This window comes from Papio anubis, chromosome 16 (assembly GCF_008728515.1).
Source record: "Papio anubis isolate 15944 chromosome 16, Panubis1.0, whole genome shotgun sequence".
In the NCBI taxonomy this organism is placed as follows: domain Eukaryota; kingdom Metazoa; phylum Chordata; class Mammalia; order Primates; family Cercopithecidae; genus Papio; species Papio anubis.
The window spans coordinates 40,672,183-40,815,175 of record NC_044991.1 but is presented as its reverse complement, the minus strand read 5'-3'; the positions used below and the strand labels follow the sequence as shown (position 1 = coordinate 40,815,175).

The 142,993-nt window shown below is 47.7% G+C and overlaps 2 protein-coding genes and 1 long non-coding RNA gene across 9 annotated transcripts in view; 1 reads left to right on the top strand and 2 right to left on the bottom strand.

The window, feature by feature from the left end:
• Window positions 1–16,289, bottom strand: part of LOC103888138 — a 29,743-nt gene extending 13,454 nt beyond the window's left edge. Inside the window, exons 1-4 of one of the 7 annotated variants that reach the window (XR_002515239.2) lie at window positions 16,204–16,287; window positions 11,181–11,302; window positions 8,795–8,916; window positions 4,088–6,400 (exon numbers count right to left, since the gene is read on the bottom strand). This is a non-coding gene — a long non-coding RNA (uncharacterized LOC103888138). Of the gene's footprint in view, window positions 1–4,087; window positions 6,401–8,794; window positions 9,217–11,180; window positions 11,303–15,422; window positions 15,733–16,203 lie in introns of those variants that run through there. The other 6 variants (XR_002515238.2, XR_002515240.1, XR_002515241.2 and 3 more) reach the window with 6 other exon arrangements.
• DSTN (destrin, actin depolymerizing factor) lies at window positions 15,933–52,019 on the top strand. The gene is made up of 4 exons (XM_009216578.3): window positions 15,933–16,513; window positions 44,494–44,801; window positions 48,317–48,393; window positions 50,812–52,019. The coding sequence occupies exons 1-4, from the start codon at window positions 16,511–16,513 to the stop codon at window positions 50,919–50,921; spliced, it is 498 nt and encodes a 165-aa protein (XP_009214842.1). The 5' UTR covers window positions 15,933–16,510; the 3' UTR covers window positions 50,922–52,019.
• Window positions 52,020–57,361: 5,342 nt separating this feature from the next.
• Window positions 57,362–125,605, bottom strand: RRBP1 (ribosome binding protein 1). Its single transcript, XM_031656022.1, has 30 exons — window positions 125,344–125,605; window positions 103,405–104,207; window positions 102,047–102,164; window positions 99,605–99,649; window positions 97,900–98,004; window positions 96,746–96,927; window positions 92,235–92,415; window positions 87,751–87,856; window positions 86,804–86,952; window positions 85,519–85,641; window positions 80,287–80,439; window positions 79,210–79,328; window positions 77,123–77,276; window positions 73,492–73,630; window positions 71,261–71,439; window positions 71,106–71,140; window positions 69,242–69,332; window positions 68,294–68,386; window positions 65,467–65,559; window positions 65,302–65,385; window positions 65,072–65,161; window positions 64,321–64,413; window positions 63,909–63,980; window positions 63,256–63,351; window positions 62,218–62,301; window positions 60,352–60,459; window positions 59,549–59,632; window positions 59,059–59,157; window positions 58,362–58,505; window positions 57,362–57,903 (listed from the first exon to the last, which is right to left on the bottom strand). The coding sequence occupies exons 2-30, from the start codon at window positions 104,184–104,186 to the stop codon at window positions 57,865–57,867; spliced, it is 3,840 nt and encodes a 1,279-aa protein (XP_031511882.1). The 5' UTR covers window positions 104,187–104,207; window positions 125,344–125,605; the 3' UTR covers window positions 57,362–57,864.
• Between the last annotated feature and the right edge of the window lie 17,388 nt (window positions 125,606–142,993).

The window sequence follows — 142,993 nt, the reverse complement described above, 5'->3', positions numbered from 1 at the left end:
AAAAGACAAAGTGCCAAAATTGACTGGAGAAATAGAAAACTTGAGAAGAACAAAAGAAAATACAAAAATTGGTTTAAGGCTGACTTTGTTAGATTTATGTTTAAGATCAGGTCTAAAGACCAGCTGTTTTCTCAGGACAATACTATCAAAGCTTTAAGGTACAGGTAAGTCTTGCCTTATATAACTTGTTCAGAGAAAAGGCAAAGAAGGAAATAGTCCCAATTTATTCTTTATTTTAGGGTGAAAACTGGCCCAGGATATCACAAACACAAAACCAAAATAAAACATAGGCCTATCTTCTTTGTGAAAATAAATGTAAAGATCCTAAGTAAATGACCAATAAACCATATGTAGCAGTAGTTCCAGAGAACACACCTCAAGCCCAAGCAGAATGTATCATAGAAGGCCACAATGGTTTGGCATTAGCAAATCCATTAATATAATTTACTACATTAACAAGTTAAAGGAGGGGAACGCCTAGTTAATGAAACTAAATACCCACCACTGATGAAAGCTCTTACAAAAATAAGACAAGAAATTTATTTGACATATTAAAGGATATCTGCCAGAAGCCTAACAGAAAAAGCAGAAGAGATGATGGCATATTAGAAGCTTTTCCACTAAAGTCAGGAACAAGATAAGGATCACCACCAGTCAGCATTAGGCTTCCAAACCTAACCCATGCAATGACAAGAATTAGAAATTAGTTATAAAAATTAGAAACAAAGAAACAGAACTCTATATATCTCATTCTCAAAACGTCTAAGAAAATTAAGTGGGTAAGTATTAGAATGAATGAGGGCTCAGTAAGATGACTGGTTATAAGACTAATAAAAATCAAATGTTTATCTTTAATAAACAACAATGAATTACAAAATACAAGTAATTAAAATCACAAAATACCTTGAAATAATCCAATTAAGCCATGCATAGACTCTACATGAAGAAAAGTAGACTAGGTGCAGTGGCTCATGCCTGTAATCCCAGCACTTTGGGAGGCTGAGGTGGGAGAATCACATTAGCCCAGGAGTTCGGAACCAGCCTGGGCAACAACAAAGTGAGACCCTGTCTCTACAAAAAATAAAACAAATTAGCCAGGCATGGTGGTGCACGCCTGTGGTCCCAGCTACATGAGAGGCTGTGGCAGGAGGATCACTTGAGGCTGCAGTGAACTGTGTTCATGCCGTTGTGCTCCAGCCTGGGTGACAGAGTGAGATACTGTCTAAAAAAAAAAAAAAACAAACAAAACAAACACAGTATAAAGTTTTACTGAGAGTCACAAAGGAATGCCTAAACAATTACAAAAACATGGCCGGTCATGGTTCATGCCTGTAATCGCAGCACTGTAGGCGGCCGAGGCGGGCAGATCACCTGAGGTCAGGAGTTGGAGACCAGCCTGACCAACATTGTGAAGCCCTGTCTCTACTAAAAATAGAAAAATTAGCCAGGCATGGTGGCCCACCCCAGTAATCCCAGCTACTTGGGAGGCTGAGGCATGAGAATCGCTTGAACCTGGGAGGCAGAGGTTGCAGTGAGCTGAGATGGTGCCACTGCACTCCAGCCTGGGCAACAGACGAGACAGAACCCTGTCTCAAAAATAAAATAAAATAAACAAGCAAAACAACAATAATTACAGAAACATGTCATGTTCACCAGTGAAAAGAATCAATATTGTAAAGATAATGGATTCCCACAAATTGATGATTAAAAACAGTGCAATACCAATCAAATACCACCAAGATTTTTAAATAGAACTTCACAAGAAGATTGCAAAATTCATATGAAAGAGAACATGTATAAGGATAACTAAGGACAATTTTTACAAGAAGAACAAGGGCCCATCAAATATTTAAAATATACAATAAAGCCAGAGTAATGAAAAAGGTGACATTTGTATAAGAACGAAGAAATCAGTGAAAAGAATAGAGCAAGCAATAGACCCATGTTGGTCCTTTCTTCATGGGAATGGAACAGATGGCAAAAATGACATTTTATACCCATGGGAAAGGATAGGCTAGTTAGACAAAAAGTTTTGGGGAAAATGGATACGTTTTTGAGAAAAAATAAAGTTAAGTATCTCACAATATATAAAACTAATCCCAGATGAAATCTTGGTGGTAGAAAGGCTTTCTTAAGCAAAATTTAAAATGCAATAATCAGCTGGGTGCAGTGGTTCATGCCTGTAATCCCAGCACTTTGGGAGGCCGAGGCGGGAGGATTGCTTGAACCCAGGAGTTTGAGACCAGCCTGGGCAACACAGCAAGACTCTACAAAAAAATGCGAAAGTTAGCTGGGCATGGCGGTGTGTGCCTATAGTCCCAGTTACTTGGGAGGCTGAGGTGGGAGAATCTCTTGAACCTAGGAGTTTGAGGATGCAGTGAGTTATGATCACACCACTGCACTCCAGCTTGGGTGACAGAGTGAGAGCCTGTCTCCAGAAAGAAAAAATTAAAAAAAAAAAAAAAATCACAGGAACACAAAACTATCTATTAATATCTATTGATCTATCTATCTAGCATGTGTGTGTAAACAAGCAAAACCTGGAAGGACAGACTTTGTTCTGTACATTTGAAACCAATAGTAGAGCTTAAATTTGGCGAGGAGGGAAAGAATTGCAGGGGAGTGAAGGTGACATTTTTCTACACAGAGTTTTTGTTTTAATAAGAAGACATTCCAAGATAATTTATATAATTAAATTTTTAAATGACTTCTTTATTATTATATAAATATGTGGCAGGAAAATTAATAGGGAACATTTATTTTCTTTCTTAGACATTTTCAGCATTTTTTCTCCTGATAAATCTGTATTTTTTAGTAGCAGAAAAAATGTACCAAAGTGGTTTCCATTCTGAAATTATTTTTAATGGTGTTTGGCTCAACCAGCAGAATGATCCAGGCCCATCCGTGTCCTGGCCCAGGGCCCAGGCTCTCTCCCTGGCAGCCAGCGAGGTGTTCTTGCCAGAGCTATCCCAACTGCTGCCTCCCTGGCTGCCAGCATCACCTTGGCTACCTGCAGAGACACTCCTGCCACTGCCTCGTTGGTGGGGAGAGCTCCCTCCTGTTGCAATGCTGATTAATATAAGATGAGTGGAAAAGCAAATGGAGGGCAAATACAGAGGGCCAGGCTGTGCAAAGGAGAAGTCTGTTTCTGCAGCATTGATACCAGGTCCCATGTCAATCCCTCTGAATAATCTGGCCCTCGCAGTTTCTCTTTGGAGAAATTTGAGATACGTTTCCCAGCAGCTGGGTCAAAGGGCCTTTGGATGCAGCACCTCATTGCATATTCTTTCCCACCTGCACTGGTGTTGCAGACCATGCGGGGCACCTCATCTCTCCCCTACCTCAAGGGGTCTTCTCTGCAGAAGCTTACAGAATGGCTTTAGCTTTCTCTGCCCTCTATGTCCCCTACAACGTATTCTAGTAACTCAGTCCTGGGCCCTCCTGGCTCAAGGGAAGTCCGTATGTCCATGAGTGGTTGCAGGAGGGTCGACCCAGCAGACTCACTGAATCACCTTTTCAGATTTGGTGCCTTCTTCCAGGTCTCTTGCCTGGGACCTTCATGTGCCTAAAAGTCTCTCTTGCTGTTTTATTTGAAGCATAGAATTGTAGCTTGAGTCTTTCCTCAGTTTATTTTGTGATAGATCCTCCTTACTAAGTGTTTATCGTGGTTCCAGTGTATGTGTTGGGGGAGGGGGGTGATTCTAAAGAACACTGCTTGTGAGTCACGCTGCTCTGTTAATAAACCTGTTATGCAGGAAAACCCAGCTGAAAGGCAGATCTGAGTTGCTCACTCCCAGCTGTCAGTAAGTGGATACAATGGCCTTTTCATTGTGTATGAATTTTAGTCTATTATATTTTCTTTAGAAACTAAAATCAGCTGATGAGAAGTTAAAGTAATGCTGAGTTTGTTTCATAAGAAATAAAAACTCGACTCAGGAGGACCGCAGCCATTATTCGTGGCTCACATTCTCTAAATTTCATCTGAAAAGTTGATATTCCAGATTCCTTACATCTCTCCAAGATGCCTAGCATCTTATACACACAAAGATGGGGGATTTTTACTCAGCAAGAAAAATATTTATTTTCCTTTTTTTTTTTTTTTTGAGGAGAAAAATACTTATCTTTTCAACCTCATTAATTTTTATGATGGGTAAAATTTTTTCATTATATTAGTCAAAAAGACTCTGGACTGAATAAAGTATAGCACCCAAACCATTTAAAATGGCTTCCTGGCTGGGAAGACACTGCAGTCATCTCAGGGAAGTTTCTGGTCTTGGGAAAAACAAATGACCATTCAAGAAGGGAAACTCAAGAATCCAGGCCTTGCACGCTGCTCTTTTTTCTCTGAAAGCTTTTGGAAGTGGAGCCACACTTTATTTACCGAATATGCACTTCTTGTTTCTTGTAACCATGGTGCTCTAGTTGAGTGCGTCTTATGTCAGACTACTGTTGAGCCAATATTTATCATTTTAGAAATTTCCATGAGTCATAAAACAAACCTGCAACCCTCTTGCTGTACCGTCTATGGGTGTTTCTTTCCTAGAGTTGTTTAAAGTAAAAAGAAAAAAATGCTGAACCTAGAATCCAAAACTTGACATTTATCAGAACACTTATATACTTTCTCCTGCGTGGAGGCTGCTTCTCTGAAATTTCAAAAACCATTCAGCTCACATCCAAGGTGTGCTGCCTGCTGCCTGAGGTGCCCTGCCTGCCCAGGACTCCAAAACCCTCTCCAGAGGGCCAGGTCTGGGCTGAGAAAGGAAGCTTTAGAGGTTTGCAGAAAGGAAGTGACTCACTGGCTCAAGGGGTGGGAGGGAAGGCTTTCCACAGGATACAGAATAAAAATGAGCAAGCAATTCCTTCCACCTCCAGCGTGGAAATTTTTACTAGGGGACCACCTCTTAATGACTGGGCCTGAATTTAGTGACCACTCACCTCCACTCCCACTTCCAAAAAGAAAAGTAAAGAAAAAGAAAAAAAAAAAAAAAAAGCAGGACCAATTGCAAGATGTGACGTATTTGCCTCATTTACAAGTAAGGATGTTGAAGCTAATGCTGTTTGCTCCCTTTGTGTCAATCAGCTCCCTTTCCACAGACATGGATAGTTGGGAGAACCACATTAAGTCTACGATCTAGAAAACTACAGCAACTTATTGCTTTTGCCATTAAAACAAAACAAAACGAAACAAAAAAACAACCCTCTAGAGCCCTGTTTTGTCTAGAGCCCAAGGCCTAGAGTTTATAAATCAAAATTTAAGAGCCTGCCTTAGTATTACTAGAACAGGATACTTCACAAATTGCTAAGACTGTGCCAGGCACTCAGTATCTCTTCTGTGGAGTTCAAGCATCACCTTTTAGAGCTCTAAACTAAAGGCGTCAAATTAGTCAACATCTTGAGTTTACAGGTGAACCAGTAAACCAGTATTGGTCCATGGCCTGTTAGGAATTCGGCGAGTGAGCATGACCACCTGAGCTCCACCTCCTGTCAGATCAGTGGTGGCATTAGATTCTCACAGGACTGGGAACCCTATTGTGAACTGCTCATGCAATGGATCTAGGTTGCACGCTCCTTGTAAGAATCTAATGCCAGATGATCTGACATGGAACAGTTTCATCCTGAAACCACCGCGCCCCCACCATCCCCCTGCCGCCCGTCTGTGGAAATATTGTCTTCCACAAAACCAGTCCCTGATGCCAAAAATGTTGGGGAACTCTGATCTAGAGTTGAAGACCTCACCGAAGGACTGGTAATGGAAATACTGGAGCAAAACAGTTACAGTAAAAGGCACTCAAATTTCAAATCATGACCATTGGCCTTTGGCTATCTGTTTTTGGTGTTTGTTTTCCTTGAATACAACTCAGAGTTCCCTCATCAGGAAGAGCTGGCTTTCTTTGGCTGAACCATCATTTGACATCCCTCCTCCTACCCCCAAGAAGACAGGAAAATTAGGAAGTAAGCCAGAGCAGATCCCAAAAAAATAAAAAAACAAAAGGAAACCCATTACATATCTACATCTATCTTATGTATCTTGGTCCATAGGGTCTAATTTTTTTTTGGTAGGAACATCAGGCATGCTCTTCCTCCAAATATCCAACTTTGAATAAACTCTCTAGCCATCTCTTCTATATTCATATTCGCCAACATAAGTGAGGAATGACGTCATTAACAAACACTCACTTCCTTCCTCTGTGGATGCTCCACTCATCAAAGATCCAGTAACATCTCCCAGGTGTGATCTGTTGCACCAGGTAGGATCCTGAGAATTCCCAAGGGAACCTGGGCCAAGTTTATCTTGGCATTTCTGTTTTCACTTGTGATCTCCTTATTCATCTTCATATTCCTGGTAGCTAACACGGCCACAGCTGGCACATAGTAGGACTTCAGGAAACATCCGTCAAATCTAAATGAAAAAATGTTCAATTAGATTTGACAGTGGCTTCCCATTGTGAATATAAATAAGATGTCCACCTGCATGTGTTGGTATCACCTCCATATCCCAGCAGGGCTTCAGCACTGCCCTGACATTACCTGGCAGCCTCTGGGGTGGGCCCTTTACTGGTTCTGAGTTTTTCCTGCCTTGCAGTAGCAGTGGGTGAGGCAGAAGTCTGCAGAGAATAATGGGATGAGCTGGGGAAAAATGAGTCCCAACCAGAGAGCTTGCCACGACCAGCCCATTGCTGTCTGTGACATGCTTTTTCCTCCTCTGACTGTCACTTTCCTCCCTTTCTTAACCACCATGTGAACCAGTCCTTTCATTGTTTCTAAAGTGACTTATTCTGAGCTTTTAGAAAAGCTCTCTTATTTTTACATGTTAAGGTTTAGAGCGAAATTTCTAGTCTTTTCATTCCTATCCTTCATGATTTTATGACTTGTGATTACACTCAATCCTACATGCTGAAGAGTCTGAACTCATTTCATCTTTAAAAAAATACTCCATTTCCTTGTTTGCCTCTTTCTGAATATTTTGTGGTTCATTTTTCTTTCTCCGGAAGTACAACAACCAGATCAGAAGTGTAAAAAGAATGTATCATGGAGGCTGGAGCGGTGGCTCATGCCTGTAATCCCAGCACTTTGGGAGGCCAGGGCAGGCGGACCATGAGGTGAGGAGATAGAAGCCATCCTGGCTAACACAGTGAAATGCCCCCGTCTGTACTAAAAATACAAAAAAATTAGCCGGGCACGGTGGCAGGTGCCTGTAATCCCAGCTGCTTGAGAGGCTGAGGCAGGAGAATTGCTTCTACCCGGGAGGTAGAGGTTGCAGTGAGCCAAGATCGCACCACTGCACTCTAGCCTGGGCAACAGAGCGAGACTCTGCCTCCAAAAAAAAAAAAAAAAGAATGTATCATGCTTATGAAAAATTGAAGACAACTTGGAGAGATCCCCAGGATACAGTGCTGAATGAATGAATAAAAACAAGCTGCAGTCCTGCATGTATTGCTCAGACCATTCGTATTTTATAAAATGCTCTATATTATAAAGTTCTGGAAGGTTCCGTGTTGATGAGAGGTGTGATGCCCACTGTGACCTTGATGTGTGTATGTGTATGTAAGGAACTATGGAACTATGGGACTGTTCATTTATCCTTGCACTGGATTTGCTTTTTAGAACATTTCCCAAAAACTTTCCTGAAATATTTAACATATTAGATGGGCTTCAGGGCAATTCATGAGCTCCCTAAGATTATAGGCCAAACTTTGTGAGTAGAAACAAATGTCCGTCTTTCTAGAGAGAGGGTTTATACTTTTGTGTTTTTTTGTTTTGTTTTGTGTGTGTGTGTGTTTTGTTTTTGAGACGGAGTCTCCCACTGTCACCCAGGCTGGAGTGTAATGGTGCGATCTCGGCTCACTGCAACCTCCGCCTCCTGGGTTCACGCGATTTTCCTGCCTCAGCTTCCCAAGTAGCTGGGATTACAAGTGCACACTACCACATCAGGCTAATTTTTTGTATTTTTAGTAGAGACAGGGTTTCACTATATTGGCCAGGCTGGTCTCGAACTCCTGACCTCGTGATCTATCCACCTTGGTCTCTCAAAGTGCTGGGATTACAGGTATGAGCCACCACGCCCAGAGGATTTATAAGAATCCCAGGCCGGGAGCGGTGGCTCATGCCTGTAATCCCAGCACTTTGGGAGGCCAAGGCAGGCGGGTCACGAGGTCAGGAGTTTGAGATCAGCCTGGCCAGCACAGCGAAACCGCATCTCTACTAAAAAATACAAAAACTTAGCCAGGTGTGGTAGTGCGTGCCTGTAATCCCAGCTGCTTGGGAGGCTGAGGCAGGAGAATTGCTTTAGCCCAGGAGGCGGAGGTTGCAGTGAGCCGAGATTGCGCCACTGCACTCCAGCCTGGGTAACAGAGTGAGAGTCTGTCTCAAACAAACAAAGAATCCCAAAGGGAATATATATGGCCCAAGAGGGACTAAGAACCACTGGTTGAGATAATTGTACCACTTTATACTCTGTTTCTCATGGTTTAACTCAAGAAGCATGCTATTATCTGAAAAACATACATAATTGGTCAATCTTTAATGTTATAAAATAGTGGCATATGACTTTCACTCTACCATAAAGACTAATAATCAATAATGTTACCATGTGGTACTGTATCCTTCCCACGAATATACTTAAATATATTTAGCCTTTTCCTAAAATAGATGCCAGGGCCCTTGGGGCTGTCTGATCCATCAGCACCAGGCTATGGGCAGTAAGGAATGTTCAGAATGTATTTTCTACAGCTTCTATTTCTTTTGCTTTGCCAATTAACCTCATCTGTGGTGGTAAGCAAGTAACAAGACATACCTCATTTCTCTTGTTCAGCCTCACTCACAGGTGCTGTGTCATGTGACCTGATGGTAAAGGGCTTGGGATCAGATCCTGTACTCCTCTGGGCTCCCAAGGAAAGTCTCTTCACCTTACCCCATCTGTGGGATGAGGCCAGTGATAATATCTACCTGTGGCAGTCACTACTGGTTATCTCCCAATATCCATTTTCCCCTTCTTCCTTAGTAAAGGAACAACAATGTCTTAGCCGAGCACACTGCGAGTTAGAGAACAGACCGTGTTTCCCAGCTTCCCTTGCAGCCATATGACTAAGTTCCGGTCAATGAGACAAAAGGAGAAATCCTATATAGTACAGGGTATGTGGTCTAGAAATATGGTATAAAAGTTTCTATGGTATAAGTTTCTGGAACCCTCCCTTCCTCCCTCCCTCCCTTCCTTCCTCTGGAACCGTTCCTTCCTTCCTTCCCTCCCTCCCTCCCTTCCTTCCTCTGGAACCCTTCCCTCCCTCCCTCCCTCCCTTCCTTCCTCTGGAACCCTTCCCTCCCTTCCTCCCTTCTTTCCTTCCTTCCTTCCCTCCCTTCCTCTGGAACCCTTCTCTCTCTCTTTCTCTCTCTCTCTGACAGAGTCTCGTTCTGTTGCCTCCCAGGTCAAGCAATTCTCCTGCCTCAGCCTCCTGAGTAGCTAGGACTACAGGCACATGCCTGGCTTATTTTTGTATTTTTACTAGAGACAGAGTTTCACCATGTTGGACAGGCTGGTCTTGAACTTCTGACCTCAGGTGATCTACCCTCCTCAGCCTCCCAAAGTGCTGGAATGATAGGTGTGAGTCATCCCCCGCCCCCCGCCAGTTTCTGGGATCTTTCTATAAAAAAGGGGATGCTTATGCTGGGCAACATAGGGAGATCTTGTTTCCACACACAAAACATTTAAAAATTAGCTGGGTGCAGTGGTGTGCGCCTGTGGTCCTAGCTACTTGAGAGGCTGAGGTGGGAAGATTGCTTGAGCCTGGGAGGTTGAGGCTGAAGTGAGCTGTGATCGTGCCACTGTACTCCAGCCTGGGTGATAGAGTGAGACTCTGCCTCAAAAAAAAAAAAAAAAAAAAGGATGCCCTTCTTTATCTTTTTTTCCTCCTTCTTACTGCCTAAAATGTGGAAGTAATAGCTGGTATTCTAGCAGTCATCCTGGACTATGAGGTAACCTTAGGAAGACAATCTATGCACAACAAAGCAACAGTATAGAAACTGGGGCCAGGTGTGGTGGCTCATGCCTGTAATTCCAATGTTTTGGGAGGCGGAGGCAAGAGGATCATTTGAGTCCAAGAGTTCCAGACTAGGCTGGGCAACGTGGCAAGACTCTGTCTTTACATACACAGACACACACACACACACAAATTAGCTGGGCGTGGTGGTGGTGTGAGCTTGTGGTCCCAGCTACTCAAGACTGGAGGACTGCTTGAGCCCAGGAGGTCAAGGCTGCAATGAGCCGTGTTTGTACAACTGCACTCCAGCCTGGGTGAGAGTGAGACCCTGGCTAAAAAAAAAAAAAAAGAAAGAAAGAAATTGGGTTTTTACCACCACCAAGTCAATATAACAAATCTGAATTGTTTGCCTCTGTACTTCTTTTATGTGTGAAGTAAACCATGTACACATACACACAAATGTAATAAAGCCTTAAGCCACTATTTTGTCTTTGTTACTTATAACCAAACACAACCCTTACTAAACTACTACTTCTTTGATTCATTTAAACTACTGCTGCTACTGCTTCTTTTTTTTTTTTTTTTTTTTTTGAGATGGAGTCTCGCTCTGTCGCCCAGGCTAGAGTGCAGTGGCACGATCTCCACTCACTGCAAGCTCCGCTTCCCAGGTTCACGCCATTCTCCTGCCTCAGCCTTCTGAGTAGCTGGCACTACAGGCACCCGCCACCACGCCCGGCTAATTTTTGGTATTTTTAGTAGAGACGGGGTTTCACCATGTTAGCCAGGATGGTCTCGATCTCTTGACCTCGTGATCCGCCTGCCTCGGCCTCCCAAAGTGCTGGGATTACAGGCGTGAGCCACCGTGCCTGGTCTTTTTTTTTTTTTTTAATTGAGAAAGAGTCTTGCTCTGTCACCCTAGAGTGCAGTAGCGTGATCTAGGCTCACGGTAACCTCCGCCTCCGTGGATCAAGCGATTCTCCTGCCTCAGCCTCTTAAGTAGCTGGGATTACAGGCGCCCACCACCGCGCCCAGCTAATTTTTGTATTTTTAATAGAGACGGGGTTTCACCACGTTAGTCAGGCTGATCCCGAACTCCTGACCTTAGGTGATCCGCCCATCTCGGCCTCCCAAAGTGCTGGGATTACAGGTGTGAGCCACCGTGCCCGGCAAAATGCACAAATCTTAAGTTTTGACAAATGTACATACCCATGTAACTTGTTGTTGTTGTTGTTGAGATAGTCTCACTCTGCTGCCCAGGCTGCAGTGCAGTGGTGTGATCTTGGCTCACTGCACCCTCTGCCTCCTATATACCCATGTAACTTGAACCCCTAACAAATTAAAAAAAAAAAGACGATCACCCCTGAAAATTCTGTCAGGCCCCTCTGTAGTCAATCTCCACTCCCACCCTATTTAACAACTATTCTGATTTTTTTCACTATAGTTTTGCCTGTTCTAAAATTCCTCAAACTTTTAATAAACTGTCAGTGGAGACTAAGCAGATATTCTCAACTACTGTAGGAGGGATATAAATTGGTATATCCTTTTTAGAAGGCTATCTGGCAGTATGTAATTAGTAAAATAAAATTTATGCATTCCTTTTGACTTAGTAATTTTATGGGAGGAATTTTCTGAGAGGTCTACCAGTTCATGTATGCAAAGAAGGCAGTCCGAAAGCTGTTCACTGAAGCATTGTTTGTGAAAGCAAAGGATTGGAAATAACCTAAATGCCCATCAGTAGGGGAAAAGTTAAATGAATGAACAGTCACACCTTGCCGCAATTATAAGAAATGATTTACTGATATGGCAAGATTGCCAGGACAATCATTAAATGCAGAAAAGCAAGTTACAAGATGCTACATACCCAACATAAAACCATTACACAGAACACCAATAAAAATAAAACAAAACACAAAACATATGCCCAAGGTGTATTTCTGTTAGTCCATAACCCAAACTGACATCAGTGGTTTCCTCTAAGGAGAGGACTAGGATTATGGGAAAGGAGAGAAGGTGCTCAACGGGTTTTTCCTTTGTTGTATTGTTTGAATCTTTTACAATAAAACTACACACACGTCTTAGAGGATGAAGTTATTTTTTAAAAAGACTACTGATGGCCGGGCATGGTGGCGGGTGCCTGTAATCCCAGCACTACGGGAGGCCGAGGCGGGCGGATCACCTGAGGTTAGGAGCTCGAGACCAGACTGGCCAACATGGTGAAACCCCGTCTCTACTAAAAGTACAAAATTAGTTGGGCATGCTGACAGGTGCCTGTAATCCCAGCTACTCGGGAGGCTGACGCAAGAGAATCACTTGAACTCAGGAGGTGGAGGTGGCAGTGAGCTGATATCCTGCCACTGCACTCCAGCCTGGGTGACACAGCAAGACTCCATTTAAAAAAAAAAAAAAAAGACTACTGACAAAATAGGGATAGGAGATAGGAAATAGGTGAATTTGTGGAGAGGGAGGAGAGAAATTAAAGTTTTTTTCTATGCTATATATTGACAGTGTTATGTCTCCCAGCAAAGGAGCTTTCCCCAGCCTATCTATTAATACACATCTCTCTTCAGGCTCCTCGTTAATGTATCATTTCTTCTTCTCTGCCACTTACATCAATATATTAATGGTTTTAAATGAAAGTGCCTATATGTTCACAGATTAAGTATGCAAAATGTTTTCTAAATGAAAAATGAAATATACCAATCTCATATTTAAGGAGAGACCTTATGTGTCTTAGTCTGTTCGGACTGCTATAGCAGAATACCATAAACTGGGTGGCTTACAGACAACAGCAATTTATTTCTCATAGTTCTGGAGGCTGTGAAGTCCAAGATCAAGTCGCCAGCAGTGTATGGTGAGAGCCCACTTCCTGGTTCATAGATAAACCTTTTTGCTGTGTTCTCACAATGGTGGAAGCAGCAAGCAGCAGCCTAGGACCTCTTTTTTTTTTGAGATGGTCTCGCTATGTCGCTCAGGATGTAGTGCAGTGGCGCAATCTCAGCTCACTGCAACCTCTGCCTCCCAGGTTCAAGCAATTCCCTGCCTCAGCCTCCTGAGTAGCTGGGATTACAGGTGCCCGCCACCACTCCTGGCTAATTTTTGTACTTTTAGTACAGACGGGGTTTCACCATCTGGGCCAGGCTGGTTTTGAACTCCTGACCTCGTGATCCACCTGCCTTGGCCCTCCAAAGTGCTGGGATTACAGGTGTGAGCCACCGCACCTGGCCTAGGACCTCTTTTATAAGGGCACTAATCCTATTAAAGGGGGCTCTGCCCTCATGGCCTAATCATGGTCCAAAGGCCCCAACTTCAAATACCTTCACATTGAGGATTACCTTTCAACTTCTGGAGGGCATAAATATTTATTAGTCTATAGCATTGTATGAAAACTGTTTCCCTCTTTGTGGAGAGGAGGAATGTCACTATCTAGAAAACCTGGGTGTTAAATGCAGAGGCTGAAGTTCAGTGGGAACTAAAAAAAATGGGGGCTCATCTTAAGCTGTGATAAACTGATACAGAAGCTTGATAAATTGTAAAACATCTTCAGATACTTGTTCACTTACTGAACATTTATTAAACAACTACTATGTATCAGGGGCTATGCCAAGTTCACACATATGCATCTTAAATATCCCATGACCTCAAGGAACTCCCAGCGTAATCTGGTAGTAATGGCAAATGCACATAAGTAATTACAGAGCTACAGTAATTGTAGGGAAAAACCATAAAACCTCCAAACTCAAAGTATAGCATCTGCATTTCCTGGGGTCATCTAAGACTCCACCCCTCAACTCTGGAATCTGCATTTTAACAAGGATCCCAGGTGACTTGGATCTTTATTAAGATTTGAGAAGTGGCCATGCTCAGTGTCTCACGCCTGTAATCTCAGCACTTCAGGAGGCCAAGGTGGCCGGATCACCCGAGGTCGGGAGTTCCAGACCAGCCTGACCAACACGGAGAAACCCCATCTCTACTAAAAATACAAAATTAGCTGGGTGTGGTGGCACATGCCTGTAATCCCAGCTACTCAGGAGGCTGAGGCAGGGGAATCGCTTGAATCCCAGAGGCGGAGGTTGCAGTGAGCCGAGATCGCACCATTGCACTCCAGCCTGGGCAACAAGAGTGAAACTCAGTCTCAAAACAAAAAAAAGGTTTGAGAAGTGATGACCTCTGGGATTATAGAAGGAACTACGGGGGTGAAGGAGTTGGAAGGGGTGGGGGGCAGGAAGTTAAAAAAAAAAAAAGAAGCAACTACTATTGATCCTTGGGAAGTGGTAAGAGAAGTCTTCAGATGTGAGGGGTGGTAGGAACATTCCAGGCTGAAAAATAAGCAGGCCCATGATCAAGGTAGTTAGAACTAGTAAGAGGTGTTCTAAGAAGTTTCGTCTGGGAGGGGCAGTGGGCACTTAGGAAGATATGGGAGATAGGGCAGAAAAAGTAGGCTGAGGCCAGAGGCAGAAGGGCCACACTGACCCGCTGAGGGTTATGGAGGAAGCCACAGAAAATTTTAAGCAAGAATGTGACAAGACCAGTCTTATGTTTGGACATAACTCTGGTGGCAGAGTGGAGGACGAAATGCAGGAGAGGCTGGAGCAGGCAGGCAGGCATGTATCCTTAAATGAGCACCATTCACTTTTGGACTAGAAAGGAAGTCTGAATATTAAGAAGTGTAGAGGCCACAGGGTCCTATGCAAACAGAAAAGCAGAGGGTTCCAGCTGCAGTAGGATACAGGGGGGTTCCTTCTCAGCTCAGGAGTGTGGCCTTGGACGGGCATCTTCAGCATCACCTAGGAGTTGTCAGAAACGCACATTCTCAGGCATCTCCTTAGAAGTAGTGAGGGAACCTTGGGGATGGGGCACACAAATCTAGCTTTGAACAATTTTTCCAGGTGATTCTGATGCATGCTAAAGTTAAGAACCACTGCTCTAGCCCGCCAAAAATCATGTCTCAGGTGGTAAAGGCTTAAAACTGCACAACTTGCTTACTGTCCTTTTTAAAAAGAACGAGGGTAATGAGAAATGGGTTTCTATGTTGAGCGGGGCAGAACAAAAGCCACATACAACCTAGATTTTATATAGTGCCAGAAAAAAATACTGACCATCTTGTCCAAAAGCCTCATATTTGGAGAATTAAAATAGTTTTGGTCGAGGCCATGATGTTCTCGGTAACCTAAATTAATTTATAAAATTCTCTCTGTTCCCTTTATTTCCCACAAAAACACCCGCAGCAAAAACGCTGGGATTCATCTCGGCCCTCTGAAAACCGTGTTTCCGACGCAACCGCCCATTAGAAAAACACAATTCCAAATTAAAAACCCGGAGAACTGAGCGGCGGGGCTGGCGCCACCATCCCGGGACAGCGCGGCCTTTCCCAGCCACACCCCTGCGCGCCGCCGGCCTCCTTCCCCGGCAGTTCCCAAAGATAAATAAATCTTCCTTGTTTTTCCAGACCTGAAATTAACGGTGACTCACAGAGCACTCTGCATGGCCACGGTCGCCTCGGGAAGGAGGAAAAATGTGCAGATTTTTTTTCCCCTCACGCGAGGGCAGGACAAGCCAGGCTGGGCCAATCAGGGGAGGGCGGCGGGAATCGCACCAAAGTAGGTAAAAAATGCGGGAGGCGTCCCCGCCGCCGCGGCCCGCGACTCCGCTCCCGCGGGTCCTCCCCCAGCGCGTCCCCCGTCCTCGGGCCCTACCCCCCACACCCCCAACATCCCTCTCCTTCCACCACTCTGTGTCCCTGTCTCTCACCTCTCCCTTATCCCGCTCCTCCCCCAACTCTGTCCACTCCCTCACCTCTCCCCTTCCCTCCCCCATCACCCCTCCACTAAGTGCCCCTCGCCCCCTCCCCCCACATCCCCCGCCTCTCCCCACTCTGTCCCCTCTCCCTCACCTCTTCCCTCCCCTCTCCATCCCCCTCCTCCCCCAAGTATGTGCCCTTCGCCCCTCCCCGCCAAATCCCCCTGCTTCCCACGCTCTGTCCCCCTCTCCCCCAGCTCTCCCCTCCTTTTCCCCTCCCCGGCCCCGCCCCGCCCCCAGCGGCAAGAACACCTGGCCAGGTGGCTGCCTCCCCCCGCGCGAGCCGTGCCTGCACAGTGGGTGGAGCGTCAGGGAGCCCCGCCCAAGGAGGCGAAGAAAGGCCACCCCTCCCCCATCATCTTTTGCCCGCCCCTCGCCAGCAGGAGCCAGCCTAGTCCGCCTTCTAGTCCCCTGCAGACGAGAAAGCACGTACCCTCATCCCTAAACACTTTCTAGTGAGGGAGACCCCGCCCCGCAGCCGGAACCAGGTGAGGGAAGTTCCCCTCCGGTAGTCTGGATAGCCGCCGGGCGGGGCGTTGCCGGACCGGCTGGTTGCGTAGCAACGGCGGGAGGTGCGTGACGTGCGCAGCCGCGTTCCGTCCCGAGGTGCGCCCGCCCCGGGGTAGGCTCGCGCCGCCGCGTCAGCTCAGCGCTCGGTCCGGCGGCTGTGAAGAAGACGCTCTGCAGACTCGCTGCCCGCCAGCTCCCAACCCCGCGTCCCTGCGACCGCCGCGGCGAAGATGGTGAGTGGGAGGGAGGCCGAGGCGTGGGCTGAGGCGGCCGGGAGCAGCGGGTCTCGGGGGCGCCGCGGAGTCGGGGATAAGGGGGTGAGCCGTGCCCCAGGCCCGGGAGGGACCCGGCCCGGCTGTGGGGGGCGGTCTCCGGGCCTCCGTCGCCAGCCATCCTGGCTGGGCCCTGGCGCCCCTGGGCGGATCCGCGGTCGCTGCGCAGCTCCCAGCTGGGGCGAGGCCGCCGCCCTGAGCGTGGCCTCTGCGGTGCCTCCAGACCGGGCCTTGCAACAACTGGCCGGGGTCGAGCGCCTCCACCCGCTCTGTGAAATCCATCCGGGGGGCTGCACACCGCGGCTGAGAAGTGGGAGGCGGGGGGCGTCGGAATCCGGCGACCGTCCTTGTTGGCGTGAGTTTAGTTCCCCAGAGCTAGCGCTGAGGCGCTCGGCGACTTGTGCGCGTTCCAGCCCTTGAGGTCTGTCCATCTCAATAAGGAAGCTAAAGCTTTTATGGAACAGCCCTAGAGCACGGAATGATCGCTAACGAGCAGGATACTGGCATGATTTAGAACGGGGTGGCCTTGCAGCCTCTTTGTTTTTTTTTTTCTTTTTATCTGGCAGTCGGCTTCCAGCAGCACTCTGGTCGTGCTTGTCAAGCTTGGCAGGGTCTCTTTTAACCCTTCCCTGCCCGATCTGTCCGTGTATGGTTAGAATTTTTTTTCTGACCTGTAGACAGTTGGACTCTGCCAGAACTTGGTGCGCAGGGTGTGGGCATGATGCTGGGATGCTGATACAAGCAAATTTAAGAGCTTTAAAAACCATTAAAATACTAGAGTCACCAAAAAGTAAACACGTGCTCATTAGTATATTCTATATGATGGACATTTTGCTTAATTTACGTATTTTCCCCCTTTACATTGTGTCCCTCTAATTAGCTATTTAAAAACAAACGTATTCTCAACTGAACTATCAGATGGAACATTTTGTCATTTTCTTTAGTCTGCACACACTGTTACCATTTTTGGTCAATGATTTGCAGGCATAGCCTTACCAGACTTTGCTAGAAATATTACATTCTAATTGCATCTGTCTGTCTAGAAGCAGTTGGTACCAGCTTATCTGCATACAAACTGTTTTCACTGTGTAACAGTTTTGGTTTTCTTAAGTTATTGCAACTTTCATGAAATGCAGGCGGCCCCTTAGTAAAAAGAAAAGATTAACCGGTACTTTCTTGATGACTGTAGGTATGTATGTAATAGGGATTTGATACGGTTCAGTTTTTGGTTTTTCTTTGGTTTAATGCTGTAAGCTACAAAGTATCAGCATCTTAAGTCTAATATTTAATTATTAAAAATTTAATAATATTTTAAATGTCTATGCTACTTTATACTAAAAGACTTTTAATCTAGGGGCTTATGAGTTACGGTACGTTTAAGACCAGTCACTCTAAAAGTGATTTGAAACTGACTGGCGTCTGCTCTAGAGACTTCTGATTTGACATTATACTTTTTTATTGAGTGTCTAATACAGACTTTATTTTTCTGTTTGAAAATAAGAGACCAAACATTTTACCTTTAGTTAAGTGCTTAAGTTAAATGCTTAAAGTGTAACTAAATGCAAGGAAGGAGGAGTCTGTTATATTTGCTTGTTCTTGTGAGAAGTGGGAGAAACAAAAATTAGAGATGAGCGGTTTCCAAATACGTTTCAAAATTGTTGGCTTTAGGGAGATCAAGAAGACCTTACAAGTTACCTTTGGAGTTCAGAATATAGACCCCCCATTTTTAAAGGTTATTTTTGTTTTTAGCCTTAGGAGCGCAGGAGCATCTTTGTTTAGTCCGGTGATTAGAGAATATTGTGGGTATTATCCCGGAGTCTAGCACTTTTCTTTTGGCTCTTTTGGTTGGATGCTTGGTTCCAAGTTTCTTTTAAGATTAAATTTTAACTACCGATGGGTTTGTTCTAAATTAGCAGAATCACTTCCTTGTACTCACCAAGTCTTCGAGAAGCACCTGAAATAAAGCGGTTTGAAAACAACTGGGCACTTGAGGATGAGATTAGATGTTTTCAGATGTCTCACTTTATAGTGTTAACCCCCTCCCCCAACAAAAAACAAACAATGTCTGCGTCCACATGAACCACAATTACAGACCCCAAACAAAACTGTGTGTGTGTGCGTATTGGGTGTGCCAGCCTCCTTGTATAGAAATTGTTTAGTAGCCCACCATCAAGTTACTAGAGTTATTTGCTCAGTAGTTCTACTGGATATGGATTGAGACATCACACCTAGACTTGCCTAGCTCCTCTTGTAACCAAAGAGTTTCTTTACAGCATAGATATATATAGCTTCTTGGAAAGTAAGAGTGTGTAGTCTTGCCCCCAAAGTAGAGTTAAAAGGTTTGCACAGTAATCTAACCCTTAACATTATCCTAATATGAACTGTATATGAACTGTGGTCTCACAGACTGAACTAACTGGCACAGTATTCAAGTATTCTAATACTTGGTGATTAGCAAAAACACTACAACCCAGTGAAATAGGTTGGGCATGTATTCACATGCCTATTTACCATATGAGAAAGCAGATTGTAAATGATTAATTGACTTGAGACAAATCACCTTTTCCAACTCCAAGCTTTAAAATAATAATTTTGAAACATTTTAAGCAGAAAAGTACACAGAATCACAGATCCTTTTGTGCAGGAAAAAAAAGGGCTGTCTTATTGCCGTATTTCAGGTTTTTATGTTGCCATTACAGCTAAACATGCATCGTCTTCCTCATCCTATTCTCTTCCCTCCCCAGAGTTATAACTATTCCTGCGTCAAAGACATAATAATATCCTGGTTGGTTAAGGAGATGATTTTATTCAGGCTGTTGCAATTAGGAGAGCATTGCTGATTGCCTTATCTGAAAATATGCAACAGGCCAGTTCTTTGCAGTTACCTGTTTCCCAGAACACAAAACACATGGGGTGGATTAACCATCACTGCTTTCCGAGAACACAGGGCTCAGGTAAAGTTCACAGTAGTCACCTGAAATTGATATTCATTGGTAGTTCCATACTTTTAGCTACTTAATCATATGTATTGCCTTGATGTGCTTTTAAAACTTATGTAAATACTACACTTCATGTATGCTTTTGCAGCTCTGTGAGAAAAAATTAAACTATGGGGTGGGTTTTTATTTTTTATTTTTATTTTTTGCAAGGGGGGGCAGCTTTTGGGTATATTTGTAGCTTTGATTCTTCAACTGCTGAATTGTGTTCTTTTGTATGACTATGCAAGTTTATCCATTCCCCTGTTGGTAGACATTTGGCCGTTTCCTAATTTTTTGCCTTTTTTTTTTTTGGTCTGTTTAAACTTTTTATAATAGGCAATTTCCATGTCATATATTACTATATATTACTTCTGTAGCCCCAGTGTGTATCTCTCCATGGTATATATCTAGAAGCGGAAGCTCTGGGTTGGAGCGTACATATTTTCTACTCTACTACTGGTTCGTTCTGGTTGTATTTCATCATCAACAGCTTGTTTCTACATTGCCTTTCACCACTTAATAAGAGACTTGAAACCTTTGCCAGTCTGATGGTTGTGAAATGGTTTCTCATTATTTTATTTTGCATTTCTCTTGATTACTAGTGAGCTGACTCTTTTTGTATGTTTATTGCATCTTAGGTTTTTACATACATGTTGCATCCTGCAAACCTGACCATTCTGTAAATACTTATCATCTTCACCTAAGCTTATTTACAGAGCCATAAAGTAAATATAACAGTTAAAAAAAAAAAAAAAATCAGCTGGATACAGTGTCACATACCTGTCATCCCAGCACTTTGGGAGGCTGAGGCAGGAGGATTGCTTGAAGCCAGGAGTTGGAGACCAGCCTGGGCAATATAGTGAGACCTCATCTGAACAAAAAAATTAAATAAAAATTAGCTGAGCATGCTGGCATGTGCCTATACTTCTAGCTGTTTGGGAGGCTGAGGTGGGAGGATTGCTTGAGCCTGAGTGTGAGAGGCTTCCGTGAGCTATGATTGCACTACTGCACTCCAGCCTGGCCACAGAGGGAGACCCTGTCTCAAAAAACAACAAGAGCATGATTATCAATACCAGAACCTCATACTGAGTACTAATATTTCTCTTTTCTGGGACATAAATTTCTTTCCAGGCCCCTTAACCAGCTAATTACCAGAAGTTCAATACTCTCTCTTAATTCTAGCCACCCGCCATTTTTAGGCCCCTGGTAGTGGTAGAATGTAGAGTGACTTAGGGCAGAGTTCTTTCCTTCTTTGCTGAGGGCTGTGGAGATTAACATCCCTCACTTTACACTTACACCCTCTTTCCTGGCAGTTCCTCTAGCCAAAACGTAAAAACACACACAGTAAATATATGGAAACAATGCACTTTCTGCTAAAATTTGCTGTACCTAAAACTTCTCTAAAAAATTAAAAGTCTGTAGGCAGGTGTGGTGGCGTGCGCCTGTAATCCCAGCTACTCAGGAGACTGAGGCAGGAGAATCGCTTAAACCCGGGAGGCGGAGGTTGCAGTGAGGTAAGATTGTACCATTGCACTCCAGCCTGGGTGACATCTCAAAAAAAAAAAAAAAAAAAAAAAATTAAAAGTCTAAAAAACAAACATGCAAAACAAGTAACCATGACTGACTTTCCTTCTTTTCTTTTTCCTTTCCTTTCTTTTCTTTTTCTTTCTTTTTTTTTTTTGAGACAGACTCTCTTGCAGCCAGGCCAGAGCTCACTGCAGCCTCCATCTCCTGGGCAGAAATGATCCTCCCACCTTAGCTTGCGGAGTAGCTGGTACTACAGATGTGCACCACCACACCCAGCTAACTTTTTAAAATTTTTTGTAGAAAGGAGATTTCGCTATATTGCCCAGACTGGTCTCAAACAATCTTCCCACTTTGGCCTCCCAAAGTGTTGGGATTACAGGCTTGAGCCATCGTGCCTAGCAACTATTTTTCATAAATAGAATTTGTTTAAATCAAAATTGTGTTTAACTTAGTATACAGGAAGACTTCAAACTTTTGAATTTCTATGTTAGTATAACTTTATGTTTTCTTTCAGTAATACTTTGAGATGAAGCAGGCTATATTTGAAGTTTGAAAAAAAACTTGCAAGTCTTGAAAAACTGAATTTAACATGTAAATGCGTTGTTTTTGTCCACAGAACAACACTCTAGTCTCTGAGTAACTAGAGCTAGTCTCTTCGTTGTACTGTCATTTGCATATGTAAACCACAGAGCATAATAAATAAGTAGAATATTGTGAAAGCATTTTTTTTTGTTTTGGAGGCAGGGCCTCATTCTGTTACCCAGGCTGGAGTGCAGGGGCATGAACACAGCTCACTGCATTGTCCACCCTCAGGCTGGGTCAGTTCTCTTCCTCAGCCTCCTGAGTAGCTGGGACTATAGGCACGCACAACCACTTCTAACTAAGCTTTGTATTTTAAAAGCTTTATATATATAAAGATGGGATTTATAAATATAAATTTATATATAAAGATGGGGTTTATAAAGGCGAGGTTTCACCATGTTGCCCAGGCTGGTCTTGAACTCCTGAGCTCAATCGATCCACCCACTTTGGCCTCCCAAAGTTCTAGGATTACAAGCATGAGCCAGTGAGCCCAGCCGTGAAAGTATCTTGAGCTTACTTCCCTTGTGGCATAACATTCCTCTCTAGATTGTCCATGAAAGTCATACACAAAGATTTACACCTAATACTTCAGCAATATTGTAACCACAACTTTTCTTCTGTTCCTGCCTCCTTTCATTGATGTTAGAAGTGAGAAGTTTTCACTTGGAATTGTGCTTCTGAATTATCTCCTCATTTTTCTTGAAATTTTACAATTGGGAGAGGCATAGACTTAGACAAATAAACATCAGGTTTATTCGTCTCAGTAATACTTTGGGCCAAAATGTTATATTAATCATTGAATCTGCTGTATTAAGACCCCCACTGAGTTGAATATTTAATCTAGAGTGATTCTTATCTCCAAGATTAGTCTTCTAGTAGCTGATACTGTAATGCTTACATGCTGCCAACACTATTCCATGTTTTGCTTTGTTATGTTAAAATTGAAGGTCAGTTTTATGTAGATTTTTTATTTGGAGGTTCTAGCAGGGGAGCGCAGCTGCTCATATAACCTTGACCAAAGACCGGTTCTCCTCTATTGGGAATGGTCATCCTCTTCTACCGAGTGCATAGCTTCTAGAGGGACGCACATGGAGTGGTGAGGGAGGAAGGGGACACCAGCCTAGCCAGCCAGATCAGCCAAATCAACCCTGGTGATCAATGGGGTGACAGATGTCGCAGCCAGATCACCCTCACATCCTATGTAGATTTTTTAAAAGCAATTGCTTTCGGTAAAAAATGCAATTAAAGTTTTTAAATTAACAATGTAATCTCTAGTTGAAGGTGTGAAAAGACAGAACTCTGTTGAAACAGGGCATAGATGAGTGCCTGAAAGATAGAAACTTAAGTTCATACTACAGCTGGAAGATCATTTGTCATTGTGTTTGTGCTTTTGGATCACATCAGAGAAAGATTGTTTACTCCTTTGAACATTTTTACATTACTTCATAGGTTGTTATTTCTGTTTGCCTTGTCACAGAAAAGCAAATGAATTTCCTACCCTTGTTTCTGTCTTGACTTGCTTTCAGAAAATAGCTTGTAAATGTAATTAGTGTTTATTTTAAAATGGTTTCACAGCTTTTCTGTTGCCATTTTCATGTACAGGAGCAACCCTAATCTAAAAATCCAAAATTCTCTAAAATCCCAAACTTTTTGAACACCAACATATTGCCACAAGTGGAAAATTTTACATCTGACTTCATGTGACAAGTCACAGTCAAAATGCAGACAAAACTTTGTTTCACACACAGAATTATTAAAATATATAAAATAATTTTCAGGCTATCAGTATAAAGTATATATGAAACACAAATGAAGTTTGTGTTTGAACTTGGGTCCTATCCCCAAGCTATATCATTATGTATATGCAAATATTCCAAAATTTGAAAATATCTGAAATGTTTGGTAACGGAAGGTACTTAACCTATAGTAATAGAACTAACGCTACAGCACAGCACAGGCAAATACAGATAAGGCTTCCCCAGCTTGCTCTGGGGCAATCTTTGAAGTCAGTTGTTGAAGCTTAGGAGTTTTCAGGAATTCTCAAATCATTGTAAGAATCTGCAGCCTGACCAACGTGGAGAAACCCCATCTCTACTAAAAATACAAAATTAGCCGGTCGTGGTGTCAGGCACATGTAGTCCCAGCTGCTTGAGAGGCTGAGGCAGGAGAATTGCTTGAACCTGGAAGGTGGAGGTTGTGGTGAACCGAGATTGTGCCACTGCACTCCAGCCTGGGCAGTAGAGCAAGACCCCTATCTCAAAAAAAAAAAAAAAAAAGGAAGTATTAGAAGAGTTGGGCTACTTTAGCTAGAGTTTAGAGAAGGCCTCTTTTGAGGTAGGACTTACACGGCGATAAAGAGCTAGCTGTGTGAAAAGCATTTGGGGCAGAAGGAACTCTAGGTAGAAGGGCCTGTAGAAGAGAATGGTCTTGACATTTGCCAGGGACAGAAAAAAGGTTTGTGTGGTTAGCATTCAGTCAACAAGGGGGAAATAAGTAGGAAATAGATTATAGGCAAGAACTAGACCAGAATGGGCCCTTAGGTTAAAGGTGAGGAATTTGAATTTTATTCTGATGGCACCAGGAAGCCATTGGGTGTGTGATGGTGGGGAGGTGTTAAGTAGTGTAGTGGAATGAGAGATGATTTATCCCTGTGGTTGATGTGTAGAGATGTACAAATGGGGACAAAGACCAATTAAGAAACTATTGTTGGCTGGGTGTGGTGACCCACGCTTGTAATCCCAGTGCTTTGGGAGGCCGAGGTGGGAGGATCACTTGAGGCCAGGAGTTTAAGACTACCCTGGGCAACATAGAGAGACCCCATCTCTACCAAAAAATAAAACATAAATAACCAGGCATGGTGACATATACCTGTAGTCCTAGCTACTTAGGAAGCTGAAGCAAGATTACTTGACCCCAGGAGGTTGAGGATATAGTGAGCCAAGATCACGCCATTGCCCTTCAGCCTGGGTGACAAAGCGAGACCATGTCCGTAAACAAACAAATAGCGACACAACCAACTATTGCTTTATTCAGATGGTAGATGGTGGTAGCTTGAATTAAAATTTGTTAATAGTGGAGTTAATGAGAGGTGGTAAGATTGGATATATATTTTGGGGGTAGAACTGGAAGGACTTAATGATAATTTGGATGTGTGGCATAAGGGAAAGAAGACTCTCAAAGATGGCTTCTAAGGCTTAGACCTGATCTACCAGATATTTGATGGTGTCGTTATGCTTGGGAGCCTATAAAAGAAGCTAAAACAAAATAGTTTAGCAAAAATTTAGGTTCTTAGAATTTTGAGGAATAAAAAAATTGATTCAGAAGTTTTGTAAATCTTTAAAATACCATAATTTCGTAGTTGATTATAAGAGTAGTATATGTTCATTGTAGAACGTTAAGAAAAATTTAGCTGTAATGACAGTTCCAACCAAAGTATTAACATTTGGGGCATTTTCTTTCAAGCCATTTAATATGTATTCTCATTTTTTCGAGAAGTAATTATTAGCTACCTTCTAGGAACCTGGCACTGTTGTTGTAGGCTCTAGAGATTCAATAATATACAAGAAAAAAATCCCTGTGCCTGTGAAGTATACATTCTTTTTTTTTTGAGACTGAGTCTCACCCTGTTGCCCAGGCTGGAGTGCAGTAGCGCAATCTTGACTCACTGCAACTTCCACCTCCCAGGTTCAAGCGATTCTCCTGCCTAAGTCTCCTGAGTAGCTGGGATTACAGGTGCACGCCACCACGCCTGGCTAATTTTTTATATCTTTAGTAGAGATGGGGTTTCAACTATGTTGGAGAGGCTGGTCTTGAACTCCTGACCTCGTGATCTGCCTGCCTCGGCCTCACAGACTGCTGGCATTACAGGCGTGAACCACTGCGCCCGGCCCTGAAGTATACATTCTAATGGGAGAGACGGTTAAGAAATAAGTAAACAAATAAGATTACAGATTTTATACATATTATGATGGAAATAAGGGAATGAAACAGTGACTATCTGGAGACTGCCAATATAGATTTTTCTCACACACTTGAGTTCATCTATAGAGGATAAAACTGTATTTCCCATTTCCCAGTGTGACATGAGTGCCAGGATAATTCAGTGGGGGGAAAATAGTGTTTTCAATAAGTGGTGCTGGGACAATTGGATAGCCGCACGCAAAAGAACGAATTTGGATCCCTACTTTATACTGTGTGTTGTAGTTAACTTAAAATGGATCATAAATCTAAATGTGAGCACTAAAACTATGAACTCCTAGAAGAACACATAGATATAAATCTCTGTGAACTTGTGTTAGGCAATTTTTGTTGGTAGTTTTCCTGGTGTTTCTAGGCAATGACACCAAAAGCACAAGTGACAAAAATAGATAAATTGGACTTCATTGTATACAAAAATGTTCATCAAAGACCACCATCAAGGAAATGAAAACACAACCCACAGAATAGGAAAAAATGTTTGCAAATCATATACCTGACAAGGAGCTTGTGTGTAGAATATGTTAAAGGAGTTACAACACAACAATAAAAAACCCACTCGTTTGGGCAAAGGATTTGAATCGATATTTCTCTAAAGATGTGCAAATGACTAATAAGCCAGTGGAAAAAAATGCAGGACATTATTAGCCATTAGGGAAATGCAGATCAAAACCGCAATGATATACTCCTTCGTACCTGCTAAGCCAGCTATAATGAAAAGATTATTGTAGCAAATGTTGGCCAGGCTATGAAGTTGGAGCACCCATACATTGCTGGTGGGAATGTAAAATGGTGCAGTAATTTTGAAAAATAGTTTGGCAGTGCCTGGAAAAGTTCAACTTGGGAGCTACTGTATGACTCAGCAGTTTCACTCCTACCTACATATTCAAGCAAAATGAAAATGTATGTCCACACAAAAGCTTGTACACAAATGTGCATAGCAGTATTATTCATAGTTGCCAAAAGTGAAAATAACCCAGTGTTCATCAGTTGATAGATAGATGGATAAATGTAGTGTATCCATACGAGGGAAGGGAATATTATTTGGCAATAAAAAGAAATGAAATACTGGTACATGCTACAACGTGGATGAACATTGAAAATATGCTAAGTGAAAGAAGTCAGTCCCAAAAGATGACATATTGTGTGATTCCATCTAATAAAATGTCCAGAATATGCAGATCCATGGAGACAGAAAGTACATTAGTGGTTAGCAAGGGCTAGGGTGGGTGGGAGTGGGAATGAGGAATGACTGCTAATGGGTTTGGAGTTTGTTTTTTTGTTTTTGTTTTTGTTTTTTGGAGACAGGGTCTCACTCTGTCACCCAGGTTGGAGTGCAGTGGCATGAGCATACCTCACTGCAGCCTCTACCACCCTGGCGTAAAAGATCCTCCCACCTCAGCCTCCTGAATATCTGGAGCTACAGGCCCATACCACCATCCCTGGCAATTTTAAAAAGGTTTTTTGTCAAGATGAGGTCTCACTATTTTGCCGAGGCTGGTCTCGAACTCCTGGACTCAAGAGATCCTCCTGCCTCAACCTCCCAAAGTGCTGAGATTACAGGCATGAGCTATTATACCCAGTCCAGGGTTTCTTTTTGTGGTATTCAAAATGGTCTGAGATTAGAAAGTGGTGATGAATGCACAACTTTGTGACTATACTGAAAACCCACTGAATTTACTACACTTTAAATGGGTGAATTTCATGGTATATAAGATATATCTGGAAAAACTACTTAAATTGTTTAATATCATGCATGTACGTCACCCTCATGTTAAATTTCTTTTTTTTTTTTTTTTTGAGACGGAGTCTTGCTCTGTCGCCCAGGCTGGAGTGCAGTGGCCAGATCTCAGCTCACTGCAAGCTCCGCCTCCCGGGTTCCCGCCATTCTCCTGCCTCAGCCTCCCGAGTAGCTGGGACCACAGGCGCCGCCACCTCGCCCGGCTAATTTTTTGTGTTTTTAGTAGAGACGGGGTTTCGCCGTGTTAGCCAGGATGGTCTCGATCTCCTGACCTTGTGATCCGCCCGTCTCGGCCTCCCAAAGTGCTGGGATTACAGGCTTGAGCCACCGCGCCCGGCCTTAAATTTCTTTTTATAAGAAATACTCTCATCTTGTGCATAAATCTTGCATTTCTTCAAAAGAGAGTCCTAGGTATAAAATCACCGAATCAAAAAGGTGTGTGTATTTCTAATATAAAAAATATGCTTACCTGCGGGGCGCAGTGGCTCATGCCTGTAATCCCAGCACTTTGGGAGGCCGAGGCGGGTGGCTCACCTGAGGTCGGGAGTTCGAGACCAGGCTGACCAACATGGAGAAACCCTGTCTCTACTAAAAATACGAAAAATTAACTGGGCGTGTTGGCTCATGCCTGTAATCTCAGCTACTCGGGAGGCTGAGGCAGGAGAATCGCTTGAACCCAGGAGGTGGAAGTTGTGATGAGCCGAGATCGCACCGTTGCACTCCAGCCTGGGCAACAAGAACGAAACTCCGTCTCAAAAAAAAAAAAGCTTACCAGAGAAATAAAAGAAAATGAAACTAGAAAGAAGATAAAAATCAGTTATAGTCCTACTTTTAGAGATAAAATTGTAGAACTTCTTTTTCTTCGGTACTGTTTTCCATAATTGAGATTATACTGTACATATAACTTTATATCCAGCTTCTTCATTCACTGAAAGTAAGTCATAAGTATTTCCCACATGCTATTAAAAACTTTTCATAAAATGATTTTAACAGCTGCATCAGGAACTATCCTGTGGATATACTATCATTTACTTTGTAGTTCTCCTGTTTTTATTTATTTGGGCTGTCTGGTTTTTTAGTATTAAGTAGATTATTTTCCTAGAATAAATTCCTAGAAGTGAGGTTACTGGGTTAAAGGGTCAATGGGTATGGATTATTGTAAGGCTCTATGATATAAATGGCCAAATTGCTTTCTAAAAGGTATTAGTGAATAATAAATAGCGTTGCCTGTGGTGGAAAACAAATCTGGAAAAGTAGGTTGGTTTAGACAATAAAAGGCTTTTTATGCTCTGTTAATAAATACGGACTTTATCTTGTAATTGCTTGGGAATTGTTGAAGACTTAATCTTGGGAGTTATAGGAGATTTTGAGAGTAAATGAGAAGGAATAGATTTGAAATACACGTTTAAGGAGGAATTGGCAGGGCTTAGAAAACTAGGTGTGACGGGGAAACAGTTGACCAGCATATCTTTCATATTCATTGATGTGCTAGTTAACCATCCAGAGAGAACTAAGACAACTTGTTAAACCAAGGAGAAATTTTTCACGTTTAGCTTATTGTTTGGTTAATATGCTGTTTCTCGAAGAGTAGAATACTAAAAATATTCTTCACCTTGAAATAAAAATTAGATGTATAATTTAGTATAATTTACATAAAGTGAAATTCACCCTTTTTAGTGTAAGTTCTGGAAGTTTTGACATATATATACACATATAGAAACATACACATACATATATATAGTTGTGTAACTACAGCCACAGTCAAAATATAGAATAATTTCTTCACACAAAAAAATTCCTCATTAATCCCTCCTCCTGTCCCCAGCAACCACTGATCTGTTTTTTGTCTCTATAGTTTTACCTTTGCCATGTAAGTGGAACTGTACATTGATACACTTTGAGTCTAGCTTCTTTTCACTTAGCATAAGGCATTTGTGCCTCAGCAATTCTGTTTTATTGCTGAATTTTATTCCATTCCCCAATGGAGAGATATATTTTATTTTATTATTTATTTATGTATTTATTTTTCTGCGTTAAGGAGCAGAAAGTTTAATAGACAAAAAAGAGAAAGCTTCCTCATGCTGAGAAAACAGGTCGCCCAAGAGAGGGTCTCCCTGGAGAGGTATATTTTAATTTTTTCTTGTCTCAGTGGAGGATGAGGCAGAATATTAGAAGGATTTTTTTTCCTCTTTCTAATGCTCATAAATCCTTGAAACAGTCATTTTCTCTGCCTTAGATAAAGCTAATAGATACAACTTACTATTGCAAAATTGATAGATTACAGTATAGTATAAACAACTTTTATATGCACTGGGAAACCAAAAAATTTTGTGACTTGCTTTATTGCTATGGTCTGGAATTGAACTTGCAATGTCTCCAAGGTATGCCTGTATATACTAGGAAAAGGGACATATTTTAGGACAAAACCTATGGCTTGCCTCATAGGCCCCAGTTTCTTCATTGCAGATTTTGATTTATGGCTGCAGGTGATGGTTGTGCCTAGGAGAATGGTAGGAGGTAGTGTAATTGAATCTTACAGTGTTCAGAGAGCTGTTACCCTTCTCTTTGCTGTTGGTATGTCTTTGCTATTTAATCACTTAACAGTCATGTGGAGAAAGAAGAGAGACACGTTAAATTGTTAGGTTCGTTTTTAATTCGTAGTTTTGATTATCAGAGAACAAATGGAAATTACTGTTTCAAATCACTTTTAAGCTGTCTGGTTTCTTTATCCATAACGTTCTGTTACCCAAAGATTTCAATAAAAATTGGCCACATTGGTAACTAGAAAGAGTAGAAGAAGCTGTAATCAGATTTTCTGGTTAATAATGTAAGAGTCTTTGATTAGTGCATAGAAGGCCTTATGTGTGTTGTTTTAATCAATCCTCTTGAGTTAGCAGTACGATAATTCACATTTCACAGATGATGAAGCTGAGGATTAAAGAAGTTAGCTAACTTGCCCAAGTTACAAGATTTTAGTAAGTCTGATTCAACCCTGTGTTACACTTTCTTCTCTAGTTAAAAAGGTCTTCTAAGGTTAAATGTTACAAATTCTGTTTTTGAGAAGAACACAGCCAGTTTAAAAATATATATATTCAGTATTTGACTTGCTCAGTTTTCCCTGTTAATTGTAAAATCAGAAATAGCCTTGTGTGTAGTATTGTTACATAAAATGAAGTTACCTTTATTGATGTTACGTAAACCTTGTATTTTAAATCCATTATTTCACTTCTTCCCCAATAACTAGGCTTTTGTTTCTCAAGGAATTAAAAAAAAAAAAAACAAAACTCTTGTTATGCCATCTGTAAGAATTAAGGTCTTTGCTTAAAGTCAAGCCCTTTTTTTTTTTTTTTTTTTTTTTTGGAGACAAGGTCTTTCTCTGTTGCTCAGGCTGGAGTGCAGTGGTGTGATCTTGGCTCACTGCATTCTCCACTTCCTGGGCCCAAGTGATCCTCCCTCATCATCCTGAGTAGCTGGGACTACAGGCATGTGCTGCCACACCTGGCTAAGTCAAGCCCTCTTGTATGAAACTTTATGATGATCCTTCATTTTGGTTGTTTTGACTCTTTCCAAATTAACACTCAGAATAAGTAGTTTAAAAAAAAAGAGTTTATCTGAATTTCTCCCAGGATTTCTTCCTTGCCCTCAGAAATAGTTAACCATAGTTAATTGTAGTAAACTAGAATTGAAGTCTTTACCCTTGGAGGCATTATTCTTTTTTTTTTTTCTTTTTTTTCCTCTTTGAGTGACTTTGATATTAGAGGCATTAGTCTGTCATTGTGTACGTGATAACTGAGTTTCCTGATGACAGCAGTCATCAATAAAGCTAAATAATACATTGTTTTCTGAGGCAGAAAACTATGAAATATGGTCAATAAATTTGTTTACTCCAGACATACTACTTTGGTATTAAGAGAGTTAATTTTATGTGTTACTTTATATCAAACTATTTAAAATAAAATTTGTAGCCACACTTGCTAGTGATTACCATACTACACAGTGCAGAAAAGGAACGTTTTCACCTTATGTAAAGTGCTGATTTACTGAGCACAAGACCAGTATATAATGTACCGTTCCCTACTTGCTTTTTTTCTCTTGCACAGTGTATGACCATACCCTCCTTTCCCCTCCAGCCATGTTTCACCTTTAAATATTGAAGACCTCGAAATCATCTTTGGAGAAAGGCATAGGCCACAGACTGTTTCTGTGCTTCTGGATTCTTTTCTTCTAGGCATGTCCTAAACCTTGGCAAAATAAATTTCTAACTTGAATGAGACCTGTCTCTGATACTTTTAGTTTACAGAATTCCCCTGTGTCCTGGAATGTTCCCTTGAGTTATCCCACCTTTCCAAACTTAACCAATGTACACTTTACATTTATTGATTGATGTCTGCTTGTAACTTCTGCCCCCCCAAAATGTGTAAAGTCAGTCTGTCACACAACCACCTTGGGCACATGTTCTCAGGACCGCCTAAGGCTATGTCATCAGCATGTCCTTAAGGCTGGCAAAATAAACTCTAAATTGAGGGGAATAAAAAGGAACATTTGGCCGGGCGCGTGTGACTCACACCTGTAATCTCAGCACTTTGGGAGGCCAAGCTGGGCAGATCACAAGGTCAGGAGATCTAGACCATCCTGGCTAACATGGTGAAACTCCATCTCTACTAAAAATACAAAAAAAAATTAGCCGGGCATGGTGGCGGGCACCTGTAGTCCCAGCTACTCGGGAGGCTGAGGCAGGAGAATGGCGTGAACCCAGTAGGCGGAGCTTGGAGTGAGCCGAGATCATGCCACTGCACTCCAACCTGGGCGACAGAGCGGGACTCTGTCTCAAAAAAAAAAAAAAGGAACATTTGTATCATCACAGAAAGTTCTGTTTGACAGCAGGGCTCTCTAGAACAGTGGGACGAAGGATTTTAGTAAGTCATGACTTCAAGGTGGTGGTGGTGGTGGTGGGGAGAGTGTCTTAGCACTCATTTACATATGGTCACCTGTATCCTCTTTTTCAGTATGTTGACTAGTCCAGAACTACTATTTACCCTCTCCAGAAAATAAACTCCAGAATTGCAGAGGTAAGGGGCTGGCAGCAGGATGATGTTCAGGAGGGAGTCTAGGGATCTCAGTGCTTCTCAGACCAATTTCACTCTTCCTTATTTGAACTTCCGTATTTTTTCTCCTTGTCCTGGTGGATTTATGTTCTTTTTCTTTTTAATCCCATTTTTATACTTTAAGTGGCGTTTTGGTAGGGAGATGTATATATTCAACCCCCGACCCTCCCTCCCCGCCTTTTTTTTTTTTTTTTTTTGAGGCAGTCTTGCTTTGTTGCCCAGGCTGGAGTGCAGTGGCGTGATCTCTGCTCACTGCAACCTTCGCCTCCTGGGTTCAAGTGATTCTCCTGCCTCAGCCTCCTGAGTAGCTGGGATTCCAGGCACATGCCACCATGCTCAGGTAATTTTTTAATTTTTAGTAGACACAGGGTTTTACCATGTTAGCCAGGCTGCTTTCCTGACCTCAAGTGATCTGCCCACCTCAGGCTCCCAAAGTTTTGGGATTACAGGCGTGAGCCGCAACGCCCAGCCCAGTTCCGCATCTTAATATAGGACCTGTGAGACCCTGAACACTTCTGTGAAGCAGAAATGTGCTGAAGAACTTGTCACTCTCATTTTATTTGTTGTCTCAGCATTATTGTTCCGAGGCATCAGTTATAGCAGCCAAAAGCCCAAATATTTTGTCATTAGCCATTTTGTTTCTGTTGGCCCTTGTGCAAGGCATGGTGTAAATAAAGTAGAATCGCGAACCCAGTTTTTAACTCCCCAACTCCTTTGAGAAGTTGGTAGAAGTAGGTAGATTGAGAAAGACGCTGATGACATTTTTGCCAGTTTGAAAATTTGTATTTGTCTGCAGTATCCTACATTCAAATATTTCATACTTTACCTTAGAAAAATAATTTTCTTAATTAATAATTTTCTGAGGTAGTTAAAATAGCTTTCATCCTGTTTTCTCTATTAATAATAAGGATCATGTGAAGTTTAGTTGACGTTAATTTTGTAGCCAAGGTCAGGTGTCTTACTTGAGTTTAGTAGTACGGAAAAAGACCACCATTTCTGATATTTTTTGGTTTAGGAGGGACTGCTGTAAGCCGTCATTGCATTTAGCTTTTGGACTGGTTCAGTTGTTTACAAAACTCAAATTAGAAAAATTTAATGCTCACGTTTCAAAGGTTACTATCCGTGTGCTAGAATTGAGAGAATTGTTTTTTTAAGTTGTGTTCTGTCGTTTGCAACTGTAAAATACCCAGTTTTCTATATTTTTTGTAACGTTTACTTCCCTCTGTGAGTAGTAACATTTTTAAAGAAGCTTACACTGAGTGATTCTTAAGTATACTGGCAGGGCCTCAGATGTATTGATTTAATCTCTGAATCATTATTTTACAAAAGCTGTGCCAGAGGAGACTCAGACAGATTTGAGAACAAGTTAAAAACTGGTAGTCTAGCGAGATAAAATGCTGTGAACCATACTTTTAACAGCTATTTTTTGACATGGGGGTGGAGCTCTAAGAGCAACTGTTCTCCAGTGGTCACTGGAGAAACTGAAGTTGTGGATAACATATCTTTTTAAGGTAATCACAAAGCTCTTGTTATGATAGCAGTCTATTTTTACTCTCAAGATTTTCCTTCCCATTTGTGCAGCAAACTTGGTGCTATGTTCAGAGTATCCTTTAATGGTCTTTATTGTTAAAACTGTGTACTTGAATATCAGTACCTCTTAGAAAATTTTTTAAGTAAAAACAATTTGATTTTGCTTTTTTAAAAATAAAGTTTAGGTGTCTTGACAAATGAGCAATTAAATGTAATAACCTAACATTTTAGAGAAATACTAGGGTTTGGCATGGTGGCTCACACCTGTAATCCCAGCACTTTGGGAAGCTGAGGCAGGAGGATCACTTGAGGCCAGGAGTTTGAGACCAGCCTGAGCAACATAACGAGACCCTGTTTCTACAAAAAAATTTAAAAATTAGCCAGGTGTGGTGGTGTTTGCTGGTAGTCCCAACTACTCTGGATGCTGAGGTAAGAGGATCGCTTGAGCCCAGGAGATTGAGGCTGCAGTGAGCCATGATTGTGTCTCTACACTCCAGCTAGGGCAACAGAGCAAGACCCTGTCCCTCAAAAAACAAACAACACAGAAATACTAAAAGAATGGGACTGATAGGAAAGAATCTTTTAGGTAAAAAGATAGTGAATAGTGTTAAGCAGATAATTCTGTATATTAGTGTTACAGCCACTTTTGTTTTAAGATTCACCATGATGTTGCTTTGTGATAACAAATCATCCAAAATGAATACAGGAACTCTTAACTATTATCATAGATAAACTGTTATTTAGTATAATTGACTTTTTTTTTGGCAATCCTGTATACTTTATTTTATTTGAAACACTGTTTCCAGAAAGGGCCCATAGGCTTTGCCAGGAGTCCATGGCACACCCAAAAAATGCTTTGACTTTGGGCCTACTAGTATCGGTAAAATACAATACTCTTATCACTACTGCTTCATTATAAAAATTATTCCTGTAGGCAAGGAAGCCTATATAGCAATGAGCTACAATTTTATTCTGTTTCATGAAATTTCAGAGCAATCTTAGTGATCATCACCTGAAGCTTAGTGTAAATACAGACTCTCAGACTCTACCCCCAGATATTCTGAGTCAGTCTTTAAAATCTGCAGGTGATTCCTATGCACATGAAAGTTAGATAATAACTGATCTAGTCCACTCCCCTAAGTACAGTTAAAGGAACAAATTTAATTCAGAGATAGTGACTTGCCTAAGGTGACCACATAGCTAGTTAGTAGAGGAATGTGGATGGATTGTTACTCTCATGATTTTTGTGCTTTAAGATATCTTCTTCTGGTCTCTGCGATGTTAATGAATTGCAGTTACTTTAATCATTATCTTCTTTCCATCCTACTAATCTTTACCCCAGATTTTCAGTACACCCACTAGAGGCAAAGACGTAACAGAGCTACCAAGTTATTGAGAGGAAATACACAGGCACTAGGAGAATGGAGTTTAGAAGAAGGTCAGAGCCCTGGGCAGTGTTGAGCTGGGCTTTAGGGTTCATATTCCGTGCTCTGTCAGTCTGCCTCATGGTTTTCGTTTTACTGTATAAAAATCATTTTCAAGAACCTAGGGACTACAGCCAGGCATGGTGGCTCACGCCTGTAATCCCAGCACTTTGGGAGGCCAAGGCAGGCAGATGACTTGAGCCCAGGAGTCCGAGACCAGTCTGGGCAACATGGCAAACCCCGTCTTTATAAAAAATACAAAAATTAGCTGGGTGTGGTGGCATGTACCTCTAGTCCCAGCTACTTAGGAGGCTGAGGTGGGAGGATTGCTTGAGCCCAGGAGGTCAGGGCTGCAGTGAGCCATGATCACACCACTGCACTCCAGCCTGGGTGACACAGAGAGACCTTATCTCAAAAAAAAAAAAAAAAAGAATCTAGGAACCAGTTATTTAATCTTTATTTCTTTTATCTCAGTGCTATTTCAAGGATGTGGTAAGTAAACTATAGTATAGTAAATTTAAGTATATTCACTAAATCTAACATATACTATACCTTGTGGGGTTTTTTATTATTTTTGCAGGCAAAATTTAGTATATAGTGTTACTAGTCATGAAGAGCCATACTACTCTAATATCAAAGCCACCACAGTGGAGAAATAAGGAAAGTGAACATTTGGCATTATTAATTAGCCTCCTGATCACCATACCAACTCCTTCCTTTCCACCTCCCCTCTCCCAGTCCAGTGATTATCAGCTACAATTGATTGCACCTATGCAGTGTCAGCACCCATCACTTCCTCCTTAGTACTGCTGCCACTACCCTAGCAAAGGCCTTTTGCATCTCTTGCCTTGCTTGCTGAATTAGCCTTTTAGCTGGAGTGCCTACTATAATTCTCTTCCTCTTCTTGTTCTCTTATGCACGACTTCATGTATTTTCCCAAAGCACAACTCTGTTCCTCTTACTCTTTTTAAAAATATCCAGTCTCCAAAACCCTGAACCTTCTGTTGGAGGCCTCTTCCATCTCAACCCGATGTGAGTCTCCAGTTTCCTTCTCCCTCATCTTCCTCTCATGTTGTATTTGCTGGGTTCTCTTTGTCAGGAGCAGTCTTTTCATCCTTTCAGTCCCATTGTTTTAGAATGCTTTTAAGTCAGCATGAAACTCTACCTGATGACCTGCCTTTCTGTTTAAGCTACTTTCTTTAAATTCCCTTCCACTGGAGTTTATCAAGGAATAATGTATATTCTGCCAGGTATTGAAGCTTTATATGTGCTGTCCTTATCTTCTCCATAAGTCAAACTAATGATTCATCTGACTCATCTTTGATTTTTTTTTCAGGGTAACACAATAATGAATAAGACAGACACGGTTTATCTTAAGGAACTTACAGTCTTTAAGAACTTGTAGCCTTCTTAAGGAGATGATACTAAGTAATTTTAAAGATAGAGCATTGAAGTGGTGGGAGGTGTTGTGTGGTAGAGATCCATGATCTTATGGGAGCATGTGATACTGGTTTTGATGCAGAAGACTTTTCTACATAGTGGGAATTGATCTGACTTCTGAAGAGTATTAGCCAAAGAACTGTAGGGAAGTGTTATCTAGGTAGGGTGTATTGTATGAGCAAAGGCCCTGAAGTGGGTGGGAGCATAGCAAATACAAATGACTGAAAGAAAGCCAGGGTAGTGAAATTGCAGAGTGTGTGGTCTATAAGATAAAGCTAACGAGGTAGGTACAGCCAGGTGGAGCATATTAAACATTAAATTGCAGAGTGTATGGTCTATAAGAGAAGGCTAAAGAGGTAGGTACAGCCAGATGGAGCCTATTATTGGGCTGGGGATGGTGGCTCATACCTGTAATCTCAGCACTTTGGGAGGCCAAGGCAGGACGATAGTTTGAGGCCAGAAGTTTGAGACCAGCCTAGACAACATAGTGAGAACTTGTCTCTACAAAGAAATTTAAAAAATTAGCTGGGCATGGTTGCTTATGCTTATAGTCCCAGTCCTCAGGAAGCTGAGGTGGGAGGAGCACTTGAGCCCAGGCATACGAGGCTGCAGTTTGCTATGATCATGCCGCTGCAGTCCAGCCTGGGTGACGAAGTGACACCCTATCTCAAAAAAAAAAAAAAAATTGCTATTTTTTACCTTCAGATCCATGGAAAACCACTGGACTGTTTTAAGTATGGTGATCAGATTCATGTTTATGTAGAGGATGAATTGGAGGGTAAAGGTGATGGGCAGTTGGTATGGGCAATCTTGTTGTATTAGAACTGCAATAACAAATTAAATTCAAAATCTCAGTGACTTAACACAGTAAAGATTTGTCTCTGTCACACACAGTCCAGAAGGGTTGGGGAGCCTTCTTCCATTGTGAAGTATGCCTACCAAGGTCATCTTGGTGGGAGAAAGAAGAGCTTTAAGATCACTTTTTTTAAGTTTTATTTAATTTTTGATGTTTTAAAAATCATTTTATTGTGGTAGGATTCACATCTAAAAAGCTGTATTTAGTATATTTAAAGATCACTTTTAAAGGACCAGGACTGGAAGTAGTTTACATAACTGGGCCCAGCTTGGCTGTGCAGAACTCGGTAATATAGCCTACTCAGCTTGCCTGGAAGGCTGGGGAATGCAGTCTTTCCTGTTCAGCCAAGAAGAGAAAACAGTATGATGTATACATATCCTAATCTATCTCCTCTACAACCACTTGAGAAGTTACAGCAGGCTGGGTAAGAGGCAATGGGAGCTTGGACTGAGGGTGAAATGAGATGAATGTCTCAGAGAAAGATGAAAATCCAAAGAGTAGGGGAATGGAGGAGTTGTTAAGAACATCTCTTAGGCTTGGAGCCTTATGTGACTAGAAGGGTGGTGATAGCTACTGAGAAAGGAAGACTGGTTAGAAATGGACCAGCTTGCTTTTTATTTTAGACATGTTGTGCATCACATGCCTTTGAGACATAACAACTGGAGATGTGAGATAGGAAATTGAATGTAAAGACTAGAAGCTCAGAAGAGCAGAAGTCTGAACAACATGTCAGTTTTGGCTTAGATGATTGAAAGCTTGAGCTTGGGTAAAGTCTCTGAGGAAGAATGCAGAGTTCGTCCTTTCCTTCCACGTTGCCGTCAGCCTCTGCTTTCTGCCGCATTGTCCTACCACCCCCACCCCTTCACCTCAGCTGATCTTTTGGAGGTCCCCAGAGCCCTTTTTCTTGTCCTTAGGTGGTTCCCTTTGGAACTCCCCGTTATAGCTATTCTGAATTGTTAGTAGTAGTAGATTGAAGGAGTGCCCTCAAACCCATCCTACTCTTCCTGCGTTATACTTCACAGAGAAAATAGAATCTTTCAGACACAATTTTTGGCAGTATATCGTCCTTCCACCTCAAAACTGTCATTTTCTCTTCCTCCTTATTTCAGAGAAAAAAATGTGTATCTTTTTCTTAGACTGACTCTCCCATCTGTGCTGTGGATCTTAACCATGTCTTTAGATCTCTGACATTGTTAATTGTATGAATGATTAAGATTATCTCCTCTGGAATTGCTTGAACCCAGGAGGTGGAGGTTGCAGTGAGCCGAGATTGTACCACTGCCCTCCAGCCTGGGTGACAGGAGCGAACCTCCATCTCAAAAAAAAAAAAAAAAAAAAAAGTATCTCCTCTGGAACCAAATTGCCAGAGTTCAAATCCCAATTCTGCTATTGTTTCCTCTGTAACCCTGGGCAAGTTATTTAATTTTGCTATGCCTCAGTAGAAAAAATTGCATCTTTAAGATGCAGGCCAGGCGTGGTGGCTCACGCCTGTAATCCCAGCACTTTGGGAGGCTGAGGTGGGCGGATCACGAGGTCAGGAGATTGAGACACCATCCTGGCTAACATGGTGAAACCCCGTCTCTACTAAAGATACAAAAATTAGCCGGGTGTGGTGGCGGGCGCCTGTAGTCCCAGCTGCTCGGGAGGCTGAGGCAGGAGAATGGCATGAACCTGGGAGGCGGAGCTTGCAGTGAGCTGAGATCGCGCCACTGCACTCCAGCCTGGGCGACAGAGCGAGACTCCATTTCATAAAAAAAAAAAAAAAAAAAAAGATGCAAATAGTGATAGTGGCTATCTCATAGAATTGTTTTGATTTAGAAGTATCTGGCAGTAGTAAGTACTCAGTGTTTTGTTTTGTTTTGGCGTCAAGTTCTTAAACATCTAGAACAGTTACATCGCCCCAATCATAAGACAACTTTCATCAAGTAGCATTCAGTCTTCCCTTTTTCCTTCATTGTTAACCATCTTACGTTTTCTGTCTTTACCTCTTCAATTCCCAATGGGTCCCCAGTCCATTATGGTTGACTTCTGTCCCATTTCTCCCATCTGTTGAAATGTTCAGAGACCCAATTGCCAAGCCTGGAGGTGTGTTTTCATTCTCTCAAATACTGCAGAATTGGATGTTGATGACTTTCCTCCTTAAAATATTCTCCCTTGCTTCTAAGATGCTGCTTTCTTCCTCCTTACTTTTTCTTCTTAGTTTTCTGATTACCTCTTTCTAGTGTCCTTGATGGATTTTTTTGTTTTTGTTTTTTTTAATTTTTACGTACTCAATGGTGAGAAACTAGATTTGCTGCTTAATATTTGTGACCCCCTGGTGTGGGCTAGTCCAAAATATGTATTAGGTGAAGCCTTCCAACGAAATCCATGCTCGTATTTCCACTGCTGTCTGGTCATCTCCACGTAGATGTCTTGCACAATCTTCAGAGTTGATGTGTCATACTGTGCCATATTTCCTTTTCTGTTCATATATCGCAGTCTAGTCACTAATTAAGAGAATCCCGGGGCTCGTCTGATACCACTCTTCTGTGTCTCATTCAGCTATATTGATTTGACTTTGACATGTCCTTGAATTTTTCTGTTTTTAACCTCACTGCTGTAGTTCAGCGCTTTCTTCTCTGAATATTTGTAATTATCTCAAAATTGGTTTTCTGCTTCCAGTTTTTGTGCCAGTTTCTCCTTCACAGTATTCAGTGTTAATTTCCTCAAGCACAAGTGTCTAATGGTATAAGAAACCTCCACAGACGTCATTTCTGATAGAAAAAAAGACAAAATTCTTCCTTACTGAGGCTTTTAAGGAGCTTGTAAGTTACAGCCAGGTTTGGCTGAGATTTATCTGTTTTATAATTGCAGAATACACATTCACTTTGTTTTCGATTACTAGTAATCATTGATTTAATTTATAAATCAGAATTTAGAATGTTTGAGATGCTTGGATATTGACAGATGTATTCAAATATTGGTCGATTGAATATAAGGCTTTAAAGGTTGCCTTCATGCTTTTAGAAATTGCTTGTTGGGTCAAATGTGATTTCAACATTATGGACTAGGGAGTTGGAGGGATTGGGGTCTGTTTCTAGTTCTTCAATTTTTGTTTCTTTGAACATTTTATTCATTTGTTGCAAAATGAAGATTCTTAACTTGCTTAACATAAGATACATTGTAAAGATCAGAAATATACTCAAAGCGGTAAAAGGTTTAAGAAAAGTGCTTTTTTAAAGTAGGAATGTGCTTAACATTGTGTAGTTATGAATTTTCTAGTCTTAATTTTCTGTTTCTGCCACTTTATTAGAGTGAATATTCATTTATGAACAGAAAATGTGGAGTAGATGGCATTGGAGTGTATTATTTAGAGATCTTTAATGAATGAGATGATGAAATGGCCCAGTTACCTTAATATTAAGTAAATGCTAGGATCTTAGTGTGTCTTTCTCCCAGAATTCTTGCACAGGCTTTAAAGTAACAACTTTATTTTTTAGTTGTTTGTATAAATTTGTGAAGGTACAAGTGTAATTTTGCTACGTGCATGGTGTAGTAGTGAAGCCGGATCTTTTAGGGTATCCATCACCCCAATAACATACATTCTACCCATTAATTAATTTCTCATCCCCCGGCTCTCCATTGTCTATTATTTCACACTCTGTCCATGTGTACACATTATTTATTTCCTATTTATAAGTGAGAATACGTGGTATTTGTTGTAACAACTTCATTGAGGTATAATTCACATACCACAAAGTATAGTTCAATTCAGTGGATTTTCAGTAGATTCACAAAGTACAGTTCAATTCAGTGGTTTTTCAGTATATTCACGGTTGTGTATGCATCACTCCTGTCAACTTCCAGAACATTTTCATTACTTCAAAAAGAAATCCCATATTCATTAGCAGTCACTCCCATTCCCTTTTTTTCTCAACCCCTGGAAACCACTAGTCTACCTTCTGTCTATTGATTTTACCCAGTTTGAACATTGCATATAAATAGAATCATGCAATAGGTGCCTTTTCTGTCTGGGTTCTTTCACATAGCACAGTGTTTGTCAAGGTTCATCCTTGTTGTAGCATGTATCAGTACCTCATTGTTTTAATGGCCAAGAAATACTCCATTGTGTGGATATACTACATCTTAAAAATCTGTTAATCACTAAGTGGACTTCAGGGTTGTTTTCACTTTTGGTCTATTTTGAGTAATGCTACTATGAACATTTGTGTACAGGTGTTGGTGTGGACACATTTTCATCTCTCTTGTGTATATATACCTAAGAGTGGAATTCCTAGGTCAGGTGTTAACTTGATGTTTAACTTTTTGAGGAACTGCCAAACTGCGTGCCAAAGCAGCTGTACCATTTTACAGTTCTACAGTAGCATATCAGGGTTTCAAGTTCTCCATGACCCCACAAACATTTGTTATTGTCCATCTTTTTAGCCCTCCTAGTGGGTGACTCATTATGGTTTTGAAGTGAAGAGGTATCTCATTATGGTTTTGATTTGCTTTTCCCTAATCACTATTGATGTTAAGCATTTTTTCCATATCCTTGTTAACCATTTATACATCTTCTTTGGAGAACTGTCTATTTAAATCCTTTAACTGTTTTTCAATTGAAGTATTTGCCTTTTTTTATTATTGAGTTGTAAGGGTTCTTTATTCTGACAAGTTCCTTGTAGGATTTTCTGATGTTTTCTCTCATTCTGTTGGTTATTTTTATCTTTTGTGCATTTTTATTTCTTAAATGATTTGACATTAATTTGGGTATCATTACTGTTTTTCCATTGTTTAGTATTTAAATTCTATTGCTTATGATTCATTTTTCCCTTTTTATTAAAAAAAATTTAGAGACGTGGTCTCCCTATGTTGCCCACACTGGTCTCAAACCCCTGAACTCAAGTGATCTTCTTGCCCTCTCCCTCTAAAGTGCTGAGACTACAGTCATAGCCACTACACCCAGTCTAAAGATACTATTCTTGACTCAAAGCATGATTTTACCTAAGTTGACCATATGACCCGACAATTCCACTCCTAGTTTTCTACCCAAGAGAATTAAAAACATGTCCACACAAAACCTTGTACATGAATGTTTGTAGCAGTGTTACTAGCCAAAAAGTGGAAACAACCCAAATGTCTGGCAACTGATGAATAGACAAGGAAAATGTGGGATATCCAAACAATGGAATATTATTCAACAGTAAAAAGAAAGAAAGTAACCAGGCGCTTTGTCATGTACCTGCAGTCCCAGCTATCTGAGAGGCCAAGGCAGGAGGACTGCCCAATTTTAGGAGTTCAAGGCTGTAGTGCGCTATGATCATGCCTGTCAGTAGCCACTAGGCTCCAGCCTGGGCAACATAACGAGATCCCATCTCTCATGCACCCTTTCCTGCATCAAGGCTGAACATTCCAGATACTTCACAGCTCCCACCTGCTTAGCCAGGGAGGGGCCTTGCTGAGGAGTCATTGGCACTCGGCTCTACTCCTTCAGCTTCTTCACTGTCTCACAGTCACTCCACAGGTCCCTTTTGGTGCCTACCAGCATAGCAGATACATTGAGGCAGTGATGGGAGACCTCTGGGTACCACTTATGCCTCACATTGGCATAAGAGGATGGGTTGCCAGTGGAAAAAAAAAATGACAAAGGTATTGGTCTGGGGACAGGAGAACATTTGCAGTTGGTCATATTCCTCCTCTTGGCCCGTGGTGTCCCACAGGTTCAGGCTAATGATTTGGGCATCCACAGATGTCTGGGTGCAATAGTTGTCAAAGACATTGGGGATATACTCCTTAGGAAAGGCGTTTGTTGTATAACTGATGGGGAGGCAGGCTTTGCCTACAGCCACATCTCCTACAATCACACATTTGATCGTCTGCATTCTTCCTTTAGTCTGATCATCCTCAGTGCTGTTCAACCATGACTGGCAGAGCCTCCTGGGCATCTCTTGTTGGGCTTTATAATTCTTGCTTTAGAAAAGCTAACATGCAAAACAAAGTAGTTAATGAAGCATTAAAAATTATGGATATAGTAAAGTTAATGTAAATAGCAAATTCCTCAAGATGAAAAAATTAAAAACTGGTTTAAGGTCTTGTGCTATCAAAATCTTGTTTAACTATGCTTTGTCCCAGAATAGCAAGTATAACATAGTGAAAGGTTATTTTTCTGGTCAATATAATCCCGAATTAAGCTACCCTCTTTATTATAGCAGTAGACATTTTCTTATTTATTCTAATCTTAGTTTAAAATTTGGAATTTTTAAGTGAAATTTTAATGGCAGGTGACTAATACTGAATATTGATCACATAATTTTGAAATGTGAGTAGAGCAAAGACCTCTTAATCTTTTTTTTAGTTAGGGAAAGAGATGCTGTAGGGATGAAAATTTCCCAATCTAGCAGCTATGACCGGCTACTGTGTATTACGAAAGGAATTTTAGGTGTCATCAGCATACAGACTGGGAAGATGATCTGCCTGTGGTCAAGGCTCTAAGCAACCTGTATAAGAAGAAAATAACCCAGCACCTTAGGAAACACTTCTTTTAAAATTCTAGGGTAGGAGAGGCTGCTATAGTTGAATGTTTCTTTACCCCTGTGCGGTAGTGATGAATGGCATATATTTGTGATCTTTTAAAAAGTTTGATGTCTGAAATTAGTAGTGATTACAGCTCAAATTTCTAGTTTTTTAATTAGATGATATACCTGTAAAATGTTAAATATATGCCAATCTATAAGCAGAATTTAGTGTTTTACGTTTGGCACATAAAAATTGTAAGTCTTTTTCTCATGTATTTTCTCATCATAGGCCTCAGGAGTGCAAGTAGCTGATGAAGTATGTCGCATTTTTTATGACATGAAAGTTCGTAAATGTTCCACACCAGAAGAAATCAAGAAAAGAAAGAAGGCTGTCATTTTTTGTCTCAGTGCAGACAAAAAGTGCATCATTGTAGAAGAAGGCAAAGAGATCTTGGTTGGAGATGTTGGTGTAACCATAACTGATCCTTTCAAGCATTTCGTGGGAATGCTTCCTGAAAAAGATTGTCGCTATGCTTTGTATGATGCAAGCTTTGAAACAAAAGAATCCAGAAAAGAAGAGTTGATGTTTTTTTTGTGGTAAGCATGTTAGAAATATTGAGCCTCTGTAAAACTTATTTTGTTAGCACTTGGAAAACCAGTTCCAGCACCAAAGTAATTTTTATTCAAACTATTTGCAGTTGGTATTTAATTTTTATTTCTAGGTTTCATAATGTTACCAGGGCTGATGTTTATGGGACCAAAACTAAATTTTGACTGTTTTCTGTCTACTTGCTATATGACTCTCAGTAATTGATTGTGGGGTGTGTGTGTGTGTGTGTGTCTGTGTGTGTGTGTGTGTGTTATGGGGAAAGGACAGGAGGCATCCTCTAAATGTACTGCTTTTATAAGCTAAAATTTCCACTTCTTTTAACTTTCTTACTATAAGCCAAACCCCTACTTTTCCAATGAGCTATGCCAGGAACCAGCCTTCTGCTCTTTTAAATATATACCCTTTCCTTATGCCTCTGTGGCCTGCTACTTTTGAAGAAGTTGGTACCATTCCCTCCCTGCTGTAATTCACTCTACATTTGTCCTGTTTCGTAGTGCAGTCACTAGCCACATGTGGCTATTTAAATTATTTAAAATTAAAAATTCAGTTTGTTAGCTGAATGAATTACCACATTTCAGATGCTCAGTAGCCACATCTGACTGGTGGCCACCTTATTGAGTAGCACAGATACAGAACATTTCCATCACTGCAGAAAACTGTTGGTCAGTGTTACTCTAGATAGTGAAACAGTGCTATAAAGTTATTTTTATGGCCTTTTTCTTGAAATGTTGTTTAATTATTCTGGTCTTTTCAGGTAAGTCAGTATTTGAGATGCAGCTTTAGAAAAAGTTACATCTGGATCTCTCATTTATTGAATATTATACTACATTCCTTGATATGGCCAGGAATACAATTCTTTAGTTTCCAAGGGGAGGGAGAAATGGTAACACCACCTGATTTTTTTTTTTTTTTTTTTAGAGGGGCAAGGATTCTCTTGATACTTTGGCCTGAGTCGGGGCAAGGCAGGGAGGGACTTAGCTTTTAGCTGTGTGCCATCAATAGTTTGGAGTGTAAGGGATATGGGAGTAGGAGATGCAGAGGATTGAGGTTTAAAAAGGAAGATACTCGAGGTCACACCTCACTTCTATTTCAGTAAGCTTTTACTGCACTTGATTAAACTAAGTTGCTGTGAGGAATGCAAATATGAGGTCAGGGTGTACGTATTCAGGCAGCTTAGAGTCCATTGAAGCGGGTACGTAAGACTGAAAATTAACAAAGATTTGAATGAAGGTGCGTTTATTGAACTTTTATTTCTACTACATGCCAGCTACTGTGTTAGGGCCTGGGAAAACAGCTGTGAAGTTGTTAAGTCCCTGCTTTTCTGGCATTCACAGCTGAGTGGCAGATAGGCCAGCTAATGGTTTAGGCTTTTAAATTGGTCAGTATTTCCTTAATTTACAGGTATTTTTTCTGCTTTTTATGTATTTTGTAATTATGAAATTTATACATTCTTATTTTTTAAAATTTGGAAAATAATAGAAGAAAAGGAAATTTAGTGATAGTGCAATGGTTTATTTTGCACTATTAAGAAAAGGTAGAAACTTATTAAAGCCATTTTCTATAACAAACTCCATCCAAGGAGCAGCTCTTCAAGTAGTTTAACAATTTGGTTAGAATAAAATCAGAACAGCTGATGCTTTTTTATGTTTCTGACCTATTTTCATAAGAAAAGTACCCACTTTGCCGGGCGCAGTGGCTCATTCCTGTAATCCCAGCACTTTGGGAGGCAGAGGCGGGAGGATAATGAGGTCAAGAGATCGAGACCATCCTGGCCAACCAACGTGGTGAAACCCCATCTCTACTAAAAATACAAAATTAACTGGGTGTAGTGGCACACGCCTGTAGTCCCAGCTACTCGGGAGGCTGAGGCAGGAGAATCGCTTGAACCTGGGAGGCGGAGCTTGCAGTGAGCAGAGATCGTGCCACTCACTCCAGCCCGGGCGAAAGAGCGAGACTCCGTCTCAAAAAAAAAAAAAAAAAAGTACCCACTCTGTAGCTCAAACATCTGCCAGTCCTGAGGTTATGATGACTTTGCCTCCTTCAGTGGACCTTAGGATTGGGAGGAATAAGCCTCTGAGAGACAGACTGCCCATTTCCTTTTTCCCAAGAATAGAATCTCTGCTCACTAGGGTAAGGGGTACACTAGGTGAGGTCCACATGCCAGTGCTCATGACTGTTGAATGTCCTCGAAGTGTGGCAGCTAAATGGAATTATTAAATGCTCAGAAGTATTTAGCTATACAGTAATATCTCAATGACCTCCAGGAGGCTCTTCAAAACCGCAACTTTAAGCAAAGCAACATACACCAGGTCCTCAAATAGCATCATTTCCTTCAATGTAGTTTTGTTATAACATTGAGAAAAAAATTACTGGTTTTGGTATATGTCATTTTGTTTTAAGTCACAGGCTCCAGGAACCGATTGGCAATGTTAAGTGTGGACTTACTGTACTGCATCTTCTCTATGATATTTTAGCATTATGGCATGGAGGTGGGCTTGTGGGTTGGCGTACAGAGGAAAAAAGGACTCACGTGCAAGCAGTCTGAGTGGGACAAGGGTTTCTGTCCGTTACTAGTCATTCTTCAGTGTTGCTGCTGAAGGTATTGTGATACATATGCTGTTCTTCCAACACGCTTCCATTCAAGAGGGAGAACGTGCTCAAATTTTATAAATACAAGATAGTAATAATATTGACAAGACATAATTATTGGTGAGTTGCCATTTAGAAATCTTTGTGAAAGCTGTATTTAGAATCATGAGATTATACTAGTGGATTTAATATTTTTTTCAAGAGAATTATTGAAACGTGGACTCCCAGATAATTAAACATGTATTGTTATGTTAGACTAAGAAAACAAGTACCTGTGGGATCAAAACCTGCTATTGGAATAGATGAAGGGACTGGGGAAGTCTAAGAAAAGGACTTTTATTTGTAATTTATTCTTTTTTTTTTTTTTTCCTTTTTTTTGATTTATTCTTTTTTAGAAAACGATCTGAAGCAAAGGTGCCAAAATATTAGCATTTAATTCTGGGTCACACGTACTTACAGATTATTATCTGTACTTTTCTGTATTTTAAAACTTTTTTCCAACAAGAAAAACTGTCAAAAACCTTGTGTAAATATTAGCCTGAATCCAATCGTTTATTAATAATAAATGAACAGAAATATTCTGAAGAAAAAGAATTGAGTTATACAGTGCAATACTCAGTGTTGGTTCTTTCATTATGGCCACTGTGATCTGATTTTTAATTGGTGGTTGTCTTTTGCCACCAGTGGTTCTCTTCTTTTTTCCCACCCTGGTCAACCTGAGTAATTCTACTTACGCCTATCTGTAGCATTTCCTCTCTGAGCTGCCGGGGAGGTAGAACAAATGTGCAGTTAAGAAAAAATATCTCAGGAGAGTCTGAGGATTCTCCCCTTGATGCTGAAGCAAATGTTTGACAAGATGCAAGTTGTACTTTCTCTAAACCACTTTTTTCATTTTTGGCATCTTTCTATCTAGGGCACCAGAACTAGCACCTCTGAAAAGTAAAATGATCTATGCAAGCTCCAAGGATGCAATTAAAAAGAAATTTCAAGGTATGTTCTAGATTACCTCTGAATATGTAGAGGTATGGTGAACACCCAGAATGGGGCAGCACCTTTTCTGAGAAGCACCTTATTTTTTTGCAGAGCTTCAGGCACAAGGGAGAAGTGTTACTTGTTTTGAGAAAAGCAGAAGATTGAACTTGGCTTTCCATGTATCTTCTGCTTTGTGCTGGTTGCTCTGAGTCTTCCCAGCCTGTGTTTAATAACTCTACCCTTGACGTTGTCTGTATATATCGTTTATTCAGGCTGGTTTTAAACTAGTTTGAGGTGCTGCCGGTTTTCTCATGTAGGAGGTGGAGACTGATTGTTTAACATTGGACATAATAGTAAATTTGCTCTTGCCTTTGAATGTAGTTGTTATAATAAAGTTGCAAAAGGGAGATGTACCTAAATGAGAAAGGATACTCTTTTCTCCAGCTTTACTGTTGAATGGCATGATTTTAGGTAATTGATTCATCTGTGTCCCAAGGAAAGTGCACCCACTCCTGAGCTGGTCAGTTCTATTTGACTTGCCACTGGGTGACTGGGATCCTGATGAGATGGCCTGGCCAGACTTCAGCCAGGAGAAAATGTTGGTATGATGGAAAGAACATGCATGGGGCAAGTGCCCAAAGGCCTGCACTGAGGGCGAAGCCTGTCTAACTGCTGTGTGGCCTTGGCCAGAACTGCTTAACCTCCATGGGCCTTGATTCTCTCAGCTGTAGAAGGGGAAACTTGGTCTCATGTGTGAGTTTTAGTTTAAGAGTTTGCCCTGCCACCTTCCTGCCATGGCTATTTCCAAACAGCTGAGTGAGCCAAGGTCACAAGGGCTTGGCCTGATGTTGATTTTGTTTTGTTTGTTTTACTGTCACTGGTTTTTATATTCTCATGGTAGAACAGGTTTGCCCTAGCCTGTGTTTAGTTATGAAAAAAAATTCTTGCTTCCTTTCCCGAGCCTTGCTGCTGCATAGTTTATTGCCAGGTCAGGTTCTTCGTGCATTTGGTTTGATGTTTGGCACCCCCCAGAAGTGTGTCACTGGATTGCTAACTGACGCTTTTAAATCCTTGAGCTTCAACACTTTCCTAGCCCAACCAAAAGGTTCAGAGTGGATTCCTTATTATCTTTATTCTGCATTGCCTTTCAGTAAAGGGAATTGCTTTGCACACTTGATTTGGTGATAATAAAAGATAGTGACTGGCTGGGTATAGTGACTCACACCTGTAATCCCAGCACTTTGGGAGGCCGAGGCAGGTGGATCACCTGAGGTCAGGAGTTCAAGACCAGCCTGACCAACATGGTGAAACCCTGTCTCTACTAAAAATACAAAAAAAAAAAAAAAAAAAATTAGCCGGGCGTGGTGGCACGGGCCTGTAATCCCAGCTACTTGGGAGGCTAAGGCAGGAAGAATGCTTGAACCCAAGAGGCAGAGGTTGCAGTGAGCTGAGATCGCGCCATTGCACTCCAGCCAGGGCAACAATAGCAAAACTCCGTCTCAAAAAAAAAAAAAAAAAAAAGATAGTGACCATGCTACCTTTTTTTCTAATGAAAGCATCCACTGGCTTTCTCAGATCAGTCCTGAGTAGCTCAAAAGCTGACCTCCTGTGCTTTCAGCAGCTTGAGAAATAAATGGTCTTTAAATGATGGGAATAACCATGCAGCTATTTAAAAGACAGTGGCCATTTACAGAGAGGCTACTGTATGTAATCCATAATTGAGCTCGTTTTTGCAGTTGGTAGTGTAATCGTTCTAAGAAAGCAGTCAGTAACATATTTCACATAGTTTTCATTGTGATCGATTTATAAATGTGTAGTGTAATACCATTGAAGAGCCAGCTGTTTGCTTTTCAATACAGTTGACAAAATCAACTGTGCAATCAAAAATAATTTGTATTTTTATATTTTAAAAACCAAGAAAATTTTTTTACTAGACCTGTCTTTTAGCTTTGTAGCGAAGTACAACATATCTATAGAAAAGTGTATGTCACAAATTATTGTAGAATGTGATGAATTTTTCAGAGCGAACATAATGGTTATTTCTTAATCTAATGACCAGCACCACAGAAGCCTCCCTGGTGCTGTTCCCTTAATTCATAGCACTTCTTTCTGCCTGCCCTTCCTCCTCAAGGTAGCCAGCACCCTGGCTTCTAACAGCGTAGGTTAGTGTGGGCTGATTGTGTGCGCTATACCTATATATATAATAGAATATATGCATTTTAAATCTGGATTCTTTCAGTGAATGCCGTTTGTGAGGCCCATCTATCTTGATGCATGTAGTTACAATTATTTATTCTCATTACTGTGTAGTATTCTGTGTTTGTATATACCCCAGTTTATCCAGATTAGAACTGGTCTTTTAAAAGTTTGATATCTTAGAGAAAGAGATAAACTGCTGCCATAATTCTAAATAGAATTGTTGTTTTTCCTCTCTAGGCATAAAACATGAATGTCAAGCAAATGGACCAGAAGATCTCAATCGGGCTTGTATTGCTGAAAAATTAGGTGGATCCTTAATTGTAGCCTTTGAAGGATGCCCTGTGTAGGTCTTTCAGTGCCACAAATTGAAAGCTTCCATGTTTAATGTTATCCTCTTGCTATATAAATAAAGCAAATATATTTAGGCCAGGGTCTCACTGAGGGGGAGCTGTCTCGTCATCTTTTAGAGTAAACGAAATATTCTGTAAACATATGCAAACAGCCCCTAAATAAAGTCTAAAGTTTTATTGGTGTGAAATTAAATTCTTATTGGCCATATGCCTGTTTTGATGAGTTGATTTATAAAGATTTTTGTTAAGCTCGGGATTTTAAATTATGCAGTTCACAAAACAGTAAAGGCCATGTGAAGAGAATTATTACATCTTTATTAATCTCAGCATTTACTTCGTTTCTTTTGCTTAGAAAATTGCTCATAATCTGGTTATAATTTTGGCCCAAATTCTTTATTCTTCCTTGAGCTAAGCAGAATAATGGAATATAATATGTCTTTATAATATAACAACACTAATACACTAATAGTAAGATTAAGTCAGGCAGTCTTTTACTTCTACCAAATGTGTAATGGAGATTGCCTCAAAATTGTGTCCACATAATCCACGCTGATCTTGCAAAAGCACTATTTCAAGCACATCATTGGAATACAGGAAGTAGCCCTGCACCTGCCAGTGAGCTCACCATTCACTGATTGGGAGAGTGACCTGGCATCTTGGAAATCATGGTGTGTCTTCAGGAGAATGTGCAGTGTCTTGTAACAAATTATAATGCACATTAGGGCTACATTGTAATCTGCTTTGTTAATGAAAATGGTAAAACAATATTGACAAACTAGGACACCTGTGGTATCTTTAGTTGTATCTCCTTCAGAAGTTCGCTTCTTATGGTATAATAAAGTATGGAAGAATATCGAGTATATGTTTACTCTGGGCCTGGGAGAACTTAATTTTCTAGAGCAGTTTGTTGACTCGTGTGCAATGGGGAGAGGTACCATGATGACACTCACAGGGAGCCACTGTTCACTGACATTTGGAAGTGGTCATTGTTCATATCACGGGCGTAACACTTGGAACGATATAGAGATGCACCAACAGTTGAACTTAGAAGTAGCAGTATTGGCTTTGTGTAATAAAGGAAGCATTTTTGACTTATCTCTCGTGTAATTATTTATGTGTGAATTGAGAATATAAGATTTTGCCTTGCATATGGGGTAAGTCATTGAGGTTTCGGTATTTCCAATAATTAAGAGTTAAGATTGGCTGAGTGTGATGGCTCACTCCTGTAATCCCAGCATTTTGGGAGGCTGAGGCAAGAGGATAGTTTGAGGCCATGAGTTTGACAATCAGCATGGGCAACATAGTGGGATCTCATCTACTAAAAGTAAACAAAATTAGCTGGGTGTGGTGGTCGTAGTCCCAGCTACTTTGGATGCTGAGGTGGGAGGATCACTTGAGCCCAGGAGTTCAAGGCTGCAGTGAGCCAAGATCGTGCCACTGTACTCCAACTTGTTTGACAGAGCAAGACCTTGTCTCAAAAAAAAGTCACAACTCCCTCTGGTGAATAAGAAAGTTGGTGTAAAAGTTGGGAAATTTTTCAATGTTTATTTTCCAATGTTTATTACACAAAATTGTAAAGGTAAAAATTCACATTTAAAATTTAGAAAATAGAGAAAAGGGAAATTGTACATTGTACATTGTCCTACCACACCATCACATGGTTAGCCTTTTGATACACAGCTCTGCATTATTACATGTCAAAGACTGCACATAAACTATAGTGGTCCCATATAATTACAAGGTATTTTCTACTGTAATTAGATACACAAATACCATTGTGTTACAGTTGCCTACAGTATTCAGTATAGTAACATGCTGTCCAGGTTTGTACTCTAGGAGTAATAAGCTCTCATACAGCCTAGGTGTGTAGTAGGCTATGCCATCTAGGTTTGTGTAAGTGCAGTCTAGGATGGGGAACGTTTTAATGTTGATCCACGTGCCAGGCTTTTGTGAGACAAGGTTATGCTTTAATCAAAATACTTATTTCAGAATTGTCTAGAAAATAGTGCTGGCTGCTTGTCATTCATCCCGAATTTCTTGTTTCTTTACTGTGTAGCAATGCTTTTAGTGTGGGTTTTGTTTTTTGAGACAGGGTCTTTTTCCCCTAGGCTAGAGTGCAGTGGTGCAATCAGAAGTCACTGCATCCTTGAACTCTTGGGCTCCAGCAAGCCTCCTGCCTTGGCCTCCTAAAGGGCTGTGATGACAGGTGTGAGCCACTGTGTCCTGCTAGTGATTAACAGGCTTCCAGGGAGGTGCCGTAAGTCCAAGACTGCCATACTCAAAAGTCAGCCATGTAGGTAAAGCCAGATATTTCGTCAGGGAGTTCTAGAAGGAGGAAATTTTTCCTGTGGTGTCGGCTTAAGTGTGGCACTGTTGTGCGTGTGTGAGGTGCATTCTGTGGGAAGCATTTCAAACAGTATAAAGGGATGTGATGTAAACATCTAGAACTCATTCCAGAAATTGAATAAAATGCTAGTAGTTACTCTTTCTCTAGGGGAACTTTTGAGAAAGTCTTAGTGGATTCCTGAGGCCCAAGAATTGTGCTCACAAGCACTCAGGGTGATTCTGGTACAAAATTAGGGTTCAGACCTCAGCTGATTGGTCTGCTGTTGGTCAGGAACAAAACTGAAGTATACTCTGCTTCTAGAAAATACGTTTACCTTTTCACAAATGCTAACGCACTGCAAAAATATATTTGTGGAAAGCTGACTTAGTCTCATCTAGCGGTTACTCTCTTGGCCTGACAAAGCAGCAAATAAAGCCATTGCTAACAATTCAATCAGAGCTTGACTGTGAAGTTATCTCAGACAATATTACTCTGCAAAACCGGTGGACACAAGTGACTTGGATCATAGGTTTCGTTTGGTGGTTTCCTTTCTGCAGAGTACTGGCTGCTGTAGGCCCAGCAAGTACAACTTATTTCTTGACTATAATTGCCCTTGGGGCCACCAGAGACTGAATACGCCGAACACACATCACTTCTTCGTGATTTGGGGCATTTCTGAAATTGAGAACGGGCTCTAGACTGGGTTCCAGCTGGGCTGCAGCTGGAAGGGACAGTAATGGCATTATGGCCGGCAAGGGGAGTATTCCAGGAGCCAGGGTTTCAGTGGAAGGAAGGCTTGAGTACCATGTTTTGTTACTGAGGGCTCTCTGGGTTCTGCACAGTCCCAAAAGGGCACTGGGGAAGGGACTTACAGAGCCTCTGGCCAGTACCCTCAGTAACCAGCACAGAGGTGAAGTAACTTGCCTAAGGTTAGTCGACTCACAGGTGGCAGAACTGGGACAAAAACTCAGACCTCTTCATTTCTGTTCCTGAGCTATTCTCAACACCTCAGGATAATTCACTTCATTTCTCTTATTATAATTGGATCATCTTTCCACAACACTTCTAACATCGGAAATTCAAAGGTTAGGCCTTGTTCAGTGCTGGGGTGAGATTTGAAAGGGCCAAGACGGAAAGCATTTCTTTTGGGCTCTGAGCTCCCGTCAGACCCAGCCCTGAAGGAAGCGCAGTGATGGCATCTGTGGAGGACCTGGAGTGGCTTCTATAACAAAACCTCGCTTTCCCGGCACTTGTCCCTCAGGCCTCACTGGCTCCCTGCCTTCGCTGCACAGCTTCCTTCTCCGCACCCCTTCCTTCTCGGGGTGCCATAGGTGCGGCCAGCAGGTGCGGCATTGTGGTGCCTGTGTTCCAGAGTATCACGTGGAGACGACCTGAGGAAGTTCGTCTGAGCGCAGCTGTCTGTGAGGGGCTTCAGGTCCCGTTGTGCTGTCTATGGGCCACGTTAACCTGAACTTCACATCTACTCTGTGGGCTCTGGTCATCTTCACCCAACGGCCCAAACCCAGGGTCTAGCTTTGGGAAGCCAGGCCAGGGAGGAGCAGTGGTTCGTCTGTTGGGTGGCAGCTGGGTGAGTCCTGCCTCCACAGTGAACTTCATTCCAGGAACAGCACGAACCAGTCCTCTGGTGCTGCCTGAGCTCGGCTATAGCTATAAGACGGGGCTGCAAATGGCCAGGCCACTGACCTGTGCCATGCTAGGGAATGCCGTGGGGCTGGGGAGGCTGCTAGCCCCTTCTGCAGGAAGTCTGTGAGGGCTGCGCCTCAGCTGGCTTCCCCAGAGCCTGACATGGAACCTGGCCTGGGACAGTTGAGGCCCGGCCCACCTGAGGCAGGGCCCAGCCGGCAGCCTGGCAGACTCGGCTCCCTCTGCCCACTGCTGGGCCTAAGGACTGCTCTGGCCCTGCTGGGGCAGGTGGGGACAACAGGTGATGAGCCCTTAGAACTGGAGCTGCAGGAGAAAAGCTCCCAAGTGGCATTCTCCTGAACTCCCGGGCCAGCCGCACAGGAGTCCTACACCCCGTGCTACCTGCCTTCAGCTTCCTCCCTTCTGCATGCACAGACCCGGGGCTCCTAGCAGGTGGCCACAGAAGCGGCAGCATGGCACCCCAGCATCTCTTCTCCTTCGCCAAGGTCTACCCTTTCCTCTGCTCAAAATGGGTACCCCTGCCCCACTCCTGTGCCTTCAGAGGGCATCAGTCCAGCACGGGGCGCTCAGTCTCGCGGTGTGGCAGGTCGATGGGGCGATTCAGTGGCAGCCCTGCTGCAGCACACAGGTCTGCCTGTTCCCCACACTCACCGGGGCCCACACCACTGACCTGACCTATGGCCACCCACGTGTGGGGTTCTGCCTCCTGCAGGCGGCCTCCCTCACCCAGAACCTGTGCTCCCACTCAGCCCCCTGTACTAGACGCATGGGGGTGCGGACGCAGAGGGCCCAGTGGCTGTTGCAGAGCACTCAGCCCCGGGTGCTCTCCCCGAGGCTCCCCACATTGCAGAGCCCAGCGCTGCCCCGCAAGTACTAACCTCCCAGGCTGTGGGGCCTAGCCACGTGTCAGAGAGGTGGCTTTGAACCTGCCCAGCCTTTAGCCCGGGGAGGGGGCGGGGTGCACCTCACCGGGAGGACCGGGGCTGGGAACGGGCAGCCATCAGGTGTCCTTGCAGGCACTTCCTGCTACTCAGTCCCCCAGCCAGAAGCCAGGATGTCAATGTTCCAAGACCGTGGGATCCCTTTCTGCTTCAGCCTCCTCTAGAGTTCTACAACAGGCAGGCTTGGCTCTCCCTACTGAGAAACCTCAATGGCTGTACTGCCTCCCCGGTCCAGCCCCACTGGCCTTGGTAACCTGGCCCCCCTCCATGCCTCTATGCTGCTGCTGCCTGAGTGCCAGCCTCCCTCACCTCACACACATCTGCTTTTCCTGGGAGCTCAACTTAAGCCCACTTCTCCAGGGACCTTCCCAGGATTCCCAGCACCAAGAACAGCCATGACACACAGTGCCACACACCACGGCTGGGTGGTCCACAGGCACTTCCTGAGAGCTGGCGCCAGGGCTGGGCCGAGCAGTTTGAGGCTAAGCAGTCCCAGGCTGCAGGCAGAAGCCGTGTGGGGGGCTGAGCAAGGGAGGCAGACAGATGCACACCACAGGGCCTCCCTAGGTCTTGAGGTTGTGAAAACCACCCCCGAGTCACTGCCATCAACTGAAAGGGCCATGCGTGACAGAGATCCCAGAGCAGGCCACCTGCCATGCTCATAGGCTGTGGAGACCCCGGTTCTTGCTGCCACGGTCCCCGACAGCACCCTTCTCATAATGCCATCCTGCAGGACCTGCCATCCAAGAGCCCAGTTGTCCCCCAGCCAAGTTCAGCCAAAAAGACCCTCTCCCAAGATTCTGAGGCTTGGCAGGGAGATGAAAGTGAACAGTCCTTGGTCAAGGTAGACCCGCCTTCCATTCCGGACTTGGTTGGGGCCCTACTGTGACTGAGCCTCTGATGTCTCTTTGTGGACTAAGCTCCAGGTTCCTATTGCTTACACTCAAAGACACACACTTCTTGGGGCCAAGGACCACGCTGTCAGGGGCCGCTGAGGACACTGGGTCTGAGGGTCGTGGCAAACCTAAGCTGGCTTCTGCAGGTGAAACGCTGCCTCCCAGGGGCAGGCGGTGGGCTGCTCTAGCCCTGGCCCACCCTCTTGGAGTGTGGGTGTTTGTTCAAGCCCCAGCCAGGACAGAGACCCCTTGTTCATTCCCAGACCTCCGTCACACAGCAGCCCAGACCACCAGCCGCACTCACAAACCTCAGCCCCTCCGGGATGCGGGACAGCAGTCAATGTGTCTGGCTCTCAGGCGTAGCAGGCCCTGCTCCCTTATCCTGCCCGGAGGGCACTAAGGTCTGGGAGGTGACAGGGAAAACTGCTGGGGGCCCCGGAAGCAGCAAGTCTCAGCCCCACACTACGCAGAGCTGCAGACACCCTGCCTTCAAAGCAACTGAGGCCCACACTTGCTCTCTCCCCGAGGACGCCCCCACCCCTTGGTTCTTCATCTTGGGCCCAACAGCGGGTGGGGAAGCCCCAGCAGACGACCAGATGAGACCACAGCACCGGGCACCAACGTTGGTTTTAATGGCATCAACACCCAGGAGGTCGCACGTCAGTTCTCGCTGGCAATGTCTAGGGGTGAGGGGCTGTGGCCTCCAGTCGGCCCCACAGCCTTCGAGAACTGGCTGCCCGGTCCCACCCGCTTCCCGTCCCGCCCCGCTGAAAAAACACGAAACGATTGCACTGACAGACAGACCCCAGAGTGCCCGGCCTCCCACACACCCACGGGGCTGTCAGAGCCAACCAGGACTTTGGCGTCACTCGGTGGTGGCCCAGGGCTGCGCCCAGGATAGTGTTTATCAAACGTGACACAGGTTCGTTAACAAACGGGGGCTCTGGAAGGTCTACTTCTGTGGCTGTAAGAGACTCTCATCTCTCATGGCTTCTCTCGGAGCTACCGGAAGTTGGGCCTGGATAACGCTGTGTAGGTTGGTCGGTGTATTTGTAAGGAATGTGTAAGGCATTTTGGTAAGTTGAACAGTAACTTTTTTCCACAGAGGAGACTCAGACAGAGGTGCCCTCCTTTGAGCTGCTGCCGTCCTCCTGTGAACAAAGGCAGGTGGCGTGAAGGGGGGCTGGGCCACGAGCCACAGCAGAACCCCCTGCCCTCCCCCTGGGCCATCGGTCCCTCCCCGGACTGACCCCCTCAAGCCACTCCAGTCCCTCGGAGAACAGGAGCCACAGACCCCCGGGGCTGGGGGACAGGGAGGAGTTGGTGGGAGCCGAGGGGAAACCATCATCCTGCAGGGCAGGGGCTGGGGCGCTGGCTAAGGGGCCCACACAGGTACAAAGTGAAGACCTGGGCCAGCAGGGAGACCGGCAAGGGAACCCCAGAAGGGTGGGTGCTGGGCTGGGTGGGCTGAAGCACTCGTGAGGAAGTCTCTGGCCCCACTACCTCTGCCCAGCTCTGCCTCTCCCAGTCCTGCCTCCCCTGGGGCTCCCGGCCCAGTGCTCCCAGCAGCTCGGACTCCTCCCGCCCTGCTTTGGGGCCAGGCACGCACTGTCTTTTCCAGCTGTTCCTGCAGCTTCTTCACTGTGTCCTTCTCCCTTGCCAGCTGCTCCTGGGTCGTCTTCAGAAGCTCCTGCAGTTTGGTGGCAGCACGTCCCAGGTCACTTGTTAACTTCTTCTCTTTTTCTAGTCTCTCCTGATGGTCAGAAGGTTGACGGGGGTCAGCCCTTGCACCAGTGGGAGGGCCACCCCAGCGATGCCCACAGGACCCTGATGCCAGGGGCTGGAGCCCTCTGGGGACACAAGGAAGGCAACTGCTGGTCACCCAGAGACAGGTGGTGACCACAGGGAGGAAATCGCCCATGCTGCCCGTCAAGGCTGTGTCCTGCGCCCTCAGCACCACCAGGAGACCTTCCTGGGGCAGGAGCCATCTACTCTGCACTGTCCGAGGCAGCACAGGAGACACACCTGACTACTGAGCGCCAGACATGTGGCTGAGGAACGCACTTCCCGTTCTCCATGATTCACATTTCAACAGCCACCCGGACTAATGGCTGCCATGTGACCATGTGACACTGCAGGGCTAGGAGCCCCCACCCCAGCCCCGGGGAGTGACAAGGGGAACCAGTGCCGAGGGCAGGTGCCGGCGGGGTCGGCTCTCCCCTTCCTGGCCCCTTTCCGAGGCCAAGAGTGGCCCCAGCCCCAGAGCAGACCCCACAGGTGTGACCCCCGCCCCAGCCCCTGCCTGCCTTCAGCTGGGAGGCCTCCTCTGTTTCTGAAGACTCTAGGGGGCCGGCTGTGCGGAGCTTCTCCAACTCTTCTTGTAACCGACACGCCGAGGTCTGAGCCTTGCCAGAGAGGGAAGTGAGACGTCTTACAAATGGCTGTGCTGTCAAGACCCTACTGAGCACGCTTGGGGACCAGAGGACACCCCCAGCCTGATGGAGCAACAGCTCCATCCTGTAGCTGGAATGAGTGGGACGGACTCACCAGTCCTGACCCCAGCCCCAGGCCCTCAAGACTCCTTAGGGATGCAGACCACCCACAGGGCTCCCAAGGTGCCTCCAGCCTGTGTTCCACCTGCCCGGGCCCCATCCACTGCTGCCTAGAAGGCCAAGGCCCAGGCCCAGCCAGGTGCTGCTGGGCACAGCCGAGGGGGGCAGGGCTGACCCACTTGTTCCCTGGAGATTCAGGGCCCAGGGACTGATGGGGGCTGAGAGTCACGAGGCAGGGCCTGACCTCCTCAAACTCAGCCGTGAGCTTCTGCCGCTGCGTCTGCTCATCCTCCAGGATGGCTTCTGTCCGCTCCAGTTGCGTCTTCAGCTGTGCAAACACCACAAACATAACCCGGCAACCCGGTGAGGAACCTTCCGGGGCCCAGGGCTCCAGCACAGGCCCCGCTCTCTAGCTGCTTCTAGCTTCCCCTTTCCTGGCCCAGTGCTCCCCTCGCTGGGGAGATGGCACCTTAGCCCCTGGTACAGACTTGGGTGTGGCTCAGGAGCAGCCGATGGGGCCTCTGCAACCTCAGGGGCCTTTAATGAGACTCACAGGACAAGAAAGATGCCTCCGAGCCCCGGCCCCACGGCCACAACCCCAGCAGCCACACCGCGGCCACCCCAGGGACAGCCCTGCCTCTCGGTGAGGGCTCGTGGTGGCTATCGCCAGGCTCAAAACTCTGGAGGGTGAATATCCTGCTAGCGATGTCCCAGCCAGGGCTGCAGTGGGAGACAGTCCCCTTCGGTGGCTGCAGACCCTGCTCAGGGCTGCTCCCCCAGCCCAGTAGGTGCAGACCCCAAATCGCGGACTCCCTCTTCGAGTCCTACCTCCCCCCACTCCTCCAGCCTCTCCACCTGGCCACCTTCCTGTCCCGTGCTCTGCGGCATTCTCCGAACCTGGGTGACCCACTCGGGGCAAAGCAGGTGGGATGGAGAAGCAGCGGAGGCCGGAGCAGCCGGTGTGGGGTTTAGTCAGAACAGGGGCAGCAGAACCTGCATTCTTCCTGGGGTTAGTGATGTGTCTGGGGACCGGCTCACCACCCTAACCTGAGCAGGGTCCTGCTGGGCTGGGGGGGCCTCTGGGGAGGAAGCTGGGGCCCCAGCTATGTCACCATCCTCTACGTGGCTCTTCATTTCACTCAACTGCTGCCTGACCTGGAACAGGAAGGGGTGGGTTTGCAAATGCACGGCCAGTCGCACACCTACCATGCTCACTCCTGCAGGGACCCCCTCGGAGGACCGTGGCTGCTCTCGACAGCCAAAGTTCCTTCAGGGGACCTGGCTTAGTAACTGTGACTTAAGTCTGGGTCCCCCCCAGACCCCCCGCCAACCTGAGCCAAACCAAGGCCACCAAACCTCTGGGCTAATGAGACCCATGTGCTCTGCTCCAAGCCCAGCCGGAACGGAGGCCTCCCTGGGAGTGAGGGGAGCCCTGATGAGCACGGCCCACAGAGCAAATGAATCCCAATGGAATGGGGGGGTGGCCGCCACGCTGTCTGCACTCCCCGTTTCTCCTTCAAGGACGCAGTCCACTGCTCAGAGCCCTTTCTAGGGTCTAGAAAACATTGTGAGATGACATTCTTGCCTAACAAGGTCCCCCTATCCCTGAGCTCCATCACTGGGAGTGGGTGACATATCTGGTTGCCCCCAAACCACTGGGCCTGCAATTTGAAGGGCAGGTGTCACTTGAGAGGCTGGGGTAGAGGTTCCAACTGGAGACCTGGGTGGCGCCCTTGGCATAAGCTCACCAGGGAACATAGGTGGTCTTAGGCCCTGCGCTGAGGGGCCACCCCAGGTACGTGGGAACCCCACACATTCTTCCCTCCCTCTGAACAGCCCCTCCCAACACAAATGCCAAGCTGCACAGCTGGAAGACAACAGAAACTCCAGGGGGTTTTCTCTGCACACCCCCGGCCTGGGCCACACCCCCAGGGCCTGTCACCCAGACTTTGCTCAGCCAAGGCTTCAGTGAGTGGCCCCTAGACACAGGAGACCTGGCCTGGGCAGCACTGCCCTCTGGTGTTCTGGCCCGGGTAAGACCCGAATGACCAAGGGGGACCCAGGGTGTTGGGAGCGTGTGCCAGACTCACCGGCTGCTGCAGGGGGAATGCCAGCCCATTTTTATTTAAAATCTCCCAATTTCTCCCTGTTGACAACTAATTCAAGATTTAAAAAAACACTGCAGATCAAACAGAACATGTCTGCAGCCTCACAGGGTGCTGCGCACAGCACCAGTCTTGGGGCGGTACCAGATCCGGTGAGGCTGCGTGGAATCTGCCAAGGAGCTGGGACTTGGCATCAGACACCTGAGCTGAATCCCAGGAGGGACTCAAGAGGCCGCCTGCACAGGCAGAGCTCCTGTGGTCTGCCAACGGGGCTGCTCTCTGCACCTGGCACCGGGCGGGGCGTGGAGCAGGTCTTCCCTGCATGCCTGTGGCTTTCACTGAATTGATCTGAGCTGTCACTGAGGTGAGAAAAACCCACAGAAGGCACGGGACTTGCTGAGAGCCCCAGGGCGATGGGTGGCCAGGTCAGGAGGAACCCCCAGGCTTCCTGGTCTTGTGACGCCAGGGACTGCAATGTCCCTGATGCCCTCAGCTGACTACAATGGGCTCACAGGGAGTGCGGACACCCAGAGCTCTCACTACCTTGAACAGGGGACCAGGTAGCCAGGGGACAGGAGATGGAGTGGGAGCACGCTGGTCCCAACAGCCACAGGCCCAGCTCAGAGTTCTGGGTGAATGTGCAGGAAGGCCCCCAGAAGCTGGCCCCATGCTGCTCAATGGGTGACACTGTCCCTTCCCCAGACTTTGTTTATCTTTGAGTGGACACAGACGCATGACTGGCAAATGCATCTCACACACGCAACACCCCAGGTCACACTCCTGGCATGGGGACATGGAGGCCACCTACCAGGGCAAGCTCATCACTCTGTTTCTGGGCTTCGCTCTTGGCTGCATCGAGCTGAGATTGAGATTCTAGGAGAAGTTGCCTCAGCTTGGGAAGAAAACAGAGGCAGGTGATGGGAAGAAAGGAGAGAAAAGGAGAAAACCAGTCCCCGTGAGTTAGCGCCGAAACATAAAACCTAATACATCCACTTAACCAGAGCCCTGAGGAGGGTCACAGAATCGGGAGGGCACAGGGCTCGCCAGGCTTCCTACAGCTACGATTTCTTTTCTGAGGACTTAGGAAGAATGGTGTTCACTGCACACCTCTTTCAGACCTTCACAAATGTTTATTGATTATCTCTTGCAAAAAAGGACCAAAAGTTTGAGATTTTTGGTTTTTTTCAGAGATGGTCTCAATCTGTTGTCCATGCTGTTCTTGAACTCTTGGGTTCAGGCAATCCTCCTGCGTCAGCCTCCTAAGCAGCTGGGACTGGAGGTGCCCACCACTGTGCCTGGCTAATTTTTTTTTTTGGGTAGAGATGCGGTCTTGCTATGTTGCTCAGGCCGGTCTCAAATTTCTGGCCTCAAGCAATCCACCTGAGCCTTTCAAAGTGCTGGGATTACAGGCATGAGCCGCTGTACCTGGCCCAAAAGTTTGAGATTAAACCAGAATGGGATGCTGGATTTGTGCTTTCTGCTTCTGAAGAGCAGAAAACAGTAGCAGATCTAAATCTACTTCCCACCAGATATGACATCAGCAAGCCAGGCAGAGAATCCCCTTGTGGAGGGATAACCTAAAACGCCAAATGCCTCCGTCGGGGCAGGGCTGCCTGGCTCTGCCCCTGCCCTGGCTGGGAGGCTGCCTTTTTGAAACCTGCCCTGAGACACACCTCAGGTCTGACAGCCCAACAAGGGGCCTGCAAGGCTTCGGGCAAACCCGTGAGGACTCGGACTTCAAGGCTTATGTCAATGAAAGCTGCTCCCACAGGGCTGAGGAGAAGCAGCTCAGGGAGGACCATAGCTCTGCTGGGCAGGGGCTGCGCTCCTCAGAGGGCAGACTCACCCCTGCCACCTCCTTGGCGTAGTTCTGGCACTCGGCGCTGGCGGCTGCCATGTGCTTTTCCAGCTCTGCCTCCAAATGTGACGTGTGCTCCCTCACCTGGACAGACACACAGACAGGCACACACGTGCGCCAGCAGCCTCTGCTCAAAGGGCACTAACCCCAGGGAGCAGACTGGCCGGGGGATAGGTGAGGGCTGTCGGGAGATCCCTGAGGCCCATCAGCTACCAAGCGAATGAGAAACTAGTCAGTGGCAAGAGAACCCCTTACTGCAAGTGGCAGGCTGCACCTGAGCACTCCTGGAGGCTGACATACTCTTAGATTTACTTGCAAAGGTAGGTACCAAGGGTACCTTCTCCAGGGCTCCCTGTGGCATCTGAATGGGGCAGTGGGGTCACCTCGACTGTGAAGGCCGTGGCAGGAGCCCTGTTCACCAGGGCTGGGCAGGGCCCGTGGCTGTCTCAGGGTCCTCTGAGGTAGTAAATGTCTCTCGTTAAAGAAAAACAGGACACACAAGATCCCTGGGCTTGAGAGAGAATGCCTCCCTTAAGGCACACGGTCCATGAGGAAGAAATAAGTGAAGTGCCCTCTGCAATAATGTCACTTTCAAAGAGGCTCCGGGGACAAGAGAAAGAGTTCTCTGAGCCCCCACATACCTGGTCCGAACTTTCAAGTTCTCCTTTTAGCTTCTCTACAATCTCTTCGAGATGTTTCACTGTGACCCGTGACTACAAAGCAAGGGAAAGGCTCCATCAGACATGAGCGCCCGGGGCTGTCTCCTTCCGAGGCCATCTTGGGACCCGAGCAGGACTGACCCAACTTAGGAAGCCCCAGGGGTGCCCACCCCACCCAGCTGGGATGGTCACCCTGGCACCATCTGGCAGCGCCTTCCTAGGCAGTGGCCTCCTGGAGGACGGGCTGAGCTGTCATCCCACAACTGTGCTTCATAGAGTCGTGGAAAAGCCCCACCGAGACACACGAGTCTCGCAGGTGAGAGACAACCCTGTCAACTCTCCCCCGGGCTTCATGTGCTCCACGGTGCCGGGAGGCAGGCAGGGCGGCACATACCTTCTGGAGCTCCTCCTCCGCGGCGCCCACCTTGGCCCTCCACACCTGCTCCTCCTCCTCCACGCTCTTCTGCAGGTCTCTGAGCATGCCCTCCTGGGGGAAACCGAGGTGAGGCAGGGCCCTCTCCCTCCCGGCACGCGCACCACACAGCCACATCTTCCTGTCCCTGCAGCCCTGGTCACCTGCCGTGCTTCCCCTGCTGTGACTTCCTGAGCGCCAGCATTAGGTGGGGAGGGAAGGCAGCCACTGTCCTGGGAGGGAGGTCCTCTGGCCAGTGGGCCAGGGTGGCTGCAGTGCCACTCAAGGAAACGAGGTCTGTGACCTGCATGGGACCCCTAGGACGCTTGTCACTGCCGGGCTTTGCCACCGGCACCAAGTGTGTCAGTGGCCCGGGATGAGGAGCACGGGACGGGCCAGCCAGAGAGTGGCAGGGCTGGACTTGGCATTGCTCTTGGAGTCACAAAGAAAGGGAGTTCAACCTGGCTGTCACAGCTGCTTACCCCATCCTTCCCTTTCCCCTGCTCAGAGACCGGCCCCAAACCTTCACCTCGGCCCTCTCCTCAGCTTAGAAACAATGACCTCAGAGGGCACCACCCATTCCCTTTGCCATGCAGCCAAAGAACGGGGCCCAGAGTCACAAGGCCAGTGGGCTTTTCCAACACACCAGGCCACCTCCTGCCCCGTAGGCCCCGAGGCTCTCCTTCCCGGCAGCCTCCCAGGGATGCCCAGCTGACAGGTTCCCAGCGCTCACCGTCTCCGCCAGGATGCTGCGGTACTGGTCACACTCGGCCTGCAGCGTGCTCTGCGCCTCCTCGGCCTCCCTCAACTTGGAGGCCAGGTCCTAAGAGAGGGAAGAACAGGTGTCGTTAGCCACACACTGAGGTTTTTCTCTTGGCTTCCCGTTGAAACAACTCGGGGCAGCCCCTCTTCCTGGGCACAGGGGAGCCCGACAGAGGGCCCTTGCCAGGCAGCCACACGTACCGAGGAGGGCTCCGCGGGCGCTGGCGGGTGCTTCAGCAGCGTGGGGCCTTTCTCTTTGAGATCCTGCAGCCACTCGGTGTAATTCTGCAACAAAACACATTCGGTGAGACCCAGGGACGTTCCCTGGGAACCGTGAGGTCCCCGGGAACCACCCTCCCCTCCTACCTGTTGTGCCAAGACAGAGAGTTCTGGGAGCAGAGTCAGCAGGGCCTCCATGGTCTGTGCCTCAATCAGGTGGAGCTGCTTCTCCGATTCCTCCTGGGGTGGGGGCGGGGAAGAGCAGAAGGTTCAGCTGCGGAGATGTGGGGCACCTCCCCAGGTCTTACTGATATGCCCGGGTCTCTGCCCCAGAAATGGCACATCCTCAGCTCTTCAGGGAAGCGACAAGAATCGAAGGAGCAGATGAGGCTCCACGAGGCTGACTGTAAGCAGAGGGTTACCCAGCCTATGTCCGGCCCATTTCAAACACACTGAGCTCTGATGAAAGCAGCATACTGCGTCAGGCCAAGATGGCAAGTGCCAGCTCCCGGGACATCTCCCAGTAGGGACGGGGTCTCCACCAGCTCTCATTTCCTGAGCTCTCTGGGCGTGTGTGCATGTGTGTGGGAATTTGTGGGGGGGGCCCTGGTTGATGTGTGGGAGCCAGGGCAGGAAAAGGGGATAGGAGGACACTCATGGCCTCCAATGTTCTGGAATCTAGAGCTGTGATGGGGATGGGGGGTGAAGGCAGGGAAGCCGTGCGTCTGCTGGCGGCACCATGGTTAAGCGTTAGTGGCAGCCAGGAAGGGGCAACCCAGAGAAGCTCATCTCCAGCCACCCTGGAGAGGGAGGATCAACATTCCCCCTCTGCAGAGGGAGAAGCCGACTCAGAGGAGGCAGGGACTTTGCACCCTGTGCCATGCTGGGTCGGACACCCCTTCAATCCTCCTGGACGAAGAGCCAGCGGCCCCCATTCTAAGCACAGCAAAGAAAGGAAACAAAGGGGGCCTGAGGGAACCACGAAGCAAAGCCTAGGACCACAGCATCCCCGGGGAGAGAGGTGGGCCCTCCCACACCCCGAGGGGACAGCTGCTGGGGTCCAGCCTGTGTCTGGCCCTGCCACCACCTGGGCAGGCCTGGCCTGAGACCCAGGGCGGCCTCAGGAACTCCACCTGGATGAGAGTCGATGGAGTGTAACTCCCCCGAGCAGAGTCCTGGAATGTGCACGGAGGATGCTGACCATCGGACACCCAGCCTGAGCGCAGCGCCCTCTGGCCTGACGCACACCTGAGAAGCGGGCCCTTCCTGGCTGGCCAAGTTATGCACAGGTAGGGCCCGTGCCCCATGTGGACCCTTGACCTCACCACCACTGAGGCCTCCAGTTGTGAGTCAAGGCAAGCTGGAGACCCAGAGGCCACCTTCTATCTGGCTATGTGACCACAATCAAGTCAGGTGACATCTCTGGTCACAGCTTCATTTACCACATGGTAGCCAGACAGTTTCTGAGGTCACTGGAGGCTACAAGGCCAAGATTCTAGGAGTCTAACTATAGCTCTCACAGTGTGGCCTGAGGCCATCCTTCACCTCCTGCCCCAGCTAGTGGTCCTCATCTGACACAACCCTCGGGCTTCCTGGGAGTCGCTGCAAAGCTCCTGCCGTTGGGGCAGACATTCCCGTGAGGGAGGCTGGGAGGCCAGGCCCTTTCATGAGGTAGGAAAACGTGTGTGACCTCAAAGTGTGGGCGAGGCCTTTAGTTGTGGCTGCTGCTGGCCATGTCCCCTGGCCAGAGCCTCCTCACTGGCTCCTGAACAGCCCTGTGCCCCAGAGGCAACCCGTGGGCTCAGACACTGGGAGACGCCTGTACACATCCCACCTGGACGGTGTGGAGCGCGGGGCCAACGTGGCCCCCGATCCCCGAGTGCTCGCTACGAACAATGTCCTCCCCTCTGGGACTTAAAGACTCTTCATGGGACTGGGCACAGTGGCTCACGCCTGTAATCCCAACACTTTGGAAGGCCAAGGCAGGCAGATCACTTGAGGTCAGGAGTTGGAGACCAACCTGGCCAACATGGCAAAACCCCGTCTCTGCAAAAAATGCAAAAATTAGCCGGGCGTGGTGGCGCCTGTAACCCCAGCTACTTGAAAGGCTGAGGCGGGAGAATCGCTTGAACCCAGGAGACAGAGGCTGGAGTGAGCTGAGATCACGCCACTGCACTCCAGTCTGGGCGACAGAGCAAGACTCCGTCTCAAAAAAAAAAAAATACTCCTCCCGGAGCCCCTGGGCCACGACTCCAGAGGCCCAAGCAGCAGAATCACCCCGACAAAAGGACACACAACAGAAATAACACTACAACAGGTCACCAAGACAGTGCAGCCTCGGGCTCATGTCTCCAGTCCCACCCCAGCAGCTCTGCACCCTCAGCCAGAGGGATCAGCATGGAGAAGCCCATCAGCGGGGCACCCCCATCCCTCTCCCAGGGAAAGGAGCAAGTGAAGAAGGGAAGGAGGGCAGGGAAGGAGGTGGGAGGGGGGAGGCGGATGTAGAGCGGGGGTCTGGTGTGGACTCAGGAGCTCTGAGGCCAAGGCCACTTTGTGTGCACTTAGTGCGTCCTAGTGCACCTGTGCGTCTGTGTGTCCTAGTGCGTCTGTACGTCCTAGTGCCTCTGTGTCTGTCCTAGTGCATCTGTGCATCCTACTGCCTGTGTGTCTGTCCTAGTGCGTCTGTGAGTCCTAGCGTGTCTGTGCATCCTAGTGCATCTGTGTGTCCTAGTCTGTACATCCTAGTCCCTCTGTGTGTCTGTCCTAGTGCGTCTGTGAGTCCTAGCATGTCTGCACGTCCTAGTGCGTCTGTGCGTCCTAGTGCGTCTGTGCGTCCTAGTGCTTCTGTGCGTTCCTAGTGCCTCTGTGTGACTGTCCTAGTGCATCTGTGTCCTAGGGTAGCTGTATGTCTTAGTGCATTTGTGTGCCTAGTGCACTTTGCATGGTGGGAGTCTGAGTGTGGCCGGGCTCTGACCTTGGCCTGGGTCAGGGAGTGCAGCTTCTCCTTGCAGGCCTGCTCGGCCGTGGCCAGCGCCTCCATGGCCTTCCAGTTCTTCTCCCGGAGGTCCTGGAGGGGACACAGGCGAAAGGTCAGCAGCCTGCGCTGGTCAGTCACTGACACACCCCCACGAGCTGCCTAAGCTGGTGTCAGACAGGACAGGGCCCAGAGATCCTCCCTGATGCCACTCTGGCCCATAGAGGACCCGCCACGGGACAAAATGCCCTTTCCTTGGCCCATGACCATGGCGCCTGAACACAAGGCCTGGGTACCACAGACAGAGGTGGGTAGCATGGCACAGGGTGAAGAGGTGGCGCCTTTTCGATGAAGACATCCCTAGTCAGAGGGAGGAGGGCCAGCCTGTGACCTCAGAGGGAAGAGGTTCCTGCCACCAAATGGTTAGTGCTGATCCCTCGGGCCAGCTCTGGCGGAGCCTGGCACAGGGAGGCCAAGGCCAGGGCCTGCCTTGGGAAGCTGCAGCCTCTGCAGGGAGCAACCGGGCCAGCCAGCAAACCTGGCTCTGTGAGAAGGGGGCAGGAGGGTGTGGCCAAGGCCACACCGGGACAGCAGGCATGTCACCCGCCCAGCTTCTACACCCCCTTCTCCTGGGACCAGGATCCCTACTTATGGCGACCACGTGACTCAGGCCAGGCCACCGGCACACTGTCCCCACCCCAGGGATGACTCCACGCTTGAGCGAGTGGCGCAGGCTGATCCACAGGCGGTCAGCTCTGGGTCTTTGGTGGAACTCAGGGGTAAGCAGAAGCACCCCCCACACCCTGGATCCCCACAGCACAATGGGGTGTAGAAACACAACCTTGGCCCTCCTCTGAGTCCAGGGCGGGTGCCACACCGCAGAACCTTTCTCGGCCCTACTTGTGCTGCCCTGGCCCATCCATCCCCGCCTGTGCCTGCCGCACTCACATTGTTCTTCACTTTCTGCTGCTCGACAGCCTCCCTGAGCTCGGTGGCCTCCTTCTCCAGACCCGACACCTGGGACTCCAGCTCCTTGAGGCTGAAGGGACACAGCGAGGTCACCGCCCAGGCTCCAAGGGGCTACATCCCCCACAGATCCCACCTGAGGCCCCATCCAGGGAGGAACACCTTCAAGGCTGAACCATCTGGCCAGAGACAGTCCCCTACGGCTGCCCCCACCTCACCCAGCATGAGCTCCCAGGGAAGCCTGAGCAGCTCCTTAAGCGCCCCCCCCCCCCCCCCCATCCAGACCACTGACCCCAGAGCTGTCACCAGAGTCCTAGTTGGTGACACCGGAGAGTTGGGTTATCAGGCGAGGCGGAATCACGACCCTGCCCTCAGAGCTCTCCTGGGGCCCTCACAGCTTTTCCCTCCAATCCCTGCATCATGTGACAGCCTCCTCCAGCAAACCACCCCAAGAGTGTCCCCAGAAGAATGAGACCCCGAGTAAGAGGCGTCAGCAGGCCAGTGGCAAGGACACGTCGACAATCACCCCCTGGGCAGCCACTGCCCGAGTTCCAGAATATCTGGGGCTGAATCACTCCTCTCTACTCCAGAGCAGGATGACCCAGCCCACACACAGCTTTCACATCAGCTTTTTGAAGGAAATAAAACCACCAATTTCTGCCAGACACATCTGCATGACGCAAAAAAAATTCAAATTGATCCTAATTGCAACATGAGTTAATTATCCTAGTAATATGCTGTGTGGCCCAAGAATCTGATCTTTAAACACAAGAGCAAAACAACCACCTCTCTACCCCAACAAACACCGTCAGGAGAAACAAAGTTTGCCCATGCTTTTTGGGAAAGGAAGGTAGACAAGGTTTGGCTGTGGGTCTTTCTGGGCCCTCGGGGTGGCTGGCTCCCTTTCCCAGTCCCCAACCTGCAGAGCCCAATATCAGGGAACACGGGCTGTGGCCCGGGGATCTGCCTCTGCTCAGAGGCACAGGGGGAAGTGCTTCTTCCGTGATGAGGGCCAGGACAAGGGAACTTTGTGAGCTGATGGCCTAGGACACATCTGACCGCGTGTGAGGGAATGTAGGACATCCTCCATGCCTCCCCCACATGCTGCTTCACGGACCCCTAGCCACGGTGGCCAGGAGCTGCCTCCCGAGACTGTGGGCATGTGTTACAGGATGCGAGCCCCAGAAGTGATGGTCATAAGGACTCCGGCCCCTGGCTCGAGCCACCCCACCCAGGTGTTGGCTCCGGCCTTAGCAACAGCGAACAAACACTCCCCGAGCATGGCCTGGCACTGGTGCTGCTGACATGGAGGGAAAACAAGGTCTGGCCAGCGGTGAAGTCACCTCATAGATGGAGGAAAACAACCCTGAGACGCTGCCAGCTCTGCCCCGACGCCTCAAACCTGTGCTCCAGCAGCAAGCCTGAGTTCGCCATTCTGGGTTGTGCAACCATTTTTCCTGTTCCATTTCCTGACCTCAGCCCCTAAAATCCCTTGCTTATAGACACAGAACCTCTGACGAGTCAGTCCCTTCCCACAAGCGATGGATGGGTAGATGGACGGACGGCAGGTGGCAGGGGGTGCTCCCACCCTGGCTGAGGCCAGTCCAGAACAATGAGTTCTGGCTCCTTGAGTGTGATCATGGAGCTCTCCGCAAGGCTGCCTGCCTCACCCCCCAGGCCGGTCCCGTCTTCTAAATCACCGGGAAGATGGGGGAGGGAAGGGAGCCTCTGCAAGGGGCTCTTCTGCAGAGGACCTGAGCACCCTTCTGAAAACCCTGGTCCCCAAGGGTCTTTGGTCCCCCACGCTGAGGCTCAAGTGAGCAGGCAGGGCGCTTCTCCAGCTTACCGAGTCTGCTGCTGGTCAGCCTCCGCCCGGCTGGCCTGGAATGAGAGACAAAAGCTCCTTGGTCTCCAGGAGACTCATCTCATGCAGTGGGGTAGTCCACCCACCTGCTGGATGGAGTTCCCTTTCCTCCCCGCAGCCCCAGGCAGGAGGCTGACCTGGGCGTCCTGGGCGTCCCGCGCCTGGCCTGCCTCCAGCAGGGCCTCAATGGAACGGATTCTCTCTGTGAGCTGGGAGTTCTCCGCCCTGGCCTCCTGGAGCTGCCCGTGGAGACCACTCAGCTCCTCGCATTTGCTGCGCACCTCCGCCTCAGAGGACTGTAACTTGCTGTGCAGCTCTGGTACAGAGGAAGGGAAACAAGAGATGTTAAAAGGCTGGAAACCCCAGGGGTGGGGTGGGGTGGGCTGGGGGGATGCCCTCTTAGCACACGCGGCACACCGAGGACTTCCTCCTGCCTCCTCTGTGTGTCTGGGGCTCTTAAGACATACAACTGACCACTGGGGCCTCTTGTGAGCTGTTGAAGAAAGTGCCACTCTGGCATCAATCCTGAGAACTGTCAGTGTACAATGCAACGCTCTCAGGCCACTCATGAGAAAATGATGGAGACTAGAAATGGACTGCTGCTGAGGCTTTTAAAGATTCATCTTCTAGAAGACTCTAGCTCATACTAAGACCAGAAGTTCTTTAGAAAGTGGCTAAGTGGATCCCACTGCCACACCACCCCCATCTTCCTGGCTGGGTCCCCCCCAACCCCCAAGATCTCTTCACAGTCGAGAAAGGCCAGGGGGTGACTTTTCTGTCCTGGGCCCCTTTCTCCCCTTGAGGTATCCTCCTCCCCAGGTGACCTCAGACAGTCCCGTGGGTCTAAGTGTCATCTTCGTGCCTCTGAGGCTGCACGCTCTCCAACCCCAGGCTGTGCCATCTGCCACTTCTAAATGAAGCTCTAGTTAGACAACGCAAACTCAGCATCCCGACCTCCCAGGACTCCTCATCTTCCTCCCTCGCCCACTGCTGAAGCCTACGAGGCCACACCACCATCTGCCAAGTTGCCCTCCTCAGTAGCACCTCTGTGGCCACCTGGGCCCTGCCCTGTTGCCTTGGGCCTCGACAACTGCAAGGCTTCGTCCCTGGTCTCCTCGGGCCACTCCTGCCCCTCTGGTCTGTTCTCCTCCCGGTGCCAGTGTTCAGAAGCGCATATGAGACCGTTTCATCTCCTGCCCCAAGCACTTCTGTCACACTTTCCACAGTGCCCAAGCTCCTCAGAGGGAGGGTGACCTGGCCCTGCCCCGCCACCAGCCTTCTCCTTCCAGCCACACTTGTTGGCCCATTTCTCACACAGGCCGAGTCAGTTCATTCCCACCTCCGGACCCTGTGTCGGCCTCTTGCCATGCATCCCCTCCTGCCTCAGAGTCTCCAGGACCACACAATCTAAAGCCACGCCCAGGCCTCTGGAGCAGGGGCCGGCAAGCTGGGGCCGTGCCTCCCAACCTCCGTTTTTCCAGGTGGTATCAATGAAGCTTTCTTTGAACACAGCCAGGCCCCTGTTCACCCAGTGTTAATGGGCACTTTTGCCCAGTCTAAACCACTGTGGCAGAGCTGAGCAGTTGTGACAGAGACTGGCCAGAAGCATTCACCATCCATCCCTCACAGAAACAGTTGCCAACCCTGCCCTGAACACAGTCCCTGTGTAGACGGCCCTGCTGTGTAACCCTGTACTTGCAGGTGACTCTGCCGTGTACCCCCTAGTCCAGCCCAGCCCGGCAGCGACGGTGGTGCTTCGCCCGGGGAGTGGCTCGGGAAGCATTGGTGAGCCAAGGGCTGTGGGGCCCCTCACTGGCACCTTCAGCTCCCTTTCTCCAGAGGCTCTTGGCCCTCCATTCCTGTTACCCTTTCCATGACCAACTGGAGCAAGGGAACCACAGGCTGGTAAATCCCACCTGGCCTCCAGAGCTGACTGAGTTGGGAGAGTAGAAAGGCCCAGAACACACATTTAGCTGAGATGCCTCAGGACCTCCTTGGCTCACCCACAGCCAATGGGGACCCAGGCGTGGGAGGGAAGCAGTGACTTCGGCCCCCATAGGCTCCACCCCCACGCACACCCGGCCCTCACAGGCCTTGCCCCCTCTACTTCTAGCCCCTGGAGGTCCCATCCTCGCAGCTCCACCTCTGCATCTCTGGACAGCACCTACAAGCCAACTGTGCCCCCCGCCAGCCCCTGACTGGGCATAATCCCCTACTCTTTGACTTTCTGAGGGGCAGTCAAGATATCCGTGCTGCCCTCACCCAACAGGCCTAACCCACTGAGTTTCGGCACTGGAAGTGGGGCTGGGCCGGCATGCAGACCCCGCACCCTGCACTGACCCCCTGGCCCCACCGCCGCCGCCCTCACCGGCCATCTGCTGCTGTTGCTCCTGGGCCTTCTCTGCGTCCGCCCGGAGGCTGGCGTGGCTGCTCTGCGCGCGGCACAGCTCCTGGCCGACCTCATCCAGACGCTTCTGTAGGGCCTCCTCACTCTCCCTGTGGGATGCCTGGGGACGGGCAGGGGAGTGGGGCGGTGAGGATGTGGAAGGACCAGGCCCTCATCGGCTCTGTGATGGAGGCAGACAGAGCTCTTTACCCCACCAAAGCCCCGTGCAGTCTCTGGTCCATGCGGGAAGGAAATGCATCTCTCAAGGTCTAGAACCCGCACAGGCTTCACCTCGGCCAGCACCCTTTCAAGGAGAGAAGGTAGATGCCAGGGACCCACACTCATTTCCCAGTTCTTCTCTGAGTCCCTATTTTTACATTCTCAAGTGATTCATGAAGACGTGGTTACTGCAAGAGCCCAAAGATACTGATTCAGAGTAAATTAGCGACATTTCCCAATCCAGTCCTCGATTCCTCTCCCAGAGGCGGACAGCTTGGTGGGTCTCCTACCTGCAGCTCCATGTGTTACACACACGCACGGTGCACCACTGCGATCACGCTATAGGGCAGTGCTCTTAGTTCTCAGTGGAACCACATGGAACTGTCAGTGTTTGACCATTTTTACCTACAAAAATGGCAATTTCACATGGTTCAAAAGTATCTCAGAGACATTTCCTCACTCAGGACAGACAGGCCCACTGCACCCTTATTTACGAGCCACACAGAGCTTCAATGTTTGCCAAGTTCCCGACTCAGCATCAGGCAGGCTCTGGCAGTCCCAATCGGTGCTCCACAGGACACCCTCATCCACTTGCAAAGGATTCCCACACACTGGGGCAGAAGTGCTGGCCAAGGCCTCCATTTAACCAACCCTTTGGAGAACTCAGTTCTCCAAAAAGTCCAACCACTGATTATTCCTTACCAAGCTTGTCTAGGGGCAGAACCAGGTAAGAGGGGCATCAACAGACAACTGCTGTTTGACGAAGAGGCTGGGAGTTATCCCTCGTCAATGGCTTTACCAAGCTGATCCCATCCACATGCGTTTTCATTTTCTTTTAGGGCAGTGGCTGCACAACCTGGAGCTAGGGGAACTGCTCAGATGAGCAGCATCCAGGCAGAGGCGCAGCTGGAGCCAGTGAGCCATCGCCAAGGATGTGGCACTAGGCCGTGGTTCACGTGTACTGTGCAGTGAAAACTGGGGGCAGCTTTAGGATGGGCAGTGCTTTCTGCATTAGAACGTAGCAGGGATGACTCAGTTCCAACTCCTAGAGAGGAAAGGAAAGAAAGGAGTGACTGCAAGCTGCTCCCAGAATGCACACCTGCTTCTCCTCTGCCAAGCGTCCCAGGCAGGAGCCTGCCTTGCACCCACTGGTTCCAACACCCTCACACCTCTGCCTCGACCAAGATACTCTGGGCAGGGTCACTGCACAACCGGAAGAAAACACACCAGCTGCTGCTGCTTCTTTTCTTTAAGAAAAGGGACTCCAGCTCAGTCTGCAGGGAGACGGACCGCACATGCTCTTCCGTTTGTTACCAACATTGATTAGAACTCTGATTCCAGCAACAAGCAAACAAAAACCCACGCACCTTCAGGAGCCCCAAGCTTAACATCTTTCATGGAAACCACATGCCTCCATCTTAAGACCTGAGATGACAACTGTCTTTGCCTTGAAGAGAATATCGTTAGCACAGCCAATCACGCTGCACAATTTCAGAAGGGGGTCCCATGGCTGGGCGGGCCGGCTGGGGACTTTCATAAGACTCTCCCGGATTTCTAAAATTCAGTTCTTCTAGAAGGATGTCATCGGCACCTTCAATGGGTACTTTCTTCCAAGCAGACCCCAAGAGGTCGTCCGGGGAGAGACAGGCAATGGGGGGCAGGGCACCTCCCTGATGCCAGTGCTCCAGGACCCAAGATCAGCACAGGCCCCCCCGCCCTCATTCCTGCATAGCTGGCTGGCAGCAAAGGGGCCTCGGGTGAAGGAAGGACGGTCACAATATGGAAAGAGCCCCATTTTCACCTCAGCAAAAAGGAGACACTTTCTACAACCTCAACCGCCGGTCTGACTTGGAGATACCTTGAATGAAATTTTGTAGAGTCACACTGAGCTCTTTTTCTGAAAAGCACTGACCTAGTCCTAGGCGCTCTGGGTGTAAAAGCATGGCTAATTCCCACAGTCACCCTGCAGGACAGCTCCTACTGTCCTGCCCATAGTACAGATGAGGAAACTGAGGCTCTGAAATACCTTGCTAGCAGGTAGAAGAGCCAGGACCTGAACCTGACAGCTGGAGCCAAAGGCCTCACTGTCAATCACAGACTGGACAGGCACAGAATCTTTGGTGTCAGACTGGAGAGCAGGGAATCCTCTGCCCAGCCCCAGGCTGTGGACAAGGACTCTGAGGCTGGAGAGGACAGGAGATACCGGGAGCCTGTGGGCCCTGGCTAGATCCTTCGCAGGAATGACACGAGATGGTGACAAACCAAGCCCAGTTCCAGGCCCAGATGGACCACAACCATCTGGGAGCCTTTAAAACATAACCATAGGCAGACCCACCCCACAGTTTCTCATCTCACTGTTCTGAGTGGGTCTGCTTTACAAGAACATCAGAAAACACCAAATTATCCATCTCAATTCCACCTCAATTCAAACTGTTTCCTTGTCCACGTTCTCTTTTAGTCCTTGTACACGCTCAAACATCACCCTTAAAATTTCATGTCTGTTCTAGTTCCAAGAGGCAGCACTAATGCCCCCACGCACCACAGCCTGGTTTCAGTGATGGGACAGAAAAAGGGTCCTAAGCCCCTGGGGTCACTGGGGTCTCCTCGTTATCCAGAAAAGTTAAACCCAAAGTGGGCATGACATGAAGGTGCCTCGTGCCTTGGGTAGCAGCCCTATGTGGGATCCACCTGCCCAACACAGGCCAGCAGAGGGACGGGAGTTCATCAGACAAGGCCTGTGGGCTGTGAAAACACACTGCATGCTGCCCATGTTCCCCTGGGGACAGGGGGACAATCGTCCTCCCTCTGAAGGAGAACAGGCACCCTCCTGGGAAAACAGGCCTCCAGGCCACACCCAGAGGCTGAGAAAGAAACCCTAACTGGCCTTGAAGCCAGAGGCTGTGTCCACAGCCTGTGCGCTCAGCTGGCTGCTCCAGAGCTGCAGTACCACAGTGGGGACAAGCATGGGAGGAAAAACACGGCTCCAGAGTGAGACTCGGGGTTCAAATTCTGCTTCTGACATGTCCTGGCTGGATGAACTTGAGGTAGTTGCTGAACTTCTCTGTGCCTCAAACTCCCTTATGGATAAAAATGCAGACACTACCAGTGCCTACCTCATAGGGTTACCAGGAAAAGTGGCTGAGTTAATGCTTGTAAAATGCTCAGAACAGTGCTTAGCACACAGCAAGCTCCCACTTGCTGCCAGCTATCACTACTACCAAGGAGACTAAGGTGAAGAGTTCGAGCCCCAGCCCTGCAGACACTGTCATCTGTCCCAGTCAAGGCTAGAAACGGGTGCCCAGTGTGGCAGGGCCAGTCTGGACCCATCCCTGCTATGCGGACAGGCTTGCTGGGCAGTGAATAGGGCACTGAGGCGGCCGCCGCCCTGGCTCACCTGCAGCTGCAGGACCTGCTTCTCGAAGGCAGCTGCCTTGGCTTCCAGAGCTTTTCGCTGCTGCTCATCTTGCCGCGCAGCCTCCGACTTCTCCACCAGCTCTTTGCTGACCTTGCTGAGTTCCTGCCGGAGCTTGGCCAGCTCTGCGTTCTGCCTGCAAGACAGTCACCAGCCTGACTGATGGAAAGAAAAGAGTGATGGGATCGGTGGTCCAAGCCCTCCCTCCAGGACTCCAGCTCTCTTGTAAGTAAGCAATTGCCCACATCGTAAAGCCATTACCAAAGCCACTTTTCCATTATCAGCTGCGTGGGGTTCAGCATGTGTTTTGTTGAAGACACTGTTTTACCCATATAGTGCATGAACCAGAGACAGCATAGAGCAAATGTGCACTAAAGCATCCCACGGGAGCCCCTGCCAGAAACAGCCAGAAATTCACAGAAAACGGCAACACGCTGTTCTGGCTGCAAACCAGCCCCGAGACGAAGACCCACCCGCCTTGACCCCCTGGAGGCAGCGGCCCACAGAGTCCACGCGCCCTCTCACTGGCCAACTGGACCAGGCCCAGGCTGGGGAGGCTGCCTGAAACCAGGGCCTGAGGTGCTTACAAAACAGACCCTTCAGGACTTCACTTCAAAAGCTGGGTCTCAGGAGCTGGGAGGAATGTTCCGGACTTCCAGAAGGAGACTTAAAGGAAAAGGGGGCAGCTGGAGGCCTGCCTTTCCAGCGTGAAGCGTGTGATCAGGATGCCACTCCCTCGCTAGCAGACGCTGCCTCAACGCCAAGGACTGACTGTCCAGCCAAGAGACACCACCAGATAAGACTGTCCCAAACCCTGGGACGCAGCACCAGGCCAGGCGGAGCTGGGAAACCTGGCTGAGGCTAGCTAGGCTCTGCTGCCTCGGGGGTGGCAGGTTCCACCTCTCTGACTTGGGGCTGCCTCGTCTGTATGGGGGAGGCCACACCAAAGCCCACTGTGGGGTCATCAGTTCCATGCTTCACAAGGCCAAGGTTCAAGTGACCTGGGAGGGAGGCGGGAGGCCAGGTGGTGCCCTCAAGAGGGACTGGGAGCTCTGAAGTGGGCCTGGGAAAACACATCCCGCTGCTGACAGCCACCCAACAGCCAGAGCTTCTGGACTGGCAGGGCCACTGCCTCAGCGTGACAAGTCTCCTGGCTTTAGAGCCTTCCCCACTAATGAGGCCACAGCAGATCCTATGTGGGGAGACACCAGAGCGTTTCTCAGTCCCCACCATTTACCTTCTGCTGTGGCTTTTGAGGAAACAGCAGCCACAAACCTCCAACCAGCCGATGGCTCAGGAAGGGGACCCAGAGGGGACAGGCAGAGGGGAAGGTGGCTGCTGGATCTCACTCCACACCAGAGGGAGCCACAGTCAAAACAGACACTTGGCCCGGCCCCCCTCCCTGTCCAGCTCCCGCACTGGACTTCCCCTGACCCGACTCCCAGCATAAGGACTAAGGGTGCCGGCGCACTCTGCTGTGGTCAGCCCCTGTCTTGGTGAGAGCAGAGGCTCTGGGGATAACACAGAGCTTTGCCAAGTCCCTGCAGGACACTTTGGGCCCAGAGAAGGCAAAGAAATGTGCAACAAAAGACGCTGCAGTGGGTTTCCTGAGGGCCGCCACTGAGGTGGTAACGCTCTAATCAGGGAAGCAGAAGTGTAGCTGTACTTAACTCTGGAGGGGAAGTGCACCCTCCGGCCCACTTGCTATGGGCTCCAGTGCTTCAGTGGCTCAGAGACAACACGGAAATGAGAACCCCGCTAGGCGGCTGGGGCCTGTGTGCTGGAAACCCTCCCTAGTACCAGCGCATCTGAAGCAAGGGTGCTGCAGAGCAGGAGGCTGTGCTCCAGGGCACAGTCAAGGCCCACCACCAGCCACCGCAGGGACGCTGGGCCACCTGTTGGAAGACTCAGGGGCCCATAACCCAGACAGGAGATGGAGGGTCAGGACGGCTCTGCATACATGTAGGGCCTGTGCCTGGCTCTCATGCCAGCTGCCCTGGCCGCAGCCTCATGAAGCCTTCCTCGTTCAGAGCCCTTGGGAAGGTGCTGAGGCAGGAAGCTCAGCTTACTTGCTCTCCACCTGGCTCGTGGCCTGGTTCAAGGCATCCCGCAGGATGGAGTTCTCCTGCTGCAGGCGGGCCAGCTGCGTGTTGGGGCCATTCTCCAGCTGCTCCTGAAGAGTCCGGATCTGGAAAGTCACGGGCAAGGGCATCAGAGGCAGCTCGGCCTCATACACAGAACTGACTTCTGAGCCGTGGTTAGTGAAGACACAGCCCACAAAAGAAAACCCCCAGAAGGCTCCACCTTTTCCACCTGGAGGTTGAGAGGATCCCATAAAACAAGAGGCCTGAAAATGGCAAGGCTCCACCATCAGGGGCTCGAGGCCAAGCATGACGCCCCACACCCAGCGACACGCCTCTCTCCCTCCCCACTGCTCATGGCCTGCCCGAGGCTGAATACTCAGGCCAGGGTCTCTGACACGCGCCATGAATATCTGCCTCCAAGGTCACATGGTTGACTGTTCTAAGACAAAGTACATCGCCACAGCCTCTAACCCCCGGTGAGGAAGCCTCCTTTCCTGCCCTCTGACCTCCGGCACGTCCTGAGACATGCGGCAGAGAGGAGGCTGCAGCCCCCTATGAGCAGGGGGTAGGTTTCAGAAGGCAGGGGTCAGGCTTTGACTACAGGGCCAGTCTGGGCAGCCCCCCAGTGCTGGCCTGGAGCCCCACGCTGGAGCTGTGTGATTTTTCAGGCCTCTGGTATTAATGGGATCCTCCCAAGCATGTGGAAAGAAGACAGAGCCAGCATTTCTCCAGGTTCACGTGAAAGGTGACAACTTCACAGACACCCAGGAGGTAGGGAAACAGGGCTGACCATTTGAGACGAGGCTCTTTTGAAAAGTGTTCTTTCAAATGCATTTCATACCTCCCTGGCTATTAACATTACAGACACACAGTGGGCTGCCAGACGCTGTCCAGCCAAATGCAACAGCCCCTGGACCCCTAAACCTGACCAGACCTCACAGACCCCTGTGGGCAACCTCAACCCCCTCCTCATGCCTTGCCCTTTGGGCCTCTCTGGTTCCCTCCGTCCTGGACCAGGACTGGGTCCTGTCCCATCCCATGCCCCCGCCAGCCACTGCCTACCTTGCCCTGCAGCTGCTGCACCTCCTTCACGTGCTCCCGGTAGCTGGCCTGCATGCGCGCCTGCACGGCCGTGATCTCCTGCTCCCGGGCCACCAGCTGCTTTTTCACTTTGGCCTCCCCGGCTGCCGCTTTGGCCTTTTCCGCTGCCATCTCCTGGGGGGAAAGTAGCAGAGAGAGGGGCCGGTGAGCCTTGCAGGGGCAGGAGCCTATCAGAAAGGAGCAAGAGCATCACCCGGGCTGGGAGGCTGGACAGCAGAGCACAGACCCCTCCTGCTGGCCGGGTTCTCAGACAGACTCAAGCCAGCGGCAGCGGGAGCACTGACAGACAAGGGATCCCTGGAAACTCTGCTGGCCCTGGCCGGTTGTGGGCTCCACGTCAGGCCTTGGCCACAGTGGAGGTGGCACACGCAGCAGGAACAGCAGAGACACGCGGTACTATCCCTGGCTCTCCAGGGCACTGGCTCGGCCCTGCTGTGATGACAACACCCCGGCTTGACTCAGTCACCAACATCCAGTCTCCTGGGACACCTACTTCTCCTCAACTGCCTTCGTCAGGACAGAAAGGCGGCAAGCCCTGATGGCTAGGGTGGGGGTGGGGCCAGCTGCCATTCCGCCGTGGCTGGGGTAGGGCATGGGTCTCTGCAGGCCGTCGCTCTGTCCTCCGCCCAGGGGGACATCGGCTCCGATCAGTGCCAGATACCCACAGATGAACATGGATGCCGAGTCTGGGGGGTCTGGTGTCTCAGGCAGGGACACAGCAGGATGGGACAGCTGGCCATGGTCCATGTCATCCCTGAGGGATGGCTCAACCAGAAGTCACAGGGAGGCAAGATGATAACTGAAGGAAGGGGTTGACACAATGAGCCCCTGGTGAGGGGGTGTTCCCTGTCTAGGAGGCCTGGACAGTCCAGCACCGATGTGGTGTGAATACACATCACAAACACAGCAGGCCTGGGCCACCAGGGCACAAGCGTCCCACAAGCGTCAAGGCTGCTCCGACCTGGGCAGTGGGTCAGGAGTGAGGAAATCCGCCCCCTCCCCAGACCAGGGCTGTAGGGAGGCCAGTCCCAAAGGCCAGAGTGTCCCTCTTGCCTGAGATGGGAAAGAACCCTGAGGCGGAGCCACTGGGTGCTGGTGCTATTCCATGCTCCTGGCACACTCTGGGACCTCCTGGGACCCTTGGCCTCACTTTTCAAAGACAATCATCTTTTTGGCTCTGCCTGAGGTGAGAGGCCCACACGAGCCTGCAGGTCCGCTTCACTGATTACCTACAGAAGTAGGGGGCGGGAGAAGCTGACATTGAGCCCCAGCACTGTCCCATTTAATTCTCTCTGGAAGATGAGGATTACAATCCCCATTCAAGCTGAGGTCACAGAGCCTTGGAGAGGACACACTTGTCCAAGGCTAGGGAGCAGCTCTAAGAGGCAGGGGTGGGGCCTGAACCTAGGACTGTACAAGAACAAGGGGTTCCCAGAAAGGGGAAGAATGAGGACGCCTGCCCCTCTGTGTGGGTCGGGAAGCCCCTGGGGAAAGGGAGGACAGCTCAGCAGTGATTCCAGGACCCCTCTGCACTTCCTCCTCTAACATGCGCAGCCCCACCGGCCCACTGCTGGCAGATGGATGTGGTGGGGATGGCTGGAAGCCTCCAAACACCAGCGGAGAGGAGGCCGCTGTCTTTGCTAGGTTTTCCACACAACAGCCCTTCCAAGTAGATGGTCCAGTCTCGCGAAGAAACCAAAGCTCAGAGAGACCAGGCATTCCCACAGCCACATGCATGGCAGGTTGGGAAGCCACACTCGGGTCATCCTCAGCCCTCCTCTGCCACCTGGAGACACCCTTCCCAGCCCTAGGCAGGCCTCGTGCAGTTCCAAGGTCCACCCCGCTCAGGGTCTGCAGACCTCTATCTCCTAGGGGTCAGGGTCCCAAGGCCGCCGGGATTCAATGGCATTTTCCCCCTCCTTTGCCTCTGGGCTTTTTAAAGAGCACAGAAAAGTCACTTGTCCTCAGTGCAGCTGTTTAGCTCTCTATGGTTTCTTTTTTCTTTTTCTTTTTTCTTTATGATTTCTTTTTCTTCAAAGAGCTCAGAATGCCAGGGTTCCTTCGGCTTATCAAATTCTTAATTCAGTTGCAAGAGTCTGATTTATGTTCTTGAAAAGCATTCCTGATGGTGGTGGAAGGGTCCGGTGCACAAGAAGACAAGGCATGGCACCATCACTAGCATCGGCTAGTGACTCTGTCCCAGCTTCTTCCAGGCTCTGTTCCCTAGGAGTAGTGGGGCTCCTCATGGGGTAAGCTTTGAGGACTGCAGAGAGCCCTCCAACCTGCTTCCCCAGCCAAGCAAGGAAGCAACCTCCATCAAGAAGGCCTGGTAACAGGAACTCCTCCCATGACCCCACCCCCAGGTACACTCTGTGTGGGTCCCAGAGGGCCTTGGGGGCTCCTTCTGATTCACAGCCCCATCTCCTTCTGGGCCCTAAAGCCAGAACATGAGACCAAGCCCAGGATGGGGCCAGTCTGAGGCGTGGCTTTAGCACAGAGGTTCTGCTGCCCGGGAAGATGACAGCTGGAACGTTTTTCCAGAAGGTTGTGCCTTCTTGGTTACATCACTGGAGCTCTGCCTGGACTCCCCAAACCCCCCAAAGAGTCTCAGATAGCCAGGACAGAGTTCTCAGGGGCGTCTGAGCCCATCAACTCCTGCAGACAGTGTCTGGACTGGTCCTTGAACCCAATTCTGCTGGGATTTTGCACATTTGGAAGACCCGGATACGGCAGATGATCCAAACGTTCTTTCTCAGTATGTCCAGGTCATGCCTTCAGCATCAGAACCCAAGAAACAGAATTAATGAAAACTCTTTTCAACTATAAAAACTTCTCTACAAGGACAAAGAAAACATGTCGAAGGGACTGGAACAAGAAATACAGGTTCCATCCGTCTCCCCAGCTCCCGAGGGGGATTAAGGTAAGAGGAACTGCCGTACTCTCAGGAATTTACTGTCTCGGATCATTTCCCTCAGCAGTGCTGGGCAGTTGCAGTGTTACCATAAGAATGACGTAATCAGGCCAGCGACGGTGGTTCACAGTCCCAAAATCCCAGCACTTTGGGAGGCCAAGGCAGGCGGATCACCTGAGGTCGGGAGTTCGAGACCAGCCCAACCAACATGGAGAAACCCTGTCTCTACTAAAAATACAAAATTAGCTGGGTGTGGTGGTGCATGCCTATAATCCCAGCTACTCGGGAGGCTGAGGCAGGAGAATTGCTTGAACCCAGAAGGTGAAGGTTGCAGTGAGCCAAGATTGTGCTACTGCACTCCAGCCTGGGCAACAACAGTTAAACTCCGTCTCAAAAAAAAAAAAAAAAAAAAGAATGAGGTAAACACATCGGCTCTGCTCAGGACTCTCAACGGAGAGCACCAGCACAGGGAAGAGAAACAGCCAAAGGCATCAACTACAAACATTTTACTATTTACAAGAAGACAACGTAAAATACTCAGAAATGCTTCCAGGCTTCCCCTCAGCTGCGGCCCTCGGTGGCCACTTGTTCACTGGCGGCCTGCTAGGCTGAGCCAGGCAAGACCGCCAGAGCGCGTCTGCCCCGCCAGGCTCGAGGGCTGACAGGAGCCAGATGCAGCCAGGTGATGCCTAACTGTACCAATGACCTCCGTGCAGAACAGAACACAGGAGCTCCAGAAGGCTCCTGAGGGAGGGAGACCAGATTGAGTCTGCCAGAGTAAGAAGTCAATGTCCAGACATCTAAGCAGGGAAAGGGCATTAGAGGCCAAGGGAAGAGCAAGAGGAGAGCCCCAGAGGAGGCAAGAAAGGGCGCAGCACGTCTGGGCACAGGTAGGGAAAGGGAAGAGGTGAGGCTAGAGGCAGGGTGAGTGGCTGAGCCGGGGCTTGAGAGGCAGAGTTAGGTCTGAAGATGAGGGGCCACTGGCAGAGCCTGATGGCGGTCCTCACAGATCAGCATTTGGGAGCCCAAGAGGACTTCTTCTGGCTTAGGGAGGAGGGCGTGGGTGGGAGGGAGGCCATGCACCGTTGACCTTCTCCTCACCTAAAAGCCAAGGCCAGTGGTCTCCGAGGAGGCTGGGTACTGAATAAGGACCCCAGGCTGCCCTGAGCGTGCAGCCAGGGAGATATTCTACCACCCCAGCGGGGTTGGGAACAGCATCAAAGAGTGGCCATCTAAGGTGTGTCTTCTGGTCCTGCCCATCCTCCACCCAGTGAACTTCCCATCTGGCTCAGAGCTGTGACCCTGAATTTGCGACAAAAAGTAAGGCTGCCTTACTTCCAATTCTCTGTGCTCGAGCAGACAAAGGCACCCAGAGGAAGGGCTGTAGCCCAGATACTGTCGGACAACCTACCATCCAGGCCCTCTCTCTGCGCCCACTGCCCGGGACAGAGAAGGCAGGGAGGCAGGGAGAGAGCAAGAGCAAGCCTGCGGTGCTGCATGGGGCAAAGATGGCTTTCAACAAGGCCTGACCAGTCCCAGAGGGCTAGGGGGCCCCTCACCCTGCCCTTCCTCCAGGAAGGCTGGGGCACCAGGGCCCACCCTCAGAAGCAGAGAGGTGGGGAAAGACCCTGGTGAATTCTGCGGTGGGAAGAGCAGCCCCTATGCCATGGATCACAACACAATCTCAACGTGCCATCAGCCCCGTCCTACGGCAGCACCAACCCATCACCGATTGCCATTCAGAGTGCAAATGCTACCTGCCACGCCATCCGCTGATGTGGGGAGCCAGGGTTTCCCTGCACATTCCTCCTCTGACATCAGCAAAAGGGAGAAGAGCAGCCCCTCCAGCTCCCTCCCCAAAAGGTTTTGCACAATTCTCAAGAAAACAACCTTGAATCTACTGTGGGCACCCTCCTTTCCAGGCACAGCCCCTAGAAAGCTGGCCTGTGACTGCAGGACCTGTCTAGTGAAAGCTAGGTCTGGTCCATCCCCATCACAAACTGACGCTGCTTAACTTCCAAGCCCTTGCTTCACTTCCCTGCGTTCTTACAGCCACGAAGGAAGCCACCACCTCGTAGAGCCACGAGCACTGCCAAGGGTGAGCCACCGGCCCTTGGCTCTTTAGGCAGCAGATAAGCAGCAGTCCCTACTCAGTGGCCTGACAGCCAGCTATGTTCCACGCAGGCCTGAGCATCTCAGAGCCCGGGATACACCGTGAATGGGGCGGGGGTCCTCAGAGGACGGGGGAGGACAAGCCATCTCTGAGCCCACTTGGGCTGTACCTTGTTGAGCTCCCTCAGTTTGCTCTTGGCGACAGCCGCGTCTTCCTGCTCTGCGGCCAGCAGTTTTTCCTTCTCTTCCAGCTGGCGTTTCAGAATCGCCACAGGGTCACCCTTCTGAGTGGCCTAGAAGTACCCAGAGATGCGTTAACAGAGGGAACAAATGGGACTTGGCTCGTCCCCCGACCCTGGACAAGAGCAGAGGCCCGAGGTCTTGATGAAGTGGAGCAGGGGCTTTGAGTCAAGGGTTCCACTGGGACTCCAGATACTTGTGGGGAAAGGCGCCCTGCCTCAGCCATCAGCCTGCCGGGGCCCCAGGTCCAGTGTGTGTTGGGACTGTCAAGGCCAAAGGCTTTGGATCCCTGGAGTGGCGTTTAGGAGTGTGGTGTTGCCAGCTCCTCTGAGGGGTGGCTGGCCACCATTTCTGGCCTGGAGCCTCCCCAAGCCGGGCGTGCAGCCTGTAGGCCTCTGGCTGTAGCATGGGGGCCGGGTACTCTGGGGACAGTGGCCTGAGCAGAGCCAGGCCTCTCCCTGGTCATCTTGATCTCCTATGGCCACTCATACCCAGTAGAGCCCCCAGTGACGAGTGACAAGCTCTCAGTGCCACTGAGACTGTGCAGGATGTGTATGGCCAGGAAGGGAGTGACCCCGCTGGCCTCAGGACACACCTGAGCATCTCTAACCACTAAATTCTCTAGCAAAGTTACCCTGAACTCTGACTCCAGTGAAGGAATGTGCCATGCAGCACTTCTTGGGGACAGCCTTGGCCAGAGGCACAAGACAGCTCAGAGCGCTTAGCCTCTGAACCTGCCCCTGGCAGCACGAGGGAAACCAGGGGCGCTTCTGGGCGGGAGAACCTCACAGGGCCCCACACAGTGTGTCCCTATACCTTCCTTTCTACACCCTGAGCTGTGGCCACAAACTGGCTAGGCCCCAGCTCCCTAGATCCCCTGCAATACAGAGCCCTGCCCCGGCCCTAATCATCTCAGGAGCCGGGCCATGGGTAGCTTGACAGAAGACCAAGCACCTGCAAGCGATCCCTCAGGGTGGCAGAATTCTGCCAAGAAAAAGAAGCGGAGGCTGTTTTATGAATGTTCTCTCTGTGGCATGGCAGGGTGCATGTGGCCATCCTGACGGGCATCTCGGGGTGGTGGGTGGCATGGGGCCCCAGAACCCAGGTAACCACTGCAGCTCACTGGCCCCTGAGGGGAGAGGCACGGGGAAGGGCAAAACCACCCTAGCCAGCTGCAGTGGCCTCTGAGTGTGGCCAGCAGGAGGGTGGGCCCACCTTGTGCCAGGTGTCCTGAATGATGCCAGCCTTCTCAGACAGGATCTCGATGAGCCGCTGGGCCTCGCCCTCGTTGAACACCATGCTCCCAACCGTGGAGACCAGCGTCTTGTAGGGGAGGTAGAGAGGGCCATCGGCATCTGGGGGCCCTGTGCAGCGAGAGGGAAGGAGCTGAGACTTAGGCGTATGCCACAACACACGCGGCCACAAAGCCCATCACACCAAGAAGGTTCCGGTCACAGCCAAGAAGAGCTCTCCGACTGCCTGGGGTCGGCAGGCTAAGCATGGCGAGTCGGCTCCCGTGTGTCCCGCTCTTTCAGGACACTGAGAAACTGACTCAACGATGGGTCCCTGCCCCGTCCTAACTCGCCCATAGAAGTCCCAGGCTGGGGTGGAAGTAGAGCTCCTCTTTTTTTTATTTCTACCATCAAGATTGGCCTGGAACAAAATTAAGCAAGGCGTACTTTTCCCATGGGCTTTTCTCCCTTCCTTTTTTCTCACAAATGCACTGGTCCTGTTCTCGGCCTGCATGGCTCACCAAGCTTCTCCCCACTGGCCATGACTGAGCTCTGTGGCCTTGTGGGACCTGACTGGGCAGCGAACCCACTGTCCATCACACACAGACACCCAGAGCTACACTCCTGCAGCCACGGGAGGGGCACGGAAGGCAAGAAGAGGCTGCTCCCACACATCGGGGCAAACCCTCTATTTCTAGCTCCCTGGATGAAAGCTTAGGCAGCGACAGGTTTGCGAGAGAGAAGGCTGGCTGGGTTCCTATAGAATGGGCCTGTCCACTCGCCAGTCCATGAGTGACTGCCTGGAGGACAGGAAGCCATCTGCCAACAACCAACCGTCACTTCTGAAAACTAAAACTGCTGAGCCCCTCCCACCCCTGCCACACACACACACACACACACACACACGTACACACACAGCTTTGCTCTCACTGGGGCTTGAATGCAGCCTTGGAAGCAAGAAAGGGTGAACCAAGATGCCACGCCTGAGTGCCTGGACTCTTCCACAGCTCAATGACAGCACCAAAAACGAGCCAAATCAGAGAGCGGACCGGCCTACAGCAGCCCCCTCAGCTGAGCCCACCTCGGGAGGACAAAGGAGAGGGCTGGTTTCCATAGCAACCCTCAATTCTCTGGCTTGTCACAATGTTTTCACTTACTAGTCACAATATTTTCATTACAAGTCAAAGCATTTGGCACAATACCTTAATGAGGGGAACGTGGGACGTGGGCGAGCTGGTTGCTATGAGCACCTTTATTTCATAACTTCTTACTCTGATGAGGCTCAGGAGATTAAAAAATAACCACGCTGACACCAAAGGCCTAAGAGCTCATGGGTGCCATGAAAACAGGTCCCGGCAGAAGTATGCCCCTTCAACCTTCTTTTTACCGAAATATGTGTACGTATATAAAGTAATTTTAATGCACACACAAGAGAAAATTCTAACCCAAAAGCCAAAAGAAAATAAAAGCATGCATGGCGCACTCTCAGGAGAAACCCCCGTGTTAGTTCACATTTCGGTTCCCAGCCTTCCCGTCTTCCCCCTCAGCCTGCAGGTGCGTGTCTACTGCCAGCACTTTCCAGGAGACAGAGGCCACTTATTTCAAAGACACCTCTGTAGTTACAGACTGGGCAGGGCAGCTGCTTCAGGCAGCGTCTAGCTGCTGGCTGCAAAGACATTTTCCCCTCCTGACTCAGAAGAGTCTCCTCCTGTGCCGTCCGATGTGCTGGGCACCGGCCGCGTGTGGCTGCTGGGCACCTATAACGTGGCTGGCCTGACTCGAGATGTGCCACAAGTGGAACGTACACATGGAATTTAGAATATTTGGTATGAAAAAAAAGAATGTGAAGTATCTGTAATAATTTTATATATTGATTGTATGTTGAAATAACATTTTGGATAAACTGGGTCAAATAAAATATATCGTTAACATTCAGTCCATTTGTTTCTTGCTTGCCTTTTTAAATGTGGCTAAAAACATTCACATCGCATCCATGGCTCACACGTGTGTCGCTAACACTCTATTTCTCCTGGACTGGCTGGCCTATTCCTTTCCAGAACTGGGGACTCCCAAAGTGCCCCCTGCTGAACTCCTGGCAGCCCCCTGGTCCTACAGAGGTTCCAGAGTGACCCAAGAGCTCTGGCCTCTTTTGAACGCTCTCCTGAAAGACCACCCTTCCAGACCCCACGGCCCCTACTGCACTGCCGGGTGGGGAAACATCTGGAGAAGGCAGCTGGAGAGCCCGCGCTCTAGGACGCCGCTTCCTGCACGGGGGTCAGCGTGGCCACATGCTCACCCCTCGCAGGCTCCATCCACAGAGTGCTCCCGAGAGTGGCATTCTCATTAAAACTTTCTAATGTAATTCCATTCTATTAGATATTTTAACAGAAAAAAAACTTGTAACAAGTGAAACGAACGCAAAGCTGCGTACAGCAAAATTTTAACGCTCTCCTCTGCCATCCCTCATGGGCCCCCAGAAACTTCACAGCCTTTGCCACACTCATACAAACACTACCTTTCATATTATTTTTAGAGAGCTATAACTTTACAAAACATTTTTCATTTAGTATTTTAGGTAAAAACTGTGCTGTCTCAATTGTTCCCAAATCAAGGGCAGCACAACTGAAAGAAAAAGGGAAAGCCCTCAGAAGCAGAGGCAGGATTTCTGGGTCTCTAGATGAGTTGCATTTAAATAACAGACTAACGGGAGCCCAAGGCGAGCCCGGCACATCACTTAGGGCTCCAGCAAATACTTGAAGACGCCAGTAATCTTCTGAATTGTGAAATCTTAACACACTAAACTAAGTCTGTCAGACTCAACACCTAGTCTGTGAAATCACGGACTTCAAAAGGCCCAGGGTGCAGTGAATGCTCGAACAGCTCGGCTCACTGAGGACTTGCTCCTGTGGCTAATGCTTTGCCCATCTTGGTGGGTCTGAAATACCAGAGAGGGACAGGCCAGGAGGCCTGGGGAGAGACCAGGGAGCAGGAGACCCCAGAGGAGAGACACAGGCCAGTGTCTCACTTTGATGGATAATCCAGACCTCTGTCTGGCAGGGGACACAGCAACAACCCAGGGGCCAGGCCCTGCAGGAATGGGACAGGTAGTGTGACAAATAACCACATAGGCCTGGGCTCAGGGGGGTGGCCTCTCCTGAGCTGGGTGGCCCTGGGCATGACACTTCACCTCCAGGTGATGGCTCCCGTTGGGGAAGCTGAGCCAGAATCCTCAGAGCCACAGGCCTGCCCAAGAGCCTGGAAATGAGATTTTTAAGTGCTATCTTCTCACCTTTACTGCTGACAGCTAACTCAATAAAAAAGAAATGAATGAATGAATTCATTCATTTATGAATGCACAGATGAAGAAACACATCCGTAGGCCACGTCCAGTCTGCAGGTCACCTCTGTCCTTGGGCAGTGGGGCACCAAGGTCAGAGCAAGGCCTCTGGGACCAGGTGGCCTGGAGTCGAATCCCAGCTCAGCTCCTTCCCACCTGTGTCCTTGGACAAGCGGCTTAATCTTCCTTTGCCTCTGTTTCCTTGCCTACGAAATGGGGATGATCACTGTTCCTCTCACAGCTTGGCTGGAAAGATTAAGTTGCAACATGCTTGGAACCATGCCTGGCACAGGGTAACGCACAGCAAAATAAATCAGCATGGCCGGCCTTCAAGCAGCTCACAGCAGCTCAGCTAATGCACCTCACACTCCAAATTTCAAAACAACTCTCCCTGCTGCGCCCACGCTGGGAGGCTCAGGCACCTAAAATTAAACCCATCTGGCAAACAGACATGTAGTGTTCTCCCTGTCAACTGTGGCGTCTTTGGACGAGGCTTTTCTCTCTGTATAATTTCCAGGATCCCCCATAGCCAGGGCTCAGGCACAGGAGGAGGATCTCAGCCCTAAGGGGCCTCATGCGACTCGGCGGCCAGTCCCCCACATCAGCTGCTGGAGCACCCCTGCACTGTGCACACCCGGTTCTCTCAGTCCACGGGGAGGCTATCAGAACCACTCCAGGAACGGCCGCCTGAGCCCTGGCAACAGCTGGTGGTTAATAGGAGGGGATTATCGCCTCGGCCCTGGGATGGGCCCCACAAAAGGCTCCAGCTCAGCTCCAGCTCGGCTCCAGCTGCTGCTACAGGTGCCCAGAAGCCCTGGCCAGGGCAGGCAGGGCCAGGTGGTCTCCAGACACAAAGTATGTACCACCTGTGTACCCAGCAGTCCGTAAATTGCTGGGCCTGGAAGGTTAAGTTACAGGTTGGGCTGTGGCCAAGAGAGGCAGCGGACACAGGGCCATAAGGCAGAAGAGTGACACAAAGCGGACCTGGAGAGTGACTGTGGCAGCAATGCTGAGAAAGGCTTTAAGGCTTTGGGCCAAGCATAGCTGGGTAAGGACACGGTGAGGGGCTTTGGGCCCTAGCATGTCAGGCTTGCACTCGAGGTTGGACTAGGTCCAAGTCTTCATAGGCCCTCAGAATCTGGATTTTATTCTGTAGGAAACAAGCAATGCCTAGAAAGGAATGTTTGAATTTGAGAAAAAGATTTCAGGATGCCCAGGGGGATGCAGCTGGAAGCAGACAGACCAACTGGCCTGGACCCTGGTCCTAAGAGCCTGAATCCCCGCTGGGTCCTAAGAGCCCAGGACCAGAGTCCAGGCCCAAGTATTCAGGAAGCTGAGCTGGCGGGAGAGAGGCCCAGGTGTCAACCCAGGGACTCCTGACAGTGGAACCTGAAACGGCGTGCACTTGAGGGCTTGGGGAAGAACTCCATTGGCAAAAACTCTCATTTCCTAAGAGACTGTCCAGATCAGGTTCTGAGGGCACCTCCCTCAGACACACAGATGCAGTCTGAATAGCTGCTGCCTCTGGGCCTGCACAGGGGCAACTCCAGACAGTGCAGACCAAGGGACCCAGCATGGCTGCCCCTGTGGGAAGAAAGCCAGATCGAAATCTTAGTGTGCCTTCCACACCCTGCAATCCCCAATCACCCCACCCAAACTCAGGTGTGCTTTAAGAAGGTGAAGACCCTGGGGCCCCAGGAAGGGGCTCCCCTGTGCCTCCTGGAAGCCCAGCACTGCACATCAGCCTCTGCAGACCAAGATTAGGAGGCCGAGGACAAGCTCCCCATTCCTGCTGACCCAAAGTCCAGAGGGCGTCTCTCTCTCTCAACCTGAGGAGCTGGCTCCTTTCAGGGTCCTGCCCCAAGGTGGGATGCAAGACGCTCTCTAGGGAGGAGCTCCGGCCAGCATCACTGCTGGCCTCTCCCTAACAGCTCGTTCCTGGACTGCGGCCATGAAGGCTCCTCCTGAGCCTGTGGGGGAAGTGAGCTTTATGAGACCCTGGAGGAAATGAAGATCTACCAAATGCTCCCGGAGGCAAACTGCGACTCCTGCTCTCACTCACTGCTCATCTGCCCACAGCTGAAGCCGGCCCTGGACAGCACACGAACAGTGGACTCCAGGCCCAGCTCAGGCCACAGAGCCCGGCCTTGCCCAGGCACTGGTCAGCGCTCCTGACAGGAAACAGGCCAAGGAGGCGCAGCTGCACTTGACTCCGAATGCCACGAACGGTCACACCTGCAGCTTTAAGGGCAATGGAGCTAAGTACAAATAATGTCAAGAACAACCCGATTCGGGCCCTTTTAATCAGTCCTTTTCCTTTGGTTGGAGAAGAAAGTAATCAGCTGCCAACTTGGGGAGTTGTATATTTAATGGTATCTAATGGAATTTAAAATATCCTAAAGACTGAAGAACTATTTTCCTCTTTAAAGTTTTGGTTTTTCCTCCAAGTTTCAACAAAACTAATTTTATACCTGGAGTTAAAAAAAAAAACCTACATCACAGTATTTTTAAAAGAAAGACAATTCCTGGAGGACCTCTGGGCAAGGCCCTTCCCAGGGCACACAGGCTGGCCCAAGGAGGATACGGTTTAGACAGCAATTAAGACTCTACCTAATGCCTGCAGAAAACGGCAGGGGATTTTTAATCCCCGGCTGTCTGACCACAGCCGTCTGGGGCCAGTGACCGGAGTCCCAGCCTCACCATGTTTTCAAGTGACTGAAAAGAGATTTCTGGAAGAGTGTCATCTAGCAGCTTCTCACACTGATACTTGGCTCGCTTCCCTAGGGGATGTTTTTGTTCTTTTTGAAAAAAAGAAGAAAAAAAGAAAAAGTTGGGTTTGAAGAACTTACACAGAAAGTGAATAAAGGCTCCTAAGCCCCAAAGAGTTTTCTTCAGAGCTTCAGACTCTGGGAAACTGAGTTAAGTTCAAAAGAAAAAGTATCTGACTTGATCTCCGTGTACACCTCTCTGTGCATCCGCCGGCGAGAAGGGCACAGGGGCACCTACCGGGCAGGGCGGGGGCCTCGGGAGGGGCTGCCCACACCAGCCACTCTGCCATCTGCTGGTCATCTGCATGACTTCTGGAAGTCTGAGCTTTGGTTTCTGCTTTTATCAAACAGGTAAAAATTCAAATCCACCTTAGAGAATTGCACAAGGGAAACCAGCCTCCTAAACTGCACCTCTGAACAAACACCTGGCTGGGGATTGTAGCGGTGTCACACTGGCTGTGCTAAGCAGCGCTGGGCCTGGAGCACAGCAGGCACACGTGGGGAAGACAGGTGTGGGTGGGTGGGTGAGGAGCCGGGAGCAAAGGGTGTTCCCATCACCAAGTCAAATCGTTTAAGATGAGGGCCCTGCTACACTAAACACCTTGAATACTGTTTCCTGGGGGCTTGACAACTCTTCCCCATACCCTGTGACCTGTGACCCCAGCCCCATTAGATTACAGAACAAGACTTCGGATTTTAGGTTGCATTTCCTATTGTGGGGGTAGAATGGGGGCTAGGTGAGACTGCACACTAAACATGGAGCTCACAGGCCCCCTTCCACCAGGGCACTGCCAGGCTCCAGGATGTGGGAACCACCTTTAACTTCCCACCTTGCCTCAGTTCATGAATGCGTCCCAGGCGCCTGTGTGCCAGGGCGGGGACAGGCACTGGCCTCCTCCTGGAGGCCTCAGAAGAGCTGGCACTGCCTTTCCTCATTCCAGACCCAGACGGAGCAAGGCCCTCCTTGCTGCCCCTCAGAGGATGCAGGGCTGCCTCGAAACACCCAGAAGGATGAGCGTTCCATCAGTTTTGATATAATGAGGGCCTATTTGACTTAGAGACAAATAACGGAGTTTTTGTTTCTTCTCCATAAAAAAAAAGAAAAAAAAAATTATAGAAAAACTGGAAAACGCAGAAGGCTGAAAGGGAGATACTAACATTTACCCAAAATCCTGCCTCCCAAAGGTGGCCTCTTTCTCCCACATGGACTCATCTGACGTGGCAAGAATGGGTCTCTGAAATGCCTGTTTCTGAGTGTTTGCCACCTCATGGAGGTTGGCTGGGTTCTCCTGGGCCAAGACACAATGGTCCCTCTGGCCACAGAGTAAAACTGGCTTGCATCAGCAGGCTGGGGAAAGAGGGCCCCGCAGAAAGCAGGCCCACAGGCAAGAGAGAAGTGCCATGCCCCTAGGGTTACCCACCCCCTTCCATTAGGCAGAAAGGTCACAGGTCCTTGGGTGAGCTCCAGACTCCCCAAGAGTGTAACAAGTACCCTGCATCCCCACATCCCCTGAGTGACGTGCTAGCAGAGGTAAGGAGGAAACACCTGTTTCCACCCAGCAGCAACAATGAGTGAAGCAAGCCCCAGTTAAAAGCATACTGTTCTGGAGCTCACGCTAACTGTGGGGTCTTCAGAATGTACATATGTACTTCCTCAGTCTATGCCCACACTGTAGGATCCAGACTCGATTCCAGGTGCTGGGTGGGACAGCTCTCCTGCCAGTGTAACACCCAGATGGTGATTAGTATGAGATCAGTGCAGCCCAGGGTGGGAGGCAAACCAGCATAATCCTGCAAACAAAGACTCAATCTGAGGATAAAAATAGCTTTTTTAAAAACCAACACCACTGCATACACATACGTCTTGTGCTAGAAACTTGACTTTCCTAATAGACACTGTATATAAGTGCTCAGTTAACAAACCAGCTAAAGCCTGGATGCGTGCGTCAGCTGACAGTACCCCAAACATGGGGAAGCCTCCATTCTGGGGACTTTCCACTTCTCGAGGATGCCATCAATTTCCTCCTCTCCAAACATTTAATAAAGAATTTGTGCCTTTCATTTCCGAAGGAAGAGGTTTTCTCCTTATCCCACGTCTGGGTTTATAATGCTCCCTCCACCCCAAACTTCCTGAAGTTAGAATCATTTCCAGAGTAGCACAGCAGCATCGTGTGAGGAGTGCTGAGTCAGAAAACAATTGTGTGGGCCTCTCATCGTAAATTGTGGAAGTTTCTGGAGAGCAATGCAGCACTGTCTTCCTAAATTAAAAATGTACCCACCTTTTGACTTGGCAATTACTTATCTAGGAATTTACTTTGTAGAGACACACAACAGTGTATGTACGTCATCGCAGCATTAATTTTAGCTGCAAAATAGCTGCATACTACTTAAATGTCATTTAAATAAATTGCGATACATTCATGCCAGGGAATATTATGCAGCTGAATGTGGCAGCTTCGCAGGTGCAATATGGAAAGATGTCACCAACACACTGTTAAGTAGACAGCAGTGTGCACTGCAGCTCCCGTTTGTGGGTGCCCAGGTGAAGAGCACAGTGAATTTGAGGCCCCCCGCCCGCCGCAGGAAGTGGATGGTGACTGGGATGGAGCAAAAAGACTTTCTATTTTCACCTTCCATGCTTCCAGACTGTGAATTCTGTTTACTGGAAACACATATTTATATAATAATAAATTGTAAAAGGCAAGGATTAGGAAGGCAGGCGTTCTCTGTCAAATACAGCCATGGACAAGCGGTAAAACCTGCTGCAGGGCCCCCATCTGCTGTTGGAGGACAGTCAGAGCAGAAGTTCTGGAAGCGACCCAGCCTGGGTCTGCAAAAGCGTGTCCTGGGCCTACCACTCCTGCGGGGTCTCCCTCTGGGACACTTGTCAGGAGGGGGCCCTGTTGGACCAAACAGGTAACAGATAAGGCCAGGAAGACTGAAGAAGCCATTCAAGTCTCTGGTGGAGCCCAGCTCCAGACCTGGTTTTGCTGCTGATCTGTCATGTGCTATGGGCCAGTCACAGCCTCTGTGACCCCTCGCAGCATCCTACTGTGATGTGGAGGTCAGACAGCTCACCCCACCCTGTACTCAGGACACAGCAGCCAGAACAAAGCAGGCAGGAGCAGTGTGCAACAGCACACAGGGCTGCACAGATCTGCCAGTGATCTAAGAGGCCACCTCCTTTCAAACGGTCCTGTTTAGAGCACTGCTGTGGGAAACTTTCTGTTCTGGCCGAGATGATCTGCCTCTGCACTGTGTAAGGGGAGCCACTAGCCACGTGTGCCTAGTAGGCCTTGGAATGTGGCTAGTGTGACTGAGGAATGGAATCTTTTATTTACTTCTGACTAATTTAGGTGATAATTTAAATGCTCCCATGTGACCAGTGTCACCCATATGGGACAGCACAGCCCTAGACTCTAGCCCTTCCCTGCCCAAGTCAAGGCCTCCTGGACTCATGGGAGGAACTCCCATCCCGGCCTGCTCCACACCGGTGATCCAGAACCCACTCCCAAGCACCTCCCGGATCCCTGCAGCATAGCCCTCATGCCACCTCACCCCTCCCACCCAACACACTCACACCGACAGGTCCCTGTGTTTCTAGACATCCAGGGCCAGTCAGCCCACCCGGAGTTCTGCCTACGGTTGCCTCAGGTTAGGCACACATGACCTCTAGAGAAGATGGCAGGCCCCAGACTGACAGGAAGCTCGGCCCCAGCAGAGGGGCAAGGAGGTACAGGGCAGCCAGTGGGGGCCGCCGCAGCCTTTCCAACAAAGCAAGGAACACGCAGTCTAACGTGTCTCATCCGGGCCTGCTCACCCGGCAACATGGTCACAGCCGCCAATGGTAAGCAGAAATCCGACTAATTCTGGAACACGAAACTCCACATGTAAGACGTAGCTGCAAGGGTGAAGCCAATTCCATGAGCCGCTGGTGAAAACCCATGTTGTGGACTCACAGATTTCTGCCTCATACCCTCGGGCACCACAGTTCACGGCAAACTGAAAACCAAGAAAATCGTCCGAGGGCACAGAGACAAGGTGGGAAATGACTGCGAGTGATGGAGCGAGCCCGGAGCAGAGAAGCTCCTTTGCGAGGCAAAAAGGCCAAGCACCCAGAGAGCACCACCAATAACTGACTCTGCCATGGTGGGAATTCTGCCAGATGCAGCAACGTGCCCACCATGCCCAGCACGCCCTCGGGCTCTCCCCTGTGCTCGTGTTATTTGTGTGTGGGAAAAGCAGACTAACTGTGAGGAGAGGTGCACACTTCACTGAGCCCACCCAGGGCCTCTGTCCTTTACAGTCAGAGCTGCAAAGCAGCTGGAAGCTGGATGCTATGCAGACAGTCCTTCTTGCCCACGCCACCTGGCAGTGCTTCAGGGGTTGGGCCCCCCACCCATGCTCTTAGCAGGAAGATGGCAGCCACAAATGCATCAAGAAATGTCCCTGGAGCCCGTCAGCTGGAAACAGCAGAAAATACACGTGTGCTAAAGAATAAACAGAATGTGACAGAGTCCAGATGAGGCCAATACATACAGATACAGGCCAAGAACAGCCTGGCCCTGGCTAGGCGTGGTGGCTCACGCCTATAATCCCAGCACTTTGGGAGGCCTTGGCGGGTGGATCACCTGAGGTCAGGAGTTCGAGACCAGCTGCCAACACGGTGAAACCCCATCTCTACTAAAAATACAAAAATCAGCTGGGCGTGGTGGTGGGTGCCTACAATCCCAGCTACTTGGGAAGCTGAGGCAGGAGAATCGCTTGAACCCGGGAGGCGGAGGTTGCAGTGAGTCAAGATCACGCCATTACACTCCAACCTGGGTGACAGAGCGAAACTCCATCTCAAAAAAACAAACAAACAAAAAGAACAACCTGGTCCCAAGGTGGACAGAAAGAGCCACACATGCACGCCTCACAACCCCCAGCCACCAAAGACCAATGCTGATTGGGACATTAATACTAGATACCCACCAGCACAGTCCACAGAAAAGCACACTGTATAGTTAAACAGTAATGCATGAACCCGTTTTTGTCTGTTTTGGTTTGATAATGGCCATGCAGGGTCTGACCACTGAACTAAAGGACACAACAAAAGGACAGGGCCCTCCACCCCAACTGCTACGCGTGCAGACTGGTGTGGGCTGTCCACGTAACACACACCCGACCTCCTCACATCCCAGGGCCAGCGCCCTCCCTTCACAGTCTCCATGCAGGAGGCACCAAGCCATTGTCGTTCCAGGACTCAAATGTCCTCCACATCCTGAGTGTAACCCCATCACGGAACTGGTGACAGCAGGTGCTGAGTGTGAAGCATCTTAAGCCAGAGTTCTGAATGCTTTTTATTGTACAGATGCTGCTCCCCCAGTGAGAAGATCTCCACCTGGGACCACGGAACTCCAGACACATTAAAGACTTACGGGTTTTCTATGGATAAACTCGGAGCCTTACCAATATGCACTACAGATTCTGTGGAAAAGAAGACTGAATACATGTGCCTGTTAACTGGGATTTCAAATACCTTGAATTTCCGGCCTTACTACCCAATCACGTGTGTTTGCTAGTGACTCCCTTCCATGTTCATAAATGCCTCCTTTCATCTGTCCTGAGCTCTTGATGCTTGAGCATCACGGAATCATGGAGGGTCTCTCCACTGTGGCTGGAGCTCTGGACCTGGTCACCAAGTCCACGCTCCCCTATCAACAATCCTGGGTGACTCTATAGCCTGTGCTGCTTTACAAACCACCCTCAGCCCCTAAGGTCTGTCCACTGTGGCTCTCGGGTCCTTCTCTGCACTTCACCCCAGAACTACTGAGATGAACGCACAGGCAGAGGCCTGCGGTGCTGAGCTACGTCCAGAGACAGCACGCCGGAGCAGGAGTTCCAGCGGCCCCTGCCTTCCAGGGATCTTTCTCAGTTGTTTTAACATCTGGAATTAAGGAAGTATCATTATTCCTTTATTTTTTGCAATGGCAAAGAGAGTATTTTAGAAAATATATCAAGATCCAATTTTATCTCCCTAAAATAATTTCTAAAGGGCATTCTATCAGGAAGGTTTTAATAGGAAATTCTTTGCTTCATCAGTTCGTTGGAATTCCTGTCCCAGCAGCATTACTGAAGGCTTTCCGAAGGGTGTTCCCAGCTCCAGGGGGCGCTGTCACAAACACGAGATCTAGGGTCTTCAGCGTTGCTTTCTGACTTTCGTTTTTTTCTTTATTTTTAAAATTTCTTGTAGAAACCAGGTCTCACTATGTTGCCCAGGCTGGAACTCCTGAGCTCAAGTGATCTTCCTGCCTCGGTCTCCCAGGGTGTGAGGATTAACAGGAGTGAGCCACCACGCCCAGCTGCTTTTTGACTTTTGAAAACGACTACTACATTGAAGAAAAAAATTAGAAAGGAACTAGCGCTCTAATGGGGGTTCTTATATAGTGTATTTCCTACAGTTCCGGTTTATCTTGTTATCACTTATCTAATGTCTCTGCCTTCCATTGTTCTTGAGGCATGTAAAGAATTTGGCACCGGACTTTTCCAATGAAAAGTCACACTGTGACCATGTGACCAGTCTTTGCAGGCTATTATGGGATCTTCCCAGGCATCACTGTTAGTGGCTGCACTGTGTCTGGGTGAGCCGAATGCACTGAGCTCTCAGGGCAGCCCGAGGGATACCCCGTCCACTCACCCACAGACCTGGCTGCCACAGTTTACACTGTTTCCTGAAGGGAGTCTGGGAGAAGAAGAAAAACTACTGGCCCCTTTAAGCCTCTTGATACATTTTACAAAATTGCTTTTCAAAACGGTCACACAATTTACAATGCCAGCATTTAAAAATATATATTATATATTGATATGAACAGGTTTTAAATAAAGCTTATTTGCTTTAATGTGAGTTTTCATAATTGCTAAATGACAAAGTCTCCCGGATCATGACTGGCCCCACGTGTGGGACCTGGGACCCACAGCATCAGCAGCTCCCAGGAGCTGCTTAGAAATACAGAATCTCAGGCCCCACTTGGGAGCTGCTGAGTCACCGTCTTTATCATAGCAAGATCCTGGGTGATTCATCTGCATACCAAAGTTTAAGAAGCACTTCAGAAGGGGATGTCTCCGGGATCCTCACGGTGTCTGGTGAGTGGCCCGAGTCCACCGCAGATGGCCCTGACGATGCCTTTGTACATCGATCATGGGAAAACAGGCCTGAGATTCCTCAGTGCGAATTCAAGAAATGAAAACGTAAAGTCCAAGAAAGAACTTTCCCCATGTTTTCCAGACTCCCAACACTGTGAAGAAGAAAGAAACCACCCTGCGGGTGGCGTGTCAGTGGCACACGTGGCCCTGCCTCTGCCTCTTCCTTGTGGTTGCGCAGCCCCGCGTGGCTGCGTGTCAAGCTTCCCCATGTCAGCCTTGGTGACTTCTTCTCATGACAATGTCAGAGTGGCCATCTTCCACCATCTGGGCTAATCCATATTCATTTCTTTTCAAATTAAATCTATTTCATCCAAACTTTAGATTTTTATAGAGGCAAGTGCTTGGTGGGTCTAAGGAGACTTTTCCAAATGATGAATATATGAACACACTGCCCCAGATCATTTGCCGAACGTTTCCTCCCCTACTGCAATATGTTGCTTCTCTCATTCAAGTTCTCAGTCAGTTTCTGGGCCTTCTATTCTCCTACTTGTAATTACAACAGTTGGGAGATGTTCACACAATGACAGGACTGGCCTTCTAAAATCCACTTTAAAAAAATCTGTTCAATTATTCTTACCTATTTTTCCCTCAGATGGGACTTTTCGAATAATCCGTCAAGTTAGGGGGAAGATCTTATCAAGAAGGTTGGGCTGGAATAATGGTAGACCACTAAATTAACTTGGAAATTACTATCCTTTCATCGATAATATTTAATCTTCTTCTCCTAGAACATGGGGTTTATTTTCTTGGTTGCAACTTTATCACCTCATCAAGCTATTGTGTTAGGTTCACAGAGGTTACACGTAGATCTCATCCCTAACAAGGTTCTTTATTACCTGCAAATTAGAACAATTTTGTCCTCCTTTCCAATATTATCATCACACTTCTATTTCATATCTTGTTTCAAATGTCTAAAGCCACACGAAGTAACAATGACCATGGGATGCAGGAAGTTGTGGACATCCCTGATGTAGAAGAACCAAGTAAAAGCCGATTCTCAGCAACATCGCCAGCTTTGAATCAAGTGGAACATCATGTTAAAGAAAGGGCAGTATGTCGCCTGCCAGCCTCTGGAAGTAGGGCTGAGGCCAGAGTGTCTGGGTTTTCAAAGGGCTTTCGAGGCCACCTGATCTGGGCTGGGCAGCTGGTCCCTGGCTTCCCACAGGAGCCTACAGCCACTCACAGGGGACAGGGCCTCTCACACGGAGCAGGGGGCTGCTGTCCTAGCAAATGGCCCAACAAAAACAGCAGGAGAAGGAGGAAACCCCAGGAAGGTAATAGCCTGACAGAGGCAAGATAGGGAAGCCCAGCTAAAGACACAGGGCCTGTGCAATCCGACACTGGTCCAAACATTTCACACCTTCTAAGATACCTTTTGTCAACACAATGTAATTATCTAAATCAGTGGCTATTTAAAATGAAAGAAAGGAGAGAGGAGAGGGAGGGAGGGGAGGTGGAGGGGAGGGGAGGGGAGGGGGGGGAGGGAGGGAGGGGGGAGGGAGAGGAATGGAATGGAATGAAATATGGAAATAGGAACTCCTCGTAATTCCACTTCGCGAATATATACACGAAAGATAAAGGAACAGTTCACATGATCACATATCTGAAGGTAAAATCTCAGTGCCTCATGGCCACGTTCAATGCTTACTAAATGACTAGGTGGGGTAGGGGAAGGGGAAGGTAGAAGGCAGCATGCACCGTCTTTAAAAATACCTTCCCTACCGGGTTATTCACTCAACAAGCACACAGATACACGAGTTGTAGGCTTCGTACAAAAGCATCAGGTGCAGGCGCAACACGAACAGGCTGACAGCACACAGCCGACAGTTAAGAAGACTGTCACGCCGTGAACTCTTTCCCACTGCGAATGGAATGCCCTTACCTCACCCTCCCGTGCCTACAAGCAATAATACGCATATACTAATCACTTGCTCACCACCTCCTTCATCACCTCGTCCCATCCTAACTGCATGTCATTCACTGTTCTGATGCCGAAACGTCGAATGCCCAGCTCTACAAACCATGAAGGCCTGCCCATGTTCCTGTAGCACTTCCTGTTCCATCCGCGACAAACGAACCAGTTAAACGACTAGAATGAGCCACCGATCCTATGAAAGCTCACATTCGTCTGTTTAAACCCAGCATGGAGCGTACCAATAACATCCACTATTGAAAGTGTCCAATCACTTTTGAATGTTGTTATGCAGCCCTTGACATGCATTAAATGGTTTTATCTATACAACCACGTCATTAAAACAGTTCAGTGCTAAACGTCATCAGTCAACTTTGAACCGATTCTTCTGGCAGGAGCCTGTTTGGCAGGTTTCAGTTTCAAATATCTAGGATATTTCTGTTCTGGATTGTGGCTGACTTATCTTTTACTCCTTGATTGGGTGGCCAAGGTTGCCTTTTTGGTTCTGGTTAGGGACCCTTCGCCTTGCCTGATCAGGGATCTTTTTCTGTTTTTCCCCTGGTTTGCAACACCCTTCACCCTTTGTGTTCTGATTGCTAACCCGACCTGCTCTTTGTTCTGGTTGAGCTCCCTGCCTCCTTTTGCCTGCTTGGGACCCTCCTGCCTTGTGTTCTGAGTCCCCTTGTCTTTGCATCTGGTCCGGTTCTTCTCCTTATCCTGAGCCCGAGCACCCTCGGTCTTCTTGTCTCTGAGATTCCCGGTCTCCTGCTTTTGTCTTGAGTTCTGAGCCAGCCTTTCTGTTCTGTCTCTGAGCCCCTCGGCCTCTTTTGTTCTGAGTTCTGGTCTCCTCGTCTTTCTTGTCTCGAAATCGGCCCTGCCTCTTGCCCTGTTCTGGTCTCGGTTCCTGTTCTGATCTTAGTCTCTCGGTTTTCTTTGCCTGACTCATTCCCTGGCGTGATCTGAGTTCTCTGAGCCCCTCTATTTTGTCTCTGTTCTCATTCCTCTGTTCTTTTGTCCTGAGTTCCTGATTCCCCTTAGCCTCTTGTTCTGGTTCTATCCTCGTCTTCTTGTTCTGTTCTGGTCCCCTCTGTTTTCTGCCTGAAAACGGCTCCCTTTAGCCTTTGTTCTGACCTCGGTTCATTTTCGCTCCTGACTGGTTCTCTGTTTTGCCTGATCTGCCCTCCTTGCCTGACCTCAGCCCTCCTTGTTTGATTCGCCCTCGGTTTTGTTCTGGTTCAGCTCCCGCTCTTTGTTCTGTTCTATCTCTCACCTTTGTTCTGTTCAGTCTCTTTACCTTTTCTTGCCTGTTCTGAGGACCCTTCAGTTTTGTTCTGGCTGGTCCTCCTTTTTCCTCTGTTTGCTGACGCATCTTTTATCCTGACTCTATTCTCCATCTTTTGTTTTGTTTGAGTTCCTTCTGTCTTTCGGATGGTTCCTTTCTGCCTTCTTTCCTTATTTCAGTTCCCTCTGTCTTTTTGCCCTGGTTTGGGGTTCCCTCTGCCTTTCTGCCCTGATTTGGGGCTCCTTCTGTCTTTTTGCTTTGGTTCTGAGCCCCCTCCGCCTTTTTGCCCTGAGTAGTGCCAGTGGCTGGTGCGTTGCCCTTGGCACCCACTGGGGGCACCACCACCATTGGCACCTCCTTGGGAGCAGTTTCTAAGATGGCAGCCTTCGAAGTGAGAACCTGGATGGAATTCACTACAGAGCTGACAGCTGGTTCCACTTTTGCCACTTTTTTCTCCTTCTTCTTTTTGTCCTTGGGAGAGGAGGCCAACTTCTCCTGGGGCGTGGCTGGAACTGTGGCGACAGGAGCAATGATAATTGGGGGCTGGACTGGGGTTGGAGCCACAGCCACAGCAGGAGCCCGCACTGGTTCTCGGAGGAGGACAGTCACATTGGGCGCCGGATCGTGATCAGGTATCTTCCCATTAGGCTTCTCTTCCTTTTTCTTGGTCTTTCCTTTCTTCTCCACTGTTTTCTCCTTCTTTTTCTTCTCTACTTTCTGGTGGTGAGTTTTCGCCATCTCCTTGCGCTGGTTGGCTAGGGCTTCTTCATACGACGTTTCCTTCATGGAGAAAGTCGACACCAGGAAGATGCCAATGGCAGAAACAACCATGAATCCTCCAAAGACCACAACTCCCAAGGTTTGAGTGTCGTAAATATCCATCCTGGCTTGCTTTCCTTTCACCTGTCAAATACACACATGGAGGTTACTATTTGTAGAAATCGAGGCATTCAACAGTTTCCATCCCCACCAAACTTCAGGTTTCACTAATTCTTTCTTCAGACTAATAAATTCAGAGAAGAAACAAACCCAGGCACTCTCTGATGTCCCACATTCTCTCCTCCTCCTCTTTAGGAGTGAGCGATTCATACCCACGGCAGGAGCAGTCCCCACACAAAGCAGCAGTAGAGTCAGAGCAGAGTACAGGTCTACCTCTGCAGCACACACGCCCAGGAGCCTCTGCAGCCAGGTCCCCCATGCAAGATGTTCCCCACCACAAAGTCAAAGATGCACAGGAGCACAAATGCAGGCCAGGTGTGAGACCATGGGCAGTGGTGGAGACCGGAGCAAAAACACCCGCCCCCACCTAAAATTAGGCAGTGACACTCCGTCATGGCCGACTGCCCTAGAAATGTGATTGCTGAGTTGGGAGATGTTTTGATTTTTCATGTTAGGCCAGCTATCTTTTGAATATTTTTTTCTCTCAATGTGAAATTGACTGATTTAAAAAACATGTGAACCAAACCAAACACATCTGCAGGCTTTCCGCCACATGCATTTTAGCCAGCAGGCCCACAGTGTGCCATCTCCACTCGGTTGCTTCCCTCTTCCCCAGTGCCAATAAATGCCGCTACCCAGGATCAGAGATAAAAACTTCTGCATTACAATCCTGAAACGTGTTCAAGAATTCAGTGAGGGAAAATAGCCTTTTGCCAGCAACAGCTCCTGAGGAGTTATGGAGCCTATAATTTGCATGTTGGGAAACAGGAAGAATCAGTTTTGGGAGGCCCAGAAGATGCCAGGTTTGGAATTTCACATCCAGAAGGTGCACAGAGGGTGAGGAGACAGTGTCACCAGGCGCTCTGTCAGACAACACTCCCCAAACCATGAGGACGAACAACACGGTTCTCACTGCCTATGGACCAAAGTCCAATGGCTCAGAGGCAACCAGGTTCATACACCTTCCTGCCACAGCCCAGGCTAAGTTCCACTTCACTGAGGAACTCCAGGAGGTGTATGTATTTGGATACATTCAACTGAGTCCCCAGTCCCTCTAACAAAGATCAATGGAATGAGCAAAGAGAACACAAGGGTAAGAAGGGGTGGGTAAGGGGAAGTAGAAAGAGGTGGAAGAGGAGAGGAGGGGAAGTGGACAGGCCTCCCCCAACATTGCCCTGCAAAACCTCTAGATGCTGTGGGAGGCTGGGTCCAGGCTGCTTAGTGGCTCAGATACTGAGATTCTTCTCCTAAGAAACTGAGATCCCCACTCCTCTTGAGTGGATACAGAAAAGGGAAATAGAGTAGGAATCAAATGCAAATTTTGATATGAGGGCATTTTAAAGAAGGGACTGAGAAGGGAGACTGTTTTCAACGTCTTGGCATCGTGTTCTAAGACAAATCACTCTCGGCCGGGCGCGGTGGCTCACGCCTGTAATCCCAGCACTTTCGGAGGCCGAGGCTGGCAGATCACGAGGTCAGGAGATTGAGACCATCCTGGCTAACACAGTGAAACCCCGACTCTACTAAAAATACAAAACATTAGCCGGGCGAGGTGGCGGGGGCCTGTAGTCCCAGCTACTCGAGAGGCTGAGGCAGGAGAACGGTGTGAACCTGGGAGGCAGAGTTTGCAGAGAGCCGAGATCGCACCACTGCACTCCAGCCTGGGTGACAGAGCGAAGACTCCGTCTTAAAAAAAAAAAAAAAATTTACTCTCACTCTTATCACAGAAGGAACACATTACTTTGGCCTTTCTAAGACTTTTGCAGGAAGAGGGTTTAAAACACTCATGACAAGAAAACTTCCCAGCATATGCTCTCCCTGGGGACAACTCTATCAGCCGCGTGGCAACACACTTCTCGCACACTGTCACTCTGCACTGAGCGGGACCGAGTCACACTTTTCATTCCAGTCTTAACCTCTACAAACAAAGTCTTAGGGGAGCTCATGGAGGCCTTTCAATCCTGGGTCAGGCGGCATTTATGTTTCCAAATGGGTTCTGACCTCTGGCTGTGGGCAGTAGCAGTGTGATCCACAGCCAGGGCACTCTCACGTTTGATCATCGAGGGAAAGTACCAGGAACTGGCCTTCCGAGAACACACTCTCAAGCGGGGTGTTAAAAAGGAAATCACACCCTGCTCAGCTGTTCATGGATTCAGTGGGTAGGAGGATGGGGACAAGCAGGTCTGGAATATGGTACAGTCAACCCTCACTTTTTGGCAGGTACCCACCAACCAAAACTCCTCTGAGTACTTACAAGATTTCTCAGAACTCTGCCAACATGGACATCACATTATAATCACTACATTCAAAAATCCTAAGGCCAGGCGTGGTGGTACAAGCCTGTGATCTCAGCACTTTGGGAAGCTGAGGCAGGAGGATCGCCTGAGCTCTGGAGTTCAAGGCCAACCCAGGCAACACAGGAGACCTCATCTCTATTAAAAAAAATAAAAAATCCTCTAAAACACTCCCCTTCTCTAGAGAAACGAACATTCGGGGCCTGGGTCACCCTCACCGAGGCTCTGTAAACCCCAAATGGTTTCCCAACAACCATGTGCTTGAGAGGTGGTCTCCACGGAGTCGCGGCTGGCACTGGTTGCAGACCGTGATGCAGTGAACGTCCATGCACAAAGCGGGGCCTGTTCACAGCCGAGGACTGTGAGGCTCTGTGCAGCCTTGTGGTTTCCAACTTCTAAACTCTGGCAGAAAAGCCAAGGCTGGAAAATGAACTTTTAATCTCACTCAACATAGGCAAACACAGAATACAAAAATATATTCTCTGTTGGGACCCAGAATCGAGAAAAGCAAACTTGGGAGAATATTTTTCCTTTACAACGCACACAAATATATGTTTTATAGCAGCACAAATGTGTCTTCCCAACTTTTGCAGAAAAAGAAATTACATCCCCACCACTAATTTCCAAGTTAGAATTTTTTAAAAGAAATCTTTCACAAGAAAATGAAAAGCCCTAGTCTTAAGTAGTAATACACTGAAACATTTAAGGCTAAGGCAATACCACCACGGACAGCAAAGAAATCGAAATGAAAAACAGCCTTTCTGCTGCTTTGCAGAGTCAGCTTTGGTGGGGCATAAACATCACGCTGGGAGATCCCTGATTCACAGAAATGATGAAGCCAGGGATGCCTCTCAAATTCGGTTCTCACAATCAGCATTCCGGGAGCTCTGCTCCTGAAATCCACACCATGATAAGAGGCCCCCAACAGAAACCTTTTCTAGGGCTTCCTCCATTGCACCAAAGAGTTAGGGCAGATGTGTGCCCACCCATATCTTGTAGGGTCTGACCACAGGGATCTATATTCTGTCAATTTCAGAAACTTCTGTCAAATATGTACTTTTACTCGCTGAAGTGGTCCTCCCTTATCTTCTGGGAAACATCCCAACAGCCCCAGTGGGTCTGAAACTGCAGTAATACTGAACCCTATATACACTATTTTTTTTTCTTATACCTACATACCTATGATAAAATTTAATTTAGAAATTAGCCACAGTACGACATTAACAATAATAAAATAGAACAATTATAACCATATGCTAGCATCACCACTCCTGTACTTTGGGGTAATGATTAAGTAAAATAAGGGTGACTCAAACAAACGCACTGTGATACCAGACAGTGGATCTGGGAGCCCAGAGGGCCACCAAGTGACGCACAGGCAGGTAACATAGACGGCGTGAATCCACTGCACACGGGACGGTTCACACCCTGGGCAAGACGCTACTCAGAATGGCATGCAACTTAAAACTCAGGAAGAATTTCTTTCTGAAATTTTCCATTCAATATTTTCAGACCACAGCTTTCTGCTGGTAACTGAAACCACAGAGTGAAACCATAGATAAAGGGGGACTACGATATTGCCAACACACTCAGACTGTAAGACAAAAAGATGAAGGCCCCAAGAGGGAAGGATGTAGGAGGCTGCCCAGAGTTCAACGCACTGAACTCTCTGGCCCACCTCTAAGGTCTCGAGAGAACGGCTCTTCTTCTGTTCTTAAGATTCGGGGAACAAAAGTAAGAGGAAGCCCCAAACTCTTTAGACACAGAAGCTATTTGCTAATTCACATGGCCCGGCCAAGTCAGTTGGGTCCAATTTGGCAGCTGGGATTTTGGTAGGTTTTGTGAAAGGACCCTCAACAGCTCCCAGGGCTCTGTCTCATTCCTAAGCAGCAGCTCCACGGGGGACCCTGTGTGGAAGCTTGGAGAAGCCGTGGGGTAGGGGTGGTCAAAGAAAACAAACCCCCAGATCCATTTCCTGGGCGTAGCATAAGGTGACCTGGTAGGAAGGTACAAAACTAAAACAGAATGACAATAAAAGAGACCCTAGTAGACGTGGCTACATCAGAATCAACAGCTCCTAATTTTTAAAATATTATGAAATGACTCATACAAAAGACTAAGAAGAAAAATATGAACATCCATTAGCCTACCACCCAGGTTCACCAAACCCTAATTTTGCCATATGCACTTCAGATATTTATATATATGTATGTATGTGTGTGTGTATATATGTGGGGGGGGGGACACACATGTGTATAAGTATATATATGCCATCTCCCTTCTAGAGGGGGACAACACTCTGAATGGGTCACTTACCACTTCCACCTGCTTATGCTTCTATTACATGTATCTCTACAAACAAAATACAGCCGTTGCTTTGTGTGTTGGTAATTGCTGTGTAAGTGACATTGTTCTAGGTGCTATTTGGTAACATTTTTTGAATAAACTTTGTGAGATTTGTTCATATAAATACACATAGCTTTGGTTTATTCTTTTTTTTTTTTTTTTTTTTTTTTTTTGAGACAAAGTCTCTCTCTGTTGCCCAGGCTGGAGCTCAGTGGCACGATCCTAGCTCACTGCAACTTCTGCCTCTCAGGTTCAAGCCATTCTTGTGCCTCAGCCTCTCGAGTAGCTGGGATTACAGGCCTGCGCCACCACGCCCAGCTAATTTTTGTAGTTTTTAGTAGAGACGGGGTTTCACCATATTGGCCAAGGTGCGGTTTATTTATTTTCACTCCTATATTACATAGCTGAACCACAAATTATTATCCATACTTCTATGCTTTTAGGTTTTAAAAATGTATGCTATCACACAAAACTGTAGTGTGACATGTCTACCATACAGAGTGAAAAATCTCCTTTATAGCCCTGATGCCAGCCACTCAGGGTCGCTTCCTGGAGACAACCATTGCGACAGAAGTCATTTCACTGTTTGTATGTTATTTTCTTCAAAAGACTTTGGTACTGCATTTCAAAGTCAGGTTTTCAATCACCAGGAATTTGCTTTGGTATGTGACAGGAAACAGTGATAAAACTTTCCCCATCAGTTTAATTACCCAGCACCATTTCCTGACTGGTCTTTTCCTTCCCCCACAGACTCAGATGGCCGTCTCTGTGCCATTCAGTGGATCTGTTTCTAGATTCTACATTTTGTTCCACTGTTATATTTATGCCCTACATCAATACCACACTTTCAGCTTAAGCATCCCCTACAAAACCTCTACTGGAATTTGTATTTGAATCACACTGAGTTTATACATGAATGTAGGAAAGACTGCTATTTCTAACTATAGAAGCTGTCTGTCAATGAATATGGTATGCTAGAGCACTACATTGATTTAAATGTTTTCTTCGAAGCCAGGCAGTGGTTCACGTCTGTAGTCTGAGCTACTTGGGGCGGAGGCAGGAGATCACTTGAGCCTTGGAGTTGAACACCAGCCTGAGCATCATAGCAAGACCCTGTCTCTTAAAAAAAAAAAAAAGTTTTCTTCCATACTTCTATTAAGATTTTAATGATTTTCTCCATAAAAGTCTTACATGTTGTTTTGTTGATGGTTAGAATATCTTTTGTAAATTACTTATTCTATTTCCCAGCTATAGACAACCAGCAAAGTAATTCATTTCTGCATATGTATCAATTACCCAGCTATCATCTACGCTCTTGCAAAATCTAGGATTTTGTAGATTCTTTCTGATTTTTTTTTAATAAGAAGCTGTGGAAAAAAAGACAGTATTGTTTCTTGCTTTCCAAACCATATGATCTCATTTCTTTTTCTTGGCTTAACAGAGCTGGCTGAGAACTCTGGTGCAGTACTGAGCAGAGTCTGTGCGATAAGCTGCCTTGTGGCATTCCCAAGTCACTGCTTCTAATGTTTTACTACCAGTGTTGTACCAACTGTAGGTTTCCAGCAGAAATCTTTCCTCAGGTTAAGTAGCATGTCTTATACTCCTAGTTATCTTTTTAATATAATTGAGTACTGGATTTTACCAATTGCTTTGTCTTTACCAGTTGACATTTTCTCCTTTAATCCGAAATATGTGGAATCAGAGTAATGCACAGTCTAATGCCAGTTCATAAAGTTTCTATGGTATAAATGTTTTCTTGAAGGAGATTCTAATATATCACTAGATTTGGTTTGTTCACATTTTTATGTGAGATTTCTATGTGTATTTTAAAATGAGAACAATCAGAGGTCATTCTCAGACTGTTCTCTGATCTTGGTATTAGAGTCACTTGAGTCTCACAGAATGAGCTAAAAATCATTCCTTTTCCCTTATTCTTTGGGATAGTTTGTGTAAAGTTAGGGTTATCTATTCTTTGTAGATCTGGAAGAACTTGCCCATAAAACTGTCAGGATTAGTGTTCTGAGATCTTTTCTTTAAAAGGGGGAAGGGTGGCTAGAGTGCTGACTTTTAACAATTTCTATACAATTTAACGACATCAATTTCATCGATGATTCTGGGACCAGCTGTTGGGTTTGTGATCCAATCTATAAAATTAATATTCATTATTCCTTCCTCCCTCCTTCCATTGGTTTATTCTGTCTTTTCTAACTTCCTGACATGGCCATGTATTAACTTTCAGTCCTTTCTCTTTTCTGGCAGCAAATATTTAAGGCAATAAATTTCTCCCTAAGTACTGCTATCGCTTCATCCTACAAGCTGTGATGCTAACACAGCTTCCTAACATCCATACATGACTGAATTTCACGAATGTCTCCAGCTGCCTCCCCAGTGGTCGAACCACCTACAAGGTCTTAGGTCTGCTGCCCTTCCCCGCGACATGAGCCCCCATCACACACACATATGGACTAGTCAGTGTTGTTTGGTTCTGGACAGCTGATACTTGCTTGTTTACCCAAACGCTGGCCATCTGCTCATCACTGTTTCTTGCATCTCATTCCTTTTTTTAGGGTCTTGCCAAAGTACATCCTTGAGTAGATCTTTCAGCAAGGATCTCTCCTTCATAAACTTTCTCAGTCCTTAAAGCCCTGAGAAAATTTACTTCACCTTCATGGATTAACTGAGAACAGAATTCCATGCTGACAGTTTTCTCTCACCACACTGAAGATATTATTTCACTTGTCTTCCGGCCTTTTCTTGATGGGATGTTTAGAAACACACTGTCAGTCTATTTGTCATTCCCTTGTAATATCTTTTTAATCTCTCATTACTTTTAAGACCCATTTCTGGGGTTCCAAGGACTCAGTAAAGTGTTTTTAAGTGTGTATTTAACTTATTCAGGTTCACTGTACTGAGTGTGAGGAGTTATGTTTTTCTTCAATTCTGGAAAATCCTTGGCCACTCAGTTCTTGGAAAACGGTCTGGTCCCTATTCCTTCCTGGTAGAGCTCCTAATTAGACCTCAATCTCTTTGTGCTACCATTTGGAGAACTCGTTAGACCCACACTCCAGTCTTCAGCTAAATCTTACCTGCTCTATAATCAGTCCTTTGAGTTACTCAATTTGTTTTTTAAGTCTGACTGGCTTTTTTGTTTTCATTGTCTTCTTTTCTACCTTTAATAGTAATTTTATATTATATCTTTGGTAGGGCTTTATCACTGGCAACCCTTAATGGGCTGAGTTGTGGGCCTGCCTCTAATGAGTTGTTTTATCTTTGCTTCAACTAGGCCCTCAGGGAAGACCAGCCAGGGACTAACTTTTACAGGAGGCATGGTCTCCTTTTACAAATTATCAGGAGACCATGCCTCCCTTGCCCAGGACAAAACAGATAAATTCTTACCTTTCATCTCCCCTTGCTACTACTGGGTAGGTGTTCCTTCTAGTCTGCCCTCCCATTGAGGGTACAGCCCTTCAAGGGTTCAAGTCTTACAGGGGGATGTGAGAGAAGGCTCAGTTCCCATTCCCAATCTCAGACAAAATCCCATTCCCCCTGGACGTTAAAGCCAAAGACTCAGATGACTTCGACTGATAATACCGCACCCCTACCCCTGTTCCAGGGTCAGCTCACTGCAAGCCCCAGTCACTCTCCGCAATCTTGGCTTATCAACTCTGGTCATCTCTTTCCCTACCTTGTGAATGCACTACTATGCATTGTAAAGAGTGCTTACCAACTACGTAATGTTTCTAAGTGTTGGAGAAGTGGGTTTCAGATCAGTTGATCTAAAATTTTAAGTGTAATCTCTGATTTTTTTTTTTTAACCCAAAGAAACTAAGAGAAAATGCAGTAACGAAGACAGAGTCTGAAAAAATTTATTTCATTTCTAAGAGGATACATATAATGGACTTCCTATTTTAAAGAAACAATGTTACTCATTTTAAAGAAGAGCTGAAACACTAAAAATAGAAATGTATTCTATTATAAGCCTTTGCTTATTCATCAGCCATTTCAGATTCAATTTCTATGCCTGAAGGGGAAAAAAATAAAGAATTGACAATTTTTGGTGTCTCTCCAAATAACAGTCTTTGGAAAGTAAGTACTTAAACAGACCTAAATCTTCTGCGAACTTCCAAGAAGGCTACAGGCTTCACCTTATTGAGGAAGACAGCATGCCTAGGCGGCAGGAATCAAGAACTGATGTCTCAAAATGGATATGAACAATTAAGATGTGCTAGCCCACAAGGGAGTTCTTAGTGCGGTAAACATTTGTCTCCCCAAAGCAGGGGTCAATCTCATCTGTATTGTATCCAATCAAACCTCACCACATGAAATATGGTAAGTGATGAACCAATCGTCTACTCAATATCATATCAGGATCATATGTGCTAATGTATACCATTATAAGGATCAGATCTAAATAGAACACCCCAAGTATCCAGATGGAAAATAATACACCCCATGGAGTCTTACATGTTTTCAGAGTGACTTCTTAGTTTTTCATAGTTTTCACACTCTAAAGGTAGCTCTGAAGTTTCATTTTCTGCTTGTTGCTGGTATACGGAAACGTAACTGATTCCAGGAGAGTGATTTATTTCCCCCACAGCAACTTGCCTAATTCTAGTAACGTATCTGTCGATTAAAAAAAAACAAAAACTACACATATAAGCATATGAATCTCAGTTTTGTTCCTTTCTTCCCAATTTCCTATTATTTGCTTAATTTTTCTTGAATTTTTGCACAGGGGAGGACCTTCAACACAGTGCTGAAGAGAAGGAATGACAGCAAGTATTCTGTTTTTCTCCTATCGAAGGGAAAGATTTAGGTGCCTCTCTCTTTAGTGTGAGGTTTGCTAAGCCTTTTTGTAGGCATCCTTTATCAGGTTAAAGAGGTGGCTTTCTTATTCCCAGTTTACATAAGTACGTGCTGAATTTTATCAAATACTTTATCTGTACTTATTAAGATAATCATACTATTCTACTATAACCTGTAGGTGTGGAAGGTGAATATAAGCTTATTTTTAAACGTTAAACCAGGTTTGAACTCCTAGGATAAAACGATTTAGTCATACATACTGCTGGATTTGGTTTTTCTTTTCAGGTATTAGATCTGACTGACGGTTTTCTTTCCTCCTACTATTCTTGTCAAGTTTTGTAACAAGGTTGGCTGGCATCAAAATCAGTACTGTAGGACTCTTTTTTTTTTCCCCCATTGTTTCTACTCTTTAGCAATTACCTTTAAAAAAAAAAAAGTAACACACAGCGCTCACAAAATTCAAAGTTAAATCTTTACCCTCCCCCTATTAATTCTATTATCCCTTCCAACTTAGATGTTACTGTTTTCACATATTTAATCTTATCCTTGTTCCAGCCTCTCCAACGTTATTCTTTTGAATGTATTTAGAATTGTCCAAATATTTACCACTTTCTTTACTCATCATTGCTTGTTATATCTCCATTTTTCCCCTTCCCATCACTTTCCTTCCAAGAACACCCTTGAGAAGTTCCTTTAGCAAAGATCTGTCAGTAGCTATCTTGGGTTTTTATCTTAAAACGATCTTTTCACTCTCGCTGTTGAATTTTTCCCTTGAGTTGCTGTATCGCTAATGTCTACATGTGGATTTATTTTTATTTATCCTGCTTGGGTTTTGGTTTGGTGTCTTATGCATTCCGCAAAATTCTCAGTCATTAGCTCTTCAAGTACTGGCTCTGTCCTCGCTCCTCTCCTGGAACCCCAATTAGACACACTTCTGAATCTACTCTTTCTGAATCTTAATTGGTCTTACAAATTATTCATCTACGTGATTCTCTAAGATAAATTGTATATATCTCTTCTTCTCTACTTTCCAGTTCATTCACTCTCTTCAGTTTTATGTAATCTGCTAGTAAACCCAGCGGTTAGATTTTTACTACAAAGACATGAACTTTTCATGTCTACAAGTTGTTCCTGGTTCCTTTTTCAAATTTGTTAGGTCATTGTATCGTTTCCTCTTCTTCGTAGATATTTTCAATCTTGCCTATTAGTTTGAGTAAGGCCTTTAAAATCTCCATCAACAAGTCCATTATCTTACGTTTTTCAAGGTCTGTTCCTGCTGGTCCTCATTCAGTGCTTTCATTCTTTGCATTTAGTTGTTCCTAACTATGGACTGTTCTCTTTCGTTTGATAATTACACCTGGGCATTTGGTGAGCCCAGGATAAAGGTGCAGTCCTTCAAAGATCTGCTCGCCCCTGGACTGGCCCAGGAGCACTAGCTGTGCAGGTCCACTCTCAAATAAAGAATCTTCAAATCAGCTTGGAGTTTCCCACTACTCAGGCCACAGGATCTGCATGAGGGACAACTTGTGATACCCACGTCTCAGAATGTGCCCCTCCCTACCCTGCCTGTAGGGTGAGAATGGGCTTACCTCTGACTCCCCTTCTCCCTGAAGGTGTCATGGCCCCTTGCGGTTCCAACTCAGGGAGCCCGTTTCCTATCACGCTGCCAGCATGAATCTCTGCCCCCGTGCCTGGAGATGCTATCAGAACTTAAGAGTTTGCCCATTTCGCCAAAGGCCCTCAGGGTTGTCCTTATCCTCTTGGGTCACTCATTTCACCGCCTGCCTCAGTGTCTTCCATTCTAGGCTTGTCAGAGGGTATTTCTAATGTCATTTACCTCTTGTTCAGGCCATCCAGCAAATTAGAAGACCGGTTCAGGCCACCCAGCCTATCCTATCAGCAGAAACCCAGTGTTGTCACCCCCAACAGCCAAACCAAATCCCAGCCAACCATGCTCTTCAAAGAAAAGGGAGCACATGGCTGCCATGTGCCAGGAGGCTGGCTGTGCCAGAGAGACTACTGCCAACTCTGGACCTGGATATACCATTCTTCATGACTAGGTGGACTAGGGAGGAAGGGCTCCTGCAGGAGTATCCCGACACCGCCAAACCCTGGAGGTTAGCAGAGCTTCTAATTAGAAACGCATGGGCCAGAGCTAAATGAGGTCTGGTACCCAACTGTTGGTTCTTTTGTTTTTAAGAAATTAACTCTGTGGGGGAAGAGTTCCGATGAAGAATTCAATCTCAAGATATGAGCTTCGCTGAATTCCCTTCCATTAACTCCTTTGAGAAGAGCTGCGTTTCCACTCAGGTTTATATTAGGAAGTATCACCTGCTCATCAGCAATAAAATCTGACCGTCTCACAAGCCCTTTGCAAAGGCCCACCTTTGATTAACAAATTCTGTCAGCCAAACATCCTATCTCCGTGACAGCAGAGAACTTCAGCCTGAGTGAGTCATTTCTTATTTATTATCAGCGGTAACTCAAAATTCATTTTGGTTCCCTTTTAGAATCAATCACTTTATAATATATTCCAAGGTCTCATTCATATACTGTTGGTGGGAGTATAAATTAGTACAAGCACTTCAGACAAAAAGTCTGGCACTTTCTTTTAAAGCCGAGCACCTACCTCCTTCTGGTCCTGCAATTCCACTCCTAGGTGTACTGACCCAATGGAAATGTGTATAGACATTCACCAACAGTCTGTGGCATGACTGTTCACATAAGTATTATTTATAATAGCCCCAAACCGGAAACTCTCCAAGTAGCCACCTACAGTAACATGAATAAACTCATATATTCACATGCTGGAATAGTGAACAATGAGAACGAACAAACTACAATTACCCCAACAACCTGACAAGTCTCACACATAATGTTGGGTGAAAGACACGAAAGAGCATATGCCATTCGAGTCCATTTACATCAAGTTCAAACACAGCAAAATCAATCACTGGTATTAAGAAGAGAGCAGGTATTCCCTGCCCAGGGATGGGCAGCAGCTGGAAGCTGGCCACAAAGGGAGGTTGGGGAGGTCGGGAATAATCTATTTCTTGATCTGCTGGTTAAACAGGCGTGTTTAGTTTGTGGATACTTATTGTGTAGACCCATGATAGTGCATTTTTCTGTATATAAGTTTAAAACGTGTGTCATATTTCCTTGGAAAACGTGCCCCACAGATCCTGGAGGAGGAGCATCTTTAAGGCCCAAAGAATCTGTTAGGGAGCCCTGTTACTACTGCCACCTCCCAGCGCTCACACCCACACAGGATTGCTCCCTTCAGACAGGAAGTAACTGGAGCCAGGGTCAAGGCAGGCAGTCACCTCCTGACCTGACAGGGCAGTGACTCAGTGGGACCCACAGCCCTTTATGGTCCTGTGGCCATGCCACCATGCTCTCCTGAAGTCTTTCTTTCTTTCCTTTTTTGAGATGGAGTCTCACTCTGTCGCCCAGGCTGGAGTGCAGTGGTGTGAACCTCTGCCTCCCTGGTTCAAGCGATTCTCCTGCCTCAGCCTCCCGAGTAGCTGGGATTACAGGCATGTACCACCATGCCCAGCTAATTTTTGCATTTTTAGTAGAGACGCGGTTTCACCATGTTGGCCAGGCTGGTGTCGAACTCCTGACCTCAGGTGATCCGCCCACCTTAGCCTCCCAAAGTGCTGGGACTACAGGCTGAGCCACCATGCCCGGCCCACCTGCAGTCCTTTAAAAAAATCAAACTGTACAGAATAAGTCTCCAGATCTTCCAACTTAAGAGGGATATGACTTAAGAAGGAAAAGACTAGCTGAGCTTCAGGGCAGTGACTAAAGTTGACCTTTTAAGAGTCCTTTGACACATTACCAATACGACTTTTCATTCAGAGTTTCAATAATTCATTTACTCTTCAGCATTGACTCCTTCCTCCCCTCAATCACTGTGATTACTATTCTGAAAATTAAGATTTTCCTTTCTAATTACTACAAATACCCAGAACTACCAAGGAAATAAAAATGTATTCATAAAACTAAAGCTACATCTAATTCCTATTCAGGATCAGACTTAATTAAAAACCAATTTAATGCAGTTGAGCTGTATACTTTAATCACTGAATGAGAATTTCATAAAAACACACCACTTGAGTTTGAACAAGGGTCTTTCACCTTTCCAAGTAAAATGAGTAGGTCGGACATTCCCGTTAGAAAGGGCTAGGAATCTAATATCTACTCTTCTTCACCTAAAATCAACAAGAGAGAAGAGGAGAAACGAAAAATGGGGCTGGACCTGGTATTGCCTCTTCCCAATCAGACCACCCTGCCTCAGCCACTGCTCCTCCTGCTTAGCGGACTGCCACACAAAATTCCTCTGAGAAAAGAAAACCACCATGAGGTGAGGCAGGAGACGAACCTTGTCCCCTCCCTCACTTCCTAGCATGATGAGGACTGACCAAGAGAAAAGAAAATGTAATGCCAACTATAAGAATGCTCCCTTCTCCCGCTAAGGAACACTTTTGCTCACTAAACACAAAATCTACCTCTTTTCAGAGCAAGCCAGCACACTGTTCACACCCAAAACACACGTTCTGTTTCCTGGTGAGTGTGTCGTCACTGAGATGCTCAGTTACTCTGCAAGGCCCACCTCACACTCGTTGGTTGTACAAGGAATTAAAGGATGCTCACAGCCAAGTCTCCCCTCCAGAACTGGTGCAAGCACCTGGGAAGGGCCCAGTCCTGTCAAGGTGCCATGCATGATGGACTCCCAGAGACACTGGGATGAATCTAACCAGGCTGGAGACTGAGGGCTCCCAGGAGAGAGCCAACATCCACATCACCTCCTAAGGCTCACTTCAAACCCCAGCCTCCACTGGCAGGGCAGGATGTCCACATTTAACAGTGCCCGCCGCATGTGACTGTCAATTTCTCAACTGGAGCCAGGCTGGAGTGAATCAAAACTTCACTTGCATTTGGCTCTGGAATATGTTTTTGTGTTTGTATTTGATGCTCTAGGAATCCAGACTCCTTCGGGCTACATGATATACTCACAGAACACCAGCGCTACAAAATCATCTCCATTAGCCAGCAAGAATGGGCACCTACTGCGTGCCAGTCACTGCCCTCGACACTGGGTATACCTCAGGAAACAAAAGCTACATCCCTGCACTGGTAAAGCTTACGCTTCAGAGGGGGAGATGACAAAGTCAGTCAAATAAGGGACATGTCAGGTGGTGATGAAGAGAAAGTGATGCAGAGAAGTGGGGCAGGGAATGGGGGTGGGGGAGCATCAGAGGCTGTCACTCCACACAGGGTAGCCAACAGGCCTGAAGGAGATGAAGGAGCCAGCCATGTGCCATCTAAGGAAAAGCTCTCAGGGATAGGCCAAAGTAGGCTCAAAGGCCCTGAGGCAGAAGCATGCCTGAGGAACAGAGGCCACCATGGCTGGAGCAGAGGGCAGGGAGATGATAGGAGTGAAGCCAGAGCAAAAATGGTGCCGAGAGGCCACTGGAGACCTTGACCAAGGAGGGTCTTGAACAGAGGAGTGACATGGTCTGCTGTGGCAACAGACTAGAAGGCAAGGGGTTCAGAGGCAAAGGCAGTGAGCCCACCGGAGGCTGGTGAAGTAGCCCAGGGCAGAGGTGAGAGCAGGCTGGGTGTGCTGGCTCACGCCTACAATCCTGGCACTTTGGGAGGCCAAGGCAGGAGGACTGCTTTAGCCCAGGAGTTCAAGACTAGCCTGGGTAACATGGTGAGACACCATTTCTACAAAAAAAAAAAAAAAAAAACTTAAAAATTCACTGGGTGTGGTAGCGTGCACTTATGGTACCAGCTACCTGGGAGGCTGAGGCAGGAGGATTAACTGAGCCCGCAATGTTGAAACTGCAGTGAGCAGTGATTGCGCCATTGTACTCCAGCCTGGGTGACAGAACAAGACCCTCTCAGAAACAAAAAATCTAAAGGTAAGAGCTGTTTGGACCAGGGAGAAGGTAGAAGTGGTGAGAACGGTCACTCTGGCTCTGTCCAGAAGGTAGAGCTGATGGGACCTGCTGTGTACAGGGTACGGGTATGAGACAGTGAGGAGTTAAGGATAAACCGAGGTTTGCGGCCTGAAAGGTGGAGCTAGCCGGCCTAGTTTCACTTTATAGGAGGAGGAAACTGAAGCCCAGGGAAGAGAAGTTGTGTCCAAAGTCACTCACTTATTCCAGGGATTAGAATACCCAACCAGTGCTTCTCCCCCTGCTCCACACAGCAGCTCCATGGGACATGCTGATGACTAGTCCAGTCACACCGGACAGCCCCCAGCCCCTGAGGGACTGCCAATACCCAAGCACGTCACATAAATTGGGGTAGGATGCTGGGCACTGAGGGCGCAGGCCCCGCCCAGAGAGGACAACCACAGTCCACGGCTGCCACATAAGAAAGTCAACCTGGTATAGCCAGAAATTCCCATTTTCTCCCAGAGAACCCAAAAATCTAGATTTTGTTTTTTTTATTTTGAGACAGTCTCACTGTCGCCTAGGCTGGAGCGTAGTAGTGTGATCTTGGCTCACTGCAACATCCACCTTCCAGGTTCAAACGGTCCTCCCGCCTCAGCCACCTGAGTAGCTGGGACTACAGGCACATGCCGCCATGCCTGGCTAATTTTTGTATTCTTTATAGAGATGGGGTTTTGCCATGTTGCCCAGGCTGGTCTCAAACTCCTGGGCTCAAATGATCCACCCGCCTTGGCCTTCCAAAGTGCTGGGATTACAGGGATGAGTCGCTGTGCCCAGCCCAAACAAATCTAGATTTTAATGAAAAAAACAAAACTAAAAATTTCAGTTTTAAAAGGTGACTCAATTGGTTAATAACACGAGGTCAGTGAAACAAACTGCATATGGAGGCCAAGTTCAGTTCACACAGGGCACCAGTTTGGAATTCCTCTCAAGACAGCCTAACAGACCTTGTTTGCTTATACCTTGCCCAGGGTAGAGAATTAAAGATTTGAATTCAAGATGGTCTTTTATTCCAACTTTTGAGTTAGCAGATGATATTCATTATCACTATAAATAGTCGGTAACTTCCAGTAGTCTCAGTGGGCCTCCTTTCTGACCAGAAAGAGATCAAGTGGCTGTCCATCATTCAGCTTCTTCCTTTAAAGTTAAACTTTGGTTTTATGTTATTCTTTACAGAGTACTAATACTAAGATGAGCCCAGAAGTACAACCAAGAATTCAAAAATTCTTCCCTAATACTGCCCAATTATCCTTTCAAAGTTATATGGAGGCCGGGCACGGTGGCTCATGCCTACAATCCCAGCACTTTGGGAGGCTGAGGAGGGCAGATCACCTGAGGTCAGGAGTTCTAGACCAGCTTGACCAACATGGTGATACCCCGTCTCTACTAAAAGTACAAAATGAGCCGGGCGTGGTGGCGCATGCCTGTAATCCCAGCTACTCAGGAGGCTGAGGCAGGAGAATTGCTTGAACCCGGGAGGTGGAGGTTGCAGTAAACCGAGATCACGCCATTGGACTCCAGCCTGGGCAACAAGAGCGAAACTTTGTCTCAAAGAAAAGAAAAAAAAGTTAAATGGAGAATAACAGAGCTGTGTAAATAGTCACCGGTATAGGAACCAATTTATGACACCCAAGAACACTGGAACTCCAACACTTTGGAACTGAAAAGGTTTTGGGACTGGACAGGTATTCTAGTCTTGCCAAAAAAATCTAAGTTAGAAATCACAAAATGTTTTTGATAAGTTAAAGTTGCTGCCCACTGTTTACGGGTGGAACACATATGTTACTGAATGCACATAAAGGACACACAGATATGTCTGGTTTTGGCTTCAGGAGACTTGGGCAGAATTTGTCTGCCTAAGAAAAGTCTCCTAGGAGGACCCTGAACTAATTTTCCATATGCTAAGTGAGAGTGCCTCCTTGCCTAGGCACTCGTACTTAGAATTAAATATTTACCTTCCCTTACAAGCCATCACTTTCTACCTAATATCTATTTATTTTCTGTCTTTGTTACAAGTCACCATTTTGATGCTGAGGGCATTGGGTAAAAAAATCTCTCCAGGGCAGGGCCACCATCTGTGCAGCCCCCATCCCACTCCTTTTTCTTGGAATGCAGTTTACAATGCACGCAAAGAGGCGGGACTAATGCTTTCTCAGGGTGAGATCTTATCAGATGAAGTGTATCAACCGCCACTAGTCAACTGGTTTTGACCTACAGAATGGGCAATTTCGTGTGGTTCAACATATTACCACATGATCAAGAGGAACAGAGACATGAATGTTTAGAGAACACCAGCTACCTCTAGACCAGCGCTTGTCCAGTAGAACTTTCTGTGATGGTGGAAACCATCGACACCCACACTGACCGACTTGTGACTATCGAGCACCTGAAGTGTGGCTAATTTGACTCAGATATTGAATTTTTAATTTTACTTAATTTGAACTGTTTTAAACTTAAATTGCTACTTGTGGCGACTGTATTGGACAACAAAGTTCTAGACAGTGGCTTTTTCAGGCAAGAACTAGGTCTTACTTGCAGTGTTTGAACGCCCACCACACAGGAGACCCTTGGTGAAAAAGATGAAATGAAAAACACCTTCTGCATTGCCAGATTTTCAAATGCCTCCCCACCTTCCTGCCACTGAAGCTCTTAATTTTGATCTTCAAGTTCTGTGTCTTCCCTTAGGTAATTACTGCCCCAGGAAGGTGGAGGTGTACGGCCAGGAGGGAACATTTGGAAGGCTGGGCCCGCACTGCCTAGCAACTAGGCAACAGGAACTGACCTGACAACCTCCTGACCGGCAGGGCCTCCACCTTCTCATCCACTGAATGGGTGACAACCATTCCTACCCTCTAGAACAGAGTTATTGTAAGGCCTAAATGTAAACCACAGTTGTGGAATCTGATTCTAAAAAGTGAACCTTAAAAACCAAGTTGGACTCAGCTTCATTTATCCGATGAGACAGTTGGGAAGAGTTTAACATGTTACAGCTGTCACCTGAAGTGATAATATTTATGATGTTATAGGCCAGGTCTTAACCACTGCAGGCCCAGCATGCACAGATGGACATCACAGTCCCTGCCTTCATCATTCCGACTTGACCATTATTTTTGTTTCTCCTGAAACAAGGTTTTAGCAAAGAAAAACTTGCTGTCTCAACAGAACTGTTGATCCTCTATGTGTCATTCATCTATTAGTTAAAATTCCTAGGGCTAAAAAGACAAGAAGAGTCTGGGTCCCGACACTTTTAAAAGGTGTCCCTGCTACATAATAAACCAATACTCCAATCACTGGCATTTAACCATTTAAACTGAGTTTGGTGCCATGTAATTATTGCAGCCTGTTGAGTTAGGGCTCATTTCAGCAAAGAGCATAATTGCTCAAATGTGACTTGATTTAAGATTTATTTAAAACTCTCCCATCACCAAAAAATATTCATACACCATACCACTGTAAATTCTTAATCTCTCTGTAAATGTTCAGAGACAGATTCCTAAGTATGAAAGGTAAGAGTTGTTACAGTGCCTAGAGCTCTAAACCTCTGCTTCTAAACCCCAAGATCCCTTTCTGGTCTCCCTTCCCCCAACCTTTTCCTCCTCCAGGCCTCCACTGGCCCAGGAGCCCTGCAAGCCGGCTTTGCGGTGCTCCATGCAAAAGGAAAACTTCACCTACTAGGAGGTCTGCCCCCGCCTTTGCTTCAACAGAGAGGGAAATGGCACCTCCAGGACCTCAGAACCGGAAGCTTCTTTCTGGAAGGGAAAGAGGTTGGCAGATCATAGTGGGAGTGACCTTTGGCAAGTTCATAAACGAGTCAAGACATCACACAGTAAGTGGCATGCTGCAGGGTCACAGATTTCTCTAGGTGTCAGATTAACAGGAAGTTAAACAAGGAGAGTGAGGAGGGAGGCAGGGGCAGTGGGAGAATGTCCCCCAGCTGCACAGGGCCGGGTAACATTCGCAGTTGTTCTTCCTGCGAGTGCCAGACAGACGTCCTGGGTCTCTGGGGACACCCAGTTCTGAAGAGGTATCTAATGTGACATGTGAGGCCCTACTAGACCTATTTCTCCAAATTCCTGAAAATGCCATCCGGATGGCCCCTACCCTGAAGGTTTCAGCACACAGAGTGAATAGCTGAGCAGTGACGTGAGAGGCTCCCCAGGTCCCTCAGAGTTTCATTTCCTTGGTGCTTCTCAGTCTCTCCTAACCTCTGACCTCCCAGAGTAATTGCCAAATTGCCTTCTGTTTGTACAAGGTCCCAGCACTTCCCGGCGTGGCTCCCTACCCTGTGAGTGGGTGGTGCTGTCTCCAGGCCACAGATAAGAAACTCGGGTTTATAGGGGCCATGGGACCTGCGAGTAGGCGGCCAGTACGTGGCCCCGGGTGTAGAACCCTGGCTGTGCTACTTCTGCAGCCCCGTGCCCGCCGCGGTGCCGGAGCCAGGCCCCACCTTCCTCCCGTGTCCCGCACTTCCCTACAAACGCATCCCAACTGAACAGCCAACACTTGTGGCTCCTTCCTACAAGTGCTGGGTCTCCACAGCTTTTCTCGCAAATCGAAGCCAACAGGAGCCCCGATTTGCAGACGGGGAAATGGAAACCCCGAACGAAACAACTTGGTCGGTGTCACCCTCGCAGGCCGGGACACTGTAGAGCTAAAACTCGCGACTTATCACCCGGGGAGGGGTTCCTGAAGCATCGCGGGCGCCCCACTGGAAGCGCAGACCCCGGCCTGCCTCCCCTACTCAGGGCGCCGCGGGGAAGCCGGGCGGGCCGGGGCGGGCGCCAGGCCGGGTGCCAGCGCGTTTGGCCGGCCCGGAGGTGTCCGCTTCCGCCCGGGGCTGGCACCGCCGGCCCATTCATCGTGGCCGCGGGCGGGGCGGGCCGGGCCCCGGATGCCCTCGTCCCCCCGCCGGGAGCCCTCGAGCCAGGCTCCGCGCCGCCTAGTCGGGGAAACGGTGGCCCCAGCCCCGCCACCAGGGGGAGCAGGGAGCCGCCTCCCGCACTCCGGGAAGTTGCCACCGCGGCCGCCCGGCGTCCGTGCCATGGACAGACCCCGGGTCCCGGCGCCGCGAGCACTGCGACCCCGGCCCGCCCCGTCGGGGGCCGTCCCAGCTTCGCGAAGCACCAGCGGGCCGCGGCCCGGGACCGGCGCGCTCGGCCCGGGGGCCCCCATTCAATCCCGCCCTCCTCCCCTCGGCCGGCCTCAGCCGCCTTCCGCCCGCACCCCCACCCCTCCGGCCCGGACTCCAGCCCGGCAACGTCATCCGGCTGCTTCCCGAAACTTAACCCCTTCCTCCGCCAGCTGTGCGCCGCCCCGCCCCGCCGCCAACTTTTTTCGCCCAACTTCGGAGCGCGCTGGCCGGACCGACGGCCCTGCCGGGAGGGAGAGAGGCAGGGAGGGGTCGCCACGTAGCGCCCGCCGGCCGCCGCAAGTCCCCCGACGGCGAGGGCCGCGGGGTCCACACCACGGGGCGCGCCCTGCCTACGCCCCTGCACGGCGCTCGCCCGGCACCCCCGCCCCGAGTTAGACCCCGACCCCGATGGTGCACGGCCGCGGCGGCGGGCGGCGGGCGGGCCGGGGGAGGGGCCGCCGAGGAGACGTGTCACTCGCGGCGCAGCGCGGCCGGCCCCGGCCCCTCGACGGCCCGGCCCGCGCGCGGCAGCTGCAGGGCCCGGCCAAGTTTCTTACCTGCAGCCAGAGACACGAGAGGGAGAGCGAGAGGGCAGGAGCCGCCGCCTTCGCCGCCGCCGCGGAGCCGGGAGAGAGGAGCCGGCCGAGCCTCCACCAAGAAACCGCCCCCGAGCAGCTGTAGACGCCGCGACCCTGACGCCGCCCGCCCCGTCCGCCGTCCGCTCCGGCCGCTCGCTGGCTGCGTGCGCGCGTGTGGAGTCGTGGCACTTTCTGCCTCGGAGCTGGCGAACGGCCCCCTCCGCCGGGATCGCCGCCTCCTGCCTTCCCCACCCGGGCCAGCCATTCATCGAGCCGCCTCTTCCTATTGGTCCGCACCCCGCCACTCTGTCTGTAGCTGGCCAGTCAGGACGCGGACGGCCGAGCCGCGGCGGCGGCCATTGGGCAGAGAGGAGGGTCTCCACCTCGGCCAATGGGAGAGGGGAGGAGCTGCAGGGAGGTGAAGGGGGCAGGGCCGGGGAGGGGCGGGGCCGAGCGGCGCGGCGCTCGGCTGTGCGCGGGGCGGGGCGGAGCAGGAACGCCCCGCCCACCGAGGGGGGGGTCTGCGGCCAGCTCCGCCCACTCTGGGCCCGCGGCTCTCCCAGCAGTCTCTGACTATGAGCCGGCTTTGCCTAGGCGGGAAGCAGAAGGTTCGGGTCCCGTCGGCCCCGGGCCTGCGCCTCTGGATACTGCTGGGCTGACATGGCGGTGGCTGAACAGGGTTGCGCAACCGCAAACAGCCAAGGAAGCTGCGTTATTTAAACCCAACTAACTTCCCCCGAAGCAGCGCCCCCTCGGGCCGCGGGGTATGAGGACAAGCTCTGCTGGGGGTCAGCCCAGGGAGGACGAGTTCTTATCATCGAAGAGATTGCAATCAGCACCAGAAGGAATTTCCTTGAGTAAATGGAGGAATTGGGGTGGAAGAGCCAGAAGGTGCACAAGGAATTGAAGCGGATGTCATCGCCCTCGTTGTTAGGGAGGGTACAACTGAGGCACGGTCTGTTTAAGATACTCATCCAAACCACAGCCGGCAGAGCAATAATTACAATTCCCTCTGTGGCCTTTTATTCCATGCGATGGGGAAGGTGAGAGGTTCTGACCTAAGAAAACTCACCCGTGTCACACAAAACGGAGCAACTGGTACTTCCTCATTCCCTAACTTTCTCCCCAATATCAGCCAACACTCAGTCTTCATAATCAATCAAGTCTTTAAATTAAAATAATTTGAGGCTTGATTTTTAACCATTATGTCAGCGTCTCTTAAAGCCAACCCTTTGAACATAAGCCAAAGACAGCTTCTTTGGAATTTTGGATTCTGAGAGACCAAAGGCTGCCTAGACTGCCCCACATCACTTCCCCAGCTCCCGTTGCTGCAGAATCCCGTACCTAACATCTATTTCTTGGATAATTTTCAATCTTCCCCGCCCCCATTTGTCACTAGTACTGTACTAGCTGTTGTTAGATGTGAAAAATACAAGCCTTCATGGGGAATAAAGAGGGATTGGGTTGAAATTAAACTGTTCATTCCTATTTTTAATCTTGGCGGTTCCTTAGCCCATTAATGATTAATCAACAGGAATTAACCTGGATTAACTCTGGAACACTCAGTCATTTTCCAGCAGTGAGACCCAGCTTCAAATGAAAGTTAAGAATCCCAGCTTCTGGCTGGCAATTGCTACCAATGAGTCCTACTTGACCAGGGCTGGGCCATCTAACCTTTCTGAACATACCCTGGAGGGTATACTCCTCTGGACAATCACTCCTTCCTCTGGGTTTTAGGGAGGAAATTCATTCATTCATTCATTCATTCACTGGCGTTTGTGGAGTGCCTGGTATACAGTGCTAAGCTGGGCAAGCAACCTAGAGTGACACATAGGTCCAGTGAAGACCCAGCTGCCCTCAAGGGCCTGTCCAGGGGCAGGGACCTCCTTTATCCTGTTCACTGTTTATCTTTTCCCAGAAGCAGATCTTGGCAGTGGGTTTTGTTCACTCATTCATTCGGGGGATAATCATAAGAAACACTGGTGGAGGAGTGGGATGAGAAAGAGCCAGTAAGAGGACCAACATCAAGCCTGTGACTGGTGTGGGCACACAGGGTTTGGCATCTCTGGGGATGCTGTGAAACTGTGTAGAACACACCCCAGAGATGTCCCAGCTGAGGGGTGAGGACCTGGTTATTTGTCCACCCACTCCCAGTCCTCACTGGTTAACAGCTCCTTCTGGGGGGACTTTAACCCCTGCGCCTACTCAAGCTGGAGAAAGCCTTGCAGCAAGAAGCCCTTGGCAGAATGGTGAGTGCCCAGAGGCACGTCAGGGGCCACAGCAGTGTCTCCCACACTGTGAACCAGCGTCTGACACAGCACCTGCACAGAATAGGGGCTCTGTGAATATACATGTTCTGTAAATATTGTCCCATGAGCGATAACATTACAAAGTCCTTAGGAGTGAGGAGTGTTTACAGAAAAGGGACTCCCTGTCTAGTCCCTCACATAACTTAACATTTGATTTGGCCTCAACACAATATTTGTTTCGGGATGGAAGAGCAGCCCTGTCTAAGCCTTTGCATTTCCTCTGTCCCTGCCCCTTGTCTGCCCACAGTCAGCCCCAACGTGCTGTGAAGACTTCCAGCCTCATCATCCTCATGCCCTTTGAGCAAAGAAATCAGTCCCGCTGTACCAGGCTCTGTCAGGGCTGATCTGCCCACCCTCAGGGTGGCCCGACTTTGACAGCCACTGATGTGCCTGTGGACACCCATCTTTAACTCCCTGCAGCCTCCTCAGCTCTCCCAAGGCATATCTGGGAAAAACCAGATTCATCCCCAGGACTAGATGGACAGGGGTTGCCTGTGGCAGGAGTGAGAGGCATCCCCCCCAGGCTCAAGTCTTCTGCTAAATCATGCAGCCCTCCAGCAGCAGTGGCAGGGGTAGGAGGTGCAAGGTCCTTCAGGAGGGGTATTAGGACATGAAGTAGTAGCAAGTGAGGCTTGGGGATCAGCAGGTGTGAAGGAGAGAGGGGTTACCTGTGAGCCCCTGCTTCTAGCCTGAGTGATAGGGAGCATGGTGGTGTCACTGCTGGGGCAGTGAGAAAGCAGCGTGAGAAAGCCCATCCCACAGTCCAGCCTCCAGGCTCTAGCTGCCCAGTGCCAGATTCAGGCCACATCCTAGGAAACAGGTCCCTGCCATCCCCCAGTGGCAGTGCAATGAGGGGCTCTCAGATGGGCACAGGTCATTTCAACTCAAAGTCAGCAGTTGGGAGCCCCTGGCCAGGGGAGTTACCCCACCCTGAGGGTAGCAGAGGGTGACAGCAGAGGCTTGAAGAAGTGGAAGGTAGTCAGGCCAAAAAGGGCACAGTGGCGAGGAACAGCATGGGTAAAGTAAAGCATGATGTTAGCCAAGTGTGGTGGTGTGCCCCTGCAGCTCCAGCTAGCAGCAGGATTGCTTGAGCCCAGGAGTTCTAGGTTGGAAGAAGAAGGAGAAGGAGAAAGAGAAGGAGGAGAGGGGGAGTGGGGGTGGAGGGGGATGATCTGAAATCACATCATCTCAGTTTATCTATTGAACAACTCGGTTGTTGGCAAAGCCTGAACGGTGAAGCAGAGGCTGGGAAGAGCTGATTCTACACAGGTGATCATAAGGGAAACAGGGAACTTCCCCGGGGTGGTGCAGATGTTTCATATCTGGATTATAGTGATGGTTACATGGCTGTGGTAAAACTCATCACATTGTACACTCTTAAAAAGGATACATTTGGTTTGGAAGCAAATTATGCTTCAATCAACCTGACTCAAAAAAAGGAAGCATTTGGTTTTAGTTGCATATTAAAAACAAAGCATTATTATTAGAAAAAATTAAACATACAAGAATAATTACCTAATATGGTCCATTAACTCATGACAATAAATTGCAAATATTATCTGAAAGAGTAGACAGAAAGATGAGAATCTATTATATCTTACAGTTTAAAAAGAGATTTTGCTTTGTCAACAACGATGAAAAGATGACAAATGACAAGTATAATAAAATATCATGTGAAAATAAGAGCCACTGTGATAATATAGAACATGTTTAGGTCTCTTGTGCCAGGTACCATTTGAGACACGCTACAAATATGTAAGGTTATTTAACTCTCAGTACAACCCTATAAGGGAGGCAGAGTTATTATTTCCATTTTAGAGATAAGGAGACTGAGGCACAGAGAAATCAAAGAACTTGTCTATGTCACAGGGCTCGTTGGAGGAGAAACATTGGGCCCCAGGGCTCATGGCATAACTCTTGCATTCAGCACCAGGTCGCGGAAGGTGTGCTGTGCCTGTAGAAGGGGCAAGGTTCGAGCCTAATCCTTTGAGAGTGGCAACTCAAGGAAGGGTTTATGATTGATGACAGCTGCGATGACTCCTTTGCCATTCTATATTTTGGGTGGATGCTAGGTTTGGGGCCCACAGGGTTGGAAAACCCACAATAGCTCAGGTGAGAGGTGACAAGGGCTGGAATGGGGCAGTGGCAGGGGTAGGAGGTGCAAGGTCCTTCAGTAGGGGTATCAGGACATGAAGTAGTAGCAAGTGAGGCTTGGGGATCAGCAGGTGTGAAGGAGAGAGGGGTTACCTGTGAGCCCCTGCTTCTGGCCTGAGTGATAGGGAGCATGGTGGTGTCACTGCTGGGGCAGGGCACACAAAAGAATGAACAGGTCGAGTACAGAAGCTGGGGGAAACGTTGTATTGTATTTTGACATGTTGGATTTCAGGAGCCTGAGGAAAATCCAGGTGGAGACAGTGTTTCTGTAGGTCTGAGGCTCAGGGGTTGATGTCAGGGTCAGCGATGCAATTAGGAAACCTAAGCATACCCTTGGAGGTTCAGACCCCAAGAACAACAGAAATGACCATACCCAGTGGATAGCATGTGGATGGGAACAGGAGAAAATGCTTGAGTCCTGAACAGAGAAAGGAAAAAATCCACGAAAGAGTATGTAACAACCAGCTTTTGCTACGTAACAAGCTACTCCCAAGCTCAGTGGTTTAAAACAAGTATGGTTTATTGTTAGAGCTCACACATCTGTGGGTCAGCTGAGGCTTGGCTGGTCTTGATTGGCTCACTCATAGGTCTCTGGACGGCCCGGGAGCTCACCTCCAGCCTGGGCTTGACTAGGGCACCTTATAAGCTCTGCTGCACCTGGCTCACCCCCTCTTCCTGTGATCAGCAAGCTACAAGGGGCATTCCCTTCTCGTGGTGATGCTTGAAGGAAAAGAAAATAAGCAGAAATACATATACAAGGTATATTGGATAGGTGAGCCCAGATTCAAGGGGTGGGAAATACAGGGAGGGGTTAAGCAATGGCACCAGTGATGCAATCAACTACTGAGTCCAAGGAGAGATGGAAAAGGTAAATCAGGTGAGGATGGCCTTAGTGAGGCAAGAGAGTTTCAAGAATTGGGGGATGGTAAGCGCTGTTAAATGTGAAAATCCAGCAAGATGAAGACCAGGGCACATGGCAACCTAGGAGTCACCAGGGACCTTGGGGAAACAGCTTTAGAGGAGGGGCGTTTGATAAGGAGACCATCAGATCATGGAGGGCTAATAAATGAATGGGAGTGGAGAAGGTAGAAGGAATGTACATCCATTCTTCCAGCTGAGGACCCACTATGTGTCAGTCACTGTTCTAGGCGCTGGGGAGGGAGCCACGAACAAAGGAAGGGTCTTCTCTCACGGAGCTCATTCTAGTGGGAAGAGAGACAGTAGACAAAGCAACCAATAAATAAGTAAGATTAATAGAAGTGGTGCAAAGGGCTACAAGGAAATGAGAATGGGCTCAGTTGGTGGAGAGGGACAGGGATTTGGAGACGATGAGTGCAGTGGATGTGAAGAAGATGGACAGAGAAAGCCTCTCTGAGGAGGTGATGGTTGAGTTGAAACTTAAACGATGAAAAGAAGCTGATCTTGTCTTGGGAAAAGGAAGGGTAAGTGCAAAAATCCTGGGTCAGGGAGGAGCTTAGCAGCTGGTTCAGGGAACAGAAAGAAGGTCGTGTAGCTGGAGCTCACAGACAAGTGGAAGGGAGAGAAAGGAAGGGGGTCTGCAGGCAGGAAGGTCCCAGACCACGGAGGCCTGAGGATACCATGGGATGCTGAGGTTGGGTGGGAGCTTTAAGCAGAAGAATGATACAATCTGATGTGCATTTTCAAAGATCACTTTAGCAGCAATATGCAGGATAGACTGGACAGTGTAATGGAAGATGCAGGACTCAAATTAGGAGACTGTTCCAAGATTCCAGGCAAGACATGGTTGATGATGTGCTGGTAAATATTTAACAACTGGCTCTCAGAGGTGCAGATGGGGATGGGGGCACTCCCTGATTTACAGCATCTGCCAGTTTCCGTGGTGTAAATATTCCCATCAGAGCCAATTGATTTCAAGCTATGGAGTCATTGAAGGCAAAGATGGGAAGAAATTTGCAGTAGCACACCACTGTCTACTCTTTCTACCATAAAAATACGAGACACAAATCATTCCAAGAGTATAGATAACAGTAAAATGTAGTAATTAGGAAGCGATGATTTTGAGTATTTATTACCTTTGTTTTTAATATGATCTATTTCATTTTAAGTTTATATAATTTAATTTTTAATAATGACCATGTTTAACAAACTGCTGGAAAAATTCCTAAAAATGTAACAATCAGCTTTCATAAGCAGGCTGGCTCTACCATACTACTAAATACAATAGTCATGTGAATCAGAGTGGAGTGTGTGTGTGTGTATCTGTGTGTGTGTGTGCATGTGCACATGCACGCCTGAGTGCATGAGAGAGAGAGAGAGACCCAGCAGGATTTTTAAATGTTAGAAGAATGAGATGTGCATGTTCATGTTGGTATTTCTGCACACATATCATCTCCCTGTCTGAACTGTGGATTTGTTAGGGTCAGTGGCTCTACCCAATGTCTAATTAAGAACACCTAGTCCCATGCCTTTGTCCTGGTAAGAATTCGCCCTAGGTTAGATCTCCCCAGAAGCAGACCCTGAAAAAAAGGGTTGGAGTGAAAGCAGTTGGAAGGTGAGCCCAGGAATCACCAGTAGAGAAGTGGGGAAGTGAGACAGGAAATGTAAGAGAGTCAGTGAACAGTTCATCAACAGCAAGTTACCACTGTGAGTAGCTGACATGTAATCCCATTGAGGAACTCCCTTCCAAACTGAGAAGCAAGGAAGCAGAGTACTTATTCACCAATTCCTATTCATCACTGGTTGAAGGCTGCTCCTGGAGGCATTAGCTCTCTGGTATTTCCAGCCCATACCCCAGAGAAAGCACTTAGGAAGAAGGTTGCTGGTGTTTGCAATCATAGGCTGTTGATATGCACAGGAATGGCAGAAGGGATGTGGGCAAGGTGCCAACAGTGTCTGCTCCAAAACTCATAAATATTTATTTAATGAATGAACAAATGAATGAATGAGTGTAGGACCATTTGAGCTTATTTAAAAACTGACTTAGAATTTTAAAACAGAATGGAGGCTGGGCACGGTGACTCACTCCTGTAATTCCAGCACTTTGGGAGGCTGAGGTGGGCGGATCACCTGAGGTTAGGAGCTCGAGACTGGCCTGGCCAACATGGTGAAACCCCCTCTCTACTAAAAATACAAAAAATTAGCTGGGCACGGTGGCAGGCACCTATAATCTCAGCTACTCAGGAGGCTGAGGCAGGAGAATCACTTAAACCCGGGAGGCAGAGGTTGCAGTGATCTGAGATCGCACCATTGAACTCCAGCCTGGGCAACAGAGCAAGACTCCGTCTAAAAAAACAAACAAACAAAAAAACATAAAACAGAATGGAGAGCCTTCCATTTCATAATCAGCACATGTATCATGCACTTTTGCAAAATTTAGATCGGAGGACATATGTGATATCCCAGACAATTAAAATTCTGCAATAGTTTTACTCAAAACCAGAGCAATGTTGTTACATAAGAAAAATCTCTATAGACTATAGTAATTGTCTAAACAAAAATAAAATATACACAAAGGAAATAGACGTAAGTGTGAACCCAAGTTGCCAATTTTTGTGGCTGCAAGTGGTAGTAAAAGAGAACTTGGGAGAAGAATATTTGGTTTGTTCTGCAAGTGATGTTAGAAGTGAGCTTACAGATAGGAGTTTTTGCAAAAAATGACAATGATTGACTTAGTGGCTGGTGGTGAGTCCCCAAAGAAAACAAGAAAATCCAAAATAATTGATGTATCTGACACTTTTCTGTTTGTAAAGTGCTTTGTAAGAATTCTTACTATAACCATTATTATTATCCTCAGTTCACAGATGAGGAGCTGAGGTTTGGAGACGTACAGTTGCTTGCTGAAGGCTTCACATTTATAGATAACAAAGTTAAATAAGCCCTGAAGACTCCAGAAATGGCATATTTCTAGGATACATCTCTCTGCCTCTCCCACAGAAATGCCAATGGAGAAATGAGCAGGTATAACAGACCCTACGTGAGTTAATGAAACCCTTCTCCTTTCTATTGTCCTTCTAGGATGCTACGCATCTTCCCTTCAGTGCACTCACTGGATAGTAGCAAGCACTTGATAAGCTGTCAAAAATGTTTTAATTGAACCAATGACACTGCCTAGCTGTGCTGTCCAGTTATGGTGTCTTAAGAATTTTGGATTCACAACTCCCCATCTCAGATGGGAAGTATCAGTTGGAAGAAACATTTCATGGCCCTGAGGTGTGCCTGGCATGACTAGATGCCTCACATTGGACATCTTGGGATAAAATCCAAGGTCCACTGGGTTGGAAGGTACAATGGGGCTTCATCTATCCATCCCTGAGCAGAAGGCATTCTTAACTAGTCCAGCTAGTTAGACAACTTGGCTCTTCTCTAAGATTACCAGAGATGAAGAGCTCAGGACTTTGACCTATAGTCTAGAACTTCATCTCCCATTCCTGGTTTAGTATACTCATTCATTCAATACATATTTATAGAGCACTGCTGCATGCTACAGTCTATATGAGCTGCTAAGAATTCAGCAGAGAACAAGACAAATAGGACACCTACCCTCAGTGGGTTGATAGTCTATTGGTGATGGGGGATGGGGGAAGCAATCAGCATTTCAACAGATGGATGCTTAATTTGTGGTCAGTACTCCAAAGTAAATTCACAGGGTGAAGTGGTATACAGAAACTGTGAAGGACCAAGCTGTCTTTTTTCCCCCCTGCTTTCTCTTTCCAATCCATCCTGCTCACATTTAGGAAACTTAACATTCCAAAACCACTACTTCTATCTTTTCTTGTCTCCCCTTCAGGAGCCTAAAATGGTACCCACCATGGCAAGTCTCTGTTTCTCTGCCTGACTTTTGTGGACCTCCAAACACCAGTGCCCCCCAACACTCACCAAGCTCCTCCTCTTCCTATTTGTATCCCATATGCCTCTGCCCAAAGCACACTCCGTATAGCCTTGCATGCTATTCTCGCCCTCTCATCTTTCAAGAGCTGTCTTTGGTCATTTATCCTGTAGTTGGCGCTAAGTTCACCAGGCAGCCTCTTGTTGATAGGGGTGCAAAGTTGGATTGAACTTGGTTATTCTCTGTCCTCGAAGAGCCTATGGAGCTGATTCCTCCACAGGACTCCTGAATACATAGCTACCACTCTTTTCCTCTGCCCCACCAACTCCCTTTGGAGACCACCACAACACAACTGGGCACCTGAGTTCACTGCTAGACTCTGTACATAGCAATCCTGACTCTTCAACCAAAAAAAGCTTATAAAAGGCCTGAGTCATACTTGTTTTTTCCTTCTGAACTCCCTGTGATTTCAGTTCTGCAATGAGTTGCTTTTAGCTTCAGGAAGTCCTTTCTTATGTCTACCTTAAATCACTTCTACATCACTGTGCACTTATTTCTTACAGTCTTACTCTTCATGGCTTTAGGGCAGAGCTTTGGCACTCTGCTCAATACTGGGTCTCTGCTAAGTGTTCACAAAGTGCCTGTTACTTGATTAGTAAGTGCCTGGTACTTAAAAATCATTATTTGATTCCCTCCTCCAGGTTCTTCCCTCCAGACTTAAAAACTGCAGCTTCTTAAACCTTTCTTCCCTAGTCACTTAATTATCACGTGACACTTCTCAAATTCTGTTAATCAGCGTTTTTTTCTTTATTTTTAAATGATTAGTGAGAGTTTTAAAGAAGGTCCTTAAACCAGAGGCAAAAAAAGAAAATATAAAATGGAATTCAGAAAGGGTCCGCCAGGGCAATTGAGTTCAGCTCCCTGTCTTTGGCCCTGCAGGCCCTTCTGCCAGCTAATAGATCAGGCCAACTGTCCCAGCTCAGCACAATCGTCCCAGCCTCTGATATGAATGTGCACTGCAGAAAAACTAGATTTGAAGGGATGAGAGCATAGCCCGCAGCCCCATTGGTACTCTTCTTCAGAATGCTACTCGTCACTGTGGTCAGAAAACTCCAGGCCAGGGCAAAATTTACTTAGGTGGTTGAATTTTAGGCAACTTTTCATTCTTCCTTCCAGTGCCATTTCCTGATGAATCCGCAGATTCTTATGAAATTTTAGGTGCCGTATGTGTGTGTGTGTGTGTGTGTTTGTGTGAGAGAGAAAGAGAGCGTGAGAGAGAGAGAGATTACCTCAGATAGACTAATTTGCACTAAAGTTTTACTGACTTACCATGCAATGCCTTTCAAGCATTTTTGCCACAATACCTCTAATGTCAGACAAGAGTGAATGTGGACACCAAGGAGGGGCATGGCCTTTAAGCCATCTGTCCCAGAAGACATTAAAGTTACCATTAAACACTCATATGATTTTTTTCTCTTTTTCTTAGACACAGTTTCACTGTCGCCCAGTGTGGAGTGCAATGGTGTGATCTCAGTTCACTGCAACCTCTGCTTCCTGGGTTCAGGCAATTCTTGTGCCTCAGCCTCCCGAGTAGCTGGGATTATAGGCATGTGCCGCCACGCCCAGCTAACTTTTGCATTATCAGTAGAGGTGAGGTTTCACCATGTTGGCTGGGCTGGCCTCAAACTCCTGACTTCGAGGGATCCACCCGCCTCAGCCTCCCAAAGTGCCAGGATTACAGGTGTGAGCCACTGTGCCCGGCCCCATGTGATTGTTTATTCTTCCTCAAGCTATTTCCACATAAGCTGGTTTTCTAAAAATGGAAATAGTATCATTGTTATTTTTATGACATAAGAGTAATACATTTGAATGCATAATACAGATAATACAAGACAAGATATCAAAAATAATGTAAAAATCACAAGAAGTCCCAACCCCCTGATGTGATAGTTTAATTTTTTTTCCCTTCTACACTATTTTCTAAGACACATTCCTTGATTTAATATAAAAAAGTTTTAAATTACTTAATACTGCACAAAGAGACTCTGGCTTATCTTTGTGGTAGCATCAGGTCCAGGCCCTGGGGAACTGGCCCAGCCTGATTTCCACTTTGAAAAGCTGGCACCCATGTGTGATCTCTCCAGGAACCATAGACATTTCAGAAGAGAGGGGAAGAGGCAGGGCAGAAGAACTTTCTGGAAATGTACTGGATGGACACTTTTGAGAGGAGTGGGTACTTTCCTACCTTTGCTCAAGTCACCCACAGGCAGCGGGCAGCCATTGGCTTGGACAACGTCTTTTGCAGTGTGCTGGTGTTTCCCTGAATGACCTACCTACAAACCTAGATTAATCTTCCTTGCAGGGAGGCTTCACCCTCCTTCAGCAGAGCGCTAAACACGCCAATTTCTAAAGAAGTGTTTTCTTTCTTTCAGGCACGAAAATTAATGAGCTCCGTCTTTGGCATGGGCTAGAAAATTCCACTGTGGCATTGGCAGGGTTTATGCAGCACCAGAACTTTAAAGCAACCCTGCGCTGAACGCTGCGAGGAACAAAGGTAAGGCAGATTGGTTTGACTTCCTTGCCCACAGTGGGGAAGAGACAAAGAAAGGAGGCAAGGACAAATCACCTGACCGGGAGAGGTGTGTCCAGTCGGAGGAGGTGCTCTCCCGAATTGTTTTCGGAACGTGTCTCTGCAGGCAGCACAATGCCCTCCTTATTCCTCCATCTTCACACCATGGTGGCTGACTTGGAGCCTGATGGGCAGTGGCAAGCGTTCAGATCTGTGGCCGACGGGCACGTCTTGGACGGATTCCTTCAGCCACTGGGGTGGGAACAAGCAGCGTTTGCCTCACAGTCTCGCCTTGTTCCAATGAATTGGCAGATTGAACTGAATACATACAACGTGTGGCCTAATTGTCAATAAGTACTTGTTCGTTCATTCAGTAAATGATTTTTGAGCACCTACTGTGCTCCAGGGGCTGGACATACAGCAGTGAACAAAATAGACGCAAAGCCTCTCCACAAGGAGGTGCGGGATGGGAGGTGGACAGTCAGCACAAAACCAAGACAATTTCAAGTACTCATAAAACAGAGTGATGGGACAGAGTGGGAGGAGGTTATTTTGGGATGATTAGGTAAAGCCCCAAGAGACACTGGAACTGAAATCTGAATCACCCGAGGGAACCAACTGTCGAAGATGCGGGAGCAGAGGTCTTCTAGGTGCAGGGATCAGCATGTGCAAAGGCCCTGAGGCAGGAGTGTATTAGAAAATCTTAGGAACTGAGTGGAAGCTGGTGAGGAACTAGTACTCATGAGCAAGGGGTTAAGAGGTCAGAAACAAAGGCAAGGCCTGGATTTATTAATGTATTGTGTGAAACATTACATCTAACATTGTAGTGCTTTATCGTTTGCAGAGGGCATCTTTCTTTCTTTCCTTCTTTCTTTCTTTCTTTCTTTCTTTCTTTCTTTCTCTTTCTCTTTCTCTTTCTCTTTCTCTTTCTCTTTCTTTCTTTCTTTCTTTCTTTCTTTCTTTCTTTCTTTCTTTCTCTCTCTCTCTCTCTCTCTCTCTCTCTTTTCTTTTTTCTTTTTTTTTTTTTTGAGACAGGGTCTTGCTTTGTTGCCCAGGCTGGAGTGCAGTCATGCCATCACAGCTCACTGTAGCCTTGACCTCCCAGGCTCAAGTGATTCTCCTCTCTTAGACTCCCAAGTAGAAATAGAGGTTCATGCCACCAGGCCTGGATAAGTTTTAAAAATTTTTCTGTAGAGGCAGGGTCTCACTCTGTTGTCCAGGTTGGTCTTGAACTCCTGGACTCAAGCAATCTTCCTGCCTCATCCTCCCAAAGTGCTGGGCTTATAGGTGTGAGCCACCGCACCCTGCCCGCAGAGGGCTTTGAACATACATTATCCTAATTCAATCATTCCAACAAACCGATTATATAGATAAGAAAACTGAGGCTCATGAAATAACTTCCTTTAGGTCATAAAATGAGGAAGTAGTGGGACAGGGACTTTGACCAAGGACTCTGTTTGCACAACTCCAGATTGTTATGGACCACCATAAGCACTTGCCTTTAGCAGCTTGAAATTTTAAAAAATGAACATTTTTCATTCTATTATTTAAAAAGTAAGGCTGGGTGTGGTGGTGTAATCCTAGCACTTTGGGAGGCAGAGACTGGAGAACTGCTTGAGCCCAGGGGTTTGAGACCAGCCTGGTCAACATAGGGAAGACCCCATCTCTACAAACAATAATTAAAAAAAAAAAAGGTAGCTGGGCGTGGTGGTGCATGCCTGTAATTACTTGGGAGGCTGAAGCAGGAGGATTGCTTGAGCCTGGGAGGTCAAGAATACAGTAAGCCATGTTCACAGCCCTGCCCTCCAACCTGGGGTACAGAGCAAGACCCTGTCTAAAAAAAAAAAAAAAAAAAAGGTGGAATCGCATAGGTAAAATGTTGGTGAATTTAAGAAGAGAAAAAAATTATCTACAATCTCATCTGTGAAACATAACGACTTACGCATTTTAGCATATTCTTTCTAGTTTTTTCCCTTAGAAAAACCTAGGGTGTGTGTGTGTGTGTGTGTGTGTGTATTACACATTACATATACACACACCACACATACATATATGTGTATATTGTCACCTTTATTGAGGTGTAATTTACATGCTCTAAAATTCACACATTAATTGTACAAGTTGATGAATTTTGACAAATGTATACACCTGAGTAATCATCGCCATGATAGAGATCTGGAATATTCCCTTCATCCCACGGAGTCACCTGTGCTGTTTAGCCTGTTCCCCCATCCCCCACTCCAGGCAATCTTTGACCTTATCTCTGTAGCCTCAGGTCAGTTTTGTTTATTCCCGGATTTCATATAATGGCAACCATGTGTGTACTCTTTTATGTCTGGCCTCTGTTGCTCAGCATAATGTTTTCAAGGTTTATCATGTTATCATATATGCATCAATAGTTTGTTCCTTTTGTTGCTGATTAATATTTCATTATAAGAATATACATTCACTTGTTAATGGACATTCACCTGTTAATGGACATTTGGGTGTTTTTGGTTTGGGGCTATGATGAGTAAAGCAGTTATGACGATTCTTGCACAAATCTTTTTGTGGACATGTTTTCTTTATTCTTATTTATTGTAGAGTTAGGGTCTTTCTATATTGCTCAGGCTGGTCTTGAGCTCCTGGCCTCAAATGATCCTCCTGCCTTGGCCTCCCAAAGTACCAAGATTACAGGCATGAGTCACCACACCCAGCTTGTAGACATGTTTTCATTTGTCTTGGGTAATTACACAGGAGTAGAATCCTTGGTCATGGGGTAGTTCTTTATGTTTAATTTTATAAGAAACTACCAGACAATTTTCCAAAGTGGTTATATTATATTACATTATATGAGAGTTCCAGTTGCCCCACATCTTTGTCAACACTTAGTATTGTTGCTCTTTTTAATATTAGCCATTCTGGTGAGCATGTAGAGGTTTTAATTTGCATTTCCCTTATTGCTAATAATGTTGAACATTTTTTCAGAGGTAAGTGTTTTTATGGTTGTAATTCTTTGTCTAGAGGCAGAGCTAAAGACTGTTTGAGGCAATTTTTTGAGTCCTGGGTATTACTGAAAATATCGATATTGTTATTGATGCAATGCTCTGGTACAGTAGGCTTCATTCTTCCTCTAGCCAAGTTGAAATGTGGAGGAAAAGAACACTGGGTGCCATGTTGCCCAAGAATGATTTGTGTGAATGACCAGCCAAGCAGTGACTGGATCTTTTCAGCGGCGATTCCAGAATTTCAGTACATGCCATGTCTGATTGGAAGAATGGGAACTGGACTTGAAGAGTGCTTTCTCCCCATATGGTGTTTTCATTGGGATTGTATGTGTGTTAGCAGGATCTCTAAGAGATCTGATGGTGATGATGATGATGATGATGATGATGATGATGATGATGGGGAGGAGAATGTGGAAGGAGTTAGGGTAGAAACTAACGCCCACTGCAAAAGCAATGGCAGAGTTGGATTAATCCTACCATAGTGCAGGTGTGAGGCTGGGCATAGTATGGTATTGAGCAGAGCACCTAGGAAAGCATATTAATCCTAACAGGCCAGCAGATATCCCAAGCAAGCCTTCTCTAAGCACCCGAAACTCCCCGAAAAGCATGAACAAGAGCCATATTTAATATGGTGCTAGCTCCACCTCAATATTCTTATTCCAGGGGGAATTGTCCAGGGAGGTGGAAAGCACGTGGAGTTTGTGTAGCAAATCAGTCCCCTGGGAGGTAGGGCATTCAGGACTCCCTGTACGGAAGAAAAGGCCTTTGGGCCAGGTTGCCAGGCCTCCCCCTGAGCATATCAGTTCATGTATTTCCTCAAGACATTCTTGATGATACTCCAAAGGCCAACCAGCAGAACACCTCCATCTGCCCTGAGACCTGACACTCACCAGTTCCCAGACATTCTGAATTGTGCCAAGCCAGTTTATATACTTTCTCCATCTAAATGTGAACTTATAAAGAACAGAAACCATTTCTTATTTATAAAGTCTTAGTTTGGGTTCCCGCTGAAGCAGACCCTGAAACAAGGATTTGAGTGGAAGTAGTTTATTTGCAAGTTGATCCCAGGAAACACAGGAAGGGGAGTGGGGAGGTGAGGCAGGGGATATGGGCAGCAATGTGGGGTATGTTAGCAAGCCAGCTGCCACTGTGGGCACTGATATGGTTTGAATATTTGTCCCCTCCAAATCTCACATTGAAATGTGATCGCAATGTTGGAGGTGGGGCCTGGTGGGTGGTGTTTGGGTCCTGGGGGCAGATCCCTCGTGAATGTCTTGGTGCTGTCCTCATGATAGTGAGTTAGTGTGAGATCTGGTTGTTTAAAAGTGTGTGGTACCTGGCTGGCAGCGGTGGCTCATGCCTGTAATCCCAACACTTTGGGAGGCCGGGATGGGCGGATCACCTGAGGTCAGGAGTTTGAGACCAGCCTGGCCAAAAGTGAAACTCCATCTCTACTAAAAATACAAAAAAATTAGCTGGGAGTGGTGGTGGGTGCCTGTAATCCCAGCTACTTTGGAGGTTGAGGCAAGAGAATTGCTTGAACCTGGGAGGCGGAGGTTGCAGTGAGCCAAGATCGTGCCATTGCATTCCAGCCTGGGCAACAAGAGTGAGACTCTGCCTCAAAAAAAAAATTTTTTTTTTAATTGAAAAGTGTGTGGTACCTCCCATGCCTTGTTCCCACTCTTGCCATGTGATACACTGGCTCCCTGTTTGCCTTCAGACCTAATTGTCAGCTCCTTAAGGCCTCATTGGAAGCAAAGCAGGTGCTGGCGCCATGCTTCCTGAACAGCCTGCAGAACTGTGAGCCAATTAAACCTCTTTTCTTTGGAAATTACCCAGCCTCAGATATTTCTTTATAGCAACAGAATGACCTACCATAGGCACCTACAGGTGGGTCCTGTGGGTCCTCTGGGCCATGGTACAGAACATGACTCCAAGTTATTCCACCTGAGCAGGGAGGGAGCTGGGGTATTTATCTACCAACTCATAATAGTCATTGAATGAGAAGTTAAAGCCTGGGAGGCTTTAACTTCTGGAACTTGCAGCTGCCCACTTGTAGGCAAGGTAGACTCCAGCAGCTGGTAAAAGCCCTCAAGTAAAGATTTGCAGGTGCTGGTAGCTGGGAGTCAGACTACCTTTGTACAGTGAAGTTGTAAGGCCAAGAGGCTATGGGCAGGGCACTGACAATGTCCGTTGTGCTTCCCCAAAACATGACTCAGTTCTGGCAATGAACAGATCCTCAGTAAAGCGTGCTGGTTGAACCCAGAGAGACCAGCCAGCGTTGGTCCCGAAGCTACAGCTCCTGTTTATTCTCCAGCAACCCCTGAATACTGCCATCAGTTGGCAATACTATTTCAGGATCAAACCTAAGATACCAGCACCCTTACATGTTCTTAAAGTGTGTGGTCTCAGAGCAAGCAGCCTCAATGTCATGTGGGAATGTGTAAGAAATGTGAATTATTGGGTTCTCCCCCAGACCTACTGAGTCAGAAACTCTGGGAGTGGGGCCCAGGAATCTGTATTTTAACATGTCTTCCAGGTCATTCTAATGCAACCTAAAGTTTAAGATCCACTGTTTTGGACTCTAAAATTTAGGGCCACTCAACAGTTTCCAAAGCAAAGCCGTTTGCTCTTGGTTAGAACTCCTCCACCCCCAATCCCAAGCATCAGTGGCGAAAGGGGATGGAACCTCCAGAAACATTTTATACTTTGCCCCCTTTTTTGAGTTTTTCTTTTCTTTTTAGGCTTAGTAAATATACATTGTACCAAGTTATCAATTACCAACAACGGAAAGTAGGCCAGG

Bases quoted from the DNA above. Each gene is read 5' to 3' on its own strand.
- DSTN (XM_009216578.3), top strand. The intron at 44,802-48,316 runs GTAAGCATGTTA...CTTTCTATCTAG, and splicing joins GAGTTGATGTTTTTTTTGTG to GGCACCAGAACTAGCACCTC. The intron at 48,394-50,811 runs GTATGTTCTAGA...TTTCCTCTCTAG, and splicing joins AATTAAAAAGAAATTTCAAG to GCATAAAACATGAATGTCAA.
- RRBP1 (XM_031656022.1), bottom strand. From the start codon at position 104,186: ATGGATATTTACGACACTCAAACCTTGGGAGTTGTGGTCTTTGGAGGA. The intron at 85,642-86,803 runs GTGGGCCCACCC...GGGTACTTCTAG, and splicing joins TTCAGGACACCTGGCACAAG to GCCACTCAGAAGGGTGACCC. The intron at 63,352-63,908 runs GTATGTGGGGGC...GTGTCTGTCCAG, and splicing joins AACTTGAAAGTTCGGACCAG to GTGAGGGAGCACACGTCACA.